This window comes from Rhipicephalus microplus, unplaced genomic scaffold, assembly GCF_043290135.1.
Source record: "Rhipicephalus microplus isolate Deutch F79 unplaced genomic scaffold, USDA_Rmic scaffold_42, whole genome shotgun sequence".
Classification (NCBI taxonomy): domain Eukaryota; kingdom Metazoa; phylum Arthropoda; class Arachnida; order Ixodida; family Ixodidae; genus Rhipicephalus; species Rhipicephalus microplus.
The window spans coordinates 499,090-627,624 of NW_027464615.1; the positions used below are offsets into that span (position 1 = coordinate 499,090).

At 46.2% G+C, this 128,535-nt stretch overlaps 5 protein-coding genes across 10 annotated transcripts; 1 reads left to right on the forward strand and 4 right to left on the reverse strand.

The window, feature by feature from the left end:
* Positions 1–5,495: 5,495 nt before the first annotated feature.
* On the reverse strand, positions 5,496–32,123 carry LOC119168451 (medium-chain acyl-CoA ligase ACSF2, mitochondrial). The gene is made up of 16 exons (XM_075884672.1): positions 31,821–32,123; positions 28,911–29,094; positions 26,531–26,659; positions 23,225–23,278; positions 21,197–21,315; positions 20,161–20,208; positions 17,185–17,290; positions 17,005–17,097; positions 16,507–16,655; positions 15,671–15,762; positions 12,310–12,383; positions 10,421–10,528; positions 7,831–7,982; positions 6,725–6,866; positions 5,909–6,019; positions 5,496–5,711 (listed from the first exon to the last, which is right to left on the reverse strand). The coding sequence occupies exons 1-16, from the start codon at positions 31,898–31,900 to the stop codon at positions 5,586–5,588; spliced, it is 1,767 nt and encodes a 588-aa protein (XP_075740787.1). The 5' UTR covers positions 31,901–32,123; the 3' UTR covers positions 5,496–5,585.
* Positions 32,124–37,362: 5,239 nt separating this feature from the next.
* Positions 37,363–54,308, reverse strand: LOC119167357 (protein angel homolog 2). Of its 6 annotated transcripts, none has more exons than XM_037418827.2 (6): positions 54,195–54,308; positions 50,549–50,869; positions 48,329–48,637; positions 44,258–44,499; positions 40,353–40,422; positions 37,363–39,038 (listed from the first exon to the last, which is right to left on the reverse strand). In XM_037418827.2, the coding sequence occupies exons 2-6, from the start codon at positions 50,706–50,708 to the stop codon at positions 37,879–37,881; spliced, it is 1,941 nt and encodes a 646-aa protein (XP_037274724.2). In that variant the 5' UTR covers positions 50,709–50,869; positions 54,195–54,308; the 3' UTR covers positions 37,363–37,878. The 6 variants fall into 6 exon arrangements, with proteins under 6 accessions (XP_037274724.2, XP_037274723.2, XP_075740779.1 ...); XM_037418826.2 differs by having other exon boundaries at positions 50,549–50,872; positions 54,195–54,304; XM_075884664.1 differs by lacking the exon at positions 54,195–54,308 and adding an exon at positions 53,997–54,156.
* A 1,571-nt stretch (positions 54,309–55,879) lies between these two features.
* On the reverse strand, positions 55,880–70,361 carry LOC142787026 (JNK1/MAPK8-associated membrane protein-like). Its single transcript, XM_075884645.1, has 7 exons — positions 70,047–70,361; positions 69,874–69,953; positions 67,776–67,933; positions 66,922–67,134; positions 63,144–63,313; positions 58,215–58,291; positions 55,880–56,666 (listed from the first exon to the last, which is right to left on the reverse strand). Exons 1-7 carry the CDS (start codon positions 70,066–70,068, stop codon positions 56,451–56,453), a joined length of 936 nt encoding a protein of 311 aa, XP_075740760.1. The 5' UTR covers positions 70,069–70,361; the 3' UTR covers positions 55,880–56,450.
* A 232-nt stretch (positions 70,362–70,593) lies between these two features.
* Positions 70,594–72,486, forward strand: LOC142787039 (THAP domain-containing protein 1-like). The gene is made up of 3 exons (XM_075884662.1): positions 70,594–70,844; positions 70,999–71,197; positions 71,864–72,486. Exons 1-3 carry the CDS (start codon positions 70,774–70,776, stop codon positions 72,269–72,271), a joined length of 678 nt encoding a protein of 225 aa, XP_075740777.1. The 5' UTR covers positions 70,594–70,773; the 3' UTR covers positions 72,272–72,486.
* Positions 72,487–83,881: 11,395 nt separating this feature from the next.
* Positions 83,882–116,383, reverse strand: LOC119168450 (uncharacterized). The gene is made up of 14 exons (XM_075884674.1): positions 116,246–116,383; positions 115,645–115,782; positions 99,186–99,271; positions 97,820–98,097; positions 95,683–96,086; positions 94,805–94,904; positions 93,108–93,213; positions 92,423–92,546; positions 91,352–91,409; positions 89,875–90,045; positions 89,247–89,327; positions 87,089–87,180; positions 84,369–84,557; positions 83,882–84,166 (listed from the first exon to the last, which is right to left on the reverse strand). Exons 2-14 carry the CDS (start codon positions 115,719–115,721, stop codon positions 84,106–84,108), a joined length of 1,827 nt encoding a protein of 608 aa, XP_075740789.1. The 5' UTR covers positions 115,722–115,782; positions 116,246–116,383; the 3' UTR covers positions 83,882–84,105.
* Between the last annotated feature and the right edge of the window lie 12,152 nt (positions 116,384–128,535).

The window sequence follows — 128,535 nt, forward strand, 5'->3', positions numbered from 1 at the left end:
TTGACACCTGTCATGCTCGTGTGGCCATACTCCAGCTGGATCTGGAGAAAGCGTTTGATTGCGTTTCCCACGCTCTTTTGTTTGCAGTATTGAAGCACATTAATGTTGGTAAGATAATTATTGACGGAGTAGCCATGGCATATCGGAACGGTAGTACGAGACTAATTATCAACAAGACATTGGGCCCCCCCATAAGAATCGAGCGCTCAGTGCGTCAAGGTTGCCCTGTTAGTCCACTTTTGTTTTGCATCTATATTGAAACTTTATGTCAGTCGATATTGCAGAATGACATCATTAATGGGTTTAGAGTACAATCTTCAGAGGTCAAACTACTCGCATACGCTGATGATGTTGCGATTTGTAGCACTACCTATGTCGGTATTGAAGAATCAATCAGAGTTTCTAAATATTTTGCCGAAGTTACAGGAAGCCACATAAACTGGGGTAAATGCCTCGGCTTCTGGCATGGATATTGGCCTTCAACACCAAAATTTTTTGCAGCCATTAAATGGACAAGAACGCCAGTTAAATATCTCGGAGTACCGCTCGAGTCATACAAAAGTACTGACGAATATTGGACACAGCAAAAGAAAGAAATTAAAGAAAAAGCGAATAGGTGGAATGCAACTTATCTGTCCATGTTTGCTAGGGCTACTACATGCAACTGGTTTTTTGTGTCTAAGCTGTGGTATGTGATGCAAGTGCTGTACTGTTCCCGGGTCAATGTGCAAAAATTACATCGGGTGTTTGCAATATTTGTGTGGGGGTCTAACTGGGAAAGGTGCAGTCGCACGAATTTGTTTAGACGGGTGAAATGTGGAGGCCTTGGGCTAGGACATCTGTTTATCAAGCAGTTAGTAAATAGGTTTTTCTTTTTTCGTGAGACAAGAGATCCTTTCCTACTAACAGTGTGTCAAACAAGACTAAGTAGACTGTTGCCCGAGTTTGTTGTGAGCACCCATGTTACCCCAGGGGCTGTGCAAGGATACATGAAAGAAGTAGTGGCCAGCGTGCGGTTTTTGTGTGTTCGCTTTTCAACTGACTACCTGTGGTCTGTTGGAAAGAAAAAACTGTACAAAGATTTATGTGACACGATGCTCCCCGTCCCACTGTACAGAGCGCTATATACAGCACGCAAGGGTCAGAACGTACTTAAACGAGTCAAAAAAATGACAGCAGCTCCAAGTGCGAAAACGTTCTTTTTCAAATTACACACTGGAACACTTCCTGTAAGAACCTTCCTAGAGGAGCGTGGGTTTTATATGCCTTGGGGATCTCACTGTCTAATCTGTAAGAAACCGGAAACTATCGACCATGTTTTCCTGCACTGTTGGGAAGGAGTTTATTTTTGGGACGTATTACAAAGGACAATCAAAAAAGAGTTTCCGTTAGACCCTCATGGTATCAGGTATTTGGCAATAGAGAACGAGGATGGATTACCTTTCGATTTTATCATGATGACTGCCTTGCACAGTATATGGCGCTCTAGAATGGCTGGATTTCATTGTGACCCAGACAGAAGACCAGCAAGAGAGTATTTTAAGGAAAGCATCTCAAGATTACTTGAGGTAGTAAGAACAGACGAATGTGTGCCTTTATGGGTAGAAAGGGTAGAAGCCCTACTGACCATGAAGGAATTCTAGGATGCGATGTGTTATAGTTATGCTTGACGGGCTTAGTTATTTTTAAGTTTTTTTTTTGTATTGTATGTAGTGAATTGTAATATATCTTAGTAACCCGTTTGTGAAGTTTACCGGAAATAAAGAAAAAAAAAATGGTGTGGCGCAGTGGTTAGCGTCTTCGAAAGGGAATCCGCAGGTTGCACGTTCGATCCTCCGTGGCGCCTTGTTTTTTTTTTTTTACGGGACGGGTGTTTTTTATACCGTTTTTATAGAATTCTTTTTTATTTTTTGTGGCAGCTCGTCACGGTGATTCTGACGTCATTTCGCGCTCAAGTGTTGCCGGCACTGCAGCACCCACCATACCCACCATGCGCCATGGTGGGCGTTTCCCACCATTCACCCACTACATTAATCCACTATAATGGTGGGTGGTGGTTTCCACCATGCCCACCATTCGTTTTTTTCCGATAGGGTGAGTGGACTGAAGTGGTCTGTGTGTCTATGCTACCTCGACAACATTGTCGTTTTCTCTCCCGATTTTCCTACACATCTGCTTCGGCTCCAACTAGTTCTGACGTGTTTAACCAACGCTGGGCTCCAACTGAACCTTAAAAAGTGCCGCTTCGCCGCGTGAGAGCTGTCCATCTTAGGGCACATCGTGTCCAAGCATGGTGTTCTACCCGACCTTGCAAAACTGCGAGCAGTCGCTGAGTTCCCGAAACCTACTACACTGAAAGAATTACGCAGTTTTGTCGGACTATGCTCGTACTTCCGACGCTTCGTGCGAAATTTTGTGTCGACCATGTCCCCACTGACCAACCTCCTATGCGGTGACGCAGACCTTTCATTCTGGTCTCCTGACTGCGACGTCGCGTTTGCCACGCTCCGTAGTCTGCTAACATCTCCAATTCTTCGGCATTTCGACCCCACAGCTGCAACGGAAGTTCACACAGACGCTTGCGGGGCTGGTCTTGGCGCTGTCCTCACCCAACGCAAGCCGGGCTACTCCGAATACGTCGTCGCTTATGCAAGTCGCACGCTTACTAAAGCTGAGGCCAATTACAGTGTCACTGAAAAGGAGTGCTTGGCGCTAGTGTGGGCGCTTGGCAAGTTCGCCCTTATTTGTACGGTCGCCCATTCGACCTGGTAACGGACCACCATGCACTTTGTGGGCTCGCCACATTGAAAGATCCTTCTGGTCGCCTAGCTCGTTGGGCACTGTGAATCCAGGAGTACAACATTCGCGTTATATATCGCAGCGGACGCAAGCATTCTGACGCCGACGCCCTGTCGCGTTCACCTTTACCTCCCGACTTGGCCTGCGGAACCACTGGTACCAACTCCGTCGCATCTCTCGACCTCGACTCCTTTGCCAGTGAACAACACAAGGACCCGTGGATCGCTTCCCTTTTTGACTGTCTCTCTGGATCGTCAACCACTGCGGTACCACGATCTCTCCGACGTCAAGCTGCTCATTTCGCCATTCGTGATCGGCTGCTACACCGACGCAACTACGCCCCTGAAGGTCGTAAGTGGCTCTTGGTTGTCCCGCGCAGCTTGCGATTACAAATCTGCGCCTCCTTTCACGACGATCCCAATGTGGTCATGCCGGAGTTTTCAAAACTTACGAACGCATTCGCCATCGCTTCTACTGGCGCGGAATGTATAATTTTGTTCGAAAATTTGTTATGGGCTGCCCTGACTGTGAACGCCGCAAATCACTGCCTTTCCACTTGTCCAGTGCGCTTCAACCACTTCCGTGCCCTGCCAAACCTTTCAATCGGATCGGAATTGATCTCTATGGCCCTCTACCGACAACATAAAATGAAAATCGGTGGATCATAGTCGCTGTGGACCATTTAACACGCTACTCTGAGACCGCCGCCCTTCCAAGTGCCACTGCGCGGGACGTAGCATCCTTCGTCCTTCATCGCTTCATACTACGACATGGTGCACCTCGAGAACTACTAAGTGACCGAGGTCGAGCCTTCCTATCAGAAGTCGTCACGTCTCTGCTTTCTGAATGCCATGTTGTTTATCGCAAGACCACGGCATACCACCCGCAAACTAACGGGCTCACGGAGAAATTTAACTGCACCCTTGGCGATATGCTCGCGATGTATGTGACATCCGATCATACTAACTGGGATTGCATTCTTCCATTCATCACGTTCGCATACAACACTGCGGAACAGTCCACCACTGGATTTTCACCTTTCCTTCTTTATGGACGCGAACCATCCCACACCATCGACACTCTCCTTCCATACTGTCCTGACGCATCCGAATGCCCATCTGTGTCCGAAGCTGCCCGAAATGCGGAAGAGTGCCATGAACTCGCACGCACCTTTACGTCACAAGAACAGCAGCGCCAGAAAGAAAACAAGGCCGACTCTTCACAAAGCCACAGCTATTCCCCCCGATCACTTGTATGGCTGGCTGTTCCTTACCAAACCCCCGGCCTTTCCTCAAAACTCGTTCTAAAGTACGAGGGCCCATACCGCATTTTGGAGCAAACCTCGCCGGTGAATTTTCTCATTGAGCCACTTTCCCCATCTGACGACATGCGTCGGTGTGGACGTGACATCATCCACGTCGCCCGCCTTAAGCCATATCATAGCCCTCTCCCTCCAGACTCTTAGGTCGCCAGGATGGCTCTTTTTCGGCGGGGGCAAATTGTGAAGAAGAAAACGTATGGTTGGCAAGCAACATCGCCACCGCTTGGGTACTGGGTGCTGGGCTTTTCTCGCTCGGCTCGTGCTGAGCTCTGTCCCGATCGTGTTTTCATCATAGGGCTACCGTCGCAACAGTCGCCAATAAGCCCCTTTTCACATTGTATATACGAGATACCAGATTGTATATACATGCACGCTGACCAAATTGTGATTAACGTGAACGTACTAGATACCTTGAAATGAGTGGCTTCACTTGCCTTAAAGAGAAGTTGATGTATGCAGTTTTTGCTGGCTGCTTCGCATTACATCAATTCCCACTGTGCGTGGAATCTGCCAGATTTTTTTTTTTCAAGTTCGTTTTTAACTAAGTGCATCCTCAGTCAAAGCCCACCTTCATCACAATTGTTTCTTCAGGGAAAGATCTTATATAATGCTTCAAGGGGCCGAGTAAACAAGCGCGCGGAATGAATATAATAGTGGTGGCGGTGATTTGGAGACACCTAATTTATGCAGCCCTACGAAGGGCACGGCACAGTGCCTAGGGGAGGAGAAGTGGGACAATAGTAGATAGAGGAGGAGGAGGCGTTAGACATGACGTGGCCCGGTCATCAACAGGTACAGTAGGCTAGCAGTAGGGATGGAGGTGCCAAGAGCAGTAGGCCGCGATTCCCATCTGGTCAAAGAACTCCGCCAGCGCCAGACTGCGAAGTGCAGGTAGCTAGGGACAATACGGGTGGAGGAAGGGCTTCAATGTGGAGGCGGGAAGGCCCTGTCTCAGGTAGGCTCTGGTGACCCTCAATGATTCCTGTGCCAACTTCGGGCAGGCACAGACGAGGTTGTAATGAGGCTGCAGCGAGCCAAGATTCAGCGAGCTGTGCGCATCGCGCCGGACAGGGGAAGGGAGAAAACAGAGGGGAATTCAGGAAGGAAATGCGCGCAAGGAAGTGCATCACTACTTTCCAGATCAAAAAGCTTTATGCCGCAATATGGTGTCTCAATGCATGCGCAGAGCACCCTATGCCGCAAGGCAATGCAGCACCACCACGGAAGCACAGCCTCGACTCTCATGGCGACTACGCTACCTACGGCAAACACAACCTAACAGGAGTAAGCAAACACCCCACAAATGGGGCCACAGCAGCTTGTGCTGTAGAACTGGCAAGTACTTTCATAGCCTAAATCAATATATTGCACGCTGTTTGCACTATGCAGATTGATATGTCAGAAAATCGCACTGCAATCTTTATTAGAAAAATTGTAGGGCACAAATCACAGACATCTGCAAGGATCATCTTATAAGGCAGAGTTTTTGAGTAGCCAATAGCCGCATCTGAGCCTTCTGTGGTTTTCCGATGGGTGTCTTGGGAACTTTGGCATCGTAGATGAAGTAGCGAGGAATTTTGAAATGACTCAGCTGGAAAACAAAAAAATATAGCGTTTGAAGTCAGTGCCCGCATGTAGTTCCTTTTTGTGTCCCATTTTATATGTTCTAAAAACTATGCGTAATTATGGATTAGCCTGCATTACCACCATTTCGGGCAGAAGTCTGGAATCTCATGCCACTATCCCTGTTGACTGACATTCCTTCACAACATATTGTTTAATACGCACCTTGCCCTTGCAGTGCTCTTTGAGTTCTCCATCTGTGACCTTTTCATTTGGCTTGAGCACTATCCATGCACACACCTCTTCACCCAACCGTTCATTTGGCACACCAATGATCTAATCAAATATAAAAACGAACCATACCATATTAGAAGCACACAGCACATACCTTTTATAATAGTGCGCTGCCACATTGCGAGACCCGGCATTGACCTCTGAGAGACAACAATTACATTACAAATGTAAACTACTAGACTAGACTTCAGCACCACAGATAAGCAAAACTATGCACACACGGACATGGAAGTGTCATACTTGTGATTTCCCATACTATGTATGCATAAGGTTGAGACACTGTGTCAGATTACACTGTCTTCAAGATTACTCCAAATTTCTTGGTTGCCAAAGTTGTTGAGACAGACCCACGTTTTCCGCCAGATATACTAGATGATTCATTGCATTCACTGAGAACCCGCATGTACAGGCTTGTCCACTCTTAGGGTGAACAAGATTCAGCACGGCTGCGCTCGGCGGAGCAACTGTGCGTCGAGACGAAGTGGTGCAGGAGCCTGGCGTTCCTGTTGTATTACAGCAGAGCTAGCGCGACACTACATCACTGTAGCACATGATGTGAAGGACCTCACGTGGGCCCTTGTGCACATGTGCAGCATCCCAAGGACGTGCAGCCGCTCCAGATGAACCAGCTCCCCAGCAAGCACAGCAGCACTGATCAGGGTTCATTAATGAACAAGCCCGTACATTCGCTATGACATTGCAGCCGTGAGTCATTAGCAGGGTGCACAGAACAACAAACCCACTCACGTGACACTCTTGGACGGATGGGTGAGTATTAAACAGCTCCTCCACTTCGGTCGGGTACACCTTCTCGCCGCCACGATTCACCACATCTTTCAGGCGGCTGACGATGGTCACAAAGCCTTCGTTATCCATTACACCAACATCACTGCATGGTTCAACAAGTAAAAGGACAAAATATTATGAGTCCTCCACGTTCTAAAAAGTGGGGACAAGCAAAGGTTGGAATGTACAGTCCGTTTCACACTCAAAGGAAATCTCACAGCACGTGGCACCGCGATGCGGCCATGATGCAGTGAGCGTGGCAGTCACGCACCAACAGCAGCTTGCGCACGCGCAGACGCTTGAGGGGCGTAGCACTGAACGGTTCAACCGCGTCGTCGACTACAGTGGCAAGCGCAGGCCGCATTGTCAAGCAGCGGGTGAATTTCATCGTTACTGCGTGAACTGGGCCAATATTGCTCATCGCGTCACTGTACTCTTCACTGCCGCCCATAATGAGGGCTGTCATTGCTGCCCCTGGGGACTTGACAAGGTTAATTTTTCTTTAACGTGAAATAAAATGAACTGTGTCTCATACTGGTATAAGAAATGAAAGTTGTAACTTCATTAACCATGTTTTTACTTTTATACTGCAACGAGATGAACAAACTGTGCATTGAGCGAGACATAAAAATCAGTCATGCTTGTAGTAAGAATATTGTAATTCGATTATGCTTAGTTCATTTTTTCAATGATCATAATTTACATATTTCACTACAAGCTGATAAAAAAAAGTGCAGCTGAAAAATGAGCCTCTTTAGTGATGTTGGAGGAAGGAGTTTGCAGTGGCAACTCTGCCTTCCCAAACTAACAGTGCTTACCGTTAGAGAGATAGTGAAGGTTGTCTGAAGTGTTCTACAACATGATAATGACATTATGCTCCCACACAAGAAATCGACTGAATAAGGGCTAGGTAAAGCATTATGAAAAAAAAAATAAAACAGTGGCTAGACACTAAACACGATCAATGGAACACACAGTTAAAGGTGCCAATGCATGTAAATCCTTTCAAGGTTATCGTGAGCTAATGAACAAGAGTGTTACTAGAGTCCACAATGTATTGTCTTTACCCGGTCTTGTAAAATCCATCGGGTGTCATAGCCTCCTTGGTCTTCTCTTCATCGTTGTAGTAGCCAAGGAAGACATTAGGACCACGACCCCAAACTTCCCCCGGCGTGCCCGTTGGCAGCACTGTGCCTGTGTTGGGGTCAACAATCTTCACCTGCATGGAAATGCGCAGTTTCACTACTATCTTATACCATATACCGTGACAATCTGTCTCAATTACTAGACAACTGCAGTTGCTAACCAGACTATTTGAGGCAACGACCACTGATTTTTACATAACTTATTTTTTATACAGTAGAGAAGCTATAAATAAGCAAAGATGAGAAAAGCAAAGTGGTGCATGTGCAGCTACACGTGCGTAACAGACGACTACACATGAACAAAAGGATTACTGGTCGCTGTCACCGGTCATGGCTATGGTATGCAGAAAAGGCTGCGAGCCATTTTTCTTTTTACAAGAAATTTTCTATCCGTGCAAAGATGGAGCCTAACACTGGAAACACATGCTGGAAACAGCGTGCTATAGGAGGGTTCAATAGCAATTATATTCTTCATGCAGTGTCATCATACGACCGTGCTACTGCTACTTCACACATTTCTGGCACCAATTTATAAATTATGCGTCTTTGGCCAAAGCTATCTTTAGAGAACACTATGTGCACACAAGCGGCAATGAACGCGTTACTGATGGTAATAAACTTCATAACCTTCTTGAAACAAACTTTCATAAGTCAAGTACGTCTTTCACATTTTATCGCCATCAGAAGAAGACTTCTAAATGTGAACCACTTGGAAAGTCTTCTTGTTAAAATCTCATTATTTGCAGAAAGGCATGTGTAAAATAGCACAATGAGCCTATATTCATAAACGTTACAGAACATACACTTAGCAGGAATGCAATAGGAATAAGTTCAAGGCAAACACAGGTAGCATGCAGCGGAGATGAAGAGTGTAGCAAAGATGAGACATTCACTCTAGATTAACGCCATGGAGAGAAACATGCTGACATATGCAAACGACAAAGCAGATGGGCTAACCGAGTGCATCACGAGCAGGGAGCAGAAGCATGAAGGAGAAGCTGCAAAATAAGGAACAGCACATTGTTACAGAACACACCTGCTGCTTCTTTTACATCACTTTTTGTTACGACAGCAATCGCATGGACACTCAAGTGAGCATAGATACAGGTTTAGAAGCCTCTATTGAAAGTATTTTCAATAGAAGGGTCTGACGTTGTGGGTGTTGCTTATGATTATAGACAGATTCCATTTATAACAATATCAGTAATAATAGTAAATACTAACGAAGTTCGGAATTGTTTCATATTTATTTCAACAGTAAGAATTGACATTCCAGCATGATGCTTTAGTTCTATGTTGGTCTTGAGACAAATAATTTACAGAGCTGTATAAAGGCATAGGACAGTTTTAACTGGTCACAGAAGCAACAGAAATATTCAAATATGAACGTGGTCAGTTTAACTATGATTGACAGATATGTGGGGACCATCCCAAGACCACCATATGATTATGAGAGACGCCATAGTGGAGGGCTTTGGAAATTTTGACCCTGGTGTTCTTTAACGTGCACCCAAATCTGAGCACACGGGCCTACAGCATTTCTGCCTCCATCGAAAATGCAGCCGCCACAGCCGGGATTGTTCCTGAGACCTGCGGTTCAGCAGCTGAGTACCTTAGCCACTAGACCACCCTGGCGGGGCCAGTTTAGCTATGTGTACTCCAGTAGCGAAGAACCATTACTTTATATGACACTCTTTACAAATCAATAAGGTTTTCTTGTGCCTTCAGAACAAAAGAACAGCGACAAGTAAGAAGAATATTATGAATTTGTCACATGCAACCCACTGGTACTGCATGGAAAAAAATGTCAAGATGAGGGAGAAAGGGGTTCAAGATTAAAAAGACATTCCCCAGATCCCTGCATGCTCTGAAGGGATATTCACGCTGTTCATTTTCTGACCATGCAATCACAGTATCAATCGCATACACACAATTTGAGTCCTTGCAAGGACAAAAGATCTCATGAATGACAGCATTATATTTTAATGCAAGTGCAACAATGCTAACTATGGATACCAAATTATTGGCCCTACTACAGAGCCAAATAACTGTTTCGCTTTCTAGTGCTACCACAGGCATAGTGCCCACACGCACCAGAATTCCCACTGTTCAGCCGTAATAAAATAACTGTTTGGGTTCGAAACCCCAACATCACGACACAATTATGAGATGCTGTAGCGGAGGGCTCCAGAAGTTTTGAGCACCGCGACGGGTCACTTCTCAGCTATGCCCACTACACCGTGAAGCATACAAAAGGTTGCACAGTAGATATGCAGCTCTGAACTGTGAAGTTTTTTTTTTTAATCTTGTGTGCTAATAAGGCATACAATGGCTGCGGCAGAACTCCTTGTCAATCAGCATTGTGGGGGGGCTTTAATAGCAATCATTGTTTTCTATGGTTTTTGCTGTGCCACGGCAGTCGCCTGGTGCACTGCATCATGCCAACATTTATTTAAATTTCCACAAGACAAGGTGCAGCACCAACATTTGAGTACAAGAAAGACAAGCTCACCTCAAGACCCGGTAGTGGTCGACCAACTGTGTTCAACTGCTTGTCGTCAGGGTCATCATTGCTCGTCACTATAGCCGCCGTAGTCAGCTCAGATGTGCCAAAGCCCACCTGAACATTGCGTTCAGGAGTGTTCATACAAGTTTGCTATTTCATACTGCGGCAAGATGGGTCAGAGATATAAAACTTTCTCACTGCTTGAATAGCAGTGCCAGATAAACAGAATTCTTTTTTTTTTGCACTTGCTGTAAAACAAAAAAATTCAAGGGACACAAGCAGATTATTAAATTTTAGTTGCATATGCATCTGCAATGCACACTTACAACAGTCAACTACACAGGCACTTTTGCAATTACATCATTTTGCAATTTCATCAAAACACACTAATTGCAAAAACCAAGAATCAAGCTTATGATCTTACAAATCACAAGAGCAGAATTTTTAAAGCATGTTTCATGAATACATGTATTCAGAATTAAATAGAAGACCGTGTGCTCAACTGGATGCGACTGATCACGCAAAAGAAAACATGCCGTGTAAAAAGATGGAGGAAAATTCATTCGAGTTCTTAATTGTGAATAGTCGTAACCGAAAGCTCGCCAGTACACTTTGGACAATCCAATAAAAAGAAAAAAGCTTCAGCGCTATCGATATACACTCCAAAGCTTAAAAGGGGCTATCTTGAAAAGAGAACAGTTTTTTGTAATATTTTAGCACTCTTGCCACTCAACATTTCCTTCTGAATGCTGCTCAAGTTTTCAAAGCCTTTGCAGGATTGAAGCTTCAAGGGCTGATACTGGCAATTACCCACTTTTCATATTTAAGTATACTATGAAATTTTAATAATGAACCAGCCACAAGATACATATAGAAGGAGCTGTTATCAAAAACAGAGATGCTAATTATGGAATTGATACTGGGATAGTGGCTTCACACATATTTAACCAACAATATAAACAAGAAGATCAGTGAATATCACTAATACGTTATTACTTGTGATCCCGAAAGGGAAAGATGTGTCGTAGTGCGCAACCTGGGTTTAACCTCACCTAGCTGCACATGCACCTACGAGCAGCTGCCGCCAAACTACACCTATCCAGGGAGACTGTCCGCAGAGCTGCCATGCGGAGTTTGCTCGGCATGTTGTGAGCCGAGTATGAGCGACAGAAGGTTTGTGCTTCTACTGGGGCTGCTACTGCCAGATTAGCATGTGAGTACTTGTCACTGAAGTTCGGACACTTTTCCAAGTGTGAGTGATCAGATCTAGTTCGACTTTACTCTGTTTACACGAAGGAAAGGCCTAGCATCAGCCAAGACCTAAGATCGACCAGCTTCACTGTTTCTTAAGCGTTACTTGGCTAGCGTGAACTTCAGTTTTATGGGCAAAGTTCTTGAATATTGAGGCTTGTCTGTTGGTGGCCTTGGCGTGTGCCATAGCCGTGATGACGATGAAGAGGGTGACGATGATGATCACAAACAACAACTGGCTTGTGCAGTATATGACGTCTTGATATGCTCTACGATGCATTTCACATGACTGGAAACAACGAACAACCACCGGGAACGTGCCCGAACCTCGTCATAGCCAAAGGCCAGATCTGATGCCACAAAGCAGTAATGACGAAGACAAAACAAAATTCAGAACTCAACACGACATCCCACTTATGACCTATAAACAGTGTATATAACCGTGCACCACTTTGTCATAGATTTACATACGCGAGTGGTCAATGTCACGGGTGGTTTACAGTAACACCGAATATTCTGCTGCTTCACCCACTCGTCGTCGTTCACTCCGGGGATATGGCGCATTTTTTTTTTATCACAGAAATTCATGTGTGACCAACTAAAACAGGTGTCCATTCAGGGCCAACAGAATTTTTCGTACTCACCCTCACATTGATATGCAGCTTTTCTCGGACCAGACTACGTATTGCAGGCGTGACAACATTTCCACCGGACTCTCCTGAAAGAGTTGAACTCTATGAACACGAGCATCTGAAATAACTGCAACGATGAGTCGATGACCTGAGCTGCCAGAATCGCTAAGCTTTGATGGATACAGCAGACATAATCTATTCCTTCTAGGTCAACACTGCAGGCTCTGGATTCCGACAAAAGGAAGAAAGATGGGGTCATCTTTAAATGTTTTATAATCGTGCATTCAGCAACAGTATAAAGTTGCAGATGCACTAGCATTCATGATATCAATTGCAACATAACAAGATAAATGAAGCAAAACATTTTCAGTGGTAGCCAGTTGATAATGGGTTGTTAAATTTGATGTGCTGCCTCAACTAAATGAAACGAGCAAACAGAAATAAATGATGAACAAAAAAAAGGACAACTATGTTGTCATAATTCTTTGTGTTCGCCCGTGCAGTGCATTATGCAAAATGCCATGCGTTGACAGCTAAGAAAAATCAAATAGTACAATGAATTCAACATCCACATCTCAGTGTTTTATAAGAAAGCTCAGCAATCTTTCCAAACTGCCCTTTCAGCCTAACTACAACTACTAGTTACCGATACAGTACAGTACCACACTAATAATCTATCTGCAGCAGCAGTACGCATGACTGAGTGTGCAAAGCATGTCAAGAACTTTACATTTTATTGTTGCCGGGACAATAAAACATTGCAAAACAATAAATTCTCATTAAGTTTAGGTTGTAATAACCAGGCCATATTTTTTTCTTTTTGATAAGTAGTGCTTTAAGATGAGCTGATTGCAAGAAGACAAATCCACTAGCCATACATAGCTTGCACTGGCCATGCCAATAGCTCGAATGACTAGCCAATAGCTTGCACAAGTCATGCATAGCTTGCACATAGCTTGTACTTATGCACTCAAAGTGGTGCCAGTAACTCTCTTTAGGCGCAAAGCGTCTTATAGTCAAGCCCAATCCAGTGTACGGCATGACCATCCTTACTGCGCATGCGTGTACCCTTCCCCTCTTTTCCCTCTCCCAGGATTCCTCCCTCTTTCACCTCACAACGCCGTCGCAAGCAGCCTTTGCAGTCTACACTCGCTACCCCCTCTCTCCTATGGTAATCCCTTCTCACTGCGTTTACACCCTATTGCACATGCACACCCCCTCCCTTTCTCTAGTCTCGCAACGCTGACACTGGCAGCATCTGCTAGCGAGTTTCTTGATTGAAAACACTGACTGCTCACACTGCACAGCCGTTCAATGGCCATTCCGTACACATAGGCACTGGATCTTGGCCTCCAAGGTAGTGCCGGTGAGATATTGCTCCTGTACGTTGTCGAACAATGAAAATTCAGAGCGTGTGTATGTTAACTAAAAGTGGATTGCAGGTTTCTGTGTCCTGTCGGAGTCTTCTGTCTCTCGTTGCCCATTGGCAGCGATTGGCATGTTCCAGTAGGAAACACCGACCAATCACTGCTTGCCTTGCGTCTCCCAGGTTTCTCTCCTGCTCAACGCTGCGATGAGCACCAACGTCAATGCCACTGCCAGTGTAAGCGTTAGCGTGCGCTGCTTTGCATCTACACATGCTTTCCTTTGCCAGGAGATGGTGTAATTTTTTGTCTTCACCCACCCCTCGAAAGGTCTATGAGTTAGCTCAAGTGATGAGTGAGTGAAAGAGTGAGCGAGAGAGAGAAGGCACCTGTGTTTGTACCCCCCACCTACGGTCCTCACTTGCCCATCCATCTATCTAGCCACCTACGTCTGGGCGCTCTAGCACCGAAAATTTATATAGGAGGGTAAGAGAGCTTGAGGATATGACTGTCTGGTCACGACATGAATAGTGTGAAAATCCTGTCACGTACATCATCAAACCTTTCCCTCCAAACACCAGTGGCACATACCACGGGCCACGTTATGCAGGTATGCGCCACAGGCGACTAACATTTTTATATCTACCCTGGAAGAGTGAGACCAGGCATAGGTAACTTAAACAAGAGAGTTAAAAAAAAGAGACATTAGCAGCAAAGACGCAACAAATGCAGAGATAAAAATCAGAATCTCGGCTGTAGTCAAATGCAAGCATTTTGCATGGCAATTGGGTATTCTACCACCGTGTCACCATAGGTCTTCAAACGGCTTTAGAAAAAGACTATGTAGGCGTAATGCTGGTGTAACGTCAATTGTCGTTGCAGTGGTGGTCATGTATAGCAAATCAATAGACATTACAAGTGTACTTTTGACGCACGCGTCTTGTCAGGTTAACGTGAATTGCGAGTGAGGATTTGCTCAGCTTGTACAGCAGTCTCATATTTCATGTGTATTCCTATGATTCGGCAAGCTACATTGAAGTGTTGCTCAACCCTGGAGCAGTAGGATAATGAAAGTTGTGCATGTTATTCTGTGCTATGAATGTCTATGCTTTACTGTGATTGCTCACCTAACGTCAGATCATAAGTTACCCTTTAAACGCGAGTGTAGTCAACCTACCTGGCAAGCCCAAGAAGTGCACACAACTACTGTGCTTATAAAAAAAATGCACAGCATATCCACAGAGTGAATGATGATAAGTGGGGCAAAGTGGCCTTCAGCCTGTCTGTCTGTTCAATCTTGCTTCCGTCCGTCCGTGCAACCATTGGCGCGTCCATCTAGTGAACAATCCAAGTACCGCCATCTCGCATACCCTGAGGCAGATACCCACTCTAGAGCGGGTATGTGTCAAGCGTGTCACGCCGATGGACAGGGGACATTGCTCGACCCTAAGGAGCTTCGCCCCTAAAACAGGTCGATCTACATTGCAACGCTTGGCTCATAGCCAGAACATGCAGCGTAGACAATTACACGCTAAGTGCTTCACATGAAGCGGATTCCCACAAGGCGTGGGATCTGGCAAATTTCTTTCATCTATTGGCCTTGCTGTCAACCAGTATTGCACTGTGCTAATCATTTCAACATGAGATGCAGACAGAGAAAGTGAAATAAAAAAAAAAATCTAAAGTTTTGATGCATTCACTTGCATTGGTGATGCAATGTATAAGGTTTCTGTGCTAGAAACGGCGGGTTCACTTTATTTAGACTCTTCAACTTTAAGTTTGCTTTTTTTTCTATTTATTATTGTTTTCGCTTATATCATTTATTACATATCACCGTTTCAATATTATTTTTACTTTAATTGGGGGTCGATGATATCAGAGATAGGCAACTCGCACACACTTCTTCACACTTTTTACTCAGAATGGCGCTGCTAACACTTCATTTTTTTAATGCTATTACACAATATGTTATTTGACAGCTTAATTTCAGAATGTCTAGTTAGACTGACCTAGCTGCAGAGAGGAAATGTCAAACTGTTTCCTCTGTGGGGAGTTGATGATGTCCACAAACATGGTGGGCGAACCATACAGCTCGGTGCATCTGGAAAAGTTCAACGAGCATAGTTTTAGAAGCTCTGCAACAACTACTGCAAGACAAAAAGAAAGAAATAAGCTTATACTAATAAAATCAGTTTATTAACTCGGGATCGGTATGACATTGGTGAAAGGAAGAAGACCGCAAAATTTAAACGAAAGTAAATTTGTTTTTCTAGGTTTATCTCGCTGTATTCAAGCTACCGGAGAGCTTTCATGTGTCTGGTATTCAGATATGCACGACGGCATTAGTGGGGTACTAGGTGCGTAGTACAATGCTTTGTTAAAACCACAATTAGTACAGGCCAGTTTTTCTCTTCACATACTAGCACTCACTAAGAACACAGCCGCTCGCCAAAAAAAGACATGGCCAAGAAGTATGAGTGCTAGAGTGGGAAACACATGCTATGAGAATACAGATCATGATACCCCAAATTAAACAAGAATTCGGATTCGCTTACGCGTAGCTCCACTCTAGACAAGCAAATCCTGGCTGTCCGGCGCGCCCATGATCAGGGCGGTCAGCGAGACCGACCGGTCCCGACGTGGAACTAGCCAGGTGCACGATGAGTTCACATCCTCGTCAGACCACCAATAATGTTTCACTCGCTCACAAGCATTTGGTCTGGCATCTCACTGATTAACTGGCTGTGAATGCATTTGAGCATTACTGTATACAGAGAAATGGGCATTTATTTGTAGCATCTGATTATATGTCTCATTAGGATACTTCAGAGAGATGCTGCATCACCTGTGCTCTTGGACGGCCTTGAGGACGGACGCAGCATCGTATGCAGGTGCTGGCACGACAGCCTTGGCACCCAGCACCAGTGTACGAGCCAGTACCACACTTAGGCCATACACGTGGAAGAAAGGAAGTGGGTTGCACATCACTGTCTCCTGCAGACGGCCAGTAAGAGAGCACCATCTTTTATACATCAGAAGACATGTTTCATGTTGGGAGTACGAGATCTCAAGCACTTTGCACACTGACAGCAAAAAGCACGGGCACTTTGTACACAAGGTTGGACACTATCCAAACCACGCACAAGAAATGAGATGCCAATTTGCCATGCAGGAATGTAGAGCGAGTGGCCCGTCTTCCCACTTCATTCTTCTTTCTCTTTTTTTATGCACCCGTGTCATAAGGAAACTTTCATGACACCTTGATACTGCTGTATGTAGCTTTGACTGCATGTGCCACAAATGGCTCTGCTCACTCAGACTGAAGACAGAGAATGATACTGACCTGCGTAAGCTTAGCCCTCTGGTCGTACATGAGAACGTTGTTAATGAAGTTGCTGTGGCTCAGCACAGCAGCCTTGGGCGCTCCAGTCGTGCCCTAAAAGGGAACGCGTCGGTTACACAGTGTACATACTGCTCGGGTCAGCCATTCACAGAGCATTGCATGCACGTACGATTGACTCACAGAAGTGAACACTATAGTGAATGGATCATTGGCGGACACACTCTTCTGCGCTTTCTGCAGGTCGGCCTCTCCCCCTTGCATCAGATCTTGCAGAGCAATGCAGCCACTGCAGTAATGACATGCACAAGCAGGCGTGAAGCCGGCTTGTGTTCAATCAGGTTCCTTAAACTTCCGCGAGAGGCTACGACAACACAATAATCCTGTCTGCAAGTTTGATTAACGAAGGAGTGCACTCGCTGAACATGGCGAGATGAACGAGCACCACAGTACATTGACAACTTCCGTGTCGTCGAGTTAGATGCCATGAGTGGCTGAATGTTCTAACTGTGGCGCATCCAGGCAACACTCTAAAGCGTCAGCTGGTCTACAGGTGCGCATTCGAGCGTCTACTTTAATGTAAATCAGCACGTTATTGCGAAAATTTGTGACTCCAGGTCATGGACAAAAATAATCTATACAAACAGTGCTCTTCGACGCCCCCTCATCACCCCTAAGGAAGAGAGATGGGGGACACCAAGAAGACCAGGTTTATCGTTTTCGTAAAGTACAAAACGTTTCTACTTTCAATCTTTCCCTTTCTTGTTGTCCCTCTTTTGTTCATGTTATAAATCCCTGTTCTCAGCTTGCCCAGAGAAAAAAAAAGCACAACAGAAACTAAGCCTCAGCAGGCACTTAACTGCCCCACCGCGGTGGTCTAGTGGCTAAGGTACTCGGCTGCTGACCCGCAGGTCGCGGGTTCGAATCCCGGCTGCGGCGGCTGCATTTTCGATGGAGGCGGAAATGTTGTAGGCCCGTGTGCTCAGATTTGGGTGCACGTTAAAGAACCCCAGGTGGTCTAAATTTCCGGAGCCCTCCACTACGGCGTCTCTCATAATCATATAGTGGTTTTGGGACGTTAAACCCCACATATCAATCAATCAATCAGGCATTTAACTAAGCTTACAAGATTACCCAGTCATGGCATCCCAAGATGTTCTAGGTGTAACTAAAATCATGTCAGGAAAGGTTGCCGACAGCATTTAGTTTTAGCACTGCACAAAGGTGCAGTGCTGAATTCAAGAACCACTAAGTCCCGTAAGAAAACTTTGAATTTGCTGGCAATATGCGACTGTACTCAGCCTAACTGCATAACAAATGTTGGTAGCGCATTTTAGACGGGTTCGAAATCCCAATTCAATTAAGGCTGCCAGCTGAAATAGCGAGAATATTCAGCTTTTTCCTGTGCCTCAGGGTTTCTAAACTTATGATGATGACTGTACTTACACGCATCTATCTGAAACCTGGAAGGAGCAAGAAATTTAGGGGGATCCCAAGTTTTGATCCATTTTATCAGTAACAACTTCACAATTCAAGTGACAGTAAAATTAGTAAAAAGCTGGGTAAATTCATTTTTGGTAATGGAAAGGTAAGAATGTTTCTTTTCAAATTTAACTTCAAGAATAAGGAATTCCACCTAGACTATCGCTGACTTGACTGTCTGTTATAAGCCTGTAACTTACTTCCTGGAAATGAAGTTGAAAGAGAAGTTTCAAGGGGATGCCAGCTTCAGCCATGAGGCGTGGGATTCTCGTAGTCATGGCCAACTTAAAGTTACTTTGTTGCTAGCACGTCAATGAGAACAGAAATGAGTGTGAAGGCATTTCAGGACATTTTAACTTTTAGTGACTCACTTAGGAAATGGGAAAACAATTTTTCAACCCCATTTCTAAATTACAGCATTGCAAGATGTCACCACCTGCAATGTTGCCTTCAAATGCACGTTTGACAGTGTCCTAATGTAAACCTCTTAAGGCTGTGTTGTGTTTAAATAATTTACTAAAAGGCAGTACTAAATAGTACCACTGCATGTGTAGTTGGCTTAGGAATATCAGAAGAGCTTGTACAACAAACCAAGAAAGAAAGAAAGAAAGAAAAAAAGAAAGAAAGAAAGAAACAAACAAACAAAGAAACAAACAAAGAAAGAAAGAGCCCTTGCATCACAGCCTACTGCACTTGGTTAAGCGACAAAGCAAGGCAACAGGTAAACACAGAATCTTTCAGGAAACTGATGACAAGTGTTAAAAAACCCCACATACGTGCTGTGAGAATGCAATGCTATGGACGCTTACTGTTTTTCATTGTGGCCTTTTCCTAAGTTTTATCTAGGAGCAGCTCTGTTCATTGTGATAGCGCATGTGAAGGTGCCAATGTATATCTGTGCGATTGCATAGTACCATTTTTTCATAAATCTTGCATTTTCCTTAAGATCCCACAAAAAGTCTAGAAGTGCTCAAAGAACTACTAACTAAGCACCGGTCAGCACAAATAGTTAACAGCTATTACATGCAACCTAAAATACTTGGACACTAAAAGGCTCATCAACTTCTCCACTGTAGATATTTCAATTAAAGGGTTACTATAAAGCTCGAGTAGATCCTAAATTATTTAACTGAGCTCAATTTAAGAAACAGCCTGAGCATGTCGGGAGCACAGTAAACAATAAGTGATTTTCATATCGTTTCTTTTTTTTTTTTTTTAAGTTTGGCCAGAGTTAGCAGGAAGACACATCAGAGTAACAGCACGCGGGTCAAGAGGCAACAAAAAATAATAATTTGTCACTTTATTCCATTCATTCTATTCTACATACATATCATTACACCGTTTTGCTACAGAAAGCATCAACCTGCTCAATTTGTCATTTTTTAACGTGAGAACAAAATTTTGTATATCACTTTTGCACAGCTGACAAGGCAGATAGAACGAGCGAAAGTTTCATACACTAAAAAAGTTATGCAAGCTTACTTCTCATAGTAAAACTAAATAAAAGTGAGAGGGAGAAGTGGAGGACCGCATTTCAAAGCTTCTAAGAGCCACTGTACCTATACTCTCATTTCAGTTCACACTAGATTTAGACGTGCCGGCACAGCATTCAATCACTGTCACTGTCGTTACGACAATCATTTCAGAAAGCAATAACGAGCAATGCACGAAACTTACGGCATGCTCTGGTCACTGTCGATGATGACAGTCTTTAGGGATGGATACCTGTGAAAATCGGGGAAAAAAGGAAAAGCAAAGGAAAAAAAGTCGCAGGAATGACAGCTTGCGGCAGTTCTCTCATTGAAAACACAGCCCTTGGAATGCTGCGAAAGTGCATGCCTTGTGCTCGTTGTCTTCTACAGTCTGCAGCTCTGTTCTCAACAAAGACATTGTCACTTCAGCCAGTACACTATTACTGTTGTATCGCCTTGACAAACATTGCACACAAGTTTCATTTGAAAGTGCCACTCTTATCACATATTCATGGCACACAACCAACTCCCACATACACTAAAACTTAACTACAACAAAGTTTGTTATTACTGAAATTTTTTTATAAAGGTGTATTCCTAACACTAGATCTATTGCAACACTATTCTCCATTTACTTTGTTATAACCAATATTTCGTTATATCCAGGTTCATTTTACCGAGATTTGAGTGTAGTTCATCTTGCTGCTTAAAGGTCATAAGGTCATATAATAAAGGCCAATTGATGAATGCCATATTAAATCGGTGTAATCATGCATTTTGGTGAGTTATAAAATAAATGATAATACATAACATAAAGACCAGCGTTATTAACTCATTTAGTAACTTAAAATGTGTGGGTGTATGACCCTTCTATTATTGTCGTCGTCATGCCATGCACTTCAAAATATGCTGAACCAACACAACCAGTCTGTCGTTTTTAAAATTCCCTGCATGCCCCTAGAAGAAACTAAGCCTACCAAGAGCTCACAATTATTCTTCGGTCATCCCACCCTTATTGGGACAGCCAATTAACACTGCCACTGTTAAGCACTTGCACTGAAAGGTGTCAGGCCTGGAGTTCAAAATTTGGATAAACGTTTGTTCAAATGCAAAGGTTTTGAAATTTATCTAGTGCAACACTTTTTGTCGAGGCACATATTACTTAAAAAAACAAATATTTTCTTACATGCTCAAATAAAACGGAAACAGCAAAAAACAAAAAAAGGACAAAGCTTTCTCACTTCTTCGACTTTAACTGCCCTGGTGGGGAGTCCTTGAGTTCAGGTATTAGGGAGCACAGCATCTCATAGTAGTTGAAGATCTTAAACGGTTGTGGAATGTAGATACCTTTGAAGTTCACCTGTTATTATAAGGCATGCTCATTACCATGTATTCAAATGAGAGTGGACATGAACAGCATTCTTTTAATTTTCAACTGGCTTGATATAAACAACAACGACAGTAACACTGTACACAGCAGTAGAATCTTGATTAGCAGCCTGCCAGTCAGCCTGCTCACTTAAATTTTGTTTCTGGTTCTGTGCATTGAGTCCTGTCAGTAAAACACAACCACCTTTACCGTAAATGCCTTTCCTGAATCTTCCACTGCCATATAGAATATTTTAGCGCCAGCAACAAATAACCCATCCTGGGGTGTAATTCGTACTACCAACCACTACTCGCGGAAATACTTAAAAAAGAACACTGAGTGTTTTGTCGAGCCATCGAGCGGACCGAAATTCACGTATATTATGCATGTCAACTAGCGGATTTTCTGTATCTATGCAGATCATACATACGAAAATATGACACCTTCTGTCTTTCACAGTTGACTAACATTTATTCACAGCAGTGAAATACAATAAATTACCTTCAGCATGACATTTATAGAGAAGGAAACTTCAAAGTGAAAGCGTTTGTTGAAACTTATTGGGTTTCCTACAAAATCTCTCACTAGATGAAAGTGCTAATGTCTTCAGGTTCAGCCAGAACGAGAATGGCATATCACATTTATATGTGCAAAAACTTCATCACCATGCCGTAAAACAGCTTTGCGACTTTGCAAATCTGACCACTTCTAACAGGATGCTATAATTAAGTGCGTCAGGGAACAATATTTGCGTCGTAAGAGACACGCAGTGGCAGCTTGATAGAGCTTGCGGGGTTGTTACCGAACTATGGCAGCTGCAATATTATGTGGCAAAATGCAAAGAACATCCTTGTGCAGAGATTTAAAGGGGCCCCGCAACACTTTTTGAGCATGCCCAAAAACGCTGTCGATTAGTAGGCAATAAAATTCACAACACCTTCTTGTTTATAAGTGATACTGCGTCCCTCAGTCAAACACGCGAAGCTTTCAGACAATGTTGACAACAGGAATGTTTCGTGCTGAACAGCTGGCTCTATCATAAAAAGCTTTCCACAGTAACCATACACAGCAAAGCAACATAGAACAGCCACAGGTGCACGGCATGACCTTCACCATAAGTATATCCTGCTTTTTCTCTCACTTCTTTGTTGTTGTTGTTTTACCTTTGCATTAATAAACGTACTGAAGCACTGGCAACAGCTGCCTGTCGGTCATGTGAACACCTGGTTTAGAAAACAGCACTCCAGGTGCGACAGAGTTTCCTTGTTTACTTTATTTGCTTCCTACTGTTCTATGAATGAATGGACGCACGTTTAACAAGAGTATTATGACACCATAACCGATGCTGCATTAGTTACCTTTATTTGTGTGGATGCATGTCTGTTTATTTTCTATCAATGCACTTGTGTTGTGCCTCGAATATTTCCACTGTCCTTCTCGATCGATTATGCTGCAGCACGCACGTACATATTTTATTTCAAATGAAGTCCTTTGCTTAAAGAGTTCTTTTGTCCCCAAGTAATCTTATGGGGGAGACGAAATAAGAATAGAAAAATATAATCTTACAGTACATACATAATCTGCATGTAGTCCACATCACATATCACTTTCTATCTTTTTTTTTATACGTATTACAGAAAAGGTTTTTTTTTTAATATGTTGGCATGCATATTTTCGCATAGCCCTGTGTGCCGACAGCTTCCTTATTATGTACCTCAATCAGACCCTTGTGCATAGAAAGTCAGATTTTGCAAGGCGTCATTGGCCTCACAAAAGGCCCGTATATAAGAGGCCTCTGCAGTCCATTTAATTATGCTACCCCACAACTACGCCAAGATGATCATCTTCAGTGAAAACTTCACCAAAGGCATTTGCCGCTTCATGTACAATCCCAACTTACAGTTGTCAGGCACTTCTCGAATTCCGGAGGAGTCAGCCCAAAGTGCGTGCTTGCCTGTGAAAACAAAAATTAAAAAGCGCTTGCACCATTTCTTGTGATTCACTTTCTTCCTTTTCTTTTTCGTTTTTGTACACATTACTAAGTGCAGTGTGCACAGCTTAATTAAACAAAAAAACACCATCATGCAAGATTGAAAATGCTACCTCATTTTGGACAAGCAATGTACGACTTAATTATGTTATGTTTACGTTTTTATTTACAAATATTGAACTGAGGGAACAGACAATTGCAGAGTGTTCTTGTTTTACAGAAACAGCAGCTGTGTTCTGCTCGACAGTACTTCTAACCTGCCCAGGCGGTGGGGTTCCTATTGGAACACGTGTACCCACTCTCGTTCAACTGCTCACCATTGGTGGCGCTACCTGTAACCTATTCCTCTGCTACTTTACGGCTGTTCTAATGAGGCTGGAGTAAGAGCGCCCGCATGCTGTGATAAACAGCCGGCATATATGTAACTATTTCCGCAAACTTAGGCATCTGGTCCAGTAAGCTTTTCAGTGCGGGTAAGTATTTATCGCACACAGGTTGACAAACGAGGGAACCCGTAAACTTGCGTAGTGTAGGACAGCCTACGTAGTACCACGTCCACTTAATTGAAAAGAATTTCTGAATGACTTGTAGTATAATTATTCCAGACATATTTTGCTTTTGTGCATAATAATTAGGCAATATGAGTGCTCTGGTAGTCAAATTATGACGACAAACGCTGAAGCTGATGTCAGCAGACAAGGTGCTGACTAGAATCACACCGCTCATAGGTTACGGCCCTAGGGACAAGGTACGAACTCGACGTGGGCAGGTTGAGAGACAGTAGGTCGTGCTGCAGGTGAAGCTGGGGGATGCATTTAAAATAATAAATATTTCCAGTTATCGTGCTTTTGTGGTCCCCGTACACACCTAGAAAAAATTTTTGCAGACCTGTACCTTAGTTGTTCTGTTTTCCCTGTTTTTTTCATCTGCACATCAAGAGATCTCCAAAATAATGTTTATGAATGTAGGCCTAGCTTTCCATAATATCGAATTCGTACCATAAATCCTTGAATGTCGAATTTTCGCACTCAGTGGACTGTTTAGAGTGCAGACTTCATATGTAATTTAATTCCCTACCATAATTTTTTATTTCACAGCTAAAGTGCACTACTGATGCATATGTTAAAACCAGTTTCCCTCAGATTAAAAACGAGTGCAAAGAAAAAGGGTGCAACTACATTTACAACAAAACTGAATGGCTCATAAAAGTGAGATCTGTGGTAATATTTCATAAGGCCATAAAATACCACCAATTCATTTTGTTGGCACAAGCAAAAGTAGCTCGTGTTACTTCTGTTGCTTGAATTTTGTGCCTTATCCAAGCGTCGGTCCGAGTGACTGATCCACGATATTTATAGTCAACAACAAAAAGAACCTTACGTGCACATTATACACAAGGTATATATTGCTTGAAATAAAGGCTTTCTTTTTTTTTCATTTACACCTCTTCAAAATAAAGTTCTAATAAATTGTGTTTTTAAAGGGCCCTGCAACACTTTTTGAGTATGGTCAGAAAACACTGCCAATCGGTAGTGGAAGCTTCCGAGAACACGCGAGCCAAGTATTATAGCGTGGCCTGGAATTCACAATAAATCTTCAATTTCAGCTAAAAATTGCTTTCTCTTCTTTCGACAAATGATGGAAGATGCTCAAAAATCACTTGTAGAAGGCGATCTATCAGATATTGGCTGATTTGAACATGGCGCGCTTGGTCGTTACAGGGATCGTCGTGGGGAGCCGCGACTTGACCACGCGTGTACACGCGTAAACAATGAAAAAGCCGCGTATTCGAAGCAAAAAAAAAGTGCTGAAGGTGACGAGGCGCGAGTGACATATTTTCTTTGCCCCTGCCATCTCTCCCTGCTTAGCTTTGAGTGCTCTCATCGGGACAAGAGAACAGATAATACGACTGCAGCATGTGACAAATCTTTGCAACTCTGCTCGTACTGGACGGATCTTTAAAACTTTTGCTGCGTTGAATTCGTTATGCAATAAAGCATATTAGTGAATACATTTCATGGTTACTTGAAAAAGTGCTTCAGGGCCCCTTCATTGCAATTTTGGTGTTAACTTTTTGCCAACCTGACTTTTTTTACAAAAGTGGAAGCTTGGGCTAGTTAGTGTATGGTCAAAAAGGCAAGTTTCTTTTAGTGCACAAACACATAAAAAAATAGACAGTAGACAGAAAGAGTGCTGTTTCTGTCTACTCTCTCTTTTTTTCCCTATGTTTGAGCACTGAAAAAACATGCCTGTCTGATTTCACTAATTAACTTCAGTCATTTGATTTTCCTTTTTGGCAAGTGGAACATGTCACACTGAAATACAGTGACATGTGACACATCACAAGAGCCTTCTGACTGCGTATGGGGATGCTGGGATACAGAGGGTCAATCCTCCCACTAGCAGTAGATGGCACAGCTCACGCTAATACTAGGTATTTAACAGTGCACATCAGCCTGTAAACATTAGGCTTGTGCGAATATTCAAATGCCTCGTATATCCAAACAAATATTCCAGTATTCGAATTCGCTTGGAATCAAAGTTAAATTATTGAAAATTTCAAATTATTCGGAACGAACGAATAAGTGCATATTAATCCACATGTAACACTGTAAATGTGGTTTCACTGCAGTAGAAGTGTGCTAAACCGTGAAAGCACCTACTCAAACGTATTAGTTCACATGTAAAAGTGGTTTCACTGCGGTAAGATGATGTTAAATAGTCAAAACACATACTCGGAAGAAATCCTCACTGCAGCGAAGACCCACTTTAAGGTTTCTGGGGGGGGGGAGGGGTATTTTATTTTGAGTTTCAAAAGCTCATTTCACCAACTTATATGCTCCAAGTATAGCTAATTTCAAAAGTTAGCATATTTTGCTGTCTATCACTTGTATTGTACCAAAAGTCAAATGCTGTCACTGTTCGAAGTTGTTGCCACTTTCTTTGATGCAAAAAAAAAAACGGGTTTGCACAGGACTTGTTTCAATTAAAAAATATATATATTGTGCAGATTAGTTTGGCATGAAAAATATGCTCCTTTTTCCTCAAAATATGCAATATGTACACTATTTGAATTCGAATCAAAATTAATCGACCAAAATCAATACTCGCTTCGACCCTAAAATTCACTATTCGCACAAGCCTAGTAAACATATGCATTAGCCCGCTAGACATATCTGGTGCAGCTTGCTATTGCATCTGATCAAATACACGCACCGAAAGTACACCAGCTTTGGCTGCCGCACCCGCCAGGAGAGTCCAGTTGAAAGTGCTTGGGGACCAGATCATCAAGGGATCACCCTTGGAAAATCCTGCTGACAGAAGGCCTTGGGCCAAATTGTCCACCTGTAATGACAAGGTATGCTCATCCACCAACAATACAGTAAAAGCCCGTTCATTCGGATTCTGTGGGATCGGGGAAAATGTCTGAATCAACCGAATCATTAAGAGTATCACAAAAACAATAAACTAATGTCTATTACATCAATTCCAAAAGTAAACACTTTCATTTTCTTCATCAACATATAAATTGCGTACTTATTTTACATAAGAACTGCACAAAAGCCACAATTTTCCTCATTCACGATTTCGTGACCCAGCTCATAAACCTGTCTGCTACTGAATAAACCACGCTCACTTATTACCAATCACGGATGGCAACTACTGCACAGTTCCGAAGATAGGCGGCGAAAACCTCACTGCTCCCCGCAGCTTTAGCCTCAGTCACTGTCGATGCGATCATGGATAGTGCCCATACAGTTTATGTAAAATGAAAAACAAGCAGATTCGCCGCGGCTGCTAAAGCTTTGGTCCCCAACAACGAGATTGTGGAAACACTGTGGATGGCAACCATGCTCTTCTGGAGGCCCACAGCCATTTCAGTTGTTCGTTAGTGCCATTCCCGCTATTTTGTGTAGTACATTTGTGGCACTTCATGCTTAATGCACTCCGTGGATCATCCAAACTAACTAATTTGTGGCCAAATATGGGCAAATTAACTAGTTTGATGCCATTAGCCATTGTATATGCTGACTATAACAAGAGAATGCATGTAATTTATCTTATTTTTCAACTTAGTGTGGGTTTAATTAATGACCTATTGCTGTACTAAAACTCGAGAAAGGGCTACGCATAAAGGTTGTGAATTGGATACAGTTCACTGATGAATAAAAAGACACACAGCACAAACACTGTCTTTGTGTTTTTCTAGGCATGTAATTAGACTGACCATTTGAATATATGTAGATTGAAAGAGGCTACCAGTAGCGAATCTGCTAATTGGTAAGGCTGGTATGGCATTCAGTACGATACACCAATTATCAAATTCAATACAGCTGCAGAATTGTACTGTACTGTACAACAGTGCTGTGTACAGTACAGTAACTAATTCAGTTCAGCAAAACCAGCAAAGCAGACAGTCCCAGAAGTTGACATGTAAAGGCAGGTTCTGTTCCAAATTAACAATCTGAGTAGTATACGGATTGCTACGCAGAGAACAGTTCACAAGACAAATAACAGCTTTCGCAATTTAAAATGCTCGTGCTTTCTTTAAGGCTATGCTGCACCAAGACTAAATAGTAATAATCAAGAGACTTTGTGGATGTTCAGTATTACAGGAAATGACAGTGAATGGTGTAGGAAACCCACGACACTTAAACTTGAAGATGCTATTTTTTAACTGTCATTTTCAATAATATAAATGTAAACACCTTTCAGCTCACAAGCAAGAGTTAATCAGTGATTTACTATAGTTTACAGGTTTATAACTACGATATTTTACATCAATGATGCAGTGACCACACTTTGCCAATGGCAGCGTCAGTTGTGGGGTGTCGTAAAACAGCAACTCTTTTTGCTTATTTTTATGTTTCTTTTATTCGTGGCTTGTGACTAGCATATTGTGGCAATAATGTAAGCAGAGTTCGAATCAAAATGCTGACAATGCACAAAAAGGAAAACATTCAGAGTCGTGCAATTATTAGTGTTATATCCTTTTCACAAAAGCACTGACCTTACTAAAATGATGTTTTCGACAGCTTGGAAAACTAATTTGTAAATCTTCAGGTTCACCTAGTTTTCCTGACAATAAATTAGGCATTGGTGTATCCCCCCCCCCTTAAGGAGTTCCTAGAGCATACTGTACCGAGTTCAAAGGTAAGAGGGCAGTCTATTTCTTGCCTTCGCTACCCTTCCTACAGGTGCTATCTCTTCCTCACCACTTATTTCTCCCTAAAACACAAGGAATGTCAGCAACAAGCATTGAGGCAGTCAAGATTTTGGACTTTTCCACTACATGCTGCTATCTCCGCTTACGCAGTCGCAAATGTAGGAAATTAAGGGAAATCGCTTCATCGAGCATGATACTCGCGGAGAGACAAGGAACAATGGGCAGGCAACTGCATGACAAAGGGTAGGCAGAACAGGTATCTCTCGTATATCGACCAATGGAGGCCTATATCGTCCTGACGTCACACAAGCATCTTCTGACGTCACAAACTGTGATGCAAAGACAGAAATGCCAGGAGGGAGTAACATGCTCGTTCTTGCTACTTTTGACGATGGCTTAAAGGCGCTCTAAAGATTAAGGCCCCCTAACCTGGTTCTTGTATTCGCTGAAAGTGCAGTCTCTTCCTTCCTGCACAAAGGCCCACCCGACACGGTCCCCCCACTTGTGGGCAGCAATGTCGATGCACGTCGCCAGAGTGTCCTCGGACAACGGCTTGGTGCATGGCTCGAACCAGTAGCTGGACTGGAGTTTCCTGCTTTGTGTCGCTGGCTGACTGCGTGTACAGAAAAAGTGCACCTAGCAGACAATTATGAGAAGGAAAGCAAACAATTAATTCTTAGGATTCATTGGATTAATTCAGCATAGGATTGATATTAACTGTTGTCTTGGTAGTGTCGTGGATGGTTCAGAGGAAAAGCACGAACCTGTGTTTTGAACAAGAGAACAAACAATTTGCTTATATATTCACATGCCATGCGACAGTTTAGTCAAATTAAAACAAAACATTTTGACATAAACTGACATAATTAAAAGAAGTGAAAAACGTCTACATTTTTGTCAGGAGGATCCGAACAGAAGAGACACTCAGTGTGTTCAAGCCTTTTGATTGTATTTAACTTCCTGTTTACGGCCAGAGCCTGATGGCCAGAGCACTGATGACCAGAGCAGTGCTCTGAATTGCCACTAATTACAGTTAAGCTTTGCAAAATGCTAAAATATTTCAAACTTTCCAGGTCATAAATAAATGAGGTGCACCATTTAAACATTAGTGCTGCATTTCACGTGTATTAGGATATGATCGCTTACAGTACCTAAATTACGGCATTCCCATCCTTCGCCACTGAGTGCACTGCAGCTTTGACTGAACAAGTGGCGCCGCCTACGGCACGGCGCACTATTAATCAGTTGTGGCTGAAAGCGAGTGCGCAATGGCGGAAGCATGGCAGCTCGAGGGGACGAAGCTAATTTGCAGCCAAACAGGAGCAAAACTATGTCGTTGGGACGTGTATGGCTGTCACAACAGCTAGGTACAGAAACTCTGCTGGTAAGCTGTAAAAAATTATATGGATTTATTTGAAAGGCTCACGAGGACGAACGATGAGAGCTTTAGAAAAGGTGATGCGATGTGCGAGATAAATACACGCTGCTCATTTTTTTAAATGCTTTCTTTGTTATTATTGAGCATATTTGCTCATTGTGGTCAGAAACTCTGCCCTTTTATAGCGGCAATGGTCTTTAGTAGAGGACATTGGCAATGTGTGAAGCACTGAAACCACTTATGCAGTGCCTACTTCTTGGGCTACAAAACATGATCGACAGCCCTGCACTTTGCCTGCTCAGACACATTTTTCTGCATGCAATGGGAAAGGCGACAGCGCGCGAACCATTGATGAAGTGTTAAAGAACTTCATATCGACAAGGAGACATATGGTGCGCGATTGCCAGAGCCTACGTCTGTGCAAAATGTGCACTTGGACTTGTTGACAAACGTAGCGAAGGCGAAAGCATGCTTACACCATCTTCGAAGACCAGCTGCGCTTGTGCACCTTGCTCTCACAATGTGCAATCAGTTCTATACACGACTCGAAAAATGTGCAGAAATCATTGAACAGCCCGAAGCATAGCCCGAAGGAACGAGCAGAATGGAAGGAGCGAGCTTTTCTTTTACTTAGCCCGGATACCAACTACCAACAGAATAAATGCAAAAGTCAAAGGATGCTCTTCGCATAAGATTAAAAACAGCAACTTTTATTTATGGTAATTAATGCACGACCTCGATAAAACTTATATCCTGAAGGCGGATGTCCCAGTCGACTCTCTTCATCTGAGCAACATACTTGCCAGTAAAATTATAGGGCCCCTGAATTTGCACACAGTTTCCTCCACAACATTGTAAACATGTTGCCGGCGTAATGATCATTACCATGTAAAAAGACTGCTTTTATTTTAAATGTCTTTAGTCGTGTTCAGTTCCTAGAAATCCACACAAAAACATGTGCTGCCCGGTCACAACGTCATTGCAATGAGCACCTGCAACATGTCACGACGAGTTTACGCACGCGTCTGCTACTGGTGGCGCTGGCTGTCCTATCACCGCAGCGCCGCCATACCAGAGCCGTACCGGCTGTCGTCGAGGCCTGTATACTGCCTATACATCCAGACATGCGCGTCAGCAGGGGAGTGCAAAAGGGCCACTTGCATCTCCCAAATTAAGCCTCACTAGCACTTGCCCTTACCCAAGCTACACGTACCTGTGCTCTCCCCTTCACCTAGCTTTGATGCAACACTGGTTGGCACCACCCAAAAGAGAATCCTGCCTACGACCACGTATTCAAAAGTATGAAAGACGTTTTTGCATGAGAGAGTGAAAACATCGCCCCGCTGTACGTGCAGCACGCGGTCTGACGTGACAGTCTTATTGACAGTGCATTTTTGAGGGAGTCACGTCAGTGCAAAGATGACGATGGCGGCGCCAGGAGAGCCGCCCGTGAAGAGGTCTATACATACGTAGATCTTTTTTTTTTTTTAATCTTGCATATGCAGTGGCGTGTAGCTAGTGCATGGTGGCACACCGTGCCCGTATCCCCCCCCCCCCTATCTTTTTTTTATCTTTTTTTTTGCTACGGCACACAGCGCTCAAAATGACGGTCAACCACGTCTCCCAGCCTGGCTCCCCACTTCAGATCGAGGAGGTGCCCCCACCTGAAAACAATTTTCTTCCTGCCCCCTGCTCCTGCATTTGAGGCGGGGGCTTTGCCACAGGGCCACCGCTGCGGTACGATGAGATTCGCAAACGTATATACTTACTCCAAATCAGATTAATCGATAACGCGCATGCGGGCTATCTCTGCGGCCATACAAGAGACCGCCGCCCCTATCGGCGTGAACGACAACCAGTTGCTCACATGCGCCGGCATGGCTAGGGCATTTGGCAAGAGTGCTCCAGGCATGGCAATGCTCGAAACTCTGCAGAGAGAATGTAGCGACGTATTTGCATACCTGTACAGCGCTCGACAACGGTAATGTTCCGCAACGGCCCACACCGAGAGACGGTGAGCTGTCAGTACTCGCAGAGCCATATCAGCGCGCTGGGAACTCGATCGGTTCCTGTCAGCGGTCCGCTGTCGCGTCCACTAGCCAGCAAGATAAACGCTTACATGTCGCTAATACGACGTTGCGTTTCCGTTCTCATTGCTTGTTAACGGAGCAACAACGCACACGCGTTTTTTTTTTTTTTTTTTTTCGTTGCGGCGAGAGCGAGGCAGTCAGCTGGACGAATGGCTTTACTCATGCGACTGAAGTGCAACAAATGCTACAGCGCACGCGCGCGCGGTGGCGCCCCGCGTGAACGTTAGCACAAAGACAAAAAGAAAAGCTTGGCGTAACCACTCGGTCTAGCGGTCTCTCGTTGGTGATTCGGCGCAGCAGATGACGCCAGTTGCGCCCATGACCTACTACACTCCTGACCTGCCCAGAGAGCACCTCTTCCAGCGCCCACGTTCTAGTTCATACCTTCTGCCGCTAGGGCCGTCACCTACGAGCGGCGTGGCGCTAGGCAGCACCTGTTCGCTGACGTCACCTTCACTCTTTGTAGTCAAATTTTAACCAACAAAGCACTCGTAGTGCGAATTTATGATCCACAATTTAGAAATATCCAGAAATAATAATACTAAAAGACATTCAGAATTTTTTTTGCAATAAAATGCACGCGACAACGCATAGGCTGTCCAAAATCATGTAAATCCACGGGTTTCCACGTTTGTCAACCAGTGTGCTATAAATTCTTAAGCGCACTGAACAGCTTACTTGACCAGCAATGTATGGGAAGAAATAGTCACATATATGCCGACAGTTCACCACAGAAAGCAGGCATTCTTATACCAGCGCCTACAAAACAACCGTAAAGAAGCAGACGAACAGGTTATAGGTAGCGCCACCTACGGCGAGCGATTGAACGAGAGCGGGGACACGCGCTCCCATAGGAACCCCGCTATCTGAACAGGTCAGGAGTGTAGTAGGTCATGGTTGCGCCTCGCAGCCAGTCAGCATGCACCCGCAAACGCAAACTCTTTCCACGCAACCGGCGCCGGATGCGGTTTGGTTTGCGCTCAGCAGCAAAGCTAGTCCCACGTCGATGTACCATAGTCTTCTTCTTTCTCTATGGATGTACTACGTGCCGTCACCTGACACCCGTTCAAGCGGGCACAGCCACTCGGCTGAAGCAAATGGTAGTGTATAGGTGTTCCGTGGCTAAAGTTTAAACGTCGTGGAATGTAGCGTTCCGCAACAACCGCCAAGTCTTTGAATTGCGAAATCTTTGAAATGCTCGAAATCTTTGAACTCATTTCGGCGTTGCCCGCGCCAGTGCAATGATTTTTCGCGTGAGTTTCTCGTCGCTCTCCGACATTTTCGATCCTTGCGCCATTTGGCGTAAGCACAACAAGGCGTTAAAATAATCACGCTTTCCTAGGCACGCAGCTACTAAATTTAAGCCCAAACTCCATAAGCGCGAGAATGCACGCGACAGCGACGAGCGACGCTATGAGCGACGAAACAGGGCGTTCGCGCGACGTGTCGCGTGCTCGTTTTCGCGCGATCGCTCGGTTCTCCAGATTTGGAAACCGTCGCTCATCGCCCGGAAGTGCTGGGCTCAAGCAACCAATAGCGAAAAACCGGAAAAGACAAAGACTACATAAATGCACGTGACCCTGCCCGAGTCACGTATGCGCAACAAGAAATAACGCAATGTTTATTAAGCATGCGCATATAAAAAATGATGCAAGGCAATAATAAACACTTTCCGTTCCATTACACAACAATATATCTTATTTTTTAATTGGAAACCGCTCGCTACGCGGTTTTCTTGGTGCGAGTTGACGGCCTCATGCCAGCAACAGTGGAATTCGCTCGCCGAAGCCGTCGCGTGAAGGAGGTTTGCCTGCGCTAGCGACTGATCGCGTGAAGACGATCTACGTCGCGTCGCTCGTCGCTGTCGCGTGCATTTTCGCGCTTATGGAGTTTGGGCTTTACAACGAAAAAGGCTGAATTCGCTGGTTCAAATGAAGTGTTATTGAAACCTTAGCTCACGGCACCTGTGCAGAACTTCCTTTTTTTTTTTTTTGCAACCATTACGCCTAATTTTGTTTTTGTTACACTTAAGGCAAAATTTCACACCTAGTGAATGTAGCAAGCATTTTTATGCAAGCCATTTATTCTTTGTACAGAGCTAATATTGCCAGCATGAAGGAATGGAAGTTTTCAGTTTACAATTCTGAACTCTGCAGTATGAAGAAGCAGCACCCCACTTCTGTATACACTACACCAAATAAAGTGGACCCATTTATTATAACAGCGAAAGCTGTTATGAGGTCACAACTGGGGTCTCGCGCAGCGCCGTAGTTGTCTGCCGCCGCCTATAACAACATCCCGCGAAATTAGCAAAAAAAGCCTAGTATCAATGACACAGTGGGGCTTGAACCAGGATCCACTGGGTGCCAGCCCAGTAGTCGACCACCGAGCTACGCCAGTGCTTGGGACTTGGCAAACTTGCCTTACCCAGGCTTGATGTTGGGAAAGCAATCGCGTTAATACGACTTATAAAGCGTTTTAAAACAGCGAAAGAACAAGCAGTCGTCGCACAATGCGAATAGCGTAACGAGTGGGTTGTCCAATCCTCCAACCCATTACAAAAGGTTGTTCTTCTTGACCTATTAACTGTGGCAGGTACCCACTTCAGGCATAATTCCTCATCATCATCAGCCACTGCGTGAACAATTTTCACAAAATTCCTCGCAATAGTTTAGCGGATACCACGCTTCTCAGGAGAATGACGAAAAATAGCATAGCGAATGCCGGCCTACTACCCTCAAATTTTTATTATTAATGCCGTAGTGGGCATCAAGCAAGTGTGCTTGCACAAATGAGTGTTTAGAAAACCCTCTGAAAGGTCACTCTTCTAGCTTTCCCTATGACTGCGCTGCACCTTCCGCACAGGCCTGGCGTTTTTATCATACATCTCTCAATAATATACCACTGGTTCGATGCGACTTTTCTGATCACGCACAAAAACAGAAAATTCACGTGGCATTTACAATGATTTACATCTATGTGTTGGTTGGTTGGTTGTCCCTTAGCGACCTGGCACTACCCACTGCAGTCATTTATAAAAATTGTTAACAGCACATAGAACAATTAGGAAAGTGCGACACAACAGAGACAAAGAGCACCAACTTCCAACTGGTTTTTTTATTTCGATAATAAGTACATTTATGCAATGCAAGAGAAAGGGTACGAGACCAAAAAAGATATGCATGTGGTGATATGCTCTAAGTAAGTGAAATGGTGAAGCAATGCTTGCTGCACATGTACATTCTTTCTTGTTTCCTTTTTTTATTCTTTTTAGGTCTTGCAGCCTCACCCTTGCATTGTATAAATGCATTATGTACTGTTAACACTTATGGGACTTTACTTTAGAGATAATGTGTTATAATTCCAATATGTTTAGCAATAGTCGGTTTAAAGAGAGATTCACTGGTACAATCAAGGTTTTCGAAAAAAAAGCCCATTGGTGAAAACCTTGAAATTGCACATAAAGTTAACAATCTATTCGTTTCATCTACCGTGAAAAAAATCACAGCATAGCCACGGAGTGAATGATGATGAGTGGGACGAAGCGCTGGAAGGTTTCATCGCTAACCTATCAAACATCCGCGAATATGGCCGACTACACCACCAAAGACGTGACAAATAGTGTATATATATGTACAAGAAATTTTATTATTCATAAGTGGTAGCTATATGTCGCTTCCGTTCACCCTTCATTATAACGACTTTATGGTCGGTGAAGTGATGGATCAGTGATGAGGTGTAGCGGGATGTTTGCCAGGACGAAGTAGTGGGCAGTTGGGAAAGGTGGAACTGTACGCCCTCACGAAGAAACAAGGGATGGACACAGTGGGAAAATCTACGGTTCTTTAGCGCGCACATGGATACAAGTACATGACCATCTTGCATTTCATATTGGCTACTTCTCAACAGTATTAGCTTTATGGTCGCTGAAGTGGTGGATCGGTGATGGGGTGGGGGTGTAGTGGGATGTTTGCAAGGTGGCTACATACACCAATGGAGGAAAGACAGAGCCACACACTAAGGAGCTTCACCCCTAAAAATCGCAAACTGCTTCGCAAACGTTTTCATGGCTGAAACCTATTTCGGTTGCACCAAGAGAAGAAACACTGGAAGTATAGAGGCTAGAATACTGGAAGGAATAAATGTAAGCCCATTTTTGAGACGTGTGCATTCGTAGCACGTTAACTATTTATTAACTTCATACTCTTTTTTTACTTAATGATTATTGTAAAAAGTCTCAAAGGCCTGTATTTAAGTTCCGCTTACTCATAAGTCTATTTTCTTAAAACGTAACAAACTTTCATTTAATTAGAACAGGCCCGTAATGCTTCATGAAAACAGTTTCACTTTTTAAATACAATGTAGAGACAACAAATTTCCAAGCGCAAAAACTTCCGCAAGCAACAACTCGAAAGCACAATCTGGGTAACTACCAATTTTTCAAAGATGGTTTGAGCCAGAGACTAAGTGTTCAAGCCAAAATTATGCCGACATTAGGCATACCTGCATAAACAAAAAAAAAGTGTTTTCGTTAGGTGTAATGCATTCGTATTACAACGGTCCGTGAATTTACTTGAGTAGTCGTGTCAGAGTAGACCCTCAGGTTGAGGGATAAGTTTTAACTTTGCAATCTTTATCTGTACTTTTTCTTTCTCCAAGAACATCAAGGCATAGCGCTAGCAGTTGTAATCTCAGCCATGCAAGTTCCCTTCCACAACTCAAGTGGTATCTTCTGAGAGTCTCTGATCTCACAAAAGAAAACTATTGCAACGATGTTTTGCTTTGTCAATGGCAACATCGCTGAAATGTCACCAGCATCAGTTTACCACTGGCGGTGAGCCTCTACAAATCAATCTCTTACTTCGGCTGCAATGTCAGTTATAACAAAGTAAATGAAAAATGTTGCAATACAGTGTTAGAAAGAAACTGTGCCAACAAATTTTTAAATATAACAAACTTATTTTCATGCAAGATGAAACTTTGTTTTAATGAGGTTTGAGTACATACTGCTATGGCAGTTTTAGACGTAGTCATGCCTCCATATTTCCCACAATGTCCCGACGATCATTTCATCAAGACCTTTTGCATTATGTCAACACGACTTACCTGACAAGAATGAAAGCTTCCAACAATAGAAATTGCCATCACAATGTACCTGACATTACCAGCTATTTTAGTTTTAATTCAACAAAGCTGACGATGCGACGCTATCTAAACTGTGTACATTACCTCATGTAGTATTATAGTTAAGCCAGTTTAGTGTGGCTCCAAAACCAAAAACAACATTTCAACCACAAAGCTTTATTTTATATATATATATATATATATCAGGAGCTTGCACAGGAGGCCTTGCTGCCAATCCTTTTGTGCCACAAAACTGCCACTGTTTATCAACACACAACAGCGGGAGGGGTAGGCTAAATACTTGAATCCAACATTTATTCACGGAAAAATAATTCGGCTGTCATTCCAGCAAAAAGTTCTTCCAGGCTTCCAAAAGATGGGGAAAAATTTATTAATTGCTCGGGCTTCAGGGTGTGCTAATAGCGCATCAAATAAGAATTTCTCATTCCAAATACTTTTCCGTTATCACTATTAATTATATATAAGTACTGAGACATTTGTACAGAAATCCGCATTAAAACCAGTAAAGATTCGGCTGCTTCGTTGCAGGCATTGAGGATGAGCACTGTCTCCCAAAAACTACAGTAACTATGTTCTAAACGTCCAAACAACAAGGGTGCGGTTGGCGGAAGAAGTAATGCCTCTCGAATGCAGCACACACATTATTGATGACTACAGCACCTCTGTTGCTGCTTCAGTGGTGCCTGGAAAATGAAAATGTCATAGCGTTCGTTTAAAAAGCGACATTATTTACACTGACTTTGTCCAATGATAAAGCGATACTGATGTTCTGTTGTCGTCAACACTAGCTGGGTGGTCTAAGCAAGAACTTTGCGATCAGAGGAAGGTGGTCCGACGACTGTACTTCGTTAGGCAGCCCACCGACGGCCACGAGCTGGCTTTGCGACATCAAGCGGTACGTCGCCAGTAATCGCAGCGGTCCCTCGATGATGCAGGCATGTTTCACTTGGCCCTCCCTGAACATGGTGTCCTTCCTTTTCACCGAGTAGAAGATGTAGTCGACGGTGCAACTCGCGCGTTGGTGATGTGTCGTCACCTCGGCATTGGCGCCATTGACGTTGTGCTTGTAGGCAGAGATCAGGTTCAAGAAGTGCCTCACAACCCGCTGCCGGCTTTCCTTGGCCGGCGTTGAGTCATTTGCGTCAGAAGCGTTTGCCGCCGGCGCCGTGTCTTCTGCGGGTGGACTTTTTGCTTGCGAGTCCTTTGAGGCACTGTTTGTAGCCGATTTTGATGGCGAGTCCTTCCTCGAAGAACCACTCGTCGACTCTTCCTTGGCAGCCATGTCCCTTATTGCAGATTTGCTTTGCACAAGGTTGAGAGTATTGTTAAATTCAGCGGCTGGCTCCGTTGAATTGGAGGGAGCATCAACGTTTTGAGATGCAGGTTCCTTGGCCGGTGCAGGCAGGTACCGGGACGAACCAGAGATATTCAGCTGACGAAGGCTGCTGGCGAGGGGCACGTATTTTCCGCGGTTTGCACCGTCGCTCTGCCCGGAAACGTCGCCTGAGAGAAGCCCCTCATAGCACAGGCTTCCACGGGTGAGAAAAGTGTAGAGGGGTGAGTGCGGCTCGCTGTTCATGTCTCCGCACAAGAGGATGGGAACGTACAACGGCGTGCCATCCGGCGAGTCTCCGCGAAATGCCAGCCGGTCGATCTCGGCGAGCAGGAGGCACAGCTGGGCGAGCTTGATGTCTCCGCGGCGTGGGTTGAACAGCAGGTGAGTCGTCGACACACACAGCCGGAAATCTGCACCAAACTTGGCATTGCCAGCAACCGGCTTCAACATGGCAATGAGAGCAACGTTGTCACGGTCGAGGACGGTAACGTCAGAGCGGGCGTACTCGATCGGCTCGAAGCAGTCCAGCTCGAAAACAGACTTGCGAAAGAAAATGCCACAGCCATCTCGCTTGTCACCAGTGCGCTGTTTGTATAGGCAGCCATAACCTGAATGAGAAGATGAGGCATACGTAATTGTTAACCTGTGCTACACTCACAGAGTACACAATGTTTATGAGGATACGGTACAAAGAAGATGCATCAAGAATGCCAATGTTTATGTGCATCGATGGGGACAGTTGAGCTACTCTTGACCTGTGCATAAACTCAGACAGATAAAGCACACAAAAACATGCAAAGAAGCTGATGGTACAGAGAAACCATCTGGTTTTCATGACAACAAACAAGACAGTTCTTTTATGTGGCTTAATAATGCCGCGAGGCGTATTGCGGATAGTGTTGCGCATGCCGATACCGCCAGCACACGGCCTTATTGTGGTCCAGGATGCACCGCGACTCATCTGCGAAGATCATGGCCTGCACGTCGACCATATGTCACGTAAGAGTGAGGGTAGCCCGAAGACAGGAGACCGGGAGGTTAGTAGAAATAGAAGGAGATCCGTTTATTTGGCGGACTTGCGCCCACTAAAGGAAAACAGACACACCGGCTTAGCGGGAGGCGAACAGCGCGTTCGACGGCCGTCGGGTAACAGAAAATGTCCCACTGGAACGCAAGGCGCATTCGACGGCCGTCGGGTAACAGAAATGTCCCACTGGAACGCAAGGCGCGTTCGACGGCCGTCGGGTAACAGAAAATGTCTCACTGGAACGCAAGGCGCGTTCACCATCCGAGATACAGTCGCCGTAGCGTCTGGCGCTATCTCGTTATCAACGAATGGTCGACGTGCAGGCCATGATCTTCGCAGATGAGTCGCGGTGCATCCTGGACCACGATAAGGCCGTGTGCCGGCGGTATCGGCATGCGCAACACTATCCGCAATACGCCTCGCGGCAATATGGTTTAAAAACGAATGATTACCACCTATACCATGTCCTAATGCGCGCCTTTCATCCCAAGAACAGTGGTCCATAGGTTATGCGATTGCACATGAAAGCAAAGTTGCATCCATGGATTTAGCAACAGGCTATCAGCACTGTAAACACAAGGTCTAAGGCAAAGAAGTTGTTGCATAGCATGGCAATGACAATGTGCAACTTTCAGGCTTGAAGCACAGAGGCACATTCAGCTGATAAGCTGATCCTGGAAAGCCTGCACTGTGACACTTCCTAAGTGACAGCTGCAAGACAGCCATAAACTTGTACGAAACTATTGCAACACAATCACAACGAAAAGTGAATGCAGGTGGAATGTTCTGGACAGTCACATCCACAACAAAAGCTCCCTGAACTATGGCAGAAGGTGTGACTAAATAACAGTGATCAATAAAGTATTACTGAGCATAGAGAAGAAGCTTTGCTGACCCATTTTCTCCAGCTCGGGCTTGAAGTCCGTCTCGTAATGGTCTTGCTGGAGTTCTTGGAGGCAGAGAATCTGGAGCATGGGGGAGGACAATCAGTGAAGAGGGCAAGTCAGATTACGATGCCGCAGTCCCAAGCCACAGCCGGCCGACCCCCGAGAGCCCATTGTGAAAGCCCGGGCCTTGCGGGCCCGCATGCTGCTTTCGTAGCACTGATTTCCGGAAAAGAATGGGACGCAGTCAACACACACTGTTCCAGTATGAACATAAAGGAATCAGATCTGCTGCTAATGGTAAGCAAACACACGCCTGACGTTACTGCTTTCCTCTGGTAAGGGAACACACTGTAGAGAGTGTTACCATACAAGCATAGCATAACAATTCTTTTAATAAAAACACTGACGAGGAACCTTGCAGTGTACACATTATCAAGGTCTAAAAAAAGTTATGAACCATCTCCTCAAAGGGAACCCCTATGGAATGCGAAGCAGCAGCGGTGCGGACAGCGTTGACCCCGTTGAAACGGGCATCGAAGCAGGTGCTGGAAGAACGATTTGAAGCGAAACTCGGTATAGCATTTACTCGAGTAAACATTTGTTTGAAACGCAAAAATGCAGGAGGCGGGTTGGGTTTTGTGTACCTTTAATCGCAGGTAAACAAGCCGAAAGAGTGGACAGATTTAGTCACGCATCCGCAGTAGTCGTACGGACACAGCCTGTTAGCGATTTTCAGTGGCAGGCCGCATCCATACGGGTACTGCAGACGCGCAACTAAATCTGTCTAGTGTTTCCACTCGACGTGCGGTCGAGCGTTGCGGGCAATGGAGAGGGTGAAGCGATAGAGAAGTGTGTTGCGAGCTGGGGGAGGAGCCAGCAGCTACTGTGGGTGAGGGAGAGAGTGACGTCAACATGCAGCTGCGACTTGACCTACTTGGCATCATTCCAGCAACTGCGGAGAGAAGAGCGTGGTGCAGCACATTGGCACGTAGACACGGACGGACAGCGTTACACAGGCTAGTCAAAAAGCTGCTTCGCATCTAATGGTACTTTATTTTTACACCTTGTACTGCAATGAGTTCAACCCAGCGGCAACAGAATGATGCAGAAAAGTCAGCCTTTTGACATGGTTCCCGTTTCAATGTCCCGTAGCACCTATTCAGTATAGTTGGGTAAAACTTCGGACTGCAATAGTTTTTCCTACTAAAATGTGGTTGAACATGAGCCTTCCCCAATGTAATCATACATTAAGTGGAGACGCTCCTCGAAAAAACTTTTTTTTATTTCTAGTCATAGACACTTCGAAATTTTGTCATGAATATAGTTTTTCATAGATATTTCAAATATGCAATCATTTTTTGTGTAGCTGCTATAGTTATTGAGTTACGCCATGCACAATAGCGAAAAGTTACATGTTTTGGGGGTACTCTTTTATGTACTTAACTTTAGGTAAAAGCATTGTCTCTGATCTTATTTGACCCTCGGTAGATTGTAAAGTACAAATATCTATCCAGATATGTCACAGAAATATTGGAACCAAGGAAAAAATATTGTATTGAATGACTAATAATTTTTAATCTCCATTGAAACAATAACCTAACATTTTCGCAACTAATTCTGACAGGCATTGCAATTTCAAGTAGATATTTGTATTCTGCATGTGTTGATGAATATGCGTGCCAAGCTTCGTTATTATACAATAAGTATAAGTGTCTAAAAGGCTGCGCGGAAGATGTGAGAATGTCAAAAAAAATTAAAATGAGAAAAAAAGTTTGAAAGTTTGGAAAGTTGGCATTTATTAGGAAAGTTTTTTTTTTTGCATCAAATCGGGGCACAATGAAAAGCATCTTGCACTGAATGCTCAGAAGACCGAGAATCGCACAGAATTGTGAAAGTTGGTCATGGCCTGCGCCTATAACGTGTGCTGCCAGAACTGCCTTCAACATTTACAGCCAAGCTATCACGCGAGCTCCCGCTGTCGAAACGAGCGCTCGTCCCTTGGTTCTTGGTCGAAGTAGTATGACTTGACGCGTGCGTAGATGAAAGTGTAGATTCAGGGCAATCGGTATTTTCACAGCACAGTTCGACGAATGCCGAAAGCCCTTTGCGGTTTCCAGCTACCTCGGACGCCGAGTTCTCGTTCGCAGCAGGTTGGGCATAGCGCACCCGCCACAAAGGCAGTCAGCGCATCGATTTCGCAAAGCAGCCTGTTGGCAGTAGCAGCACCTACTGATCTACGTTCACTCTCAAAGAATCCGCTGTTCATTTGGGATGCACTCACGAATTTCACGGCAGCGGCTCTTTTACAACCACTGTCGCCGCGGGGTTCGGTGTCAGGCCTATTCGAAGTCGGGGCGTTGGTCAGCGGTGTCATCGGCATTCACTGACACCTTGGGAAACGTCCGACGCCGTTTCCCTCGATATTTGGGGCGAGTTCTGAACTTTCAATTATCTAGACAGCGCTTCTCGGGGCTTTCCATGACGCAAAACTGCAGAGAAACACCGAAAAACTCGATTGCGACATCCGAGGAAGGATAGGAGGAGGCGGAGCGCACCGCCGACCAATGGCGGCCTCGCCCTGCTTGCCGTGATATTCAAAACGCGTACGTATGCGTTGTTTTTCTTGTTTTTGGTTCATTCTTCGTAAAGATACGAGACTGGCTATTAGTGGATTGTGAAGGGGAAGGCCTTCGCAGCATGCGTGCACGATTGCAAATGGCAACTAACGCATCGTTTTCGCGACAGGGCAATGCGAACTGTGTCATTTTTGGCGACTTTTGCGCATTTCACACGTCATCGCTCCCTGCTTCGAAGCATTTTTAGCGGATTTCAGCTTGATATCTTCAGAAATAAGAGATTATAATCCAAGGATACCAATACAACCAGAAAAAAAAAAGCGAAAATTTTTCGGTAAACCGCGACTTTTCGACCCGCGTCTCCCCTTAAAGTGATGTCATGAGTTGGACAGCCAGTGACCCGGATGTCTGGCTTATGCGCAGGATAATTCGAGTCGCACAAGCAATGAGCCATTATGCTTCCGCCATTTATGTTGGGCCTCTTCTTCCTAAGGTGTAACACATCTGAGACTTCAAATGAAACTAAATCCTCACTTGCCAAGCTGTGAATATCAAGATCAGTGAAAATGTTTCAGACAATAAAGCTAGAGATATGATTCGAATAACAGCATGCATGTTTTTGTAGCTCTCTGTGCAGGGCACGCACATTCTGTGGAGTACATGTACACTCTATGCAGCAACATTTTAATTTAACCCTCATTAATTTAAAAAACAAATAATTCATGCTTGTTCTGTGGTCTGACTTAAAATAATTAGTGTTGTGGTGGTGCTAACACCCCCTGTAAAGTCATTTGCGCCTTGTGGCAGAAGTGTTTCACACATCGGCCGCATTTCGGGTTCACAACTACCAAGCAGTAGATGGCGTTGAACTCGCAAACGTTTATCACCGCGATTATCATCATCATTGTTAGAACGATAGCGCCAGCGGTGACGCTTGACGGCAAGCCTGGGTGGCAGCAGATGAGAGAGAAGCGGTCCTCTTTGGCGGGTGGCGCGAATGATTGTCTCGAGCGGTGCGTCTGCAGTAGACTGCCCCACTGGTTGTCTGCCGTAGGCTCGTGGCGAGTCAGGCGCTGGTGAAGCCACCTTGTGTGTGTTCTTATGTTTGTTATGTTGTTGAGTGTTGTGTAATATTAGGCACTTTCAACTTGATGAAAGCCAGTACACCCCCAATTTTCTTTCATCATGAAAACACTTCAGCATAGGCCTAGAACAAGGAGTGAAACTTCTTGACAAATAGTTCTTATGTCAGCGAAATGGCAGAATGAGGCCAAATGGGTAAGTAAACTTGGTGCAAGAATCCTGAGAAGCCGACAGGCATGTCCCCGCACACTCACGTCAGCATTGATCTCCTTGAGCTCGGCGAGGAGGTTCTTTCGGCGCAGGGTCCACTGGAGCACATCCTCGTGGCAGTGCTGGTACAGGTAGGGATTGTCCTCCAGGAGCCCTTGGGCCAGAACATTGTACGACATCACCGTGAACACCAGGCCACCGCCAGAGCCACCGCTTCCGCCGTGCACCTGGCCCAAATCGGTGGGCACCCAGTACCGACTCCTCCGCACACGCTCACGCACGTTCGCTGGAAAGCGGGGAAGTCGTAGAAATAGATGAATCACGGAAGCTTCAGCACAGAAAGTGGGCTGGCATTTATTTGACAAGCATAACTGTAGCGGTTTTACGTCCCAAAACCACAATATAGTTATATGAGAGAGCGCAGCGGCGGGATCCGGAAACTTTCATCACTTGGGGTGCTTTGATGTGCATATAAGACTATGCATAAGGGCATTTCACATCTATTAAAAGGCGGGCGCTGTGGCCAGGATTCGATCCCGCGACCTTAGGGTCAGCGGTCAAGCGTTGTAAACACCAGACCACCGCGGAGAGTTGTTCACTGACAAGAAAGAATATGTCCAACAAGTGCAACAAGCAAAAAGGCAACAGGTCCTGGTCAAGTGAGCGAGAGGGAAGGCAAAGAGATAAAAGAAAGCCGTGGGAAAAACCACTGTGCTGTCGGAGTACGGTGGAATGCCGCCGCAGTATCGCTATAAATCATCATATTCCATCAGTCAGTTGCTGCAATACAATGCAGCTCCTTTGAAAACACCGACTACAACAAAATTCACTTTCACTAATTTCATTATAAACTACCAGAAACATTTTGCCAAAGCTGCAGCATTGATAACTGCCAATATTCCTAATAGAAGCATTCAAACAGTACTTAAGTGAACGAAACACGCACTTGGAGGTTAGTGAATAGAACTGAAATGTTTGTGACCAGTGTGACTCCAATACTTGACTTGATTTATATGGCAGTCCTTTTCAAAGTCCTCGATTCTCATGTGTCATGGCACTTCACTTGGTCAGAAGCGACTATGCAACCCTGAACCTAAATTTTCTCGTGGTACAAAAGGATGGCAACACAAGGCATAAAGTTGAAAGCAAAAAGTATTTTTACACCCTTTCTTGAATTTTTACAAAAGGTCTCACAAGTGAACCACAAGAAAGCCCTGCACAGGGAGCGTACCTGTCATAGCACACCTATGACCTGCATTACATTAAATATGTCACTATGACACCGTCTTCCACGCTGGGCAGTTCAGATGGCTTTGCTTTCACTGTGAACCCAAAAAACACATTCTCTGGCTTTAAAAGGACCCAGAATTTTTTTGTGTGTTTAGGCTATAGCGGCATTAAACCATTCGCACCACAAATTTAGCGGTGCGCTGTGTACCAAGGCCACTACAGACGGTTATATCATGCCCTCCTTCTCAACCTTGCCATGCCTCCTCAAATCATGAGACACCCTGATATCGCTAGTGATTTCTGAGCTCTCATGAGCACACTCGACGATTTCAGCTTCACCAAGTCATGACCGGGTTTCGGACCACATTCACAGCAGAGTCAAAAATTAGAAAGCACAACATAGTCTAGCACATAACCTGAAAAAACTTCTATCACCGAGGCTATTCCAATGTGAGAGCTGTGTCCTCTTGTGTGCCAGCTTCCATCAAAAGAGACGGCAATATTTCCGGGGTTGCCAAAATTAAGGTTCTTGTAGAAGCACTTTACCACTGTGGCACACTTAGTCAAATGTTCGGCACAAGCTCTTGTTGTTGCTGGCTGAAGTTTCATTTTCAAGTACTCGTGGTACGTTTTCGTGTGAAGGCCCCGATGTGAAACATCGATAGCGGCAAAGATGTCATTCAGAGCTGTGTGACCATTCCCAGTGCTCTGAACCGCACGCGCCGTGCGAACGTTGATTTCGAGCGGGTTGCAGTTACTAATGCCACCAACCCATCACGAGCTCCATTTCGAACCAACTTTTCCGCAGTTGCTGCAGTGAAGCTTCAGCTTAACGGCTACGCTGTACTCACACGCGTCACGTTCGATGGTCAACTGACCACGGCACACTCGGCAAGCAGAACGTTCGTTTAGTAAACTTTCACCATGTCGAGGTCAACCATGGTATACGTCCAGGCCGACGAACTTTCGGTGCTGCGCTGACTCACGAGAACACTCATTTTGCGATCGGTTGCCGAGACCGAGGAAAGTTCCGCTGCTTCTTGCTGGGCGCGATGCTCGATGGGTTCCCGGTCAACCGATGCCAAAAATGTCGCGTCTATCCTCGCAGCTCGATCGCACATACTTGAAGCACTGCAGACAGCGGTCGCAGTCGCCGCCATACTTTCTCCGGCTGCGAAATCTGCTGCAGCAGCATTCTCTGCTGTCTTGATCACAAGTGGCAGCATTGTTTCCTGGCGCCTTGTTGAAGTATCAGTGCAATCAGCTGATTCTGACGGTACCGTGGTCGCCTCGCGATTGCTTGTGTTGCACCGCTACATCGTCGCGAAATCCGTTGCGCTCTTCCGCCGAGATCTGAAGATATCTTCGTCGGCAGTTGCGATGATTTATGGCACTCTGAGCGCATGTCGCCACTGGTAGAAGTTGTAGCGATAAAAGGCCGCCTTTGTGTCGGGCAGCTGCATCGCGGCGACTGCCGGTTTCCTGTCCCGCTAGGCTCTGCCGACATAGCCTGCGCTGGCTGCGATGACTCCTTGGGCTGCACAGCACATTTTTTCCGTCGCTTGCCGAATTTGTGAAGTGTGCGGAACTTTCGAGCACGATTCAGCATCTCGATTTCGATCGCAAAACTAGAAAACTTCTGAAATGGCGGTGACAATGCGCGTGTTTGCGGCCACGCGCGCGAGATCACCAGTGTTGTTAGACCCTGCGCTCCAATCACAAGCCGCTGTTCACTCACGTGACTGCTATGGACCAATGATACCGCACAGTTTTGTCGCTTGTTTTTGCCTAGTAGCGCAGACTGGCTGCAGCATTGAAGGTTCGCTCCTGGCGGAAAAGCGAGCTCAACAGAAGCTCTTTCAAATGAGACTAAGATGGCCGCAATCCGATGAGTGGTTAACCCGATCTGAGCAATGCAAAAGGGGGCTGTTTTCGGTGATTTCGTAAGCGAAACCAAGTGCTGGGATCAATAAACACGACATTTTTTTGGCTCAACGATGCGTCATTTCGAGTTCATTTTTTGCTGGCAGGTGCGGGATGGTATAAAGATAATGAAAATCACGAAACCGAAAAATCGAATTTTTTGGCCGTCGCCAAGACTCGTGTCCCCCCTTAAACCAAGTGTTGGCTCGGCTACTAACGGCTACAATATAGTCTAGGTGGCATTAGTTGTGCACCACTTTTTTCAATGAAAAATGGCACTTTTTTTAATATCCTTAAATCTAAGCCGACCTAGAGTTTGATCGAAAGAAATTTGAAAAAACTATCGGCCTAAATTCGAATAAATATGGTAACACTTTACAAAGTTATCTTCTGAAAATTCAGCTAGAGTAATATTTATGCTATTTTTATACCTTGTGCAACGTAATGAAATATTTTAAGCATAATTAGTGCTCTTCAAGCACCATAGCTGTCATTGTTACTTCTAGGCACCTTGGAGTCAACATAAGAGCATATAAGTCAGAGTGCATAATAAGCCTTTGAGCTTCTCTGTTGTTGCCACATGTCAACAGAATGCACAGGAATGTGAGAAACGAGCATAGCCAATTAGCTCTGTCACACCATCCGTCATATAAGAGCAAAACCAACCAACAGATTAAATCTGAACAGATGGCATGACCATTTCACATTTGTTCCAAGTTTAGAAGTTATCTTGCGAACAACAGTGAAAGATGGGGGAATTTTTTCGAGGGACTCGTGTTTTTGTTAGACTAACCAATCGAATCCAACGAACAATTAGGCTAAGGAGAGCATTGTGGACATTAAATGCTGTTTTTAACTGCGGTGTAGTACTAAGTCATGTAAATTGAAATAAAGTAAACAAAAATCAGCTTGCGGTGCGAATTGGTGGTGTAGTGAGGCCTCAGGGCCTATCAGCAACTTACCAGCAGCAAGGACGGGGTCATACGCTGCCACGGGGGACGGTGTGCTGCAGTGGTCGACACTGCTGTTCGTGCTGTTGTCGTTGAGCACGGCGTCAGTGACGTCCATCACCACCTTGGGGGGCGGTTGCTCTGAGAAGCGCCTCTTCGGCTTGGCCGCAGAGGAATGGTCAGCAAGGTCACTGACCTCTGGTGTACCTGGCCGGCGCCGACTGGAGGGCAATGGTAAGTGGCTGGCATCCAGCAAAATATCAGGCTGGGCAGCCATGGCACCGGAAGCCTGGCTGTTGGCATGCAGCATTCGTGCCCTGCCTGGGGCCAACAGTTGAAAATGGGCCAGTGTCACCAAACGAGAGTATGCTGTTTTGCAGGTTGATAAAGAGTACCATCACGGTCTCAAAGCAGTTGCACCCTTTGAAGCATCTTTATGTCACACAACAGTAACAGTCTTTAATTAAAGACTACATCATTGTGCCACAAAAGCCAAATGTAAGTCCGATTTATCTAATCAACGCTGTTACAAATGACATGTGTCTTTATGCCATCCAAGCTTTTACAATGTTTGCATAATCTATGCGCTCCATTAAGCCCATAGGCAGTTTATTCCATGTTCAATGTAACGATGTCTGAATTTGGTTCAAAGACGTGATTGGTCAAAAGAAAAAATTAAGCAGATTCTTAACTACCAGGCCGTTGACTTCAGAAAGTTACACAGTGTAGGGGGGTGCTTTTTTGCTACTTTGCTACAAACATGCTTTCACTTCTCTAGATGCTAAGCAGCTTAGGGTCGGAGCTTCTCTGTTGGCCGTTGTGTTGTAGTCACGCAAGTACTTAAAGCGCCCACAAGATGGCTCTGCAGTAGAGCGCTGCCCCGCTCTGGCACGGGCTCTCGCACGAGTGGACCCCACTAGCAGTGCTGCGCTGCTCTGTATAATAAACGTGCTTACTCCTCTCTCTCTCTCACACACAGCGTAGAAGTATGAACGAAGACATGGGGATGAGTGCGGGGGGCCGAGGGCTCGCAAAGCGGCTGTGTGCACAACTATGCACGCTCACGGTGATGAATAAAGAGCACCTCTTCATATATCTCCAAGTCGACCCATGGCTGCTTCGCATACTACTCAGGGTTCCCTTTACGGGGAGATGAGTGCGATCTTTTCAGGTCATTGGGCTGTGAGTCTCTGCACTCCATAAACCAAACATGCAGTTACAGCGTGATCATGCACCCGCAAAATGAAACAACAATATCCTCTCTGCCCACCTCTTTTGGAAAGCGAAGAAAAATGCACACAGTTGAGATGTAGAACCCAGAGAGAATGAAAAGGAAAAAGAAAATGCAAATAAAGAAAGACAAAAAAATAAGACCGGCAATGAAGCTAGCCGTGCTGCACCGGACCACTACGAAATTGAGTTCTGATTACCCTGGGTTCACTTAACATGCACCTGATTAAAGTAGATGGCTGTCCTTGCTTCCACGCCAACCGAAAGGCAGCCACAGTAGTCAGAAATAAAACCCATAACCACTAGGTCACCACACTGAATCCGTAGTATACCAATGTTGAATTCCAATGGCAAAATGAAAGTTGCCAACAGACTCTGCAAGTGAGCAGATCTATGTCTCTGCATGAGACCAAGACCTCCAAATCTGTCAATAGAATGTTAGCCGTCCCCTTGGGGATAGGCAGAAATGGAGTACTATTTTTTAGGTTTGAAGTTGAATACATGTGGTTATTCCCTTGCGCTGTCAAATTCCATCGAATATCCTCTTCTACATAGCAGTTTCAGCGTCCCCATCACTGTACAATAAATTGCTCATGCAGAAACTGAAGTTCAATCCAGGTTGCCATTATCGACCAGTGGAATTAGGGCTGCACAATTCCATGCCTTTCGCTATTGCCACCAGAACACCCTACTGCTGACAGCACTACCAAGCAGGCAAACATGTTGAAGCAAGTGCATCACGCAGAGCTACAATCCACACTGCCGGTTTTGGCAGAGCAACTTTTCCCACTTTGTGAAATGGCTCCCACTGTGATTCCACTTCTATTCTCCCACTGGAACTCTTCACTCTCGCCGTCACTCTGTCATTGGAACAAACTTGCTCCGACTTCGCAATTGCATTTTAACACTAGACAAGTGTTACAATAGACCTACCCGACACTTGCCAACTGTCCCCACGCCGCTATCCCCGGTTTAAAGTAGCAGCAGTGCACAAGCTCTCACCTAGGGCAATCCAGGTTGCGGCCGGCAGGGGCCCTCTACCCACAGTCGGGCCAACGCTGTTGGTCGTCGGATGTACAACAGCACAAGGTGAGGCCACTGCAGGTGGGAACACTAGTACGGGGGGCCGGATCAGGCGGAACAGAGAGTTGGGCCACCACATGGCCGGCTGTGGCTGCGACCCTGGCTGCTGATACTGTTGCCCCGGCTGCACACCAGGCAGTGGATGGTGTTGTGCAACTGGCAGGGGGCTAGATCGCGTACGACCCCGACCGAGCTGAGGGATCCGGTCACCTGAAACATACGCCTGCTGGCCATTGGCACCTGCTTCATTGAGAGAGGAAAACAGGAGTGAAACGTCAGTCAACAGTAAACAAGGATAGCCAACAAATCTATAGACCCTTTTCATAATCTGCTAGAACACTTCTATGTACTGCATGCTTGCCCAGCTAATGATTGCACCTGTCGTGCTTCAAATGGAAGCGAGGCCCTGGTTGTGCATGCTGGGGCTTGTCTAATATACGTGTTCATATTAAGAGAGCCAAGTCTACATTATAGCAACCGTGCTTGAATATGCTGTTAACAGTAAGTGACTAGCCCCCATTGGTTGGGAAAAATGTATAGCAGGAAAGCTAGCTTTACAACTATGAAAAGGGTGTATAGTAAGATACAACTTGAAAAGTTCAGAGAGACCCCGCCCAAACGACTTTAGCGCAGCAGCCGATGCAGAGTGCTCGTGCACTCTGCAATTTTGCGCAAACATGGAGTCGCCAGCCGTCCGGCTCATGACATCGGCCTGGGAGTGCACGCACGTTGGTTGAGACTTGTGCAATTTTGAGGAGGAAATGCTGTGAACTTGCAAAGTTGTATATGACTATAGCTGATATCTAGCGTTTGACAAAAGCCCCGCCGCGGTGGTCTAGTGGCTAAGGTACTCGGCTGCTGACCCGCAGGGCGCGGGTTCGAATCCCGGCTGCGGCGGCTGCATTTCCGATGGAGGCGGAAATGTTGTAGGCCCGTGTGCTCAGATTTGGGTGCACGTTAAAGAACCCCAGGTGGTCTAAATTTCCGGAGCCCTCCACTACGGCGTCTCTCATAATCATATAGTGGTTTTGGGACGTTAAACCCCACATATCAATCAATTTAGCGTTTGACAAAAGCTCATTAGGCAAGGAAAAAGCCTTGCCCTGAGTTCTTCGAAAGTCTCTGTTCTTTCCAGCGCTTCACTGTCGTGAAACATCAAGGTTGAAGAAAACTTACACTCGCCAAACTCAAGTAGAACACTAATAACAGAACTGACGTTTCGACACCCAATATCGGCAACTTTTTCACAATGAACAAATGCATGGCAACCTTTATTACGTATGCATCGAAAGACACAATGCACTTGTGTGTATCCCAAGAAGTGGACCCCATATCCGATTTATTGTGTGAGTAGTAGATTGTATGCAGAAAGATGCGTTGAGCAGACGGGACGTTTTCTTTTTCGACGATGGAAGCCGAGTACCAGTAAAGACTGTGTCTAGCTTTTTTTTTTTGTAATGCCCTGCCGGGGTGTTCGAAATGATGTCTTTAAATTGTTATGATGCTGCTGTACCCGATCTTTAAAGTTGCCAGTCTCACCTAAATAGCATGCCTCAGAGTCTTGGCACAAAATTTTGTAGAAGCAACAGGGCATCTCTCCTTTTCAAGGCAGTGTTGACACGAACAAGCTGTTGTTTCAGCTTGCTTAGAGGGATGTGGCAGACTTGCACTCCATATTCTCAAAACATTTTTTGAAAGTGACTCGCTCACGCCTCATGCATAGAAGAGTGCAGCCCACCTCATCAATGTAGTTGCCCTGGCAGGAAAGCCATTACGCGTTTTTCATTTAGTTTTTACTAATTAGCTTGGGTAGCCATTGCTGATTAACCATGACTATAGCCGAGTCTCTTATGTCTATAAAAGAAGAATTCACAGACTTGTGGAGACGCTCGCACATCATATACAAAATATTAACAATAAATGTACTGAACATACCTGAGATCAGTTCTAATCAGCATGCCATGGAAGCTTGCCTAATATAAAACACCTTACGACATTAAAATCAACCTGCTTTCAACATAAGCTACCAACATTCACCTACGTGATGAGTTTGTGTTGGCTGCCATGCTTTCTGCTGCAGTGCTCAGCATATCGCTCCCATGCACTTGCCATCACCCACGTCACTGTTTTGTGCAGTCATGTGACCAGTTAAGCTTACAAGTAAGAAAAAAAAAGACATGGTTTCACTTTTCGATACTCCCTGAAACCCAAACTTCAACTGCAAGCTCTACAAAATGTATCCAAATAATTAACCATTGCACCTTCAAGAAAACGGAGCAGGGTCATTACCTATTTATTGCAGCAGAAAAAATAACACAGGGCTCTAAGCTTTTGTGCCAGCATTCTGTTAACTTGTGGCCTCTCCCAGAATACCACGTAACCAAAGCCATGAACTGCTCCAAGAACACTAGGGCAGCATCTTGTGAACCTGTGTTCAGTCTGCTACACCTCGCACACATATTTTTGTGTTATGTGGGTACTCTTTTCAAAGACACTTGAAGGATTGCTAGTTAACTATGATCCCACTAACACATCACTAACACTGCACGCAGTTCTCATATGGAAACACCATGTTCTATGCAAGACGTGCATATAAATTGCTGCGTTGGAATGTTTACGTTTCTGTTACGTATTGCACGAGTAGATTAATGTAGAGCATTTTCGGTTCTCTCCTTTCACAACAACGAAGATAACATTACAGAATTTATAAGACCAGATCAGCCGGCGTTGAAGAGCACAGCTTTCACGAATGCGTGCAGATTAGACTGGCAAATCGAGCAAACGCTCTCGTGACCTCCAGAGAAGCAAAGTGCACAGAGATCGGAAATGCGGCACACATCGAAGGAGGCAGGCTTATTTCAACGAGTCGGACATGTTTCGATCGAAAGAATGAGCGGTTTCGGACTCCCAAAGGCTTACCGCTGAAGGTTTAGTCTGCGATGCTTCATTTTGGGTCGAAGTTACACAAGCAGCGTGCAAAATCGTCAATACGCCTGCACCAATCGGCGTTGGCTACACCACTACTTTCGCACAGGCAAGACACGTGCTACGGAGGTTTCGTTAATTCGACGCGGTGTTGCGTAACCAGGCAGTCGAATCCAAGACGGTCGACAGCGCGGTGCAGCTTCAGCCGCGATCGCTCAGCAACGCGGACGAAACTTCTACGCCACGTTCTTCCAGAACAGCGGGTGACCCACCACCTCGGGCAACGTTCAACTTCTAAACAAAAATATACACCCACGTGGGGGGAAGAACGGCGGCAACCCGTTTTTAGCTAGGAACGCTAGACGTCTTACAATAAAGTTGTTTCCATTCATCAACGAAGTGAGACGCCAACGGTCTGAGATGATGCGCAAGGCTAACAAACCAGATGTCCGCGACGATGGCTGTTCATCGCTCATACTTCTGCCGCATCCATTGAAGAATCACGACGAGTGTGAAGGCAGCTGTGAGCACGACTTTCGCTCAAACATCCGGGCTACCGCGACACCCCGAGCGAGTTGTCAACAAATTCGCCATTTCCGCCACGCGGTGACAATCACGAGGGCAGGAAGCAGGAACTTACGTCAGACAGCTCCACGAGATAACATCCACTGCGATTTTGAGAGCCGCGAACGCGCGGGGCGTCCTGCCGTAATAATCGAAAATTGTCGCGATAACTTACTAACGGGCGGCCATCTTGTACTGTTATATAGCGACGCGAGCGCCACCTGCGCGGTTTGTCGCTATTTTGTCATCTGCTGCAACCTCAACAACGCGCTTTGTGTTTAGAGGCGGCAAGGTTATTCATTAAAAATGTACAGTCCCTTTAGCAACCGTAAGGAGTGTAGGGGCGAAAGCCTACGCTCTCACGAGAAACACGTGAAATTATATTGTTCCCATGTCATTGCTTGCTTTGTTGCATCTTTTTGCTTGTTCTATTTCAGTCGCCTAGGCATCGCCACAGCTTCTACAGGGTGAGGATTGGTCAGCAAGGCATGAATTCACATTTGATTCATTTTTAAGTCCCATCTGGTTCACTTGCGCACACTTACCTTTATTTCACATATGAATCACTTATAATTAACTTTAGTTTGTATGTAACCACCATCAATTCACAGTGCGCAGTGAACCGGTCCTATTGTCATTGCTGTCCAAATGTCAGAAACACCCGAGCGCATATTTTACACCTGTTCAGGGAACGCACGTGATTTGACAGTGACAGGTTTCCTCTACTGAACTATTTCATAATCACCATGCACTGACAACGTTGTGTTATTGTACCCTTGACCTGATGCCAACAGCACAACTGGGGTCTCAAGGGTGGTCAGAGCCTTGCAACAGGCCATTGAACTAGAAGCACAGCTATAGCATTGTACTGACTTGACAGTACTGAATACCATAACATCCCTAACTTACTATCTCCATTAATCACTCTTTTTCCTCTTCGTTTCCCTCCACTGGTATACAGTAATAGGCTGGAACCAACACCTCTACAAAAATGCCCACCGCTGCAGCCAAAAACCTGCTGCTCTACCCTTTCCCTCCTTCTTCGTTTCCAATAAGGCCTGTAGCAAGCGATCCTTGTGGTGGCTGCTTACACACTACCGCCCCCAACACCACACCACCTCAGCTTCACTGAAAAGAATATGTTGAAACGTGGCACTATCCCTCGACAACCGACGACTCAAGGCAGCACAGCTACAATGGGGTAGCGAGCAACACCGCAGGCATCTTTCTAGAGAAGGCGTTCCTAGAGCATACCATCGCTCAGGTCATCTTCTCTGCCTTTCTGCAAATGAGCCTCTCTCTCTCACACATTATACATAGGCTTTGACTTCTAATCGCATCGCATAACCTTATCGCATTTCTGTTCATCTGGCAGGGTTGAAGTACCGGCAAGTATACAATTTTCGACTGTGGTTAAGCCATAGTACTATTCGGTGTCGAAAATTCATGCCACTGGGCAGGGACAGTCCATGTTTCTAGAAAGTTCCTTATGTTCGCTAGTTACATGCATTACCTATTCATAGGAGATTCTTCCTTTCCAGTACTTGCTGCTATCCCCTACTCTTGCTTTCACCCTTTGTTGATTGTGTGCTGGGGCACATATCTCTGTATCAGTGTCACTGTGATTCTTTCTCTTATGTTAAGACTCTAACTTCTTTCCCAAGCCTTCTGCATATACTAGTGGGTATGGATGATAAATACACACTTCACAAACACACAGCTTACACAAGTGACAATATTTGCACTAGCAATGACAAGAAATCTGGGTGTTTAGGGAGTTTATTGAGTGTATTTACAGGCCTCGAAAATCGAGCTATTTGTATATTTACATCAATTCATCAGTTCTGGCCTTTTCACCAATACAACACGCCATCCTTCTGAAGACTGGTACAATAACCAGCCTATGCTAGGCATGCTGCCCTCACAAGATGATGATAAATCTCAAACACTAAAACACAAGGTAACATTGACTGCACAATTATAAATTGACTGAAATGCAACTGCAACGTAAATTAGTTTACAGCTACAAATTGGTGGCACATCTCCTTCCACTGACAATACACAATGAACATAAATTTTATTGCAGCACAGACGGCCATCGCTACTGCCACACGCAATCATTCAAATATGCCACACAACATCCATGTCATACATACAGTCTAAGAAAGAAGTTTCTTGGGCAAATACTATTTCATCGACATGCGCTGTTGTCAAGATCCAAAGCAGACTACATTTCATGGATCAAGCAACCGAGTACGTGCCGTAACATGAAAGTGAAACATGGGAAGTTCTTGCATTAAGAGGTTCACAGGGCACAAGCTAGGATTGCATGTCACTCCACATGTAGCTTGCTCGGATCTGTGAACTTTGACGTCAGGATGTAGAACAGTGAAGGGAACGGTACGACGGCGAGCAGTGCCCAGTGGAAGACCGGATCTCGCAACTGGGTGATGGCAATGATTCCGTAAGCGTGGAGGAACCAGTGGCCGAAGAGAATTGTCAAGTTTCGCGACTCCTTCAGAGTCTGTGAGAACAGGGAGCACATGGACTGAAAGAGAGAGAAATAAAAAATAATGAGAGAGAACGTGAGATGAAACATGTGGAGCATATTACTGCGAACTCTCCCTTGAGTGTACTTGAACGGCCCCAAGGAAATAGTTCGCTGAACTGAATATTCACAACGATAGTGAACACCATTGGGCACAGCAGATATCAAGTCGAAAGTGTGAAATGCAATTTATTTTTAAAAGAATCTTGTAGCTTTCGTACGGACTGGCACCCTTAACAGAGCATGCAAAGCTGTCCAGAGAGTTCACAGTTTCTGCACACTGCCTGTGGCACAGTTTGCTTCTCTGACACAGAGTCTAGTAACTTTCTAATCTGTCCTATAGCCTCAGCTGGAAATACAGAATTTGAACCTGCCTCCTACGTTACAACTTCTTTGTCGCACTATTTTTTCAATTTCGTACGAACACTGTAAACAGTTTTCAAATTTGATGGTTGTGCGCAGGCAATGAAGTGCACGAGGCTCGGTTTCGTCTCTCGCGCGGACGCTTTGCCTCTGCGGGGCTGCATGTAGAAGCGAACCACCACTGATGAATCGGCGATTTGAGTGCCGAATGCATCGGCTACGCCAGTAATGCAGAATGCAAAACTTCAAGGACATTATCTCAAGAAAGAGCCCTCGGCACTGCTAAACTTCGTTCAACTGAAATGCTCACTATTCAGAAATCCATTTTCCAGAAAGATTTTTTTGCGTAGAATGCAAAGGAAAACCGCCGGGGATTTTCTAAAAGTTTGTTATTCGAAAACACGCTCTTCGAAAGATCTCGAAACACGCTCTTCGAAACACGATCTTTCAAAAGATCAGCTTCATTGAAATCGCGAATAGATGAACTTGTTTGCAGGCACCACATGTCTCTCAGTGCTTGTAGCAAGGCCCTAGGGCTAGCCGCAGGGTGGGGGGGGGGGGGGGTAGTGCTCTCCTAACACTTCTTTTGCCTTTGCACATCATTGTAATCTTAAGGGCTTCAGTGCATAGGGAAAAGCGAGGAGGGGGCGCACACACTGCAGGAAAATAACACCCCCCTATTGGGGAATCCTGTGCATGCTTTGAGGGCAAGTAACCACACGACTTTTTCATTGGGAGCATTGAGATGACCGAAAATCATACCAAACGCACCACTCGCTGTGTGGTGCACAACTACGAAAAATGAAAAAAACAGTGCTGGGAGCTGTTTTAATGGTATTTCGCACCACCAGAATATGCAAAAATGTTTAGTGCACGAGCAGCTTCAAGCAGCAGGCTGTGTAGATTTGAGGCAATGAGCAGGCACATCGGTTCTGGGGAAGCAGAGTGTGAGTTTTGAGTCATTTTTAAACAACTTTAACAGCAGTGCTTTTATAGTCTGATACAAAAAGAACATACATTTCTTTTATACCTTTATAAATATACCTTTATAGTGAACTTTCGGATATAATGAACTTGTTTTTTTTTTGTGTGTGTAAGATGCAACTTTGTTATGATGAGCTTTGAGTGTACTACAAGTACCACTCCCACGAGTTTCTGTGGGACGCTAACGAAAAATACGCTTACCTGGTCAAGTCTGAAAGCAAAGTGAGCTGCCATGGACACCACAGACAGAATGATAACGATGTACGGAAATGCGTAATCTGGAACAGAGATGGCAATCAATAACTGACGCAAGATTGTTCCTAACCAGTAACATAGAAAGCAATGAGAGAGATTAATTCAAAAATAATTTTGATGTCTACTGGTGTGAGTGTAGCGGAAGCTGCTAAGCACCACCGCATTCTTTTCTATCCCGTCTGCAGCCGGCTGTCGACAGCGCGCCTACTCGCGGCGCCAGCTCCTTCTCCTCCGTGTTCGGGGAACAACGTGTTGTCGGGGCCGGCTCCGGGGATTAGACCGGCTGCATGCTACGTCTGCTCGCTCGGTGGCCCCCTTTTCCTCTTTCTTGTAGAAGAACGCGGGGGTGCCTCATTCTCTCCCTCGTCGAGGGGAGCTCTCGTCACTCGCACGGAGTGGAAATAAACAGTCTTGCCCTGCAACTCCAAACCTGCTTCACGTCTCCTTTCTCGCTGCCTCCCGCAGCCGACATTTCCGGCCGCTACAAAATTGGTGACCCGAACGCTTCAACGAACACGCCGCGATGAGCTCCGACGACAACGCTGCTGCCTCCACGCCTGCGGTCATCGCCACAGAACTGAAGCTACCAAATTTTTGGCCGAAAAATCCAAGAGTTTGGTTCAGCCAAGTGGAGGCCCGTTTTCAACTCCGGCACATCACCTCGCAGTCGACAAAATACCTTCACGTCGTCGCAGCCCTGCCCCCCGAAATCGCCGACGCTATCGACGACATTTTGGTTTCACCCCCCGCGCAAGAAGAATATGACACCCTCAAAAAGACGGTGCTGGACCGCCTCGAGGCGCCTGAAGAAAGCAGACTGCAGCAGCTCTTGTGTCGCGAAGAGCTGGGCGACCAACGACCTTCCCAACTGCTGCACCGTATGCGGCAACTACTCGGTGTGCACGCGCGTCAGGACGGCCAGCTCCCACTTCTTCGTGAACTTTTCCTGCAACGGCTCCCCCAGTCGGTGCGCGTGGTTCTCGCGGGTTCAAATGAGACGTCCCTTGATCGACTAGCGCAACTTGCCGATCGCATCACGGAATACTCAACTCCAACCTTTGCGCCCATAGCTGCTGCAAGAACACATGAGCAACCAGATCGACTGTCGCGCCTTGAGGAGAAACTGCAACACCTTACCGAGACCATGCAGAAACTTGTGCTATCTGGCGCTCCCCAACAGGACGAGCAACGACGCAACCGATCTCCTTCAAGACACCCAAGCTCTTCCCAGAGAAGCCATGCACGAGATACACAGGACGGAGTTTGCTGGTACCACCGTCGTTTCGGCACGGGTGCTAGCCGCTGCACTCAACCTTGCTCGTTTCCGGGAAACGCTCCGGCCAGTCGTTAACGGCGGCTTACGACATCGGCCCTCCACCCAGCCGCCTGTTTTTCGTAGTCGACCGCGTAAGCAACTCGCGCCTGCTAGTCGACACGGGAGCCGAAATCTCTATTGTCCCGGCAACCCCCGAGGATCGCCGACGTAGCAAGAACACATCGTCGCTGCAGGCAGTGAACAACACTGCCATCGCTACGTACGGCTTCCGCTCGCTGACAATAGACGTCGGACTCAGGCGCCTGTTTCGCTGGGTCTTCGTGGTGGCGGATGTTAATTTCGCCATACTCGGAGCAGATTTTCTCAGCCACTTCAACCTGGATGTGAGCGTACGTGACCGTTGCCTCAAGGATAACAACACATCCCTCAAAATACGTGGTTTGGAGTCAAACATCTGCTCATCTGGCATCTGCGCCTTCCAGCCAGTATCAGCCTACCACCACGTCCTGGCCGAATTCCCCTCGCTCACCAAGCCCCGCAACACGGAACAGCCGGTGAAACATAACGTGACTCACCACATCGTCACCACCGGGCCGCCAATCACCGCCCGGCCACGACGGCTGTCCAGCAAAAGGCTTCAAGCTGCACGCAGGGAGTTCGAGCATATGCTGCAGCTGGGAATTGTTCGCCCTTCGTCTAGCAACCATTCATCGCCGCTACACATGGTGCCCAAGGACGACGATTGGCGCCCGTGTGGTGATTACAGAGCCTTGAACGCATCGACAACGCCGGACCAGTATCCTCTGCCACACATTCACGATTTCAGCGCGCGGCTGGCAGGTACGAAAATATACAGCAAGATCGACCTTGTAGCGGCATACCACCAAATCCCCGTCGAACCGCAGGACATACCAAAAACAGCCATAACAACTCCGTTCGGCCTGTTTGAGTTTGTCCGCATGCCCTACGGCTTGAAAAATGCCGCACAGACCTTTCAAAGGTTCATGGATGAGGTCACCCGGGGTCTTCCTTTCATTTTTGTCTACCTGGATGACATTTTGGTGGCCAGCAGAACGCCCGCGGAGCACGAAGAGCACCTCCGCCAGCTCTTTCAGCGTTTGGATGAGCACGGTCTGGTGTTGAAACCTCAAAAGTGCGTGTTTGGAGTAGAGGCGCTCAACTTCCTCGGCCACCACATCACTGCTGAAGGCATTATGCCATTGGAATCGAGGGTGGAATCCGTCAAGAAGTTTCCAGCTCCAACATCTTTTCGCAAGCTGAGGGAGTTCCTCGGGCTCTTAAACTTCCACCGGCGCTTCATTCCGTCTTGTGCTCGAGTGCTCCAGCCATTGACCGACCTGCTGCGCCGAGACGACCAAAAGGCACCAGAATTTTGTTGGTCTGACGAACACCAGAACGCTTTCCAGAAAGCTAAGGACGAGCTAGCCGCGGCTACCCTTCTCATTCATCCACGGCCTGAAGCTCCTACACGCCTCATGGTGGACGCTTCCTCCACATCGGTCGGAGCAGTGCTGCAGCAACAGGAGGGCGCCCAGTGGAAGCCACTGGGCTTCTTTTCGAAACGTCTGAAGCCTGCAGAAGCACGGTACAGCACTTTTGGAAGGGAGATGCTCGCAATATATTGTTCCATTAAGCATTTCCGCTACTTCCTCGAAGGCCGTGAGTTCTACATCTTGACAGACCACAAGCCCCTCACCTACGTATTCAAAAACAACAGTTCCTCCTACTCAGAACGAGAGATCCGTCAGCTCTCATTCATCTCCGAGTTTTTTACAGACATCCGCCACGTTCCCGGGGTCGAAAACGAAGCAGCTGACGCCTTGTCTCGCGTCAATGCTTCCAGCACAGAAGTCCTGGACTTCGAAGCTATGGCCGCAGCTCAGCGGGACGACCCCGAGTTGACAAGACTGAAGGGAGGGGGATCTTCACTCGGGCTCTCGGAGGTTGCACTTCCCTACGTCCAGAGCACGATAACCTGCGATACCTCCCAGGCAGCACCACGACCTTTTGTCCCACTGAACTTTCGCCGAGTGGTATTCAACACTTTCCACTCCATCAGCCACCCAGGTGTCCGTGCCACCCAGCGGCTGATAACGCAACGCTTCGTTTGGCCCGGAGTCAACGCGGACGTGCGACGATGGGCTCGGACATGTGAAACGTGTCAGCAAGTGAAAGTGACTCGCCACAATCGGGCTGCACTACAGGAATTTCGGACTCCTGAGGCGCGGTTTGACCACGTTCACCTTGACCTCGTGGGACCACTACCGCCCTGCCAAGGATTTAGGTACCTGCTCACATGCATCGACAGGTACAGCCGGTGGCCCGAAGCTATACCAATTGCGGACATATCAGCTGAGACCGTCGCGCAGGCCTTCATTCAAACATGGGTGTCCCGCTTTGGCTGCCCCGCCCGCATAACAACTGACCGGGGACGGCAATTCCAGAGCAACCTCTTTTCCGCACTTTCAACGCTCCTCGGCACGAAGCTGCAGCATACAACCGCCTACCACCCCGCCAGCAACGGAATGGTTGAGCGCTTCCACCGGCAACTCAAAGCCGCACTGGCAGCGAAACTCGACCGCCAGCACTGGGTGCAGAAGCTCCCGCTCGTTCTTCTTGGCCTACGCTCAACGGTGAAGGAAGACCTCGGCTTCAGCGCAGCGGAAATGGTCTACGGCTCAACAGTGCGCCTCCCGGGAGAATTCTTCTCCGACCAGACACCTTCCGCCCCAACAGCCTCCGATCACATCGAGAAGCTGCGCGCATGGCTCGCGCAACTCAGGCCAACAGCACCTCGCATCGCCCGCAACAGGAAAGTTTTCACTTTTCCTGACATGGACTCTGCTACCCATGTGTTCGTGCGACACGACGCAACGAAGCCGCCCCTTACTCCGCCGTACGATGGCCCATTCAAAGTTTTGGGACGTACTAACAAAACCATCGCAATCGACGTGCGGGGGAAACGAGAAGTCGTCGCCGTTGACCGCGCCAAGCCTGCTCATATTGAAGTTTCCATTCAAGCAGCCTCTCACGTACGATTTCAGTGCTAACCATTGGACTGTGACCTTTCACTATTCAGCCCGTAACTGCTGTCCTTCTTTAAAAGCTCCGCAATCTAGGGGGGGAGCCTTTGTAGCGGAAGCTGCTAAGCACCACCGCATTCTTTTCTATCCCGTCTGCAGCCGGCCGTCGACAGCGCGCCTACTCGCGGCGCCAGCTCCTTCTCCTCCGTGTTCGGGGAACAACGTGTTGTCGGGGCCGGCTCCGGGGATTAGACCGGCTGCATGCTACGTCTGCTCGCTCGGTGGCCCCCTTTTCCTCTTTCTTGTAGAAGAACGCGGGGGTGCCTCATTCTCTCCCTCGTCGAGGGGAGCTCTCGTCACTCGCACGGAGTGGAAATAAACAGTCTTGCCCTGCAACTCCAAACCTGCTTCACGTCTCCTTTCTCGCTGCCTCCCGCAGCCGACATTTCCGGCCACTACATGAGAAAGTAATGTGTCATTATACCAACTGCAACATGTATGAACAGTGCACCGAGATTACAGTGAACAACACTGCAACGCAATGATGTTACTCACACAACAGTCCACCCATTGTGGCGTGGATAAGGGCCAGCGCTGGAATGGCATACATGGTCAGGAAGACAGACTTCTTTCCCTGACCAGAGAAGATCTTGTAGACCAGCAGGGGCCGCAGAAGCAGCAAGGATGCCAGGCAGAGGCCGTAGAAGACGAATATCATCGAAAACCTGAGTAGCACAGAGAGACGTGGATGAGGTCGAGAAACTTTTCGCAGACGCCATGGGCATAACTCCCTGAGCAACGGTTTCTTATATCCGTTAGGAAAGTTGTAAATCAAGGCGGCCCGGCTCCGCATGCAAGCCGAGTTCTGAAAGTTTAAGCGGGCTCGTTTCTGCAGCACATTTATGCAGAATTGACTAAATGAATTATTGTTACAAATAAGGTGCTAATATATTACCACTAGATGGGCAGATTATACTTTGATAATACACTCAAACTTCATTATAACAAAGTGGCATTTTAGAAGGAAATAAGTTTCTTATATCCGAAAATTCGTTATAAAAGCTATTCCTAACACTGTATCTATTGCAACACCGTTTTTCATTTACTGCATATAACTGGTATTTCGTTATATCCATGTTATTCATTATACAGAAGTTTGAGTGTATATCAACACATTCGTGACCACGCCTATCTCCATCGGTAGTATGTTGTCGATATTTACAACATCAATATTTGTCACGTTCCATGCGCTTGTGGACATCATTCGCTATCCAGAGTGTAAAAGAAGAAGTACTTTATCAGTTTCACTTTTGTGTTTGTTTTTCACCTCGTGGTGATCTTAAGGCACCTCTCTTTATGCGCGGGTGAGCATGCGTAGTTTCAATGGTGGTGTCGATGTCGCGTGTGCCCGCTTCATGAAAACGGCGAATTTCAGAGGATTCTCAAGCATCTGAGCTGGAATCTTCAAATGATGACAACAGCACAGGCTTAGAAGACGACATCAACACTTATAATTTCAGCCTGGATGACGAGAGTTCGTCAAACCGCCCCAGAACATCAGCGGTCGTCGGCCGGTGAGCGTAGCTTTGTGCTCGAGCCTAGCTTTGTGCTCGAGCCTCGTTATGGCCTGCGCGTGTTTTGAAGGTCAGGGAATTTTATCTCCAGTGTGTCCAGATCCTTTGGGCGGTACCAATTGCTAGCGGCAGTGCAGCTCACACTGCCGCTAGTTTAGTTTCGTGCACAGATGCAGCCAGTAGTGAACCTTGGAACTGCGCTCCGGTGTGCCGCGCGGCGCTTTATTGAGAGCTGTCAACTTTTTCTTCTTTACTGCTCAAGTTATTAGAAAGAACGAAAAACAAATGTTTTCTGTGAAACATGCATAGCAAACCTGTGTTTTACCGCATCATGAAACTGCTTGGCATGGTGGCATAAAAGACGCCACATGTAATGTTAATCTATGTACACAAGAACTTTTACATTTGCAGCGCTTATAATTACAGGATAGTGGTGTGTGTTTCTTGTGCTTGAGATATATATTTTTATTTTTTATTACCTTGTTCAGAGCAGTGTTAATGGTTTTATAAAATTTTTTTGTTCATGTTACAACTTTTCTTCGTCTGAATTTTTTTCGTACTATTAATAAAAAATTTGTTGTTTCAAACTGACTTTATTTGAAAGATAACTCCTTGCTGTACAGTTTGATACTATAAATATTGAAATGAGAAACTTCGAATGCCATAAAAAATGTTTCCTGGACTACCTAAAAATGACCAAATTTCTCGCGGCCATGAAAGTGTTAACAGGCCAGTCCGAGCGTGCACGAAGAACTACCAACCTATAAAGCACACAAAAAAGAAATATGGGTTGCTGCCACTATATTCCAAATATCCCTAATTCTGTCAGCTATGCTACATTGCATGAGCGATTCATCAGCAACTACATCCATCATGTGAACACAGCTTGGGATAAGTACACTTATGAGTACACAACGTACAATTTAAAAGTGGACTCTCAGCAAACGAAAATCTGCTAAACGAAATCGCTGCTTACATAGAACTGTCTCTGATATGATTGGTTTAGTATACTTGTATTTTGCAACCCTGTTCATCTCTCAATACACGAAACTCCTGTTTAAATTAAAGGTATTTTCCTGGCCCCTTTGGTTTGCATTTAATGTGAGCTCACTGTATTCAAAATGGAAGCGAAGGAACTTTGGCCTGTGCATTTCCTTTTCCGTTGCCTTATACAGAGCACCATGTTTGCCGTCCGCATACCAGGCCAGTGGGCTTCTGCTGAAGATTGCCCTTGGGAGTGTGTCATGCTGCTTGAGTTACTAGGCGGAAAACTAGTGGAGATACATAATTTCAGAAAAAATATTTATAAAGTTTAAAAACTAACACCCTCTAGTAACTTCACCTATTTTTAGCTAATACATTGGGCTTTCAAATGAGATATTGTGCATATTTTTAGTCTGACCACCAAGGCGAGTTTTTGTTATGCTGAATGCAATTTTTTCCAAAAAACAGGTAAATTTGCAATTTTGTAGCGTTAGCTACACTGGCCTCGCTGAGCCAATTTCGCTTGGCACTGGTCTGCGCATGTGCAATGATACTCCGCCGCAGCCGGCGTGCGCGCAATTTGATGCTCTGCGCAGACGATCAGTGGTGTCATGCACCAAAGCCGGCACCTCCCTCGCACTCGGCCGCGCGACTCGCCGCCGCCAGTGTGCGCTTTCCATAGGAGTGCCGTCATAGCCTTGGTAGACATATGGACGCCGACTCGCGCACCTTCCCTGTGCAGTCGCCATCTCACATTGCGCTGGAGTCGCTTGATAGCGCCTCTGACTGGCGTTTGCCACTGTGGTATAGCCATGAAAAAGGAGAGTGCAAATGCTGCTCAACGGTGCAGTAGTGTGGAGAAGCTTAACTCATCGGATCCCGAAGTAGTTGCCCGGCAAAATAAATATACGTGTGTCATTGCAGCAGCAGTAAGCTTGATAATCAAGCTAATCCAAGACACTCTGGAAAGCTAAGAATAATCAGCTGAATCTTTGCTAACGCTACGTATATCCTGGCATAGCTGAGCTAAGCCACTGCCATTTTTTTTTTTTTCAGGCTATCTGCTATAACTTCAGTGCCTAAATTATTTTTAATTTGTAGCATGTCAAACGGGCCACCAGCACATATTTTATTTGTGTACTTTGAGCTTGCCATACTCCTGAAAAAACATCTCAAAATTGACAATATTATTTAATACTGCTCGTGTGCAAAGCCTTTGAAGAATTGATATACACAAGTAAGTCATTATTTTTACAGTTAGATCACTTCATCACCTTGCTGCAAATAGCATCTTACTGACAACATTCGAAACAAATTATTATTAAAAAGTTATTGTTTCTGACGCCCTCTAGCTCAGCCAGCGCCAAACTATGGATTCTCATAAATAGGGAGGAAAATTTTTGGCAACAGAAATAAACGACGGGGACGAATTTCGAACTTCGACAAACATGTGCGAATTTTCAAAGTCACATTCGTGATAGCCAAAGAAACGCTGGATGATTTGACATGGAATGGCCAGCTGCGGGCCGTGAAATAAAGTATGGCTCACATGTTGACAACCTTGACAACAGATTGCAAGTTCTCTGATTATGTTGAGCAAAGTATTGCAGATGCTCTTAATTGAATTCTAAACAAAAATAAACACAAGTAAAGAGCACAGAGCCTGACGAAATGGGGCACCTGTGGTGACCAGCTTCGTGTTCATTATTTGTATGCGCTCCTTTATCAGGAATACAATGACACAGTTATACAGCTATGCATTCACAGAGCCTCACAGTGGGTAAACGGCCTCCTGGGTGCAGCGCATGGTGTGCTTGTAGCCCGGTGTCGGGTTGTGCAGCAGGGTGTACCAGTCCGAGAGGCGCTGCACTTGGCACGTGTGCAGCAGGACCTGCCCCACAGGAGGTGTCGACAGGAGAGTCGCCACCGCCGCCAGCACGGTCTCGAACAGGGCACAGGCGTGCAGTGCGAGCACCTCCGGAGTGAAGCTGTACAAAAGGCAATGATGACGAGCCATGACAGCAAGTGTGGAACCCCTTTTTTAAGCTTTTTCTTTAAATATAGTTTTCTTCTAAATTTGTAAGCATTTATATGACGAATCAATGAGAAAGCTGCAAGTCTGTACCTCTGAAACATATGAGAAACCGCCACAAACTTAATGAAGCCCAACCGACTATGAAGCCAAGAAAGGTGCAGGGGCTATTAATTGTGATGTTTAAAGTGTACTGTTGTAATTGCGATATAAATGCGAAGACGAATAAAGTGGACGAAAAGACATCTTGCCATCGACAGAGACCGCGAAGCTTCAACCTTCGGATTATACACCCGATGCATGTCGTCGTTCACTTTATCGGGCATTTATTGTGCATGCACACCTGGGAGAGTTCACCAGCGACACTCGTAGCCATGACAGCAAGTGTGGAGCCCGCTTTTTAAGCTTTATCTTTAAAAGTTCTATGAAACAAAGAAACGAGCCCTCAAAGCTCCCTTCGCTCAAACCTCTACAAAAAATTTATGTACGAAACAAAGCAAATTTTTTTTTGCATTACTGGGTCTCAAACTGATGCTTGCATGCAGTATATCTTGCAACATACGATTCTCAGGCAAACACAAGCTGCCAACGACAAACCTTCGTCGACGCATGGTCTTGTCGATGATGTACCACTCGACCACCAGCAGCAGCAGTGCCATGAAGCCCAGGTAGAGCCAGTCGTAGAACTGGGGCAGGTCGGCACACGGCATGCACAGCTTGCTATCACGGGACACCCGGAATCCACGGGGACAAGCCTACGGTGCAGGATACAAGCAAAAAAGTTTAAGTATAACTGCTGAAGTGGCAAATATGTACAGAAAGCGAAGCTATGCCTTCACCATCTCACTCCAGGCACGGCAAATAGTTAGAATACAGCAAAGAAAAAGCATTATTGGCCTCCCAGACCACACAAACTTAATGTTGGTAATTTTCTCAGACAGATACTGCTTAACAGGTGTTTTAGTGTTACTGGTTTCTTAAACAAGCATCGAAGTCTCGGAAAATTTTAGTATAGATTGAGTTATCAACATTCATTCATATACATTACTTTTGTCAGGAACAGCAATCTTTTAGTTAGGCAAGCATTAGCAGCATAAAAGCACTTTAACTCTGCTCAAATACAACGTGAGAAGGCCATGTTTTTAAGGTAAACTGCCCGCAAACACTGGCTTCAGATCTGCTACTTCAAATCCTAATGTTTTTCATATAGACCCCCTTGGGTACAAGTGGCGAGTTGACTAAAAGTGACTGCCCATTTGGGAAGCTTTGTTAAAACGTTTTTCACTGGTTACCCGAGCATTTTTTTTTACAAGAGTTTGTAAGTCACACCAAGCTGCATATGGTACTTTGCATAAACAGGAGTGGGTGTCAGATGTGCATGACCATACTGCACAATTAAACCACTAGCTTGTTTTTGCTGAAATTTCTCTGAGAGATAGTAATTTGGGGTGAAAGCGCACTGATATGCTGAAGAATGGTTTTAAGGAGAGCTCATAGGTACACGACTGCTTAAGTTCTCAAAGGGACACTAAAGAAAGAACAATGAGTAGTTTTAGATTGATAAACTGCAATTTGTGAACTCTAATGTGATAAGTTCCAATAAGTTTTTTCAAGTTTATTATTAGCAGAGAAAATCAAGGTTGAAGTTTCATTTCTAAATCTCAAGGTGGCGTATCCATCCGCAGTTTATTTTCACACGTTTTATTACTTACCAAGTGTCATGTCGCGGTAATGGTGGTGTTTTAGGGATTGTGAAACTGTACTTTACTAACACACGAAAAAGCATTTTGCTCTTTCGTGTCCCTTTAAGAAATGTGCGATAAACAGCAGGCAACAATTAGGCATCGTCTAGTTTAATCATACAGGTTTTGAGAAGACAAGTGAATTTGAACACTACATTTAGGTACATTGCCAGAGAGCTGGTGTACAATCTGTAGGGATGGAACACTGCTGCCGTCCAACCATTTGATGGCAATACACGGCGAACACTTCATTATGTGGACGCGTAGTCTGAAGTTTTATACGAAACCTAATCATGCAAATTTGGCGCTTCCTGTTGGGCAATGCACTGTGCATGGCACACTTTTAAGTTTGTTCTGAAGAAAACAAGAAAAAGGTAGCGAAAATTTTTATTGAAGTTACATTAAAATTTACCTATCGTGAAATACTCCACGAGGGATGCTTCTAGGCCGCAAACAAGCCAGCATTTCTGTCAGAGCATTCTTTCACACCAGCCGGTGCTACACAACACTGCTAAACTTATGGCGACTGCATGTCGAATAGCTGCACTGACTGGGGCAATCAGGTACGCGTAAACTTAAGTATAATTTAGCACAGTGTCACGAAATGCTCATCTCCTGCAAGGTGATCAGTCATGTGTGTAGGACTAGGTTGTAAATATACACGCTAGAGGCTTCACAGCTTACTCTCCTTTTTTTTTTTTTTTGCTGTTATTAATAAAGTTCATTACATTCGAACTGCGCAGTGAGACTATACGCGAAGGAATGAGCTTAGAAAAGCAGTCGCAGTGAACAAATAAAATATTTATTGAAACCTCATTCACGTTGTCGACTTTCGGACTCCTCAGTACCCACCACCACGCGCAACACCCTTTACCAGATGTTTGCAACAATCTGGGGGAACAGTAGTTCCTGAGTAAGCACAAAGTAGCGCACGACAGACTGCGCACACGTACCCCACAGTCGCTGAAGGAACCATTGTCGAATCTGATTCGGCCGCAGTACAGGCCGGGGCAGTGGGTCCTGCTGCTACGCTCTGCGCACGAGACGACACAAAACGATGCCAGAGGATAAAGCCAAGAGGTTAACCAGCTCGAAAGGGCAACGATGATGTCTTGGAATCTCTTACCGAAGTGGTAGATGTTTTGCATGGCGCACACAGCGCTGGAACGACGTGGAAAAGTTTGTGTTAGGTTGGTTGATTTGGCGTTACAGAAATGGTTGCGTCAGTGAGCGTCTGCGAGCAGACGATCAAACGTTCGGCACGCATGCTACACTCGCATTTTCGATACATCTAAGCCCCAGTGGCTACGCGACAAGATAGACTAGATAGCTGTCCTCTAACCGACGCATTTTACTCGAATTTCTCGATACCGAGAAAAATCGTGCAGAGAAGTTTCGCTCTGACAAAACAGTAAACAGCGGGTCCACCACTTCTGTTAGGTACGACACGCAAACACCGCCAGTGCAATTTGAAGAACGACGCTAGAGGTGTTAGCGTCAAGTTGGCTTTAGGAAAACATCAAATTTACCGCCGATATATTAAAGGCACTGAGCGTAAGCTGAATTTGGAACAAATAACAAAATTGTAGTGTGTTTATGGTGCGCTTGGAGGCCGTACACAACCGAAAATAATGCTGCTGGCGAGATCCACGGCTGCGATCCACCCGTGAGGTACCACCAAGGAGGATATAAAAACTTGCTGGAGTGGAAGCGACGCCCGTCAGGTGACGCCAGCGGCAGCCATCTTGCCGGAGGCAGAAAGCGCGCTGCCGGTGTGTCGCCTCCACGCTTCGTTGCTGGTGCACGCTGTTCTCTTCAAAGTTTTCAATGAGTGCAAGTCTTGCTCTTGGATAATGGTTACCTCTTGCGTTGCCTACGGATGCACAAACAGGCTGAAGAAAGGTTGTGGCCTCACATTTCACCTGTAAGTACATGAAATTTAGCGTGTTCTACTCGCGGTCATTTCTCGCGGTTCTACTCGCGGCATCGTAGTTGCTTACAGGCCCGCGCATGAAAGAGCAGCAAAATGGCATTGTGTGTACGTGTGCCGCAGTTGATTGTCGTATATTTCTTGACAGGTTTCCAAAGAATGCAGAAGTTCGGAGTCTTTGGGAGCGGGCAGTTCGCCGTGAAGGGTGGCGCGCTAAGGATGGAGACCGCCTGTGCTCTGTACATTTCACTCCTGAGTGCTTTGACCACACTGGGCAAACGACGCGACTGCGGGTGGGAAGTGTGCCCACGTCGTTTCCAGCTTTTCCGCCTCATCTGCAGAAACCTGTGAGTATTACCAGAGTGGACTCTGGTATTACTGACATCGTTGGACGAGAAGCGGAATGTTTAGCGTGCATAACGCTTGTGGCGTTACGGCCGCTACATAATACTTGTTCCACGAAATGTTGTTGCGGGTATACGTGGCATTTTTTGCGTACCGAGAATTGGCGGTACTGTGGAGGAGTAGCTGTAGATTTAGCATATCGTTACCGTGTTTGCGTTACCGTTTACCGCGTTACCGGACACCACCGGCGAAGGTGAAGTTACCGGTAATGGTAACTGCTTCACCTTCGGCTTAACTGGTGATCAAGATATTTATTTATCTATTACTACTGACCTGTTTACCAGGTCTTAAGCAGGAATTGGCATACAGAAATGTTTACTACAGAAACATTATTGACATCTACAGCATACTGACAGTGGTTACAATTCAATACTTAAAGGCACATCCGGCGAATGGAAAGTTATACCAGAGCGGGTGCATGTCCTTTTTGCTGGCATACAATGTCTCGTGCACGACTATGAAAAAGCTTGTTACTTAATACATTTATTATTTCTTCAAAGAAAATGTGTAGCTTAATCGTACCCACATTATACGTGTGAGGTTTCATTTAGTTTTTGCGCTTGCTGCCTTTTTAGCTCGTCTGAGAAAACGTATGCTTTCAAACCCAGGTCAAACAGAAGCGTCCCGACCCCAAGTCTCGAGATTTCCCGGCCCCGCTTGGTCCTGAGTGTTCTGGGTTGTGCGACCTGCCTGGAGCTGAATATTTTCCTGAAGACTCGCCAACCAAACAGTTCTACAAAGACAAGGTCCTTTCCTCAGAAGAAGAGATAACCCAGTTGGAGAAGAAGGTCAAAACACTGCAGCAAACTAAACGAAGGCTGGTCAAGAGAAATGAAACCGCCCAAGAAATCATCAAAGAAATCAGAGAGCGAAAACTCTTGTCAGAAGAAGGCTCGCATGTGTTTTCATTTGTTTTCTCGGATGACATTCAGCAACTATTGTGCAGGGTGGGCAATGAGCAGAAGGGCAAGTACCCACCTGAGCTGCGAGCATTTGCACTGACTTTGCATTTTTAGTCCAGCCGCGTACGAGTATGTACGATCCAAGTTTAACGAAGCCCTCCCATCCCAGCGAACACTAAGGGGCTGGTACAAGTCTCCCCGCACTGCTCGTTTCGGCTATACTGTTCGCATATATTTTTAATGTTTGTGTGATTGTGTTCTTCCATTTTCGAGTTTCTCAAAGCGTTTTCGTAGGCCATTTCGCCACCAAAAAGCAAAGAATAAATGCTTACAACCTCACACAACTGTTTTTATTGCTTTGAAGACGCGAGAAACTGCACCTGCTGCTTAGATAAGCGCGAGCGCAGCTGTACTTGGCTGTTTCTTGCCTCTGCGAAGATGGCCGCCGGCGGCTCGGCGCGGCTTCACCCGCTTTCATGGGTAAGCATAGGCGGCTTCCACTCCAGCAGGTTTTTATATACGACAACTGTCATAGTAGGCAATTTTTTCGTTTTTGTTCACATCAATTGGTCCACCGGCTTTCTTACCAGTGATAGCCACAATGCGCATGATTGCGTTATACGTTTCAAATAAGAGATCCTGAAAATTCCTCGCGAAGTTCCAAAGTCAACAACGAAAAATGGGAGGACGGTCACAAAGTTTCGTACTCAACTGCGGCTGCATTGTCATTGCCTTCTTTTTCGGCGTTGTCTATGGTTTTCATGAAGGAATCCACGGAGAAAAAAAAAAGATGTTTCTTTCCTCCATGGAGGAATTAATGGCGTAGCCATGCCACATCGGGCCCGTGCCCCGGACCCTGATTTTTTTTTTTTTTTTTTGCTATGCCGAGCGAAGCATGACCATTTTAAAAAGCCCCCCCCCCCCACTACGAAATCAACCCCCCCCCCCCCCCCCAAAAAAAAAAATTGCCACGGCGTTGTTCCAAATGTCTCGCTTTGGCTGGTTTGGAGCCATTGGATTTTGAGAAAATACCTACATAATAATTGACCAGCAAGACATAGAAGCTATATTTCCCTGAAAATTGAGCGCAGATACGTGCCACATGTACTTGAATACATGCATATACAGCTAGCAGGCGAAAATTCGCAAACACTCAGTTTGTTGGAACGTGAAACATTCACATTTTCCCTGCAACGTTGCAGCCCCACATGTTGCACAAAATATCATTGTACTAGACGTTCCAAGGAGGTACATCAAGGTGTTTCGGAATTTGTACGGTTACAAAGCCATGCAAGTGTATAAAACGGGTCAGGCTACGGCAGAACCGAGAAAAGCTAAACCTCTGCAACGACTTCTTCAAGCCGTAATCGATAAACTCTTCTGAGGTAGAGATGTGTTCAATGCTTTCATTTCCTTTTTGGAAGCACTTTCTCCAGATTTTAACCGAAATATTGCCTTTCGCGTTTCCCAGCTAGTTTCCTAGTTTTCCACTTGTTTTAAAGCAAACTCCCCCAAGGAGCCTCAAAGAAAGTTTAGGACAGCTTTACACCAGTGGTGCCAAGCCCAAAGGAACAAGGACATTGACAGCCTTCCTTGTTTGTTCATTTTTCTTCCTTTGTTTTGTTTTCTTTTATCATCATCTCTTTCCGTTTCTCGCTCCTTATATCTTTTTTTGTCTTTCTTCCATTTCTTTTCTTATAGCCCCACCGCGGTAGTCTAGTGGCTAAGGTACTCGGCTGCTGACCCGCAGGTCACGGGTTCGAATCCCGGCTGCGGCGGCTGCATTTCCGGTGAAGGCGGAAATGTTGTAGGCTCGTGTGCTCAGATTTGGGTGCACGTTAAAGAACCCCAGGTAATCGAAATTTCTGGAGCCCTCCACTACGGCGTTTCTCATAATCATATGGTGGTTTTGGGACGTTAAACCCCACATATCCATCATATCAATTCTTTTCTTATATTTCTAACTTCCCTTTGCTTTCGATGCAATCTTCCTTTCTACAAACTTTACTCTCCCTTTTCATTCCTCCTCGCCCTCAATATCGCATCACACACTCACTCCCATTTCACACACCCCTGCTCTCACTATACTATACAAGACTTTGATTTGGAAGCATGCCTATATAGCAGAGTAATCAAGATACTCTTCTTATCGTGGATACATTGGTTCAAAATCTCGCCTCTTTTAAAGTTTTTTTTACCAAGAATTTCTCTCTTTCTCTCTGTGCCTGTTCTCTCACCCATAAGAATTATCAGAATCATGCACCAAAGAAAATTTGTGCGCTTGTTCTGTTAGCAAAGCAGACGGTGAAGACAGAGTGTACCTGTTCACAATGGTGATGATAGTCTTTTTTTCTCAATTGCAGACAGACACTGAACTTTCAACGCTTCCCCGATTAACATTTTAAACCTCCTTTCATAAAATCAATTGCGATCTTCTGCACGTCACAAAATAAAGCACTAAAAATTAAGGAAGGAGCACAAGAAGATTAACAAATAAATACCCACCCACTCACACCTTGATATAACAAATTCCAATATATAATGAACTACCAGTTATAATGAAGTGACCAATAGATTTGCCATTGTGTCATGGATAATTGTTTATAATGAATTTTTGAATACAACAAAGTATTTTTGTGGCAGATGCGAGTTCCTTATAATGAGGCTTGAGTGTATTATGCATGAAAGATAACTTACCCAGTGTGCACCAATCTGTGCATTGTAGGCACATTGCAATACGAAGTTGGTAATGAGAAAACAGACAGGGTGAGGTTTTTGCAGTTTGTATTTTATGAGCCTAAAATACTTATTGCGTAACAAGCAAAAAAACAGACAAAACACATCATACAAAACTTCTTCATACAAGCTAAAAAAATACTTTGTGCATCACATGGAACCTACACAAAATACACTGTGTGTTAACGATCACAATGATACGCAGCACCATTCACAGGGACATTTGCAGTTGGGAGAATTCGTAATAATACTGCACTGCAGAATAAGCCTTTGAATGAAGTGCTTTCCTTGAGCGGAGTGTCTACAAAAACAGCTGGTACAGAAAAATAAACAAAAAAACTAAACCCCATTAGTCCTGAGAACACACATTGGAACACATTCATCCATTTCATAATTGATAAAAGGTAGACAGAACAGGTTAGTGTGGTAGTGTGAGGCATTTCTTGGTAGCAGACATGGTCACAGTTGAGAATCATTACAGTAGATGCATGTGTGGCTGCTTGTAATCGAAACGGTGCGGGATATCGCCACAACAGCGCAGAAAACACCTCTCGAGGTGTTGCTTGGTATAAACAAAAAGAGGCATCTTTTTTTGGAGTTGTGAACACACCAATGTTGCTGAGAACATCGGCCACAAATTTAGTTGATGCGAGGAATTGTCAAGGCACGTCAATGAAAAGCATATGCACATGCAGACGGTATTTGTTAAATCAAAAGAAAGCATTTACGATTGCTGCTTGACACTTGAATGCTGACGAAATACAGGAAACGCTACCTTGGGGCAGCCATTCATACCTATTTGAATACTTACACTTGTCACAATTTAAAAAGGAGAAGCCTAATTCTAGAGACAGGTGGTAATAAATTTGTAGTTTGTGTCATCAATTATAATTGCATAAGTATTTATGAAATATTGCAGTTATGCTAAACCCAACGCATCATGTTTGGTACACTATAACTACCCACCGGTGTAGCAAATATATATAAGGTGCCGCAATTCAAAGCCCAAATTTTCAGTTACCCCTTTAATGCCTGACTTATGCAACTGCCAAAAAAATTGAAATTGTTTTCATTTTCCCACTTTAAATAGCAACCTTTAATTAATTCCACAGTTACATTATCTAAAGTGCACCTTTAATGAGTACTTTTAGGTATGTGGCCAATTCTCCACACGCCACAAAAGTGAAGACCTTGCAATGAAAAACGCATTTCAGAACTACGCAAAATGTCATGTGCGACGTCTTGAGTGCGTACACACCAAATAAACAAAATTATTGAATATAAAACTTTCGTCAGCCAGGCGAGAAAGAACAATGAAGTGAGCACTCTTGCACATGCTTCACGCTCTCCACCATCAACTACAAAACAATTAGTTCTAGCATAAAATAAATTACACAAGCCAGCGCTAGATTTTTATGGTGAAAGCTACTTTCCTCGTGAGTACTTGACAACCGACATTAAAGGTGGCTCGCATTCCCTGACTTGCTTGCTCGCAGTTTTTTTTTTTTTTTGGTATGTCGCAAATTCGCTACCTAAGGCAGTAAAGGGTTCATATGATTGCATACTTTTCCCTACGGGAGCTTTGAAAATGCTTCATTTCTCATGAAAGTGGCACAATGTGGCTACTTCCATGGTTAACACACATTTTGCCTGCTTTTACAGGCTTTCGCATGCTGTTCACGCAGACCCCTTTGATGATGTTCATCTTTAGCTCTAGTCTGAATGCTCACATATTTATGAAAAAGGCTCCAGCGATTTTCCAACGAAGCTTTACATTTACAGCAGCACATTTACATTCAGACTTGGAGCAGTGACCTGCTGCCTGCCAGAGAAGTGCTATGGTATTGGTAGTCCTAAAAGTGTAATCATGGCAAAAAATACTTTCTGATTGAAGGCACAACAGTGAGGGAGCAGAAAAGATTTTTCGAAACCTCGCTTCAAGCAAGTAGGGCTGTGGAGGGAGAAAAGCAAAGGCAAGACCGACGGCTGTCCTCACAAAAACTACCAACTCGAGCAGCGAGCACTGCAACTTTCACAATCAAGGCCACTCCCTCGTACTCTTTTCATCACCCTAACCATGACACCTCGTAAATGCAGAACTGCACCGTCATGTGGACATCGAGGAACAAGCTTCTAAGTTCTTTCTCACAACCTGCAGATTGTGAGGAAGATAACACCCCCTCAGCAGGAAATGCACGTAAAATATGTGACCGACGTTGCAGCACTTAGACATCATCGTTCGAGGACGACAGCCTTGCGACGTTTGCCATGAAGTACACCACAATCACTTATTATTGCTGAATAAGTCAGCCTATGAGCACCTACGAGCTTTAAAACTTGTTTTTGTTAGCAACTAGCACCCGCACAAAATCTGTCACCGGGACGGCATGTAGATAACGTACACATTTAAGTTATTGCCATTGGAAAGGTGCGAAACACCAGCAGGCACCAACAGTCGTAGTAGATTAAAACTTTCGAGCATTCAAAGGCACGGTGCCGTTTTACAGTGAAACACCTAGACAGCCGTCTGGAAAGACAGCGAGCCGCTGCCGGCACTGGTGCGATGACACTTTGCCAACGTGGGCAGAGCTTTGGTGGCACGAGGGTCGCAAAAGGCACAACGCCGGATGCATCAGCTGTATGTATTACTAGATACACAATAAACTGGCAAGCGTGATTTCTGTGGCAAGAGATATGTTAAGGTGAACACACACTATCAGCCTGCTTGACTCTGGACACTGCCTCAGGTGCCACTTTCAAATACCATACACAATGTGCAGCAGAGCTCAATCGTCAAAACAAAAAGGCTTCCAGCATCAAGGTACACATTATGCTTAAGTGCTACTTAAGAACAATATGAACAAATCTGTGCTTCAAAAACTTGTAGAATGCAGCACCGCTGAACAGCCGTACCATCATCATAACATCAAGTCATGTTTTATACATGCTACGCATAATCACACTGTGATTGGTATGCCAATGTGGAGTACAGTTTCAAAATGTATGCTTGGAAATCAAGATAAATAAGTGTTACAAAGATAGGTGAATAGAAAGGCAACAACGTGTCCAAGTTGTTTACAACTTGTTCAGATTCAAGTTCACGATGACATAAGCTCGCTTAACCAAGGCAAGGCCACTATGGAAAGAATATAATGGAACATAAAAGAATGCCAAAGCAGCTGCTGTGCAACATTGTTAACTGAGCTGAAAACCCACTAAAATTATTGTCTGTGATTGGTCAGTGAGGTCAACACTTTTCATTTGCCAAGTCGCCAGCATACTGCAGAAGCTCTAAGAAACAATCAGTCTACATTAGGCTTCACAATGGTCACATTTTTAACACTAAAACAGTGTTGATTATGACTTGGTCCCAGGGTAAGCGATGACTGCAACAAATTTTCCTTCTACAGCACTACCAAGGGCACAACGTTTCTTCTCATGGCAAACCTTTGAAAGCACAACAATGCTACTAAAGCTGCGTTGTCGTTTACGGCAGCTACCATGTTTACCTACATTTCTGATGTCCACAACAAGATCCTAGGCCGTTCACTTGCACGTTCCGAAGCAGGGGAAAAGCGCGAAGGTGACAACAAACACACTTCACATTCCCATCGCCTTCTCACCCCTACTGTGTCATGAAATCACGACTGTGCATAAAAATATGCATGAAAAAGGAAAGAGATAAACTAAAGCACCTCACAGAACCACAATATCAAGGTGGTCACAAATAAATAAACATCTACACATATGAGAAGACGAAAAATCAGACAACTCAATGTGTGTACCCCCGAGAATGAAATATCGTGGACCAATGAAGCCGCGTGAAGAATGAACATAAACATGCTCAATCACACAGCATCATGGCCTGCGCACACGCGTCTAAGTGTACCCACACACATACAGCCTGCAATTCCAAGTTACTAAATTCATCTCTTGTAGTTAACGCACAGTTAGGATGGTGCCAGCAGCTATAATCCCCTCAGCATTAGCACCTTACATTTAAACATAAAAGGAAGTAGTGATAATGTCGACAATGGCCATATTGCACATCGTTAGTTCATCTTGTTTTGTTTTTAAAGCGTAAAAACTGTCATGCACTTCCGAAAGCTGCTGTTGTCACGTACAAAAATGTAAAATGTGGAATTCAATAGCACGCCAAATTGCTTTCCAACCATGGCTGTCATTCAGCTCACGAGATGCGACTCGTGATGGTTTAGTAAAGTTAGCCCCCACAATTGCACACTGAGGAGGCCAGTTCTTTAAATCATTGTATTTACTCAACCGTGACACATTTTTCTTAAAAATTTCGTAGCTTGAAGTGGACCCTGATGCACCAACTGCACACAAGTCAATGAAATACTGAGATGCACTCTCTATGTTTGGGCGCAAACCCCCAGTTTTAGTGGCTCTGCAATATATACCGGCAGTATTTGCACAGGCGTCCAAATCCAAATAAGTCATACAGTTTTTGTTTGGGTACTATAGTTTGAGCAGTGCTCCAGATGCGTAGGTGGTTTCATTGGCGTACAGTAATGAGACTGACCAGGAATTTATGTTCCTTCTTTTCGGAGTACGGGCTACACGCCCCACCGAGTATGATGACTGCCTCTCGCAGAAAGTCATCTCGACAGAAATAAAGCTCAGAAATTGTTTAGCTGCTGGGCAACTTAATACTAGCGACGAATCAGAGATCGGTGGGTGGTGAAAACGGCAGGCATTCGATCGTTGACAAAAATGGGTGAAGCGATCTCACTGTCTGAAAAGTGCACTTTTCTGGCTGTGATATTGCACTAATATGCGTAGTATAATTTTACCTGGCAGGGCCTTGTGTTTAACCAACATAGATATATTCTTTTTTACAGGCTGAAAAGTCGCCCCTTGCATTACGATTGCGGATGCATCATAATCGAGTAAACACAGTAGGTCCATATCGTAAAAAAATATTTGAGTGAAAAATATTGCAACGAGATTCAATGTGCAGGTATATTTTTTACTTGTTCTTCATCTTTAAAGGTGTTTCACACCTAATGGAGTTGCCCAATGCACCACAGGCGGTACCATCAGTTTGGTTAGTCGCTAACTAAGCACAAATAAATGTTGGTGCTAACCTCACAACCCTCGAGGCTTGAGCTGTACATCCCGTAGCACACCATATCAAGACTGTCAAAAACAACTGAATTAATTCATTTCCTATGATCATAAAAAGATATAGATATCTCCTAGATTTTCCAGATAGAAATGTGTATTATAATAACTATTTGAATTGTACTGATAGATACAAAATCAATGCAGACACCAAAATGGAAAAGACAAAGTGTAAAACATTGTGCATTGTTTCTTTCTGGAAACATTTTCCAATCTGAAGATGCGTAAGCCAGTATAATCCATTAACTTCGGAGCTTTTGTGAAACTCGGAGCTTGGAAAGCTTTTCTTCCTCGCAACTTCAGTGGTCCACCAACATTTCCTTCCTAACAGTGTGCACACACAGCAAGCACATGTCCTACGCTTGCTGGGATTGCATTACGTGCTTAAGTGCTTAACCAGCGCACCGGCTGCGCGACCTTTCTTATTGCACATGGGAGTCTACAGAAGGGCAAGGGCGGCCCAGCCGCCGTGCTTTGTACTATTCACAAGTGGTGAGTATGTTACCTGAGCTCTTGTGCACTAAATCACCGAAGAAGAGGGTGGGGGATGTCATTACCATAATTAATAATTTATACATAGAAAAGCCACGTCATAAAATGTCTCTACATCAACAAAAGAACATTTTCGATCAGCAGGCGGCCGGAAAGATGAATGCAGTGTGGATGATATTATCAAGTTTGTTCCCCATCACATGCAGCAGCTAAGAGGGTGCTGAGAGCATGGCAGGAAATCGGCTGTCACATCAACACTTGAAGCAATTGGCAGGAAATACACTCAAACCTCGTTATAATGTAACGGGATATAATGAAATAATGGATATAACAATGTAAAGAAAATTCCCCTTGAAAGCTCCATTGAGAACCATGCATTTTAATCCTCACTGAAGTAAAATTGACCGGTAAATGAATATAACAAACTAAATTAGTCTATCAAATAGTCTATTAAAAAAAACGACTGTTGCGTGTAAGGTATATCGTTTTCTGTGGAGTTTGACGCTCGTTCGGCGCGGCTCTTTCAAAACTCCTGCGCCAACCTTACAGCTATGCCACGCGCGGCCGAGAGAGCTGTCTTTCTCACACAGCCAGCGGAGAGGATTGAGGAAGCGCTCAGCGGGTCACATGACTGAGAAGCGGCGCCGCGGTGCAAAGCGATATCCCTCTCATTTAAAAACACACGATGGGGAAGCTTCAAAAGACATCCGTCATTCATTGAAGTAATCGGTGATGCGCGTCTGCACACGTTTGCCTTGCAAAAAGTCAGTCAATTGATTTCGCACACAATTTGCAAAGCATAGTAGCGCGAGGCTAACTAAGTCCAGGGCCAACACTCTATAAAGACGACGGCAACGACTGCGTCTCCACTGCTACCCTGATTGATATGCGAGGTTTAACGTGCCAAAAACCACCACATGATTATGAGAGACACCGTAGTGGAAGGCTCCGGGAATTTAGACCACCTGGGTTTCTTTAATGTGCACCCAGATCTGAGCACACGGGCCTACAACATTTTCGCCTCCATTGAAAATGCAACCGCCGCAGCCGGAATTATATTCCGCAACATGCAAGTCAGCAGCTAAGTACCTTCGCCACTAGACCACCGCGGCGGGGTTTTGCTGCTACCCTCTGCACCGAGAAAGGACGAGCGTCTCCACCTGGAGAGAAGCAGATCAGCATTAGAGAAAGAGTCTACTCTCTGCGACAGCTTTCTTGTTTTTGTTTTTTTCCTCTCTCTCTCCGTGCATGGCCTTGAAAGGAGAAGGGTCTCAACGTGCAGAGACGAAAAAAGGAGAAGCATGGCACAGGCGCATTGCAGATCGGCGTTTGAGAGAGAGCAAACAATTCGCCAGTCTTTTCTTTCCTTTTCTTCCTTTCCTTCTTTGCGCACAGAGTTGAGAGGTGCCGCCACGGGATTGGACATGGTGCTGAGAGCGTTTTCGGAGTGCGGTACGCTCGAATTAACTGACGGGTGCTTGCACGTTCGAATTACAGGGCGTTTTCGCCCATTGGAATACACGTAACTTTGACGGGTCCACAGCGTGAGTTCGAATGAACCAGAAGTTCGAATTAAGCGTGTTCGAATTAATGAGATTCAACTGTGTTTATTTTTCGTCGCACGCATGGTTGTGTAGCGGTACATCGGGCTGCGAGGCGGTTTCCTTCTTTGCATGCTTATAGGTGAGCGCCCATCTGAGCATACATTGCCACAAACTGTTATAATCGATATAACGAAATAATGTATGCAACGAAATAATTGTGGCTTCCCTTCAACTTTGTTATAACGAGGTTTAAGTGTAGTATAATAATAAGCAAGAAACATTAGTCCTGTAGAAGTGAACAGCTGAAACATGTAAGAAAACCTGTAATGAAGTGAAGAGAGTTCTACCACAAGATGGACAGAAGTGCTAGACTCAAGCGTCCTGTAACATAACTGCTTTTTACTCATTCCATGGACATTAACACATGTTTGTTCTACACTCGAGTTTATGGAGACTTTCTTCACTTCGTCAAATGCTTACATTGTTGCATGCATTTTCACTTGCAATTTGCAGTGAGTTTTCTCAAGGGCTGTTTTTGTACAATAATACAATAAGCATACTACACATTAGTGCATGCAACTGGCCTATCACTTGTCAGAGAGCTGCAGAACATGTAAACACTGTTGCTTTGTCTGTCCAACTTCCCTGTGCTTCCTGAAGTTAGTTGAGGCTGCTCTGCACTCGGTGTTCAGTTGAAATGTGCAAAATTTGCACACTGCCATTCCTCTTAAGAAGTGCACACATTGTGCAGACAATGTGCAGAGCATTAAATGCACTTGCCAAGAAAAGGCATTCCAGTTGAACTCTTTTTGTGTCACAACACACAACTGACACTGACTGCACTGACTGACTTATGAGGAATCAGTTCAGGAAGAGTGTTGCAAACAACCCCTCTCCGCTCCACAGCAACCACAAGATTTATGTGCAACAATACCTGATGTAACCAATGAGTTACATTATTGGGTCAAACTAACTCTTCGTGCTAACTAAATTTAGGTGCTGGTTTAAACTAAATTCTATGCTATAGGCCCAATAGGCACCAGCTGACGAGTAATCCATTTTATGGGCAGAGTAAACCAGTCAATACTGCAGGTTAGGCTTAGCTAAGCCTAACAAAAGGCCTATTTGATCAGCAACCTGCAAGGAATTTTTCTTTCATGTTACATAAGGAACTGTTTCATGTATCTGGATTCTCAGCATAGGAGGTGAGGTCTAGCAAGCTATGAAGGACAATGCAACAATGCTGTCTCTTTTGGCCAACACTTCTAGGCAATGCGGGCCAGCCGGTAGCAATAATTATTTTTTAGTCTAGTGAACATACCAATTGCAAAACTTCGAAGAACTCAGTCAATCATCTTTCCAATATCAATTCCTTTTTTACAGCACTTCTTTCCAATAAAGAATATCATAATGAGCAAGAAATCTGTAGACTGCAACAGCTCAAAGCAAATTCAAGGAGCAGGCCTCACAGGCAAGCATCGCTTTAATCAAGCTGAATTACCACAGGAATCTTTTCCTCCCACCATTCCCTTTCCTCTTCAAACATTCCAGCTTTACAATAATGTCTCATAGGGACTTGTTCCCCTTAAACAATATCGGTGTTAATTGGAGAGGAGAGTAGGCTTCTATAGTTACAGTACATATGTATTGCTCTAAGTGTGCAAGGCACCTGAAGATAGTGAAAAATTTTGGCAGTGAATAATCAGCAAAATAAGTGCAGAATGTCTGTAACTTCTGATTGTACATTTAACAAATATAGCACACTGGAGAATACTAACCAACAGAGTTTCAAAAAAGAAAAATAATGCACTCTGCTTTACTTTTAATAACCTCTATGCAACAACCACTACACTTTAGAGTATCTGTTACAAATAAAATCTGTGGAAACACAGGCTAGCTGTGTACCAGGAAACAAAAAGAAAGAACAATTTGCTTGGAATGTTGACCTTTCCCCAGTGCCTACAAAGCTGTCTTTCAAGGGGTGAATGCTGCAACGGTAGAAAGCACCATTAGTCACATGATTCAACGTCGTCAGAAGCTGTTGTTCAGCCCAATGAGGCGTTTCTGGAAGCCGTTCACCAGTTCTTCCAACCTGTAAAGATACAAAGGAACGCAAAACTAAGCGTACCGCACTTATAAAGACGTACTGTTCTTGAGAGGCACTTTTACGGTGCTGCCCTAGGAGGATCCTATAGCAAGAACTTTTAGCAAATGCAAACTGATAGAAAGCCGCAACGGTAGGTTTGTTTAACTCAAGGCACAACGTAAGTAGGAAACAGAACAGCAGTCGTCACCTCTGACATTTCATCTCGGCATTTTGCCGTGACGCAGCCTCTTCGTCGAGACGTTGGCTGATCCGGCTGACTTCCTCTTTGAGCTCCTGCAAGCATGAGCTTGCAGCCAGATCGATGCCGTCTTGAACCCCAATAAAGTCTGTTTGCGCTTCCGTTGATATCTTCACTCCATCAGCGGTGCCTCGATCGCTGCGTAAAGAATAAGAGTAAAGATGAAGGTCCAAAAACAGAGAGAGGTGTAACTAGCGCTTAGAAAAAAAAAAGGCATGTTCCTTATGATATGGTAAATTCGAGTTCACGTACAATAGATATGAGCATAGGTGCGTGCAGAGTTCTTCAGTAAAGGCCGAGAAGGAATTGAGGTGGGGGGGAGCAAGTCTTACAGTAGCCCCCCACCACTTTTGTAGTCGAGTCCAAAAGAAAAACAAAAAGAAACAGGGAGCTCTGCAATGGATGCATAAGTGAATATGAGGCAATGAAGTGCATCTTACAAAAGGCTGTGACTGGCCCCCACTCTTCGGGGAATATTTGTTGAGCAAAAAATGGGAAAAGTTTTTTTAAAAGCAAGCAACGTTGAGTGCCCTTGATTGCCCTTATCATCTCAAAGCATGCGAGGCCGTAATACTGCGCACTAAAATGTAATGCAAAACGATATGTCAGGGTAAAGATATGAGAGAGAATTTGAACACACCATTAGTTATGTATTATATATACATCGATTGGTATATCATGTATTATGAAGATAAATAAATCATTTTTATCACAAACCAACTAGCCTGCACAATATTTCTTTTTATTTGAAACAAGGCAAGCACAAATGTCATAATTCTTAGTCCAAATAGAAGTGGAAGAAACTTTGAATAGTAGCAGGATTTGACTTTGGGCAGAATGCAAATAAACCAGTAAAATATGTGACGTTGTAAAAAATAATATACTTAGAGCACAAAAGCCAGAAAAAAAATATTTTACTAAACAAATGCTGAATTAATGTGAGGTTAACGTGTTCCTTTAGAGGGGGACATAGCAATGAGGATTATTACTATTTACGCAGATGAAATGACGACATATGGCATGCAGATGTGATTTGTTGTGGTGACATCATAAAAAATGGTTCTGAGCTATCTAATATTGTTCTTGAATTACACAACACTTAGTAGGCTATCATTGTCACCCCAAAATTAAATAATCAGTTCGACATAATGGCTATCATTGTCACCCCACAATTAAATAATCAGTTCGAAATAAATTCGCCAAGATTTTTGCATAATGATAATCACGAGGGCCCATCTTGTGCCATAACGCTATCGGTTTATTTTTTAATATTCAAACAGGCACACCAAAATTTTTTTTGAAAAGTCCTGTACATACTGTTTTGTTAACATATTTTACAAAAAGTCAATTATAAAAATCTGTATGATATGCAATAGAAATGGTAAATTTGGTCAAAATGTTCAGTTTTTTGTTTTATTTACTTTTTTTGCCATTTTGAGACCATGTTTTATGCCATGGCGAATATTAGACCAAAATAAGTAGTAGAAGTTCAGAAAAAAAAAAGCGTTCTAGTAGTGTGTTGTTATAAAGAACTATGGCAAAATTGAGCTTTAGAACATGCAAATCTGCAGCTTTCCCTCAGCACAGTGCCACCATATTTGCATCATCGTAAAGAGCACAGATCGGCGCTCAAAATAGCCACAGAGCTGCGTTTCTACAATAGAACATAAAGCCAGCTTCCTTCTGAGTTCAATTTTCTTAGAATTTAACTCCATTTTCTCTGAGCTCTATTTTTTTGTACCATAACGTTATCAGTTTATTTTTTAATATTCAAACAGGCACACCAAAAGTTTTTTTGAAAAGTCCTGTACATACTGTCTTGTTAAAATATTTTACAAAAAGTCAATTATAAAAACCTGTATGACATGAACTCAATGGGACAGCATTACGGCACCCACAATTGTCTCAGGATCTAAGTGAAGAAAACAGAATGACTATATCTTCGTTTATTGTGAAATGGCACGGGGATGATTGACAGCAGCTGCTCAAAAAAGTTAAAGCGGAAAAAATGGAGCTCAGAGAAAATAGAGTTAGATTCTAAGAAAATTGAACTCTGAAGGAAGCTGGCTTTATGTTCTATTGTAGAAATGCAGCTCTGTGGCTATTTTGAGCGCCGATCTGTGCTCTTTACGATGATGCAAATACGATGGCACTGTGCTGAGGGAAAGCTGCAGATTTGCATGTTCTAAAGCTCAATTTTGCCATAGTTCTTTATAACAACACACTACTAGAACGCTTTTTTTTTTCTGAACTTCTACTACTTATTTTGGTCTAATATTCGCCATGGCATAAAACATGGTCTCAAAATGGCAAAAAAAAGTAAATAAAATGAAAAACTGAACATTTTGACCAAATTTACCATTTCTGTTGCCACGTCCCCCCTTATCACTGAAGTGAGGCTTTGCGGCGGTGCAGATTTTTCCTGGATAGGTGCACTCACAGCACAGCACGCCTTCACTGCACTGAAACCATGTTTACAAAAACTTGCATACAGCTTTCTCCATGTCTATTTGTTCACTTCAAATACTTCAATACTTGGAACTTATATTTGTGTCGAAGTTAATTTGAATACTGTAATATTCGCTTGAACATTCCAAGTTGTCAAACATTCTCACAGGCCTACTCTACAGACAATGCAACGTGAGTGAGGCAACCCTCCCGCTGCATACCCGTTATTTCCTTGTGCAGCGAGGCTCTCTTGGAGCTCGTGAAGCCGGCCGAGCGCAGCGTTTCTCTCGTTGGTCGCCTGCTGCACAGCATCCTGCAAAAGAAAAAAGGTTAACTAACCAATAGTGTCTCGTTCCTTGTCCAGGACTGAAAGAGCACCACAAAAGAAATAAGCTGACTATATGCAAAAGTGACGTTATGCCCTCCAATGGTTGAAATCTTCAGCTCTGGAGTAATGAATGTACAGTGCCTACCATTTTATGTTCCAGATCGCAATAACAATATGTCAGTGATGACAGTGTCTATTACAGAGCAAACAACTTGTTGAAATTCTAGCTGCGATTAGGAAAAAAACAGAGAGAAAAACTACAGAAGGACTTGTTCCTGGGCTAGTTTGTGCTAGCTAATTATCGTGATGTAGCGCACAAAGACAAAACAGATACACAGAAGCACACACCACATGTGCAGCTAACAACTTCAATTAAAAATGCATGACACGCAGAATATATGTGCTGGTACTAACGTAATTACTCGAATCTAACGCGCACCTTTTTTCCGGTTAAGCGAGTTCATAAATCGCATGCGCATTGGAATCGAGTACGAAAAAAACAATGAATACGGTCAATCTATTGCCTTCGGCATTTCCAAAATGGCCGCCCCCTACGTACGTCGGCATGGCGCGTCGGCCATTTCTGCCTATGTGTTTCCCATGTGTGGCACTTCGTATGTGTGCTGAGGAGTTCGTCATCTTGTAGTGCATTAGCCATGACGGCATGGAAGGGCCGACTCCAAAAACTCGAGTGCACCACGATGCCACTTTTAAAAGAAAAGTCATCGCGTGTGCAGAAACGGACGGAAATCGGGCCGCATCGCGGTCGTTCGGAGTTCTCGAAACGTGCGTGCGGGACTGGCGGAAACAAAGGCAGGAGATTGTCGACAGCAAAGCTTCACGCAAAGGCTTCAGTGGACCACAGCAGGGCCGGTTTCCGCAAATTGAAGAGCTGCGCGGCGAGTATGTGCTTGAGCAGCGAGCGGCACAGCGGCCCGTGACGACAGAACTGCTCCAAGTGCGGGCCATGCAGTTAGCCTTAGAAAAAGGTCTAATGCGGAGCCAGTTTAAAGCGAGCAGATGCTGGCTAACTAACTTTATGAAGAGGAAAGGCTTTTCCCTCCCAAGGCGAACGGGCATATGCGAAAAGTTTCCAGAGGAGTACGATGAAAAGCTTCACAGTTTTCAGAGGTTCGTCCTGAACTTGCGGCACAACAACGGCTACCTGCTTGGGCAAATCAAGAATGCCGATCAGACGCCTCTTTACTTCGACATGCCTGGCACCACAGCCGTCGAGAAGATGGGGGCGAAGCAAGTTCGCGTGCTGACATCGGTCCACGGTAAAACTACAGTGACGGCAATGCTGTGTTATGCGTCAGATGGGCAAAAGCTTCCCCCATACCTCATAGTTAAATAGAAGACGCTCCCGAAAGGAGTCGTTTTTTCGAGTGGTGTGATCGTGCGGGTCAACGAGAAAAATGGGTGCGCGTCGCAATCAATGTCTTACTTTTTTTTTTTTCGTCATTGCAACCGGGTGGCCGTTACAATCGAGGGCGCAGCAGAATCGAGTAAATACGATAACGCGCAGGCGCAGAAGCAACATCTGGAAGGCTACAGGCCGGCTAGGCAAAGATTATATTACACATCAACAGTACGACTGCAAAAAAATTCCTGTTTCGTGGCAAACAAGACAAGACAATAGTCACGACATCTGTTCAACAGTTGAGGTGACACAGCAAGACCCTGTTAATAGACACCCGCGGTGGTAGCTTGGCATGTAAGGTGTGAGGCTGTTCAATTCGAGGGCAAGAGTTCAATTTCCAGCGACAGTGACTGCATATTGATGGGTTGAAAAGCGAGGAACAAGCGCATGCTGCTTCAGGTACACCTAATAAGCACCAGATGGTTAAAATTAACCAGTAGTTTGTCACTACAGCATGCCTCATAATCACGTTAAGCTACATGTCAGGACACTTAAATTTCTGCTCAAAAATTGCTGTGCATAAACTGTTTTGTGCTTACTGCTGCCGGGCTCACGGCAGAAGCACATGAAAAAGGTTTTACTACTAAGCTTTACTGAGAATAACAGACACAAGGAAGTTGTTGCTCACATTGCTCGAGCATCCCCAGTTCTCACTCTTCCAGATGGCTTTCATGTGCAGCTCCTGAACTTCCTTCTCGAGAACTTTGCACTGAACAAACGAGAAAACAAAAGAAAACTTTAAATTGGGGACACGAAAAGGCACACGCACAATCAGCTTTGAGCAACAGTACGACATGAGAACAGGATGGCACCGAGAGGCACTTACTCCCTCAACGACGAACAATGTGGTCTCTCACAACCGTGGAAAGGTAGCAAACCGAGACAAACATGTCTTGTTGAAACACCGGAAGCGCAAATTCTTTCTGAGGTCTTTCTAGACTCCATCAAGCAAGGAATAATTCAAATGGCAGGTCCCCTTGATTTGCAACACAGTGCTTTAAGAATGCCTCTTGGTGGCTCCTGAAATTAGCTTTTGTGGTTGAAAAGCTAACTACCATAGTTAGTCTATCCTAACACGACCATGATTCTAATGCAAGAAAACTTTTTCTCGCGTCCAGGAAAAAAGAAATAGTTACTTCGGTATTTGATTGTAACACAAGGATTGACTTTAGAGAGCAAGAATCTGGAAAAAAAAAACTTTCGTTACGTTTCGAGTAAACCCGATAGCTCAACTGTCCGCTTCAGATGCTTGTTACCTTTTCAAGCGCGACATCTCGTTCAGCCTGAATAGCCCGCAGTCGATGCCGTGCCCTCTTGCCTCGGTGGTCGCGCAAACGCTGCACGGTTGCCAGCAGGGTCTCCTGGTGCCGCGCCACCCGTGCTGGTGCCCAACTACTCTCCAGGCCCTGCAGAATCTTGTCGAGGCCCTGCAAAGAAAAAATAACGATAATGGTACCACAGGCGAGCAACAATTAATGCACAAAAAATCGTGCAGCCACCAGAGATGCCGGGGATCTATCTATCAATATTACCAACAGTTTAGTGATTATCAATCTACTGACTATCAAGCTACACTCAAACTCAAACTTCATTATAACAAAGTTGCATCTTAAAAAAAATTAAGTTTGTTATATCCAAAATTTCGTTAAAAAGGTTACTTCTAACATTGTTTCTATTGCAAGACTATTTTTCATTTACTTCATTACACCCGATATTTCATTTTATCTGCATTCAATATATTGAGGTTTGTTTGTATCTACAATACACAGACTACTCATCAAACTACTAATAGTATGCCATCAACAATGCTGTCAATAACACACTAATGATACGATTGCATGCAATGACTTGTTTGCTTGTTTATCATTAGCCATTTCTTTAGGAAATGCATCACTGAAATAAATTACCAAAGGAAATTGTATCTCTTACCAATAGTTAAGTTTTTATAATTTAGTTCAGAATGTTGCTAAAAGTGCGATTACTACTATGACCAATACTCACTTGCAAGTGAAATTTTGGACTGCATATCATTGTCACACTGCACCTTACTGGCATTTTTTTCTATCTCTGCTACTGTTGCTGACCACACCCCTGAGTGATGTCTGAAAGGGCTTTTAAGGTATAGCAATAAATATTAATAGTACTATACAGAATAGCATCCCATCGAGAGTGCCAAACCACATGAAATACAGCCTTTTACATGTTGCGACACAAAAACATGGCAATGCTTCCCACTTTACAATTTCACAAAACATGCGTCATGAAAGGTCAGTTATTCAGAACTTTCTGGTAATGTCACTACTGAAGAATTGCAAAACTATTCATTGCAGCATCAATAACAAACTACTGCAACGCATATTCTATCAATGGTTTTTCATACCACAGCACTGTTGACATTACCGCTGACAGTTATACTATCGATAGTCCCTTTAACGCAGTCTATCAGTAAAAAAACTTATCATTTTGCATTGCTAGCAGCCATTATATCTGTATGATATAGCACTGAAGCTAAAACATACACTTACACAACAGCTTCACAAAACAGCTGGACACTAATGGCTAAAACTAACCTAACTACAAGAACCTAAGGTAGCATTAGAAAGCAAGGACAGGACCACTTAAAAATGTTGAAGTAGGAGCCATTTTGCTGCAGTTTTACCAACTCTGTTAAGCGAGTGTCATCAAAGCTCTAACAAACAGAAAAAACAAGATGAAACAACCATCCTGACTCACGCTCAGCACCAAATTGTCGCAGTTCTCCTCATCACTTGAGCCATCTGATGCATCACTCCTGTAAGGAAACAGATTGACATGCAATATGCCAGTTTCATCAGTACCCAGAAAACTGTGATAACAAAACTTTCATTCCTCTTAACCTTTCATATTTAGGAATCATACAAATCTTGTGGATGGATCATCAGAAGGGGGAGGAGGAAAATAGCCTACATTTGAAGTTTGGCATCGGCACACACACACGCACATACACACTTCATTAATGATGATTGACTGTTGCATGAAGATGCAAGCAACAGACAACCAGCAGCTTTCAGCAACTTTGCCGTTGCCAATTTTGCCTGCTCCAGTGACATTTCCGAATAAATGCCTGACATGGGTGCCTCTCTGACGGGCAACATTTCCACCAAGATTTATTTCATGTAAAACATGCCAGAACATTTAGGAAACACACAGAAAGAGTCTTGAATAGTAAACATCGTGAATATTTCGGGTAAAGTGGCACTTATCCCTGATGTTATTTCACACTAGAGGTTATACATAGCTATACAGATGAAAATTAATCAAAGCGCTTGCCTTATTCCTATTTTACCTGCTGTGATAAGTCCAGTTTCACGATAAATTGAGAAACATCATACGTTATCTTCTGTACTAGCGCTCCTGTGACAATCTTTTTTATAGCCGGATGCAACGTTAGAGATCCGCAGCATCCACCTCCTCAAAGGTGGATTCACACAATGCCTGCACAAATGAATGCCCACTACAGATTGACGTCGTGAGCCAGACCGCCATCGACGCCGCGTATGGAAAACATTTTCGAGCACACGAGCAACACTATTTCTTTAGTTGCGGAGGCAATTGGCTGCCATGTTTCGTTCATTCGGATGGAGCCTCCCAGGACTTCTTAGTTGTGTTCGACTGTATCCGACTAACAGCGTCAACCGGAAAACCGGACACAGTAAGCGTAGTCTGGATTACTGCTAAAAGTGACATAGTTTCGTTTGTGTTTGGACGCGGGAGATAGCATTTGCAGTCAGAAAATGAGGAGCAGCAAAGGATGGGAGACCTTACCTTGCTTCTGCTAGCTTCTGTAGTTCTTTTTGGTACAGGTCCAGGCTTTGATTGGCACTTGCCAGCCGCTCGCTGATGGAGTCATCCCGTTCTCGCTGTGCATAGTACACGTCGGCCAAAAGTTCTGCAGAGATCAAAGTTTTTTTTTAACTATCTCGTTTTTTTATCAATGTAGATGCAATTTCACTACTCGAGAAGATGTGTTAGCTTCCACTATCAATGACCCACTGACTACAAATAATTGAGCAGCCTTTCGCTCGTGTTCACAAAACACTTAGAACAATATGTATTGCAGGAGTGTTCCCTAGCATGACAAGCTTGATGGTGTTATTTGGCTTGCTTAGATAAAACTGCACAAATAACTTTGGCCCTGAAGAGAACCAGTGCATGAAAATGACGGTAACTGCTGAGCTAATGTGTTTTGAAAACTGCATCACTCTGTACACATCCCACATGTCATTGAAACAACACTTGTTATCTGGAAAAAACGAATGCTGCTGCAGGAGAGTCCATTCGGGCACACACCACATTCTTTGAAGAGCTGCTCTGGCAGATTCATATTAGTAAGTGTGTTTAGAAATCTTTCCACATGCCAACGTGTTGCACTAACCAGCTAGAGACAGTTGAAATGGCTTTAAAAAAAAGTGGAAAAAGAAAAACAGGACTGTAAAGGCACACCACGCACCAGCGAAACTGACACCGTTCAGAGAGGTGGAGGGAGTCTTGTCCGGCGACTTAATCCTTCTCAGCAGTTCCAGCTGCGATTGAAGGTGCTGCACCTGGTTCCATAGCTGCATGATGACACATTTGTTAGAGCGGATAGTACAGCAGCAGTGAGTTAACACTATTAACAACTATTTCAGCCAATGAAGATCAAAACTCCAGCTTAGTGCTTCTACAATGGCAAATATGGGCATCTAGAGTAATTTTTCACAATACCGGGCTCTTCTACGCCCCCCCCCCCCCCCCCCCCAATGTACAACAGAGGTGTCAATGCGGCTCCCACTGAAGCTCTGGTATGCGGGTTTATTAAAGACGACAGTCTTTCTTAGGGTGCTTCGACGCAAAAATTTTGGTCTGTCTGCCTGTCCATCCGTTTGTCCGCCGAAACGATTTTCGAAACGGCCAAAATCCAACCCCACCTGCAGCCCCCACCAATATTGCTCAAGTTTCAGCATTCATTCTTGCACGATTGTCAATTAAAAAGCGATTACTGTGAATATCTAAGGCACCATAACAACACGTCAATATTCTGTATGTGTGTCTTTATACTAGAGAAGCCATACATAAATAATTCTAAGGACCGCAGCGTTCATCACACTGCGCTGATAATGCAACGATATGCACAAAAGGGCAAGTGTTTCCCACGCTTTGCTAAGACGACACGATGGCGTTACCTGCCCGTCGCTTTGAGTTCTGCACCTTATTGCCTCCGAAACAGGGGCGCACACCATCCTTCACTTTTGAAGATAACTGCCAGATAACGCTCATGTCTCATGTGTCTCGATGCGCTCATTCGCTTCTGCTGCACGCATCGAGGCACTCTAACGCAGCACCTCCAGAATACAATTCACTGATTTACTCGCCCAAAACATCAAATAAACGTTTTATTCACTTTCTCCAGAAGCAAGACTATCGTCTTTCGACGACATTTGCAGTGAAACACGCAGATACAGGGCCAATTTTTTTTACTTGGCCTTTTTACAACAGAACTTTTCGTCCTATCAACCAATTATTGGTTCCCTCCGAAACAAGGCCTAAACACTTGACTACAAATTCAATGCATGAATCAGCCTGCAAATTACGTCGTAAAGCTGGTTCGTGGAGGCTCACAAATACAAAATCATGTGCATGAAATTTTCCCCAAACATGAGGAAGAGGTTGACGTTATCATTTCTTGTAGAAAACAGCGTACGCAAAACAAGCTTTGTTTTCTTCAACAAAAATGAATACAAAACTTGCCCACTTTGACATTTTGGTGCAGGTCTCATGGTGTAATTATTCTTTTTTTTTTAAGTAGTACTTTGTGCTCTGTTCTTTCAGATTCATGATGGCGATCCTGAGCCAATCATCACAACACCACAGTTACAGAATTACCTGAGCAAAAAGCAGGAATGAATAAAATATGAGATAGATTCTGTGAACTTGTTCTGAAATTTACAACTAGAGTTGTGATAATTAAAACTATTTTCATTATCTGAATTAGTTTAGTTGGTTGTTCAATTGACTATCAGAACGTCTGCATGCAGTACCTAAGCCCCACCAGTTACAGTTAGCACGAACCAATCAGCATAACACCATGAAAAGGATGTAACCACATTAAATAAGGTAGCTGTTACATTAAATTTAAATAAAACTTGATGCGTTTACGATGAAGCTTACCTTGGCATTAATTTCCTGCAGTGCTTTCATTTCTTCGGGTATCACTGTTCGTGCACGCAATGTTGCAGAAGGGTCTTGCTTGCTACCGACCATGCTCGACCTGGATGACAAGCCAGTTACACTTTTTATCAGACTACGCACGGTGAACTGGCTGCTTCAATAACAGAAACCAGCACTGTATCTAGATTAAGAATCCCTACGGAACATTCCAGCTATGGCTGAGACATCAATGTTCGCACCAAAATGAGAGACGCTGAAAATAGGACCAAGAAGACAGGATCTAAGTGTGGAAAAAAAAACTGCTAAGGCACACGCAAAGAATGGAACAAATGAGACAAGTGCTACAGAGTTGGACGTAATGCTAGCACTGTCTCTACTTTGTTAGTTTGAACTATGCATGTTTTTTCACTCTTAGATCAAGTCTTCCACCCATCGACTTTTGTACTTACTAAAATATAACATGAACATTAAAAAAATTAAACAAGAATAAACTTAACACTTTACAAAGGAAAATACAGCTTGTCATTAATTACGATCAATGTGGAGGTGCGCTGTAATTTTATTTAGAAAGGTCTGGCAGCTTTGCATTTGCATTACCCCATTTTGAAGTTGCAAAGTAAATACAATAGGCCCTCAACAAATCACTGTAAGGCCAAGAACTATAAACAAAACATATGTCAAGCTGGACAGGTACGTTATTGACCTAAAATGGCCAGCAGGTTACTTTTCTAAACAGTAGAGATCTTGAAGAGACAAAAGATAACACTAAAATGAAAGATGGGAAAGTGGGGATGCTAATGGGACTTTATATTTAAATATAAAAACGCCATCGTGATATTGCACAAAATTTACAACCAATCAGGAACTCATGGTTCTACGAAACCCGCCTTGGTCTGTATGTCCAGATGCCCGGATTATCCGCCTGCTCCTCATCAACGTCATCTAGATGGATGATGGGATCACTGTGAGTCCGGCGTGGGCTGCCAGGAGATGCTGAGAGCCAGGCCGGCGCGCAACCACCATTGACACCGGCCGCAACTGCCGCCGACCTGTCGCCTTCACCGCATCCTCGGCGACAGGTGGAGGTACTTAGAGAGCCGGAAGTAGCCACTGAGGCAGCCACTAGGATGGGTCGGGATACAACATCAGGGATGTCCCGCTCGGAGCTTGCAACAGGGCTCGGCGGGAAATTGGCATAATGCACAGGCGTTGAGCTGGTCGGGAGATGTGATGGTCTGGCGTGCAGACCGGTGCGCGTTGACGTTCCCACTGGTTGGATGGGCTGCAAGTCGTGAAACTTCTCAGAAGCGCAAAAATGATGTTAAGTATTGTTCATAATACAGTTCTAATCTCTATAATTCGAACTCGAAGATCTCGAAAGTTTGTTCGAATTAATGAAAGCCAAATAAACAGAGGGCTCTCCATGCAGTGGCGCATGTGCATTGAGCTAACAGACGAGGGGAAAGTTTCAGAAGACACGTTTATCTTGCAGCGGATCAATTTCGCACGCAGCTTGCAAAGCATTTCTACTTCGGCTTCAGCATTCTCCTGGCAAGAGAAGTTGCGCACAGAAATGTTCAGCCTCAACACTTTCTAAAGACGACGACAACGACTGCGCAGCGGACGCAGCCGCAGCATGACCAGCACGTGACTGGAAAGGAGGAGCGTCTACACCCAGAGAGAAGCAGATCGGCATTTGAGAGAAAACCAACACTCCACGGCAGCTTTTTTTTTCAGAGTTACGTGGCAGGGATGGGAAAGGGGGAAGCGTGGCACCAGCGCATGGTAGACCCCCCCCCCCCCTCTCAAGGCGCAGAGCCGTGCTCCCGCAAGGGGCAAGAGTTGCAGAAGATAGTGCTTTTTTTCTTTCCTTCAACTACACATTCCTTCAACCCAGCAACAGCTTTCCTTTTTTTTTTCCTCTCTCTCTTCGCGCGCAGCATTGAAAGGAGAAGGGTCTTTACGTGGCAGGGACGGAAAAGGGAGAAGCGTGGCACAGCTGCGTTACAGATCGGCTTTTGAGAGAGAGCAAACATTCCACCGCAGCCTTTTCTTTCCTTTTCATTTCCTTCGCGCGCAGTGTTGAGCTATCGCAGGTGCCACGCTGCATCCGCAGCGCAGTCGTTGTCATCGTCTTTAGAAAGTGTCGACGCTAGACATTTCTGGCCGCAACTTCTCTTGCCAGGAGAATGCTGAAGCCGAAGTAGAAATGCTTTGCGAGCTGCATGCGAAATTGATTCGCTGCAAGATAAACGTGTCTTCTGAAACTTTCCCCTCGTCTGTTAGCTCAATGCACATGCGCCACTGCATGGAGGTGCCGCTGCGAGATTGGGCAGGGTGTTGAGAGCATTTTCGGAGCGCGGTATGTTCGAATTAACCGTCGGAAGTGCTTGGGCGTTTGAATTACCGGGCGTTTTCACCCATTGGAATACACACAGCTTTGATGGGATCTCATCGTGAGTTCGAATTAACTGGAAGTTCGAATTAAGCATATTCGAATTAATGAGAATCGACTGTATTGAAAGTTGGAGTCTGCGCTCGTCTGTGTCCCTTCCGTCTTCGTATTGTATAACCTTGCCAGATGATATCCAAGCTCGTGAATGTTTTCGTGCACCACTGATTTATGCTGTTCTGAGCGTCCTGACAGCAGCTAAAAAAGTTGCACAGAAGCCAGCTGTAAATTCTCGAAAAACAAGCAACAAACTTCGTTTCTCTAACAGCTCATTTAGATCATTCAATAACTTTTGATGCTCCGAAGAAGCACCCAGGAATGACCTTCCAATTGAACCACAAGTAAAAATAAGTCACATTTTCTTTTCCTTCTGACGATGAAATAAGCATGTGAGTCTATATTTAAGGGCCAGGACTTAAGAAGATCATGAGGCATGGATTTCAGGACACATGTTAGCAATCAAGGATGCATTAGTAGTGAGTGCGCATTAAATGTTGATGTAATCTACAAATGTGTCAGTTTCTTGATGCTAAGCAAGCCCAACAAAATCTCGCTGCACCCACCGTTGAATGATACAGCTTGCGCTCCTGTGCAACGCTGAGCGGCAGGGAGCGAAAGTCATTTCGGCTGTCGGACGTCGGCGTGCTACCCCCACCACATCCGCTCCGAACACCCCCATAGCTCAGCGAGAAGCAAGGGGGCGCACCACCGCCAAAGTTTGGCGGTGGATCGAGGATCCACTGGCCATGGTCAGCCCAGGGGTCGCTATCGCCCCGACGCCCCTGGCGTGCAGAGGTGCTGCTTGGCGAGGGTCGACACAGGCTGCTGTACGACTCCGTCTCTGGAAAAAGGTTAGAAAGAGGTTGGTTATTTACTGTCAGTCTGCTGTTTTCTTTTTTTTCTATTTCCTTCAGAAAGGAGAGATGGTCGATGAAAGTTTACGATAGGTTTTTATAAAAAAGGTATTGAGTATCCCGGAGTGCACAATAATCTGATGGTACAATTGGGACTCTGTGCATCCGAGAAGAGTGTCTTATACTGGAGGAGACAAAAGAAGCACGCAGCAAAAAAAAAAATTAAAAGATCGTTTCGTGGACTGCCTGCAGCGCACCCTGAACTGGAAACACTACTCGCCGAATTTGTCCGAGATCTGCATGCAAGGCCACTAAACCTAACAGCAGAGTGCATCCGCATAAAAGCTCTCCAGATAGCGAGCAACTCTGGGCTCAGGAGGGTGCAATTCAAGAGATCCCTATCGTGGGTGCACTGATTTATAAAGCCGAAGTGCTTTGTGCTGAGGCAGTGCACTTTCATCTTTCTGCAAATGCTGCATCAGGAACGCATTGGATGGAACAGAGGACGATTCACTCTAGGATGTTACTAGTAAAAAACAAACGTTGTCAAGCTCAAGTTCGGACGAGCCCGAGTAGAGGCCTTCTGGCGTTCAACTACATAAGACTAGAGTCCTCTTGAAAAACATGTGACCACAGTGAAGCTGGTGGTGTCGCGTATTTGCCAAGGTAAGGGTGTGCCGTGATACTTTTGTGATTTTTAAAAATTTTTCTTTTTCCAGATTCAAAGTCTGGGGGGGGGTCTACCCATATTCCGGTTTTTAAGGTACTTTCCATGTACTCTTATCCATAACTCTTCCCAATCTAGGGCCCTGAAAACCTCCTGTAAACACGCGGTAAATAGTATAGGAGAGATCATGTCTCCCTGCCTTAAAGACTTATTTATTGGGATTCTTTTTTTTTTAAATAACTATTACTAGTTAAAATGATGCTTAACAACAATGAAGTATAACCAAGGTGTTACGGTCAACAGAGCTAGTAGTTCCCAAAAGATAGTCAGCTTCCTCTACTAACACACTCAGCACCATGCTCAGATGTTACATATTTAATGCAAAAGCATTTCTATAGGTGCACCAACCTTTCAACGATGTGACCGAGTGTCGTCGTCTGGGTGGCTTGGCAGGGGGATTACGCTTTGCTCCAGCACTTTCGTTCGAAGATGTGCTGTAATGTAGTTATGGCAGTGTGACAGGTGAATATACATTGTATAATGTTCAACACTAACATCAAAGAATACTGGGAAGCAGGGAGGTTGGTCATTCTAGATACTAAAATCTCATACGTTGTGGGGAGCAGGTGCGCCCAGCCTCCCTTTCCCTTTTAGGGCAGCGCACGCGCCTGGTTGCGGGGACCCCTTCCCCCACGGCCGGCGCGTGCGATTCCCCCCCCTTTCCCGGCGCCAGGAACAGGTTCCCCTCTCCCTCAGCGAGGAAAGGTACCATTCTCGTCAGGGAGAGGGAAATCGGGTCGGGGAACAAAACGAGCGGGCAAACGGGCGCTCGCTCTCTGACACCAGCGACCATCCCAGGAGGACGAACCCGCAACCCCTCCTGCGAGCCGAGGACGTCCACGACCGAGGTGTAAGCGTCAACACCTTTGTTATCTGTAGTATCTCCCCGCGACAGTGACGCGCGATTGCTAACGCTTAGCAATAAAGTGTTTGTTGTTGATCTGGCCAGTTGCCTTATTCGCCCGAACCCGTAGTAGTAGCTGCAATGAGGCAAGCTACGGTTGGGGGACGTTAACCGTGCACGGAACGACTGTGTGCGGCTGAAACATTAGCTATAGGCTTCTGCGTCAGCCGTACATAGGACGGTCCCCCAACATCTGGCGCCCAACGTAACGAATTTGGCAACGCGGCTAGTTCTGTGGACGCGAGCAAGTGCCAGGGCGCTCTTCCACACGTAGGATAATAGGCATGTCGGAATTCCAAGATTTGTCAATGTTGTCGGATGTCGCGTCGCAGAGTGGCGATCCTTTGGCTAACGCGGGGGTACTGTTAGGACTTTCCGACAGCGTAGAGCTTGGTCGTTTCACGCGGGATGATCAGGAGGGTGCAGAGACCGCGTTAGCAGAGAGTAGGCCTACGACGGAGAGCGGCCCGCATGGCGCTCCGGCATCTCGCGACGCGAACAGAGAGGCGCCGCCACAAGTTACGACACGCGCCTCAACTATAGGCGAGTCTTCGGGCAACAGTTTGCCCTCGAGCGAGGTACTCTTACAGAATGCGCTGTCAGTTATGCAAAGCCTCGCGAGCGCCCTGCAGAACACAGCGCAGGCCCCCGTGCAAAATGTGCGACCACGTGTCAAGGTAGACGTTCCGACCTACACGGGTTACCACGACTGCAAGAGCGCCAACGAGTATCTCGACCGGTTGCTCCATTATCAGCAGGCGACGGGTCTTTCTGATGCCGAACTTCTCGAGCGCGTGGTCCCGGTGTCGCTCACGGAGCAAGCGGCTCGGTGGTTCCGACTAACCGGACATCGCGCCCGTACGGTAGAAGAGTTCCGCGAAAGCTTTCGCGGCGAATTCCTACCGGCTAATTATGAGTGGCGTTTGCGGAGGGAGTTGGAGCTGCGCACCCAGCATCCGGACGAATCCTTGCTGGAATACGTACGGGCGATGGACGAATTGTATCGTCTCGCGAACCCTCACGCCACCAACGCGGAAAAGGTCGAGCGTGTTACCCGACAGGCGCACCCGACTTTCGCGGCGCACTTCAGGGGATGCAGGTTCGCAGACCTCGAAGAGCTCGCCACCGAGGCGAAGCGCATACAAGGGGACATCCTCGCAGCGCGTTCGTATCGCCCCCCTCCGCCCGCCGCGCAGTCAATCGAGCCTCGCTGTGCATGGAACGGCGGCGCAGTGACTTCAGAAGCGTTTAGGGGTAACGCATCAGCATCGTACGCTGATGAGCACGTGTCACGCGGTTGGGAGCTGTCAAACCGCGCTTTAGACCCCTACGCTTACGCGCTCCGTACGGCACACGCCGCCCCTGCGCGTGACATTCCAAGGCAGGAGCACGTGGTTGACGCGAGGCCTAACGAGCGGCGCAATCCAGAGCGAGGACCACCTGATCGAGGCGAGTTACGAGCGAACCGGCGTGGTGTCCGCGGTCCTTGCTATCGGTGCGGCGCGCCAGGGCACATCGCTCGCGAATGCGACCGCACGCCGGGTCAGGAGCAAACGCGCGGTTCGGGAAACGGACGGCGCCGCCGGTGATTCACATGGGACCCCGCGCGGCGATTAGTAATCCTACCGATGCGTTCGGATCACTTGCACCGTCGGTCTGTCGCGCAGGTGATGCCGTAGACTCGCCCGCGCCGCTAATCGAGTTAACGATAGCTCGGAAAAAGTTCGTAGCACTTTTGGATACTGGGGCAAGCGCTTCTTTATTCGGTGACGATGTGTTGCACCATCTCCGCGAGAACAACATCCGCTTGAGGCAAAGCAACACCATCTTCCGTCTAGCTACGGGCACAGCACAATCGAGCGGCGCGGCTAGGCTAGTGATCCGCTGGGACAGACGCGTGAGGCGACAACGTTTCGTGCATCTTCCAGGGCTGTCAATGTCTCTAATCCTGGGTCGAGACTTCCTCGCTAAGTCGGGTATTGTCATTGACATTGCAAACGGTGGTTACCGAGAGCGCGACGGAGACGCGCTGAAGCTTTTCTCGAAGGCCTCCGCATTGACAAAAGCATGCCAATCGCAGGGAGAGGCGCGAGTACGCGAGGAGGAAAGCGCGCCGAGAAAGCGAGTAAACGCCCCGCCGGAGCAATGTGCTGCGCTGCAGGAAAGGGCAGTGCACCCGCTTTTGGTACAGGCACAGAGCCTACTAGAGGGGGAACGAGCGCAGCTGTCGTCGCTGTTGTACGAATATGACGCGATGTTTACTGACTGTCCCGGCCGCACTACGCTGGTTAAGCATAGAATTGACACGGGTGATGCACGCCCTTGGAAATGCAATCCCCGACCAATCAGCTTAGCTAAGCGGAAAGCACTAGACGCCGCCTTGGACGAACTCATCGAAACAGGCGTAGTTGAGAGGTCAAACAGCCCATGGGGTTTCCCGGTAGTTCTAGTTCCAAAGAAAGATGATACGTATCGCCTTTGTGTAGACTACCGCAGGCTGAATGAAATTACGAAGAAGGACGCGTATCCTCTTCCCTCCATTTCATCGTTAGTATCCAATCTAGGCGGGGCGAAGTACTTCACAACGCTCGATGCTAGCCGCGGATATTTTCAGGTTGAGATGGACGAGCGGGATAAAGAGAAGTCAGCTTTCACGTGCCACAGAGGACTTTTCCAATTCAGGAGAATGTCGTTTGGCTTGGTGGGCGCTCCCGCTACGTATCAGAGGCTAATGGACCGTGTTTTGGGAGATGCAAAGTGGCAGCACGCACTCGCATATCTAGACGACATAGTGGTTTACTCGAAAACGTTCGAAGAGCACGTGCGCCACTTGAGAGACGTTCTAGAACGGCTGAGGTCTGCGGGCATCACTTTGAACCCAAACAAAGCTCAGATAGCGGCGACCCGAATAACATTATTGGGATTTACGCTTGACGAGGGTCGCATTTTGCCGGATAAGGGTAAGCTTGAAGCGATAGTGAGCTATCCATCGCCGAACAATGTCGGTGAGCTGAGGCGCTTTTTGGGGATGGTGAATTTTTATCGCCAATTCATTCCAGATTGCGCGGCAGTGCAGGCGCCTTTAACGAAGCTCTTGAGGAATGGTGAGCGTTGGGCTTGGAGCCAAGAGCAAGAGGCCGCACTGCGTCGCCTCACGAAGTTGCTGGCCAACACGGCTCAGCTGCAGCTACCCGATTTGAACAGGGAGTTTGTTATTCACACCGATGCAAGCGACCTGGGCTTAGGAGCAATTTTGCTTCAGGAGCATGGAGGTTCCCTCCGACCGATTGCGTTCGCGAGCCGTACGTTGACACCGGCGGAGAGGAACTACTCAGTAACCGAGAAAGAGTGTCTGGCGATAGTTTTTGCTCTCCGTAAGTTTGACTTTTACATAGACGGAGTTGCGTTTGTGATTGAAACGGACCACATGGCGCTCACGTGGTTGAGGCGTTTGAACGAACCAAGTGGCCGATTGGCGCGTTGGGCATTGTTGCTGCAGCGTTATGACTTCACCGTCCGCTACCGCAAGGGTAAGAACAATGCCGCGGCCGACGCACTATCGCGTGCTCCAGTTCGACACGAGGCAAGTCACGCGACTAATTCGGAACGAACTGAGAGCGAGACACTCGCGCTAACGCAAACAGCGGAGCAAACGTTAGTTCGAGCTAAGAGCGTGAACCACGTAGAGGCTGTCGTTAGCGCAGGGATTGTTTTCAGCAGAAGGGAGCTGGTAGAAGCTCAGCAGAAAGATCCATTTTGTCGAAAGGTGTTCGACGGGCTCCGGGAGCCGGGTGGTAGTGAGGCCACCGCGCACAAGGGGGCAGCTGGTATTGCTGTCGGTGCGGAGCGCTCGGCAACAGCTGGTAGTGCTGTGAGCGCGCTGGATTCATATCTGCTAGATTCTGACGGCGTCCTGCTGAGGTACATTCCATCCGACGATGACACAAGTGAGTCATTTAAAGTCGTGATACCGCGCGCGTTGAGAGGAGCGCTTCTTCGCTACTTTCATGACTCGTGCATTGGTGGGCATGCGAGCGGCCCTAAGACTTACGCTAAGTTGTGTCGCCTCGCTACCTGGCCAGGTATGAAGCGGGATGTGATTCGCTACGCCCGTTCATGTCGTGTGTGCCAAAGCGTCAAGCCGCGAGGAGGACGTCCGCCCGGCCTCATGCAACCGATTAACAGTCAGACTCCCTGGCAAATCGCAGCGTGTGACGTAATGGGCCCGTACCCCTCAACTCCTAGCAGAAATAAGTTCTTGCTGGTGATCACGGATCACTTCACTAAATGGGTAGAACTTTTTCCCCTTAGGAAGCTGACGGCTCGAGTGATTTTAGAGAAGTTGATGGAGGTTTTTACCAGGTTCGGGTTCCCCGAGCAGTTGATTACAGACAACGCGTCTTATTTCACTGCGAAGGTGTTTGTTGACACGTGCGCCGCGTTGGGCATTAAGCACAAGAAAACAACCACCTACCATGCTCAGTCGAACCCCACGGAGCGAGTCAATCGCAACATCAAGCACATGCTTGTCGCGTTCTCTGAAAGACATAAGGACTGGGATACCTATCTTCCAGAGATCGGTTTTGCATTACGATCGACCGTAAACCGATCGACTGGGTATGCGCCTTCTTCTCTGAACTTGGGGAGAGAACTGCCGAATCCGATGGAGACCGTACTCGCGGACCGCAGTGGAGTGCCAGTGGCGACATCAGCACGCGCTGAATACGCAACGCAGCTGCGCGAGAAGCTAGCGGAAGCTTTACATAAAGCTCGACATAATCTCAGCACTGCTAGGGCACAGCAGAAGGCGCAGTATGACCGCACGCGTAGGAACGTACACTACGAAGTGGGCGATCTGGTGATGCGGCGCCATCATGTTCTCAGTAATGCTAGCAAACAGTTTGCTGCCTCGCTGGCACCGAAATGGTCCGGGCCGTACCGAGTGCGAGAGAAAGTTTCTTCGCTCGTTTATCGACTCGCGAACATGAAAGGCAAACCGAGCGGCGGACCGGTGCATGTATGTGACTTGAAACGCTACATAGCACGGGAGGCGCATGAGGACTACGGTCAGTCCCCCTCCAAGCCGCGCGCGGCGGGTGAGATGGTTCGACACCGGGTCAGGAGCCCAGAACCGCGCTACTTCCTGCGTAACAGTCGGAGGCAACTATGCACGGTAGGCCGCGTTTGATATGTTCGACGCGGGGTGCAAGGGTTAGCGCGCAACACATGTGCGATTGTTAACCTGTCGTTCTTTATCTGTATCACTCTCACCGAACAGATGGAGCGCCATTGGGAACAGCACCGCCGGAACAGCAAGGAGAGGAGACCACCTCCTTACGGCCAGCCCCCACCCCCACCAACGTCCACATGGCAGCCCTACCCCACTGCGGCCCGGCCGCGAACGCCGAGGCAGAGCCACTCGAGCCGCCGCCACCGAGGGGGTCCGCGCGCGCTGCCGCCTGGTCACCAACTCTCGGCTTCGCCGTCACCATCACGACCCGCCGGTTCACAGGGAACGAGACCAGGGTCCCAACGCGGCGAGCCGACCGCATCGCCTCACGGCCGCAACCACCGAGACGTGGCAACCTGGACCAGCCAGGATGGAGGCGACCCTCCGGTGTCTTACGTCTCCTCGAGGCCCTGGCGCCGGCAGGAAAGGGCCCGAGTTGGGGTCGCCCCAGCGCACCTGTATCGCCCTTTTCAGGGGCGCACGGTAGAGGACGCGGACCGGAGGGCTAACGGGGCTTGCCTTCCAGTGCCCGCAGGGACGCGGTTCTGCGAGTGCGGCGCCGTGGTGATCCATAACTCCCACGAATTGGGGAAATTACACCGGCACCGCACCCAGGCTACCCAACCATCCAGCCGCGAATCATCCCAGGAGCGCTCCGGCGCCGCGGTTCGGGCCATGCTGGCGCGGGCGGCCCAGGAGGCGGACTTCGCGCAGTGGCTGCTGAGAATTGCCTCAGGCCACGCGTCCAGCGAGAGTCCGCCTGCGCCGCTATCAATAACGGCTACCGTAGAGCGGGGGGCGGCGGGGCCGGGAGAGACATTGGTGGCGGCTGCATTGACACCGGAGGTGGCGTCAATGACCTTGGAGGCGGGTGAGAGAGCGGTGGGGGCTCCGGCGGTGCCCGCGGCAGACACCGAACGGTCCGAGGGCATGGACGTAGACCAGGCCCTTCTGGCCTATCTAGAGGACGAATAAAACGAATTATTCCCTCTTTGCAGTCTCTGTCGTTCGGGGGCCTTCTTAAGGGGGGAGGAGATGTGGGGAGCAGGTGCGCCCAGCCTCCCTTTCCCTTTTAGGGCAGCGCACGCGCCTGGTTGCGGGGACCCCTTCCCCCACGGCCGGCGCGTGCGATTCCCCCCCCTTTCCCGGCGCCAGGAACAGGTTCCCCTCTCCCTCAGCGAGGAAAGGTACCATTCTCGTCAGGGAGAGGGAAATCGGGTCGGGGAACAAAACGAGCGGGCAAACGGGCGCTCGCTCTCTGACACCAGCGACCATCCCAGGAGGACGAACCCGCAACCCCTCCTGCGAGCCGAGGACGTCCACGACCGAGGTGTAAGCGTCAACACCTTTGTTATCTGTAGTATCTCCCCGCGACAGTGACGCGCGATTGCTAACGCTTAGCAATAAAGTGTTTGTTGTTGATCTGGCCAGTTGCCTTATTCGCCCGAACCCGTAGTAGTAGCTGCAATGAGGCAAGCTACGGTTGGGGGACGTTAACCGTGCACGGAACGACTGTGTGCGGCTGAAACATTAGCTATAGGCTTCTGCGTCAGCCGTACATAGGACGGTCCCCCAACAACGTACACTCGAGATAGTAAACCAACCACAAGCACCTTTGTGTAGGTTCACATATGAACAGCGTTTTTTCCATAAGCAGCAGAAAAAAAACAAATCTTTATATACATATTACCGAGTGGTCTCAGTAATGAGTGCCGAAATGCTCCACAAAAGCAAGTGTTTCGCGTGAAAGTGGATCTGGCAATAACACACAATATGTACTGCAGTCGAACTGAAATGTACTGGGCTCAAAAGTGGTAATGAACTAGTTTGATACATTAAAATGTAGAATGTGTTTATCAGGAGATCACTGTACATCTTGGACGGCCCACTGATATTTCAAAAAAGCAGCATTTTAATGGTTTGTTGCAGTAAGACCACATAGAAAGCATAAACGTCTACTCATCAACTTGCCATTTATGCTTTATTGTTCTGTGTGTGTTGGATCAAGAAGCATTTTGTGTTCTTGACTGAGCATGATCATTCTTTTTTTTTCTTTGTATGAAAAATGGCAAAAAGTGGTATGCTTCACTGCACAACACACCTCTGTTACAGTGAAGTTCACTGAGACAGCTTCATCATTACAGTGCGCAAATAAAATCCACATGCTGCAGTAGCCATCTATATTTTAAAGCGCACATCTTGTTCGTCTTTGTTATACAGTACACACATTTGTGACTTTAGCTTAAGAGTTCTGTATCGTAAAAGGTCTAAGACAGTACCTCAGGACTGGTCTTGAAATAAAACATATGCCAGAAAGTGTTTCAACGAGTGCACATCAGACAACAAAAGATCACAAGGTGCCCCACTTGAAGATGGGAATGAATCTGGTGGCTCGCAATCAGCAGCAATGTAATCGCTTTCACAAGAACATGTCCAACTTGCACAAAACATATATCTCCCAAAGTGACACCGCCAAGACACTTGCGCAAGTTCCCGTCTGGCGACCACCAAGGGAGCGAGCTGTGACACGACTGAAAACGCTCACTCCCACGCGCCGCAAGCACATGATGGAAGGAAAGCGTGTATTGAAATTCTCGTTTTGTTTTCTTTGGAGACACAATATTAACGATAATTAAAAGAGAGTAATGCCAGTGAAAGTATAGAGAATGTTATCAGAAGTAATTGTAATGTAAATGTGAACAAAAAAAAGTGGACTGGAAAAGATGACTTGCCACCGACAGGATCCGAGCCCTGACGCCAAACAGGTAAGAAAGAGCGTTCCGCACTCGCCGCAATGGCAACAGGTGGCGCAGACTGATGCTCCCACATTTAATGCACATACATACCCGATCAAGTGAACGGAGGGATAACGGCCACCGTAGCTCAGTGGTAGAGCATCGTATGCGTTATTAGGTCGCAGGTTCGGGTCCTGCCGGTGGCAAGTTACCTTTTCGTCTACTTTTCTTTCTTTACATTTACATAACAATTAGGTCTAATATCTTCTATACTCTTCCTGGCATTATTGCCCGTTTTGGAACATTTGGAACTTACAACCTGAGTTCATTAAAAGCTGCCACAATGTAACATCATATAAAGTTTAATTAAAAAAACATCTATTTCAACATCTTTCCTAACAATAGATGGTTCCACCTTCACATTTTTTTGTTTTTTTAACCATTTCTATAGCAACTGTATTCTGCTTTCTCTCTTTTGTGCTGTGCATTTTGTTTTATGCCTTGTTTAAAAGAAATTCGCATCAATTTGTTTTGTTATGTATCATTCTTTTGCTTTCTGTACTAATGTTATATTTCTTGTTTTTAAATTAGGTTTCCTAGCTCTTTCTTATATTTTATATATTTTTCTTTATTCATTCCAATTTAGTGTTTACAATATGCTTTTTCTTTGCTCGCCGTTGTCCTGCCTTGTATTCAATCAATACAATATTGCTAGGAGATCCCCTGACAGTGTTTACTTTGGGACCTCCTCCTGTAATACTTATTAACCATGCTACTTGTATTTTGATGATGTTACAATAAACTTCAATCTTCTAGTTCCCATTAAGCACACGACGTGTGACAGCTGCCATTGTAGTTGCCAAACTAGACAAGCTTTAAGCCAGCAAAATGGAGGAGTTCGTCGTTACCTTGTTGTCAAATAATAATCATCATGGCATGCGATTCAAAATAGGCTAGTCAAGTTTCAGTGATTAGGGATAAATCTGAGTAATTAAGAATGAAACACTTCACCTCACTCCAAAGTATTTTCTGAGGCAACATGAATACCAATGGATTAGCATGAACAGCAATGAAAATGCACCAGAAGTCAAACAGCATTGCGTAAGCTCTCTCGGCACTCAGAACTCACCGAATTCAAGAGCGTTGTCTAAATTGTAGTGGGGAAGAGGGAGAGAGACAGTATCTAGTTGGAGCACCTGAAAGACGACTACGACGAAGAGCTGAGCTCGTGACAGTGACAGACGCCTCTTGAACCAGACAGTTGGTTTTATTCAATAAACCCCCTTATAATTTGGTGGAGGTGCAGGGTAGTCTTCGAAGCTGGAACTACGAAGTCGCACCTTACCTGCAGTGCCAGCAATGCCGGAAGAACCCTCCACCCAAGGTACCTCGCAAGTTCCCGCCTCTACATGTCCCGGCGTGTGGCCACTGCGTCACCCACCATTCTTCAGTGGCACTAACGGCCAAGACGTTGAGGAGTGGCTGGCAACTTACCACAAGGTGAGCGCAGCGAACAAGTGGGACGATGCGGCTAAGCTGACCTATGTAAGCTTTTACTTGTCCGGCGTCGCTAGTCTCTGGTTGCGCAGTCACGAAGCCGACATTACCAGCTGGGATTCATTCAAGGCCTCCTTTTCGCAAGTCTTCGACCGCCCTGCTGTGCGAAAACTCCGCGCAGAACAACGACATCGTGAGCGCGCTCAACAGCCAGGAGAGACCTTTACCAGCTACATTGAAGACGTTGATGACTTGTGCAAGCGGGTAAACCCAGCGATGCTCGGAGCCGACAAAATCAAACAAATCTTCAAGGGCATATGCGATGACGCATTTCAAATGTTGTTAGCCAAAGACCCACAAACCATTGCTGAACTCGTCAGCTTGTGCCAGAGTTCTGACGAATTGCGCAAGCAACGCGCCCAAACACGGCACTCTCTGGAACAACGTGATTCGATCGTGGCCTTGACTCTCGGAGACCAGAACGACATGTTGGCTCGCATAAAGCAGTTCGTGCGTGAGGAGGTCGCTCGGCAGCTCTCCATTTTATCGAGCGCGCCCGAGCCAGCACAAACGCATCCTTTGGCCCCAGATCATCTGGCCCCGGCCATAAGGCACGTCATACAAGATGAGGTAGCGGACGCTTTGCCTTTCGCTCGTTCACCACCTCTGGAGGCTGCACCCTTGGCGTATGCACAAGTCGTTGCAGCCACAGCACCTCGACAGCCCACTTATGCTACCTCGCCGGTCCCTGTTCGGCCATCACCAGTTCCGTTCAGCCTGCCGATTGCAGCGTTTCCGAATCCGTGGCGCACTGCAGACAACCGCCCGATTTGCTATTCTTGCGGTTACACAGGACATGTGGCTCGCTTGTGCCGCCGCCGCCCTCTCGTTCAGAGCGACAACATGCAAAGATCGTCACACGACTCTCGGCGCTTTAACAACACGGCACGTCAACAAGGATCCTCTTCACCCGACCGCCCTCCCTCAGTCAGTCACCTATCTCCATCTCCCCGACGTCGCTGCCAGTCGCCTATGCGCCGTCGACCCTGCCCTTCAGACACGGAAAACTAGATGCCGCAGTTCCGGAGGCACGAACTGCGTCGTCGTCGAAAGAATCAAGTCCTCGCATTTCTCCGACAAACCTCATGGACGTTTTTGTGGATGGTTACCACACCATTGCGCTTGTGGACACTGGTGCTGCCGTTTCAGTAATTGATTTAAAACTTTGCCGCCTGCTTCGGAAGGTTACCACGACGCCAAAGGGGTTGTCTCTCCGTACTGCCAGTGCTCACCATATTCGACCATCAGCTGCCTGTACCGCCCGCGTTTTCATCCAAGATGTTTTGTATACCGTTGAATTTCTTGTGCTACAGGCGTGTTCTCATGATGTGATCCTCTGCTGGGATTTTCTGTCTCGTAATCATGCGGTTATCGACTGTGCTCGTGCTGAAGTGGCCTTCTCTGCGTTGTGTGCCCCGTCTCCGGAATTTTCACTGAACAAGCTGTTTGTCGCTGACGGCATCGACATAACACCGATTAGCGCAGCCTTTGTTCCCGTTTCTTGTGCCAATGTGTATAAGCCTGCAGTGTTGTTTACGCCTTCCCAAACATTCCAAAGTCGCAAGAGCCTCGCGTTGTCATTTGCAGTTCTAGATATTTCGGCGGGCGCTACCAATTCGTTTGTCACAAATCCCTTGCCGTCTCCCACAACCTTGCGTAACGGAGAATGTATTGGAACATTCCAAGACTTAGGTGTTTCCTCCATCTTCGACCTTGACGGTGAAAGTGATTTGCAGCTTAATGCATTGACGCCATCTGCCCATTCAATTGTCTACAAAAATAATAATTTGTTTGGCCCCTCAATTGATGGCGAACTTGAAGAACCACACCGCGAAAAGCTTCTAGAACTTCTTCACCAGTTTTGCGGCTCGTTTGATTGCCAGCGTACGTCCTTAGGCCGAACGCACACCGTTGTGCATCACATTAACACCGGCTCTCAAGCGCCTCTGCGACAGCGTCTCTACCGTGTATCTCCTGTGAAGCGTCGTGTAATCACCGAGCAAGTGGCCGACATGCTTCAACGTGGCGTCATTCGGCCGTCCAGCAGTCCCTGGTCTTCACCTGTGGTACTTGTGAGCAAAAAGACGGCTCGATTCGCTTTTGCGTGGATTACCGATGTTTAAACAAAGTCACGATTAAAGACGTATACCCTTTGCCGCGCATCGATGATGCCCTGGACTGCTTGCAAGGCGCTGAATTCTTCTCATCACTAGACCTATGGTCCGGTTATTGGCAAGTCCCCATGGCACCATCAGATCGTCCAAAAACTGCTTTTGTGATGCCCAATGGTCTATACGAATTTAATGTAATGCCCTTCGGCCTTTGTAATGCGCCAGCCACATTCGAAAGGATGATGGATAGCGTCTTGCGTGGGCTAAAATGGAAGACATGCCTATGCTACTTGGATGATGTCGTTGTTTTCTCTCCTGATTTCGACAGCCATCTCCAACGTCTCAGCGAAGTCTTGAGCTGCCTCACGAGCGCAGGCCTTCAACTAAACATCAAGAAGTGCCACTTTGGAGCTCGGAAGCTCACAATACTTGGTCACGTTGTCTCAAAACAGAACGTCCTCCCAGACCCAGAGAAGCTTCGTCCTGTCGCTGAGTTCCCGAAGCCTACGACTGTGAAAGCGCTTCCCAGCTTTGTCGGACTATGCTCTTACTTTCGCCGCTTTGTGAAGAACTTTGCTTCGATAATCGCACCACTGACACAGCTGATCTCTGGCAATGGACACCTCTCTGATTGGTTGCCAGCATGCGATGATGCTTTTGCAACATTACGCCATTTCCTTACTTCACCACCTATTTTACGCCACTTCGACCCTACTGCTCCAACCGAGGTGCACACGGATGCCAGTGGCATAGGACTTGGCGCTGTCCTTGCTCAACGCAAACCTGGCTTCTCAGAGTATGTAGTTGCGTACGCCAGTCGCACCTTAACCCAGGCAGAGCACGAATACTCGGTTTCCGAAAAGGAATGTTTGGCCATTGTTTGGGCATTACAAAAATTACGTCCTTACTTATATGGGCGCCCATTTGATGTAGTTTCAGATCACCATTCACTCTGTTGGCTCGCTTCATTGAAGGATCCTTCGGGCCGGCTTGGACGTTGGGCGCTACGTTTACAGGAATTTTATATTCACGTCATTTACCGCTCAGGCCGCAAGCACACCGACGCAGATGCTCTTTCTCGTTCGCCCCTTCCTTCAGCCGTTGCACCTGTTTCCTTCGCCGAAGCTACCATCGGCAGCATTAATACCGCTGACATGCCTTCGGAACAATGCAAGGACCCTTGGATAGCCTCGCTCATCGATGTTCTCTCCTTGTCTTCGGTGACACCACGCAAGCGTCTACCTCGTGCACTACGTCAGCAAATTCCCCATTATGCAACAGGGGATGCCATGTTGTACCGTCGCAACTATCAGCTGGATGGTAGGAAATGGCTTCTTGTTATACCTCGCCATTTGCGCTCCAACATGTGCATGTACTTCCACGCAGACCCTCGAAACGCGCACGCTGACGTTTGGAAAACATATGACCGGCTTCGTCAGCGATTTTTCTGGCGTGGAATGTACTCGTACGTTCGCAAGTACATACGCTCCTGCACTGAGTGTCAGCGACGGAAAACAACTTGTCATGCCTCTGGCGAATTACAACCATTGCCGTGTCCAGCTCGACCGTTTGATAGAGTCGGCATCGACCTCTACGGCCCACTACCTTGTAGTCCTGCGGGAAATCGCTAGATTATTGTGGCCGTTGACCACCTAACCCGTTGTGCTGAAACCGCCGCTTTGCCAGACGCTGCTGCTCGTGATGTCTTACGTAGCTTTGTCCTTCGCCATGGCGTGCCACGTGAGCTGCTTAGCGACCGTGGGCGTGGGTTTCTATCGCAAGTCGTCCAGGAACTTCTCAGTGAGTGCAATATTATTCATCGCACCACTACAAGCTATCACCTACAAACGAACGGTTTGACAGAGCGCTTTAACCGCACGCTCTGTGATATGCTTTCTATGTACATATCCTCCGACCATTCTAATTGGGACTTGGTGCTCCCTTTCGTGACGTATGCGTATAATACGGCCACGCAAGCAACTACTGGGTTTTCACCTTTTTTTCTACTGTACGGACGTGAGCCCTCTTCTACGCTTGACACGATACTTACTTACCGCCCAGATGCTTCAGAATACCGCCCAGTCTCCGAACTTGTTCAGTGTGCCGAAGAGTGCCCCCAATTAGCGCGTTCATTTACGTCCGTCGCACAAGGCCTCCAAAAAGAACGACTCGACCAAGACAAACCTGCTCACAGCTTCCCCGTAGGCTCATTTGTATGGCTTTCGGTTCCATTCCAGTCCCCCGGCCTCTCCCGAAAGTTTGCACCCAAGTACAATGGTCCGTACCACATCGTTCAATGCACGTCACCGGTCAACTACGCCGTCGAACCAGTGACACCTGCGGAGGACAGACGATGCCGTGGTCATGAGACAGTCCACATCAGCCGCTTAAATTCTTACTATGATCCCCTGGTGCTTGCTTCGCCGTGAGTCGCCAGGATGGCTCCTCTTCACCACCGGGGCAAATGTAGTGGGGAAAAGGGAGAGAGACAGTATCTAGTTGGAGCACCTGAAAGACGACTACGACTAAGAGCTGAGCTCGTGACAGTGACTGACGCCTCTTGAACCAGGCAGTTGGTTTTATTCAATAAACCCCCTTATAAAATATATAACGAGTTGCAGGTGGAAAACAAAGTTTATGGCTGCTCCACGAAGTAGAATAGAAGGTATGCGTAACAAGTATTGGAAAAGGAGAGACCATCACAAATATCAAGCACAGCGCTTAGGTGGAGAAACCCTGCAACCTGGTGCAATTGCCTTTACTACAAAAGGAGGACAGCAGTGGGGAACAACAGGGCCTGCAGAATATCATGCGCACACATGTAATGGCAATGTTTATAGAGAACATTTTCAAGACATACCTCAATACACACTGGACCGGAATGACACAGCACCTGAGACAACATTCTGTCCCATTTGTGACAATACCCAAGTCTTCTCAAGAAAGGGTAGGGCATTTACGTTTACCTGGACGACAAAAGCAGTAAGGCGCTATCATCTCTGGCAGAAGCGTTCCGGTCACAACTGCTGAGGCACGAGCGCAAGTGTTCTAGGATGCCTGATACAGCTCGTAACAAGGTTGACAGGCAGGTTCTCCGACGTACCTCCATAAAAATCCATCTTGTTCGTTAGCCCGCAGGCCATCATGAATCTTATTAGTTATGTGCTACAAGGAAGGGCAGTTTCAGGCAACACAGGACCCTGACCCTAGTGGCCTTACACTTTTGGGCAATGACAGCGAAATGCAAACTGGTAAAGTGCACTGCCAGGAGCAAAAGCAAAAATTAATAAATAAATGCAGAGCACCAAATGTGTTATTCGAAGGCCACAGGTTTGATCCCTGCCCATGGCAAGTCACCTTTAGTTCACTTTTCTTTCTTCCCATTACATTACATTTACACTACAAATGCTATGTATAACATGTCTTCTTTACTCGCTGTGGCTTTTGTGCCTATTAGTTCTAATTAAATAAACGAAAAGCCACAGTGCCATAGATTTGCACCTGCTGGTGGATGGCTGATTATGAAACAGCACACATGTGGCACTCGAGCATACTGCCGTGATACACTGCCCAGCACTCTAATTTTTCAAACTTACATGTGAAGAGACGCATAGCAACAAAGTCAGCAAATTTAGTTCAACTGTTCCTTCTTCGGTGAAAGAGTGCTGCTCTCGGGTAGTGGCTTGATTGATGTTCCCCACAGCTTATTACAATAAGGGCACACTGCCAACGTTAAGTGCATCAGTGCGTAAAAAAAAAAAAAAAAATCCGATGTAACTGGTTTCGGTTCCAGCGGGTGCGCGAGAAAGGTCAACGATGAGGCGATATAACTAGGCTCATAATGTAACGCCAAAGCGATCAATAAATGTTCATTCTCATCCAACGAGACACTTGCGCAAGCTCCCATCTGGCGACCACCCAGAGAGCGAGAATTGCACTCCCACGCGCTGCGAGCACACGACGGGTGACAGCTGCCGTCATATTTTTCTGCACACACGAGATCTCATCCACATAGGAGTCTACGTCGTATCACGCCGGGATTAGAAATAGCTCTACGATCACAAGCGCGACGTTCAGCCACTTCAGCACCCAATTTTTTTCGCACCGGACCCGCGGGAACATCTTTAGTAGGTCTCTTGTAACGCAAGGCAAATATAGGTACACACTCGGTCAATGCACAGGAGCGTCAACAGGCCGGCAGAGAGAACAATCGTGTTTCTTTTTTCTTTCGTATCTCCCAAGGGCAAAGCAATCATTCACGCTCGCTTACCTCAAACTCGAGTCATCGGGCGGCGTTTCGTGATGGTGCGACGCTCCGTCGGCCACCCGCACCACCGCTCGATCCATTCACACAGCGGCCGGCAAACTCGCACGAAGAACACATACGAACAGCGTCACGACCACCGATCTGAAAGCGGAAGCGAAACGTCAACACGGCGGTTTGGCGAAACAACGCGGCGCAAGGAGATAAACAGGAATCACTCGCAGTACGCGAGTCGTTCACCGATAAAAGTTGCAGCAAGTTTACATTCGCGATTGGCCAGTCTGGGGCTTCGAGTCCGTCGATCGGGCGATCTTGGCAGTGCGCACTCTCTGCGAGTAGGCAGCTAGCTTGTGGGCGCGGATAGAAGGCTATTAATCACTGGCCGCTTTTTTATGATCACGGTCGAGTGTGGGTTGATTGCCCTGCATAGCATTCCGAGAAAGACGTGGGGGGGTACGCGATCGCGGAAAGGCAGCTGAGCGCGAAAAACGGAACGGTGCCAAGAAGTGTGACATGCATACGAACAAGTGGTTCTGGCGGTTCAACGCACCGCGGGCGGCACGGCGTGTTTTGATCGAGGTTTGGAGAGTACGAACGCGCAACTTACGCATCGTCTCTGCACGGTTTTTTGGCCTTCCGAAGCAGCGAGAAGGACGCGTTGTCTTCTCGAATCACGGGAGGTGCGGCGTACAGTTTTGACAGCACGGCATAGAGGAAGCTCCAGCTGAGAAACGCTCCCGATCGCAGCAGTAGCGAGAAAAACACGTATTTGATAGCATAGCAGCAGGGATGTTTGTGCTTGCCTAGATAGGTGGCACGGCGAACGCAAACGGCGCGACGGTGAAACAGCGCGAAGGACGTGAGAGGCGGACGCCTTTTTTCTAGCTGCTTACTTTTTGGAGTTGCCGTTGCTTTGTTGTTGCTGCGCGACAGATCCGGAAGCTGTCACTCCGTTGAATAAGCTCTAACGCAATGCTTTGATTGAAACAATTGGCGCTGTTAAACATTGTGTGTGTCAACCTCACCGGACGCGTTGGTCGATTGTCAAGTCATTGGGAAAACCCTTATGTCGGATGCCCGGGCCGCATCGCCATCGTCAAAAAGCGTTCTGAATGTGGCGGAATATATGAAACTGAATGGTGTGCACATAACATTCTTCACTGTGCCGCAGAGTAGAGCAAGCTCAAGACTCACACTTTTTTTTTTTCACGGCACGCCAAGAGTCTGGAAAGTGAAATCTGGAGCTTCCAATGGGCAAAGCGTATGTGACCCCAATATAATCACATGCACAGGACGGTTGTATGTCCTTTGTGGTCGCGTTTTTCGCGCTATCTATTTACACTACGCTAATTAAGCTTAAAATAAATTTGTTGATTATTTCTAAGGCAAGCAGAATGCTAGTATACGTGTCCGTGCGCCCATTTATAAAGCATCGCGCACAAACTCGTACACAGCTTTGTACGCCTGCATTCTTTTGTACACCTGTTTGCACCACGTGGTTTGCGCTTTCGGAAATACCACGGTTAGGTGTTCCACAAAAAAAAAAAATGCACTCTAAAACAGGAAACCCTCTTTTCGGTGTATGTTGCCAATTTTGAAAACACCACCGTTAGAGTGATAAATACTCTCTCAGACGGTTTACACCATTGGGAGCAAATAGTGATTCCGTCGGTGACATTTCTCGTTTCTTGTAAACTCAAGCGCTGATTTGGAAGGGAGTGGGAGAGGTGCACATTGTTAAGGGACGTGCACCACTACTGCATTTACAAAGTACGAAGATTTACGCACACCTATACTTTCGTACTCAATGCCCTAAGTCATGCGTGCATGCTGTACTCCTTCTGACAACATTAAAATTTAATTACTGCTCTTTAGGCGTTTTGTGTGATGATTCGAAATCGCATACTATCACCTCGTCATCAGTCGGTTACCCTTTGCGTCTCCTTTCGTGTAAAACTCGGGCTCAAGTCCTAATTATGCACATCGAGGTGCATAGTATATCAACTTAGATGCCTTCCCGAAATGATTTGGCTGAGGTGCCCGGGTTCCTCTGCTTTGATGGTGCAAATAAATCCCTACATTTATGACAAGAATATACTACGACACGCCAGTAAAGCGCAGTCGTTTGTTCAGAAGCGGCGCCAAGATTTTTTTCTTGTGGACTGGAGGGAGGAGGGGGGGGGGGGGCACGCGCGACAAATAAATGTGTCTTTAGGGGTGGCCGGATGGAATCTGGGTGCTTAATTATGCGTGTCAGCTCGTTGGTTTGACACACTTTTCGGGGTTGAGGGCGAAAAGCACAGGTACAAAAGAAGAAATGTGCGCACACATTGCCAGGGCCGTACCAGAATTTTTTGGGGGGTGGAGGAAGGGTGGGAGCGAGATTTCATTATTTCGGAGAGAGCAGTCATAAAATTGTCATTTCCCGCTCTCTATGCCATGGTGAAAAAAAAAATTTTTTTGAGGGGGGGGGGGGGGGGGGTTTAGTGTAACACCTTCTGCTACGCCCCTGCTATATGCCAATTTTTTGCCCAGGCCAACAAAGAAACTTTTCTCACAATGTGGTCACGTGAACCAACACAGCAAACAATATCAAGAACCACAACAAGGTAAATATATTCTTTCAGCGCTGAGAAGGCAAATGTGCATTGGGCATTGCCGTGATCACGGGGGGGGGGGGGGGTAGGCACGAACCCCAAACCGGCTTTTGTTTCGCCCCCCCCCCTATCCCTTGATGGGGAACTTTGCGCACGCGTATGTCTGTGGACGCAGACAACCAAATGATAAGCCTCAACGCACCATGCGCAGAAAATTCAGTTCTTTTGGACGGGAAGACAGCGAGGTTATGCTGGCACATATGTGTCGCTGAAATATATACTTAATTGTTCAGTTTCAGATATTAATCTGCTGATTTCATAATTATTCTTGCGCACTATCAGAGTGACGTTGCACTCTTGATAGGAAATCGATGAGAGTCGAGTTGTCAGAAAGGAAACGCGAGCTATATAGTCATCTGATGGTTGTGTCGCAGATATACTCCCCAAATACTCCAATCAGGGTGAATGGGAGTATCTGGGTGTATTTCTGCCACAGAGCAATATTTTAATGCGTCTAATTTCTGGAAAACGGCACTCTCTGCTTTTCTTCTGGGAGTGAAATGTACAACGTGAACGCTGTTTAGTACTTGTAAGTACAGGGCGTGGAGCGACAACGTAAGACCACGTGAGATCGGGGATCAACGCTTATTAGAGAGATTAAGTTGCGCGTCCGCAGTAGCGGTAGGAACGCAGCCTCTGATATAGGAACCCGGCAATGCTGTTTACGAGATCTGATGGCAGCGCCAGAACACACAGCCTAGCGAGTAGACGCAGCAAAACCGAACTTGCACGTGCATATCATTTTCTTTTTTAGTTGAGAGCAAGCGGGTCACGGCTGATTATGTAAGCGCCCAGGAAGCGTTCTTTGAAAACGTGCCAAAAAGGGCACTGACCCATCAACGTGTCACTGTGTTCAGCGAGCGTTCCATTTTCTTAGTATCCCTGGCGGTCGGTACCAACAATGCTGAGGCGGCCCAAAGAGCTTCGTCGCGCCCTGTGGTCCACTGTCGGGTGCCTATTACTAATGGCTGGCAGGTTGGGTCCGTACGACTGCTGCCAGCGGACGCGCAACTAAATCTGTCTATTGTTCTGTAGCACAAGGACACCCCAAATACGCCTTTTCACACTGAAGATGTGCGTGGCTAAGATCCTGGGATTCATGGCATTGTGATGCGGGTTCTTGTTGCTAATTTGTTTCTCCTGGTTGAGCCCCGGAGAGTTTTTCTAATAAGGACAAAGCCGTTTGCTTAACAAACAACACCTAGACATTTACTGCAGAACTGAAGCAAAACTCAAACACAAACTACAAGAAATGAGTAGCTGGCTAAAAGCGGGATTTAGAAGGAAAACAAACATCTAAAGTCCCGAAACTGCCGACGGAAAGTCACAGCTACATGATGCAGTTCTGACGCGGTGATTCGGCGGTGCAGGGAAGAGAGCAAGTTCGATCTCACCAAAACGTTGCTGCTGTAATGGTGGCGACGGCGTGTACCGATGCTCGCTGGCGGCGACGATGGAACGGGACTCGCTCGGTGATGCCTGTGGCGGCCCAGATTCGCCCGATGAGGTGGCTGGTTGCAAGGCTCAGGCCCGTGACCCGAACTGCCGTTGCTGCACCCGCACCGGAATCTGCAGGCCTTGGTCTCGACCGTTGAGGCAGCTCGCCGTCCTTGGAAGGCGTTGTCCGGAGGTCCAGACCGGGTGAAGTCCAGAAGGCTCAGGTCTGCCACCCGACTGCCTGTCTTCAGCTCCCAGCTGTGTCCTTCCTCTTGCCTCGTTCACCTCGAACTCCTAGCTCTTTTGCCCTTCAGGATTGGCTTCCTCTGGGGCACACTTGTCTCGTCCCGATTGGCCTTTCAAAACTCCGTGGTGATCAGCCATTGGCCCTTGTTTGCTTTATGGTCTTGGATGCTTGCGCTCCACGCTCTCACGTGTACCGGTCCTCGGCGTCGTCGTTGTTCAGGCGACCCAGCACGTGCACTCGGCCATCCTTTAATTTCGCGCATTTTTCAATCATTCACAATTACGCGCACCAGTCGCATCACCATCGCATCACAATGGCCCCCTTTCGAAGAAGTTTTTCCCGTTGAAAAACTGTCGTTCGATGCGCACCACACAAGCTATCACAACACACCGATGGCACCACACTGCTTCTTCGTTGACATGTCTCACGTCGAAACACCGAGTCCACAGAACGTAACATTCAACCAACAACAATAAGAAAAGTTTTTGGCAGCAACTAAGAACAGTACAAATACAGTCATTAACTCCAGTAACAGTCCACCACACAAGCATAACCTTGTAATAATAACACACAGAACATATTCACTGCAACCTACTCATGTAGTCGGCTCCAACATTCTCGGATCCCTTTATATGTTCTACGTGAAAGTTGTACTCTTGCAGTACTAAACTCCACCGCAGAACTCTGCTGTTGAGGTGGTTTGCTCGAGATAAGTACTGCAACGGTTGGTGATCTGTTTGAACCGTGAAATATGTCCCATATAAAAATATGTGGAACTTTTCCACTGCCCACACCAACGCGAGACACTCCCGCTCGATTGTTGAGTAGTTCTGTTCTCGAGGCAGTAGCTGACGACTGGCGTATTTTACCGGGTATAAAACACCGTCGTGCTCTTGCATAAGGACTGCACCGATGCAAGAATCGGAGGCGTCACTGCGGAGTACAAATCCACGTTTGAGATCCGGAGCCTTTAAAATAGGTCCAGACGCCAGAGCTTGCTTTAGTGTTTCGAAAGCTGTCTCTTCCTCTTCCACTACAATGAAAGATGCGGACTGGGGTGATATTTCTGGAGGACGCTCTTCGTAGCGTTTTAACATGTTTATATGGAACAGCTTGGTAGTATGTCCCATATCCAGCCAGTAGTCAGAGTCACCCTTCTTTCCTGTGACCCTGAAAGGTCCTTTCCAATGCATCATAAGCTTGTTTTCCGTCGTGGGAAGTAGTACGAGGGCGCGGTCTCCAACCTTTAGCCGACGCATCCGACTTCCCCGGTCATAGTATTTCTTCTGCGTTGTTTTAGCTCGTGACAGGTTTTCTTGTGCCAACTGCAATGTTTTTTCTAGGCGATCTCTGAGATCCAGGACATACCCATATGTTGTCTTCACTTCCTCGCTTTGATTGTCTCCGGTCCATAATTCTTTAAGTAGACTGAGAGGTCCTCGAACATTTCTACCGTAGATCAGCTCAAAAGGCGAAAATCCCAAGCTGGCTTGCGGGACTTCCCGGTACGCAAACAGGAGTGGGGCTAATAGTCGGTCCCATGTCTTGGGTTCCTCTTGGCACAATTTACGCAACATTTGCTTTAGTGTGCCATTAAATCTCTCCACTAAGCCATTACACATGGGATGATAGGGTGTGGAGCTGAGATGCTTGATCGCCAACAAGTCATTGACCTCTCTCATTAGCTCCGATGTAAAGCATGATGCCTGATCACAAAGTACCTCACGCGGGAACCCGATTCGAGAAAACATCTCTACCAGTGCCTCGGCTACTGTGGCCGAATCGATGGATGGCAGGGCTATTGCATCTGGGTATCTAGTAGCGAAGTCCACTAGTGTTAGTATATATCGATTACCCATGTGTGATATTGGCTTTAAAGGCCCGATAATGTCCACTGCCACTCTTTCGAATGGGGTGTCTATCAAAGGCATTCGACCTAGTGGTGCCTTACCAACTCTGCTCTTGGGGTAGGTTCGTTGGCATGCGTCACAAGAGCGCACGTATCTCCTCACTGCCTCTTGAACTCCTGGCCAGTAAAATGATTGTAGAACACGATCAATCGTTCTTTTTATTCCTTGATGCCCCGACATCAGGGTTTCGTGCGCCAAAGTAAGCACTTGGCTGCGCAATCTTTGGGGCACTACTACTTGTTGAATCACCTTACCAGATGGTAGGTGATAATAGCGGTATAGCAGCCCCTTTTCTATCTCGAACGAATAGGACTTTGATCCTCCCTGTAGCCCTTGACCTACTTTACTCCTGCAAGAATCTAGGGTCTTGTCCTGTTTTTGAGCGGCACTAAGATCCTTTCGGGTCGTCTTCAAGGTGGGTACATCGATTTCAGATGAGATTGACCGTTGCTCTCGGATTTTGATACCAACCACTGAAGACTTCAGGGTACCATCCTCTCTATCTGCTCCTTTTCCACTCGCTATATAGTTGGGGTAGGTTTTTACCGGAATCCTTTCCTCCCACTTGGTATCGGGGTCATGGACTTCACGTGAACCTGGTACATTTCCGACAATAAGGTCGTAGAGTGGGTTTGTCATGCATTTGACAATAGATGTACCAGAAAAATAAGGTGAATGAATTTCCACCTCCGCCTCAGGAACGATGATGCTACTGCCATCGGCTAAGAATAGCGTAGCGGTAGTACCTATGAGGGCTTCATCGGGTACCAGAGAACGACGCACCACCAGTGTATTGCTACCCGTATCCCGCAACACTGAGACGGTTCGGCCAAAGATTCGGCCCTGTAACACGGGCATTTTGTGTGTGGCAAACTTCGGGTGAGTATTCACGGCGCCCGCCATGTCCTCTTCTTTGTCCGGTGAAAGCTTCACTTCCGTTGAGTGCTCCTCTGGCGACAAAAGACATGACGTCTTGTTGGCTGAACCGTTCTTCTTTGAGCAAGTTTTGGAATCATGCCCCGCCTTCTGACAATATCCACAGAAAGGTTGTTTTGACCTTGATCGGCACTCCGATGCCCTGTGACCCATTTTGCCACATACAAAACAACGTACTGCTCCTCTCTCCGAGTAACTACCACTTTTTTCCGTATTGCTTTTAGATTCCACTTTTTCTCGGAAAACTAACAGGTTGACTTGCCTCTGAGCTTCTAAAAAGTTATCTGAGGCCTCGGCCATGTCCTCTAGCTTGTTGAAGTTCTTTTCTCGCAGGAAAAGTGCCAAACGGTGATGACAGTTTCTTAAGAACTGTTCTGTAACTATCAAGTTACGAAGAGCCGAATATTCTTTTCCGGTCCTCGACATTTCGACCCAACGATCGAAAAAACTCAGTAGCCTAGTTGCGTACTGCTTGCCTGTTTCGCCGTCCTGTGGCTTGCTTTGTCGGAACTTTTCCCGATACCCTTCGGCCGTAAAACGGAAACGCTGGAGCAACGCCAACTTGGCTTTATCATAATCGAGTGAATCCTCCGGCGAAAGTCTTCCAAACACCTTTAAGGCTTCTCCGCTCAAACATAAACTTAAAGCTGTGGCCCATTTGTCCCTAGGCCATTCTTGACCGATGGCGACTCTCTCGAACCTTTTTAAATAGGCGTCCAAGTCGTCCCGGCTTTCATTAAATCCCGGTATCAACTTATGAGGATTCACGCTGCATGAAACACTCCTTTCTTGTGCTGAGCCTGGTGCTGAGTCAACAGTTCTTGTCTCTACACGGCTATTCTCAGCTTCGGCAAGTCTAAGACGCAGTTGCAGGTTTTGGTTCTCTAATTCCAGCTGCTCCTTCTTTGCGCGTGTCTCCAGTTCGAGCTGTTTTTCTTTTTCGCGCGTCTCGAGCTCAAGCTGCTCCTTCTTGGCCTGCGTCTCCCGTTCCAACTGTTCCTTTCGAGCTTCTCGTTCCGCAGCCCGTTCCTCTCGTGCTCGTGCCTCCTTCTCCTCGTACCATGCTTTAAAATCCGCCCCATCAATTCCCATGCGATCCGCCAAGGCCATTAGCTCTCGCATATTCGACATGATGTCAACCGCGTCAATAAATGAAGGTGTCAAACCAACGGCTTTGTCCTGTCGCTGCGGACGCCAGTTTGTGATGCGGGTTCTTGTTGCTAATTTGTTTCTCCTGGTTGAGCCCCGGAGAGTTTTTCTAATAAGGACAAAGCCGTTTGCTTAACAAACAACACCTAGACATTTACTGCAGAACTGAAGCAAAACTCAAACACAAACTACAAGAAATGAGTAGCTGGCTAAAAGCGGGATTTAGAAGGAAAACAAACATCTAAAGTCCCGAAACTGCCGACGGAAAGTCACAGCTACATGATGCAGTTCTGACGCGGTGATTCGGCGGTGCAGGGAAGAGAGCAAGTTCGATCTCACCAAAACGTTGCTGCTGTAATGGTGGCGACGGCGTGTACCGATGCTCGCTGGCGGCGACGATGGAACGGGACTCGCTCGGTGATGCCTGTGGCGGCCCAGATTCGCCCGATGAGGTGGCTGGTTGCAAGGCTCAGGCCCGTGACCCGAACTGCCGTTGCTGCACCCGCACCGGAATCTGCAGGCCTTGGTCTCGACCGTTGAGGCAGCTCGCCGTCCTTGGAAGGCGTTGTCCGGAGGTCCAGACCGGGTGAAGTCCAGAAGGCTCAGGTCTGCCACCCGACTGCCTGTCTTCAGCTCCCAGCTGTGTCCTTCCTCTTGCCTCGTTCACCTCGAACTCCTAGCTCTTTTGCCCTTCAGGATTGGCTTCCTCTGGGGCACACTTGTCTCGTCCCGATTGGCCTTTCAAAACTCCGTGGTGATCAGCCATTGGCCCTTGTTTGCTTTATGGTCTTGGATGCTTGCGCTCCACGCTCTCACGTGTACCGGTCCTCGGCGTCGTCGTTGTTCAGGCGACCCAGCACGTGCACTCGGCCATCCTTTAATTTCGCGCATTTTTCAATCATTCACAATTACGCGCACCAGTCGCATCACCATCGCATCACAGGCATCCGTGTGCAAGACGTTCATTACTCTCGGCGTTCCCGAGTTGACGGTAGTCGTCCACGTTAGAGCACGATGGAATGAAACCAGCAGCTACCACATCCGTGCTCTCCCAGTACATGCGAATGCCTCTGGGCAACATCAAGGGAGTAATAGAACAATAGAAAAGGCCCTATGCCTTCTTGTTTTGATATAATACAGTATGGTCTATATTACCCCGAAAAAATTTCTATTTAGCAAGACTGTTGTGCTTAGAAGCAAAGCCGACTGTAAAGAAATCAATGTAAGCCTGGTTTAACTTTCCAAGCTGGCTTTAGCGAACTGGGATCGCGGGGGTAAACACAGACACAAAGCAAGGAGGAGGCACACAGTAAGAGCGCTCAGCTAGTTGGTAATTCATGATGGTTCAGCGAACTCGCTCAGTGCTGTGTGCCTCCTCTTTGCTTTGTGTCTGTGTTTACCCCCGCGCTCCCAGTTCACTGAACCACCATGAATTCCCAACTAGCCCACCTTTCCATCGTATTGAAAGCTGGCTTTCCCACATACTGTGCCCCACACTGGTAGCCGGGTAGCATACCGTACCCGTGGGCTTCTCCCCCCCCCCCCCACCCCCTTTTTTTTTATTCGCCACGGCATACAAAGCAAAAAGTGACCCTTTCAAGGTGTCGCCCTCTCTAAATCAAGGAGATGCCCCCCCCCCTCGTAAATTCCTGGCTATGCCCTGGTGCCGCAGTGGCACACAGATTCTTTTCTATAATGGGCTATGCATATATATATATATATATATATATATATATATATATATATATATATATATATATATATATATATATATATATATATATATATATATATATATATATATATATATATATATATATATATATATATATAGTGTATGTGTGTCTGTGTGTGCGACGTAAGAAGGGAGCGATGATTGGTGGTAGAAGCCAAGAAGGAAGAAGTGCTTTGGAATAAACATGTTGGCGTAGCCACGTCACCCATTCGTCGAAGCGTCACACGAGCCAAAAGGATGGAGACCTGCCTGCCCCTTTGTCACAAATAAGCGCTCAAAAAAGGGCGCGCTGCCGAATTCGGGCGACCAAGCGCTAACGAGGCGCCCCAAGGTCATCAATAAAAAAGAAAGCAAGCATCCAAAGACTCCCCGGGCACGCCCTCTCCCCCCCCCCTCGGAAGCGTAGTTTAGCCGACCAACCTCCTCATATCAGCGGCAGAGCAAGCCTTGGAAGGTTCGCGAAGGAAAAAGGCGTGCTGATGCAGAGTGGTGTCACATGTCGCGGACGGCCCTGGAAACGTTTCGCTCTTTCCCCAGCCTTGGCTGTTCATCGCGCCGACGATACGATGAGAATTTTCTGGAATCTAGTGCGGAAGGTATTTAACCGAGCAGCAGAGATGGGAGATCAGGAGAAGAAGAAAGTATGCGCCAGAGTGCGTAGGGTGTTTCCGCCATGTCGTCGGCGAAGGCTCTGTCCTCAGTGTAAAAGCAGGTAATGAAGAGGATTTCCACCTGAGGGGTGAAGACTCGTGCTACAAGCAGAAGAGTGTGCCTACCACCAGCGAGCGAAGACGCGTTGCAACAGCTGCGCATGGGAAGCCGACGTGTTACCGGCGAAGAAGTTTGGTGCTTGGAGAGCGGCCAATTGAAGACACGAGGTTTCCTGAAAGAGAAAGTTCGGGGGCATCGGAACGACAACAGCACTGGACTTTGAGTGAGTGATTCTAGGAAGAGTATCATTCAGACTTTTGTTCGAAGGACTTTGGACTGAATAAGTTTTTGAACTCTTTAGTCTTGGTTGTTCGATGCATGCGGTTGCATTGTAGGGCATATTGTTGTTTGTATCCGTTGTTTCGAGTGTGGCTGATTGTACTGTGTAGTATGTTGCTTGATTGGTGACTTATCGTATTCATCTATTGTCGAGTGTGCATATTTGTGTATCGTTTTGATCTGCCATAATTGAGAATATAATTTTGTTTTGTTTATCAACTCTCGGCTCTGACTTGTTCTTTGGGCCACAGCCGGCGTCCACTCGAGCGCCAAATAGGACCACTTCTAATTTGTCCACGCTTTCGTGGTGCAGTTCGGGTGGCTGATACTTCGGCTCTTGGAATCAACCCGGTGATCGCCTCCCTAATTAATGGGACCTGTGATAATTAATATGGCGTCCGCGACAGGACCTTTTGGTGCACAGTGTGTCCAAAGTAGTGAGAAAGAGCCTTGAGTCGTGGATAGTGCTATCGGAACATTTTTTGTATGTTGCTCAGTGTTCTCGTTAACGAGTGTGCAGAGAGTGTTTCGATAGACTGAGTTGGCAGATATCTTGTGCACGCGGCTAGAATTTGATTTGAGAGGCACCATGGATCTGGAGAAGTTAGTAGCTCTTAATGAGAAGATGGGTCTTTCTGGCGCCGAACTACGGAAGTGGGTGAGCCAGAAGGAGAAAGAGGCGGCGGAGAGAGAGAGGTTGGCAGCTGAGAGAGCCAAGGAAGAAAAAGCAGCTGAGTTGGAGAGAGAGAGAGGTTTGCAGCTGAGAGGGCCAAGGAAGAAAAAGCAGCTGAGTTGGAGAGAGAAAGGCTGGCCACTGAAAGGGCGAAAAAAGAAAGAGAGGTAAAGAAGCGACAGCTGAAAGAAGAGAGCAGCAATTGAAGTTGGAGCTGGAGAGAGAAAAGCTGGCAGCTGAAAGGGCGAGAGAAGAAAGAGAGGCAAGGGAGCGATAGCTGAAAGAAGAAAGAGAGGCAAAGGAGCGACAGCTGAAAGAAGAAAGAGAGGCAGAGATGGCTGAAAGGGAGCGGCAGCGCGAGATGGAACTCGAGCGGCTGCGTTTGCAACAACGAAGTGAAACTCCCGTCCAAGCTAGAGTTGAAAGCAGTGAACGGGAAGATCATGGCTTCCGCTTGAACCCAAGCAAGCTGCTTGTAGCGTTCGATGAAAGGAAGAGAGAGAGAGAGAGAAACGTCGTTATTCACAAAAGCATGGAGAAGGATGGTGTGGGAGGAACCCAGTCCGGGGTCCCTAGGACGACTCCAGCGACGAGCCGGGCCCGCTGTATCAAAGCTCGGAGGACCTCGGGAGGTCCGTCGCGGAGAGCATCATCCCACAGCTCCTCGTTACGTAAAAGGTGAAGGAAAGCAGGTGAGAGAGGAAAGATATTCGCAGGGCACTCGAACGGGACATGGAATGCCGTGGGCGAGTTTCTACAGCCGGGACAACGGTCTGCATAGCACTGCGGGTAGAATTAATGAAGTGATACTAGATTGGGAAATCTTTTAGTCTGTAACTGGCGTAGCGCTACTGCCTCCTCTCGCGAGAAAGATGTCGGTGGGGCGCTCGGTATGCGACGGACGTTCCTGTAAGTGCGAAGAGGATCCCCCCACTCCGAAATGGTCGCCTTACCTTGCCGGGCCGCCCAGAGAGAAATTTCGCGGGCAACAGCATGTGCGCGTTCATTTCCCGGCAGAGAGGCAAGACCAGGAGTCCAGAGTAAGTGGATGCGAAAAGTACTGTTTGACTCAGTTAGTGGAATTTGATTGAGAATTTGGTGGGCCGCTCTTGGGATGCCATGTCCTGATAGGAAGGCCCGACCATGACCTTCTGTACTCCTGA

Excerpts from the sequence above, each read along its gene's own strand:
- LOC119168451 (XM_075884672.1), bottom strand. The coding sequence starts at position 31,900 with ATGGCTCTGCGAGTACTGACAGCTCACCGTCTCTCGGTGTGGGCCGTT. Across the intron at positions 17,098-17,184 it reads TCACTATAGTGTTCACTTCT|GGCACGACTGGAGCGCCCAA; the intron begins GTGAGTCAATCG and ends GTTCCCTTTTAG. Across the intron at positions 15,763-16,506 it reads AAGGCCGTCCAAGAGCACAG|ATGCACCGAGCTGTATGGTT; the intron begins GTGATGCAGCAT and ends GAACTTTTCCAG.
- LOC119167357 (XM_037418825.2), bottom strand. The coding sequence starts at position 54,030 with ATGAGCGATGAACAGCCATCGTCGCGGACATCTG. Across the intron at positions 44,500-48,328 it reads TGACCCCGTCCTTGCTGCTG|CGAACGTGCGTGAGCGTGTG; the intron begins GTAAGTTGCTGA and ends CCCGCTTTCCAG. Across the intron at positions 40,423-44,257 it reads TCAAGGAGATCAATGCTGAC|ATTCTCTGCCTCCAAGAACT; the intron begins GTGAGTGTGCGG and ends CCCATGCTCCAG.
- LOC142787026 (XM_075884645.1), bottom strand. The coding sequence starts at position 70,068 with ATGCAAAACATCTACCACTTCG. Across the intron at positions 67,135-67,775 it reads AAGACCATGCGTCGACGAAG|CTTCACTCCGGAGGTGCTCG; the intron begins GTTTGTCGTTGG and ends CCTTTTGTACAG. Across the intron at positions 63,314-66,921 it reads CAGGAGGCCGTTTACCCACT|GTTTTCGATGATATTCGTCT; the intron begins GTGAGGCTCTGT and ends TGTGCTACTCAG.
- LOC142787039 (XM_075884662.1), top strand. The coding sequence starts at position 70,774 with ATGGTTACCTCTTGCGTTGCCTACGGATGCACAAACAGGCTGAAGAAA. Across the intron at positions 70,845-70,998 it reads TGTGGCCTCACATTTCACCT|GTTTCCAAAGAATGCAGAAG; the intron begins GTAAGTACATGA and ends ATTTCTTGACAG. Across the intron at positions 71,198-71,863 it reads CGCCTCATCTGCAGAAACCT|GTCAAACAGAAGCGTCCCGA; the intron begins GTGAGTATTACC and ends TTTCAAACCCAG.
- LOC119168450 (XM_075884674.1), bottom strand. The coding sequence starts at position 115,721 with ATGGATCGAGCGGTGGTGCGGGTGGCCGACGGAGCGTCGCACCATCAC. Across the intron at positions 96,087-97,819 it reads GCAAGCTGTATCATTCAACG|CCCATCCAACCAGTGGGAAC; the intron begins GTGGGTGCAGCG and ends CACGACTTGCAG. Across the intron at positions 87,181-89,246 it reads ACTGGGGATGCTCGAGCAAT|GATGCTGTGCAGCAGGCGAC; the intron begins GTGAGCAACAAC and ends TTTCTTTTGCAG.